This window comes from Rhinoderma darwinii, chromosome 1 (assembly GCF_050947455.1).
Source record: "Rhinoderma darwinii isolate aRhiDar2 chromosome 1, aRhiDar2.hap1, whole genome shotgun sequence".
In the NCBI taxonomy this organism is placed as follows: domain Eukaryota; kingdom Metazoa; phylum Chordata; class Amphibia; order Anura; family Rhinodermatidae; genus Rhinoderma; species Rhinoderma darwinii.
Genome location: NC_134687.1, coordinates 73,319,118 through 73,463,296, shown reverse-complemented (window position 1 = coordinate 73,463,296; position 144,179 = coordinate 73,319,118). Strand labels below are relative to the sequence as shown.

Sequence of the window (144,179 nt, the reverse complement as noted above, 5' to 3'; positions counted from 1 at the left end):
AGGAATTAAGGCAAAGTAGATGTGAAATGTTCAAATTTCTTTTTTTTTTTGCAGAAATTCATTTTTCATCTATTTTTTTTGTAACACAGAAAGTTTTACCAGAGAAACGCAACTCAATATCTATTGCCCAGATTCTGCAGTTTTTATAAATACCTCACATGTGGCCCTAGTGCACTTATTGACTGAAGCACAGGCCTCAGAAACAAAGGAACACCTAGAGGATTTTGGGGCCTCCTTTTTATTAGAAAATATTTTAGGCTCCATGTCGGGTTTGAAAAGCTCTTGCGGCACCAAAACAGTGGAAATGCCCCAAAAGTGACCCCATTTTGGAAACTATACCCCTTGAGGAAATTATCTAGGGGTATAGTGAGCATTTTGACCCCGCAGGTTCTTTGCAGAAATTATTGGAAGTAGGCCGTGAAAATGAAAATCTACATTCTTTCAAAGAAAATGTAGGTTTAGCTAATTTTTCTAATTTCCACAAGGACTAAAAGGAGAAAATGCACCACTACTTTTTTAAAGCAATTTCTCCCGAGTAAAAACAATACCCCGCATGTGGTCATAAACGGCTGTTTGGACACACGGCGGAGCTTAGAAGGGAAAGAGCGCCATTTGGCTTTTGGAGCTCAAATTTAGCAGGAATGGTTTGCAGAGACCACGTCGCATTTGCAAAGCCCCTAAGGGACCACAACAGTGAAAACACCCAAAAAGTGACTCCATTTAGGAAACTACACCCCTTGAATCCATCTAGGGGTGTAGTGAGCATTTTGAACCCACAGGGGTTTCATCGATTTTATTAGAATTGGGCAGTGAAGATAAAAAAAATCCTTTTTTTCCAATAAGACGTAGCTTAAGCTCAAAATTTTTCATTTTCTCAACAAATAAAGGAATAAAAGAACCTCAACATTTGTAAAGCAACTTCTCTGGAGTACGGCAATACCCCATTTGTGGTCATAAACTGCTGTTTGGGCATACGGCAAGGATCAGAAGAGAAGGAGTGCCGTTTGGCTTTTGGAGCACAGATTTTGCTGGATTGGTTTCTTGACACCATGTCACTTTTGCAAAGCTCCTAAGGTACCAGTACAGTGGAAACTCCCCAAAAGTGACTCGATTCACGAAACTACACCCCTTGAGGAATTCATCTAGGGGTGTAGTGAGCATTTTGACCCCACAGGTGTTTCATAGATTTTATTAGAATTGGGCAGTGAAAATAAAAAAAATCCTTTTTCTTCAATAAGACGTAGTTTTAGCTGAAAATGTTTCATATTCTCAACAAATAAATGAAAAAAAGCACCCCAACACTTGTAAAGCAACTTCTCCTGTGTACGGCAATACCACATATGTGGTCATAAACTGCTGTTTAGGCACAGAGTAGGGCTCAGAAGGGAAGGAGCGCCATTTGGCTTTTGGAGTACAGATTTTGCTGGATTGGTTTCTGGTCGCTATGTCACATTTGCAAAGTCCCTGTGGGACCAAAACAGTGGATCCCCCCCCAGAAGTGACCCCATTTTGGAAACTACACCCCTCAAGGTATTCACCTAGGGGTGTAGTGATCATATTAACCCCACAGGTGATTGGCAGAAATTGGTGTGCACGCGATGTTGCAGAGTGAAAATGGTTTTTCAATAGATATGCCAATATGTGGCGCCCAGCTTGTGCCACTGGAGACACACACCCCAAAAATTGTTAAAAGGGTTCTCCCAGGTATGGCGATGCCATATATGTGGAAGTAAACTGCTGTTTGGGCACACTGTAGGGTTCAGAAGGGAGGTAGCGCCATTTGGCTTTTGGAGCGTGGATTTTGCTTGTAGTAGTTTTGTTTGGAGTCTTACTGGTGTTTCCGTTTATAATGTGAGGGTACATGTAAGGCGGGCGGAGTATATAAGGGGCATAGTCAGGTGGTATAGTGGGGTAAAAAAAAACAATAAAATAATCCATAGATGTGTGTTATGCTGTGACACAATCCTTTCTGCCCAGGCCGGTGTCGCACTAATAAATGGTCTTTACTTATTCCCCTTTTGGTCCGCACTCCGCACCTTTGAAGTTTGGGGAATTTTGCTGGGAAAGTGTTGTCCTGGTATAATACGGGTGCCCTCACTTCCAGCAGATATGTTTGGGCCCTCCCCTTCCTGGTTCCCTAATTTTAGGGGCCTTGATAATTCGCCACTTGAAACAGAAGAAACGTTCCCCTCGGGCCAGGACACAACTGCATATTTTTATTTCCTGGCTTATTGGATCCTTGACTAATTTAATTTTTTCATAGACGTAGTGGTATGAGGGCTGTTTTTTTTGGTGGGACGAGCTGTAGTTTTTATTGGTACCATTTTGGGGTACATGCGACTTTTTGATCACTTGTTATCCTTTTTTTTTTGGGAGGCAAGGTGACCAAAAAACAGCAATTCTGGAATATTTTTTTAGTTCTTTTTATACAGCGTTCACCATGCATTATAAATTAGCTTTATTCTGCAGGTCAGTCCGATTCCGGTAATACCTAATTTATAGCACTTTTTATGTTTTACAACTTTTTGCACAATAAAATAACTTTTATAAAGAGAATGGATTTTTTCTGTCGCCAAGTTGTGAGAGCCATAACGGTTTTAAATTTTTCGTCGACGGAGCAGTATGAGGGCTTGTTTTTAGCAAGACGAGTTATAGTTTTTATAGGTACCATTTTTAGGTACATGCGACTTTTTGATCACTTTTTATTTCAATTTTTGGAAGACAAAGTGACCAAAAAATTGCAATTATGTCAGTATTTTTTAGTTATTTTTTTTACGGCGTTCACTGTGCGGAATAAATAACATAATATTTTTAGAGTTCAGGTCGTTACGGTCGCTGCGATACCAAATATGCATGGCTTTATTATTTTTTTCAATAATAAATGACTTGATAAGGGAAAAAGGGCGATTGTGTTTTGTGTTATTATTTGAAACTTTTATTGTATTTTGTACAACTTTTATTTTTACTTTTTTTACACTTTTTTTTTACACTTTTCTTTAGTCCCACTAGGGGACTTGAAGGTCCAACTGTTTGTTTGATGTTCTAATACATTGCACTACCTATGTAGTGCAATGTATTAGAACTGTCAGTTGTTCACTGACAGCAAGCCGATCAGGCTCCGCCTCTGGGCGGGGCCTAATCGGCTTTCGTAATGGCAGATTGGAAGCCATTGTTAGGCATCCTGTTGCCATAGTAACAGTCGCCAGCCTTGCCATCGTATGGCAGGGCTGCCGATTGCATACAAACCACTTTGATGCAGCGATTGCATTGAATCGCTGCATTGAAGGGGGTTAATGGCAGGAATCGGAGCTAGCTCCGGTTCCTGCCGATAGATCGGGGTGTCCGCTGATGACACCGCTGATGACACCCACTGCTGATGACGCTGGCTCAGCTTCTGAGCCGGAAGCTGACCCGGCGCCATCTTGCCGATGGTACCGATAGCCTCCTGGGCCCAGCCGACGACGGGGCATAGGAGGATTTCGTTACTGGCGGACCGGGAGGTAAGCATTAGCCCTCCGATCGCCTTTGCAGCCACCGGCAACCCAGCGATCACGTTGCTGGGGCGCTGGTGGCTATAAACTCCTCACATGCTGCGATCTCTATTGAACGCAGCATGTGAGGGGTTAATCGGTCGGATCGGAGGCTAGCTCCGGTCCTGGCCGATACCTCAGGGTGCCAGCTGTAACATACAGCTGTCACCCGGCGGTGATGTCGCTGTCTGAGCTCCGGAGCCAGCTTCATCTCCTTCACGTACAGTTACGTGGAGATGCGGGAAAAGGCCATCTCCCATCACGTAACTGTACGTGAAATTGCGGGAAGGGGTTAAAAGGAAGAAGGTGATAAGAGAAAATCTAATTTTTATATACATTTTTACACTTTCAGAAGAGAACAGTTCCATTGAAATCAATGCTCAGATGTTTGGAGGCGTTCAGCCCTGTATTCTTAGCCATTTTTTGGGCATTTACGGCCCGAAAAACAGCTGAAAATAAGCCGTGTGAACATACCCCCACGTACTCCTGTGCTGCATGACTCACAGATGAGGTTGAGTTAAAGAAAGTGGAAAAATAGGTCATTTTTATTTGAGAGGTGCAGATCAGTCAGAATAGGTACTCTTTGTTCAAAATAGGCACACTTTTAGGTTTGCCCACAGACAATCTTAAAGGGAACCTGTCACCAGCATTTTAGCTATAAAGCCAGCAATACCTGGTGAAAGTGGGTTAAAAATCATTGTCCTCTAAGCTATAAATATGTTATAAGTAAGCTCTGTAGCTTTAGTATTCCGTTTTTCAGTGGTCCCACGCCGTATGCAAATGAGCAGAAAAGAGTCAAATCTTCATCTGAAAAGAGTCAGATTTTCATTCCTCCAGCGTCTCAGAGTGGACTCCACCTCCTTCTTTTTGATTGACAGCTCCTTAGCCAGTCAGGGCCAGACAGGTGGCAACGGTGGGTGGGGTTAAGAAGCTGCATCCCAGAGGGAAAAATAGTTACCATAAAATTCGGGAAGAGTTTAACCCCTTAATGACCAGCCTATTTTGGACCTTAATGACCAAGCTATTTTTTACGTTTTTCAATCGTCGCATTCCAAGAGCTATAACCTTCTTATTTTTGCGTCGACATAGCTGTATAAGGTCTTGTTTTTTGCGGGACAAGTTGTATTTTTTAATAGCACCATTTTTAGGTACATATTATTTATTGATTAACTTTTCTTAACTTTTTTTTTGGGGGGAATAGAAAAAAATCTGAAATTTCGCCACTCTTTTTTGCGTCCTAAATCTACGCCGTTTACCGTGTGGTGTAAATAACACAATAACTTTATTCAGCGGGTTGTTACGATTGCAACGATACCAAATTTGTATAGTTTTTGTATGTTTTACTACTTTTACACAGTAAAAACGCTTTTTTTTCTAAATGATTTGTTTTTGTGTCTCCACATTTGAAGAGCCGTAACGTTTTTATTTTTTCGCCGATGCGGTTGTATGAGGGCTTTTTTGTTTTTGCGGGACGACTTGTAGTTTTTATTGGTACCATTTTGGAGTAGATGCGACTTTTTGATCACTTTTTATTAAATTTTTTTAAAGTCAGGATTCACAGAAAACAGCGATAGTTTTTTATTATTTTTTTTACGGCGTTCACCGTGCGGGTTAAATAATGTAATAGATTTATAGTCGGGGTCATTACGGACGCGGCGATACCAAATATGTGTAACTTTTTAACTTTATTTTGGTTTTTTAATAGTAAAGCATTTTGTAAGGGGAAAAGCTGGGTTTTTCATTTTTTTCACATTTTTTTTAAAATTAACTTTATTAAACTTTTTTTTTAACTTTTTTACTAGTCCCACTAGGGGACTATAATATGCGATTCTGCGATCGCATTTATAATACACTGCAATACTTTTGTATTGCAGTGTATTACTGCCTGTCCGTTTAACACGGACAGGCATCTGCTAGGTCATGCCTGCGGCATGATCTAGCAGGCATTCACTCCAGGCAGCCTGGGGGCCTTTATTAGACCCCCGGCTGCCATTAGAGACACAGACACTCGGCGATCGTATCGCCGGGTGTCGGTGGGAGAGAGAGGGAGCTCCCTCCCTCTCTCCAAAACCACTCAGATGCGGTGCACGCTATTGAGCACCGCATCTGAGGGGTTAAACGTGTGAGATCGATACTAATATCGATCTCACACGGCAGAGCAGGGATGCTCCCAGCCCTCAGCTGCCTCTAGCAGCTGAGAGCAGGGAGATTTGACAGTGACCTACGTAGAAACACGATGGGCCGGTCACTAACGGGTTAAACGACGATATTTACAGACAGAGGAGGACTTCAGGAAAGAAGAGAACAGGAACGAACTCTGGACAGCTGGACTCTGGACCATTGAGGGGTCAGGCGAGTTTAACAGGTAAGATGTTGATGACAGGATCCCTTTAAGTTTATGGGGCTTTCAGGTAAACATGAGCAAGTACAACTTTGGTGCAGGCAATGGTTTATATTGCCCTAAAGATAGAAAAAAGTAGGTGAATGGAGCAGCACTGTAGCGAGCAAGAACCACACGGTGGGTGCAAGGCTTCAAAGTAGTGACCTCTCCTTGTAGATAACACTAAGCAAATAGTCAAGAAGCAGCACTACAAGCAATAAAAGTGGATTTAATCACCAAACGTACAAGTTTGTAAGTTTGGTGATTAAATTCACTTTTTATGCTTGGAGTGCTGCTTCTTGATTATTTACTCCATATTGCCCTAAAGAGATATTGGGCCAGAATATAAACCTATGACTTGTTACCAGCAATATGGGGTGCTGATGTTGCAATAGCAACTGAATATGGAGTCATCAGTATGTAGATGTGGGCCCCAAAATAGCAATTTGCAGAATCTGGATGCTAACAATAATTTAAATGGACACTAACGCGGGGCACCGAAGCTCCCTCGGGAGAGGAGAGAGCAGGCCAAAGGAGCACAGTCCCTTTCCCACGCTGCTGCATTGTTGGTGGTAAGTGAGCAATGGCCACACAGCCCCCTGTAGAAAGTGCAATCCCCCCTATAGATAGCGACCCAACACACCCCACCTTGTTGATAGCGCTACACCTCCCTCTCCCTGTAGATAGCTCCTTTGGGGCTCCCTCTAGGAGTGGAATCTCCAGCCAAAGCGTTGCCGACGTTCTGGCCAGGGATTCGACTGTTGGAGGATCCCCTGAAGTCACTGTCCATATATGGACAGTGACTTCAGGGGCTCCTCCAGCAGTGCTCTAGCCAGGGATTCCACTCCTAGAGGGAGCCCCAATGGAGAATCTATAGGGGGTGTGTGTGGCACTATCTATAAGGGGTGTGTGGGCATATCAATAGGGGTGTGTGGCACTATCTATAGGATGTGTGTGTGTGTGTGTGTGTGTGTGTGTGTGTGTGTGTGTGTGTGTGGCATTATCTACAAATGGCTGTGTGGCATTATCTACAGAGGGCATTGTGGCATTATCTACCGAGGGCACTGTGGCATTATCTAGGGGTGTGTGGCACTATCTACAGAGGGCACTGTGGCATCTACAGAGGGCACTGTGGCATTATCTACAGAGGGCACTATGGCACTATGGCATTGTCTACAGAGGGCACTGTGGCATTATCTACAGAGGGCACTGTGGCAATATCTAAAAAGGGGCTGCCCAATTTTGACATTCTTGTGTCTGCCAAATGCTGCCAACTGAGCAGCCAGACTGCATTTAGCGACACTCTGGGTATATTCAAACGGCTTATTTTCAGCTGTGTTTTGGGCCATAAACGCCCTGAAAAATGGCTGAAAATATGAGGGCTGAACGCCTCCAAACATCTGCCCATTGATTTCAATGGGAAAGTCGGCGCTTCGTTCTCACAGGGCAGTTTTTTTACTAGCCATTTCTAAAAAACGGCACGGAAAAAATGCCCCGTAAAGAAAGAAGTGCATGTCACTTCTTGAGCTGTTTGGGTATGTTCACACTGAGTTTGTCTGCCTGCAAGGCGTTTGCCGCTGCGGGCAAAAACACAGTGAAAAACGCTTTCTCTGCCTCCCATTGATGTCAATGGGAGGTCAGAGATGTAAACGCCCGAAGATAGGGCACGTCGCTTTTTCCCGCGAGCCGGTTTTACCGCCTGTGGGAAAAAAACGCCTCCGCCTCCCATTGAAATCAATGGGAGGTGTTTTTGGATGTTTTTTGGTGCTTTTTATGGGTCAAAAAAATGTGTCAAAAACGTCATGTGAACAGGGCCTTTTTCGTTGTCTCAATAGAAAAACAGCTCCAAAAATGGCCGTAAAAAAAGCATTAAAAAACGCTTAATGCTTTACAAACAGCTGATGATCAGAGGCTGTTTTCCCTTTGAAACTGACGTTTTTGGTTTGCCGTGTGAACATACCCAAAGAGAATAACTGCAAGAGTTTTTTGGCGAAAATCACGTTTATTTATTTCCGTTTCCCATTAATTTCAATTAGGTTTTTGAGGCGGAAAACACCTCAAGATAGCGCATGTCACTTCTTTTTCCCGCAAGTGTTTTGTTTTTTGCTCGCAGGAAAAAAACGCCTCCACCTCCCATTATAATCAATAGGAGGCAATTTTGGCCGTCTTTTGCCGTGGTTTTTGCTGCAGTCTCCGCGTCAAAAACTGTGGCAAAAAGCTCAGTGTGAACAGGGCCTTAAACTGGAAAACCGGATTGTTAAAATAAGCACGTGGAGTAAACGTACACATTTTCCGTAAGTTTAAAGCTAGCGGTATTATTATAGTAATGTAGTATTGTTATAGTAATGTAGTATTGTTATAGTAATGTAGTATTATTATAGTAATGTAGTATTGTTATAGTAATGTAGTATTATTTTTAGTAATGTAGTATTATTATAGTAAGGCAGTATAAGGGCATGTTCAGACGTGGCGGAATGTTGGTGTAGATTTGGGGCAATTACGCAACAAATCTGCACCAACATTTGCATATTTGACAGGTAATTCAGACGTTGCAGAAAACACAGCGGACTTGCAGATGTCAGTTTTTGCATTGCAAAGGCTGAAATACGCAGTGAAATTCCGCTTCTTCTCCACAATAGACAGTGCATGCTGCGGAGGGAAAATTCCGCACTGCAGCCTATGGTCCGCAGCGGAGTTTTCTGCAACGTCTGAACTAACTTTCCTAAAAATGTTAGAAACAAATGTAAAAAACGGCCGCTGGAGAATTCCACTGCAGACTGTCCGCAGCGGAATTCCACAGCAATTCTGCCACATCTGAACCTGCCCTAATAGTAATGTAGTATGGTTATAGTAATGTAGTATTATTATAGTAATGAAGTATTATAGTAATGTAGTATTGTTATATGAATGTACTATTATTATAGTAATGTAGTGATATTATAGTAATGTATTTTTATAGTAATGTACTATTGTTATAGTAATATAGTATTATAGTAATGTAGTGTTGTTATAGTAATGTAGTATTATTATAGTAATGTAGTATTGTTATAGTAATGTAGTATTATAGTAATGTAGTATTGATATAGTAGTGAAGTATTGTTATAGTAATGTAGTATTATTACAGTAATGTAGCATTGTTGTAGTAATGTAGTATTATTATAGTAATGTAGTATTGTAATAGTAATGTAGTATTTTTATAGTAATGTAGTACATTTATAGTTATGTAGTATTATTATAGTTATGTAGTATATTATAGTAATGTAATATTGTTATAGTAATGTAGTGTTGTTATAGTAATGTAGTATTATTCTAGTAATGTATTTTTATAGTAATTTAGTATTATAGTAATGTAGTATTGATATAGTAGTGCAGTATTGTTATAGTAATGTAGTATTATTATAGTAATGTAGTATTATTATAGTAATGTAGTATTATAGTAATGTAGTATTATTATAGTAATGTAGCATTGTTGTAGTAATGTAGTATTATTATAGTAATGTAGTATTATAGTAATGTAGTATTATTACAGTAATGTAGCATTGTTGTAGTAATGTAGTATTGTTATAGTAATGTAGTGTTATAGTAATGTAGTATTATTATAGTAATGTAGTATTATAGTAATGTAGTATTATTATAGTAATGTAGTAGTATTATTATTATAGTAATGTAGTATTATTATAGTAATATAGTATTATAGTAATGTAGTATTATTCTAGTAAAATAGTATTATACTAATGTAGTATTATTATAGTAATGTAGTGTTGTTATAGTAATGCAGTATTATTATAGTAATGTAGTATTGTTATAGTAATGTATTATTGTAGTAATGTAGTAGTGTTAGGGTATGTTCACACGACTTATTTTCAGCCGTTTGTTGGACTGGTAACGCCCCGAAAAATGGCTGAAAATACGGGGGCTGAACGCCTCCAAACATCTGCCTATTGATTTCAATGGGAAAAACGGCGTTCCGTTCCGACAGGAAGTTTTTTTATGCACCAGTTTTTAAAAACGGCACGTAATAAAATGCCCTGTAAGGCTGGGTTCACACGACCTATTTTCAGACGTAAACGAGGCGTATTATGCCTCGTTTTAGGTCTGAAAATAGGGCTACAATACGTCGGCAAACATCTGCTCATTCATTTGAATGGGTTTGCCGACGTACTGTGCAGACGACCTGTCATTTACGCGTCGTTGTTTGACAGCTGTCAAACGACGACGCGTAAAAATACAGCCTCGTCAAAAGAAGTGCAGGACACTTCTTTGGACGTTTTTGGAGCTGTTTTCTCATAGACTCCAATGAAAACAGCTCCAAAAACGGACATAAAAAACGCAGCGAAAACGGCGCGAAAAACGCGAGTTGCTCAAAAAACGTCTGAAAATCAGGGGCTGTTTTCCCTTGAAAACAGCTCTGTATTTTCAGACGTTTTTGGTCACTACGTGTGCACATACCCTAAAAAAAGCATCAAAAAAACGCTTGATGCATAAAAAAACGGCTGAAAATCAGAGGCAGCTCCATATTTTACAGCCGTTTTTGTTTAGTGTGTGAACATACCCTTATAGTAATGTAGTATTATTACAGTAATGTAGTATTATTATACACCGCGTTCCAAATTATTATGCAAATGTTATTTTTCGCTGATTTTCCTAAATAGTCGATGCAAATGACAGTCAGTATAATCTTCAAGCCATCAACCGTTGGAGTACAATGCAAATTTTATTGAACAAATCTCCTAATAGATTTTTTTTTTTAGAAGTAAAAAACTCAAATTGCACTGTTTCAAATTATTATGCACAACAGAAATCAAAACATTTTAAGGGTATGTGCACACACACTAATTACGTCCGTAATTGACGGACTTATTTCGGCCGCAAGTACCGGACCGAACACAGTGCAGGGAGCCGGGCTCCTAGCATCATACTTATCTACGATGCTAGGAGTCCCTGCCTCGCTGCAGGACAACTGTCCCGTACTGAAAACATGATTAAAGTACGGGACAGTTGTCCTGCAGCGAGGCAGGGACTCCTAGCATCGTACATAAGTATGATGCTAGGAGCCCGGCTCCCTGCACTGAGTTCGGTCCGGTACTTGCGGCCGAAATACGTCCGTCAATTACGGACGTAATTAGTGTGTGTGCACATACCCTAAAGGTTGTAAAGAGAACTAAAATGGTAATTTATTGAATTTGCAGCATCAGGAGGTCATATTTACAGAAATCAAAAGCTCTTTCAATAAAAAAAAACTTAACAGGCCAAGTTATATGTTAACATAGGACCCCTTCTTTGATATCACCTTCACAATCCATTGAATTTGTGAGTATTTGGTCAGTTTCTGCTTTAATATCTTTGCAGGATGTCAGAATAGCCTCCCAGAGCTTCTGTTTTGATGTGAACTGCCTCCCACCCTCATAGATATTTTGCTTGAGGATGCTCCAAAGGTTCTCAATAGGGTTGTGGTCAGGGGAACATGGGGGCCACACCATGAGTTTCTCTCCTTTTATGCCCATAGCAACCAATGACACAGAGGTATTCTTTGCAGCATGAGATGGTGTATTGTCATGCATGAAGATAATTTTGCTACGGAAGGCACGGTTCTTCTTTTTGTACCACGAAAGAAAGTGGTCAGTCATAAACTCTACGTACTTTGCAGAGGTCATTTTCACACCGTCAGGGACCTACCAGCTCTCTCCCCATGATTCCAGCCCAAAGCATGACTCCGCCACCTCCTTGATGACGTCACAGCCTTGTTGGGACATGGTGGCCATTCACCAACCATCCACTACTCCATCCATCTGGACCATCCAGGGTTGCACGGCACTCATTAGTAAACAACACGGTTTGAAAATTAGTCTTCATGTATTTCTGAGCCCACTGCAATCGTTTCTGCTTGTGAGCATTGTTTAGGGGTGGCCGAATAATAGCTTTATGCACACTTGCAAACCTCTGGAGGATCCTACACCTTGAGGTTCGCGGGACTCCAGAGGCACCAGCGGCTTCAAATACCTGTTTGCTCCTTTGCAATGGCATTTTAGCAGCTGCTCTCCTAATCCTATTAATTTGTCTGGCAGAAACCTTCCTCATTATGCCTTTATCTGAACGAACCCATCTGTGCTCTGAATCAGCCACAAATCTTTTCACAGTACGATGATCACGCCTAAGTTTTCTTGAAATATCCAATGTTTTCATACCTTGTCCAAGGTATTGCACTATTTCACGCTTTTCGGCAGCAGAGAGATCCTTTTTCTTTCCCATATTGCTTGAAACCTGTGGCCTGCTTAATAATGTGGAACGTCCTTCTTAAGTAGTTTTCCTTTGATTGGGCACGGCCGGAAAACTAATTATCACAGGTGTCTGAGATTGATTACAATGATCCAAAGAGCCCTAAGACACAATACCATCCATGAGTTTAATTGAAAAACGAATAATTAAATGTTTATGACACTTAAATCCAATGTGCATAATAATTTGGAACACAGTGTTTGGAATTCGGGCATTTTACGTCTCGAATTATGCCTGAAAAAACGGCTCCATTACGCCTACAAACATCTGCCCATTGCTTGCAATGGGTTTTACGGTGTTCTGTTCCCACGAGGCTTAATTTTACGCGTCGCTGTCAAAATACGGCGTGTAAAAAGAAGCCTGCGTCAAAGAAGAGCATTTCACTTCTTGGGACGCTTTTAGAGCCATTTTTCATTGACTCCATTGAAAAACAGCTCCAATAACGTCCGTAAAAGATGCCACGAAAAATGCGAGTACTTGCAAAAACGTCTGAAATTCAGGAGCTGTTTTCGCCTGAAAACAGCTCAGTTATTTCAGACGTATTTTGCTACTGCGTGTGAACATACCCTAACATCTCACTTCTTGAGCCGTTTTTGGAGCCATTTTTCATTGACTCAATAGAAAAACAGCTCCAAAAACAGCCGCTAGGCTGGGTTCACACAACCTATTTTTAGACGTAAACGAGGCGTATTATGCCTTGTTTTACGTCTGAAAATACGGCTCCAATACGTCGGCAAACATCTGCCCATTCATTTGAATGGGTTTGCCGACGTACTGTGCCGACGACCTGTAATTTACGCGTCGTCGTAGTCGTCGTCAACGTTTTTGGAGCCGTTTTCTCATAGACTCCAATGAAAACAGCTCCAAAAACGGACGTAAAAAACGCAGCGAAAAAAGCTGCGAAAAACGCGAGTTGCTCAAAAAACGTCTGAAAATCAGGGTCTGTTTTCCCTTGAAAACAGCTCCGTATTTTCAGACGTTTTTGGTCACTACGTGTGCACATACCCTAAAAAACACATAAAAAACCGCCTTGATGCATAAAAACGGCTGAAAATCAGAGGCAGCTCCATATTTTACAGCCGTTTTTGTTTAGCGTGTGAACATAGCCTTATAGTAATGTAGTATTATTACAGTAATGTATTATTATTATAGTAATGTAGTAGTGTTATAGTAATGTAGTATTATTATAATAATGTAGTATTTTTATAGTAATGTAGTGTTATTATAGTACTGTAGTAGTGTTATAGTAATGTAGTAGTATTATTATTATTATTATTATTATTATTATTATTATTATAGTAATGTAGTAGTCTTATAGTAATGTAGTATTATAGTAATGTAGTGTTGTTATAGTAATGTAGTATTATTAAAGTAATTTAGTGTTCTTATAGTAATGTAGTATTATTATAGTAATGTAGTATTATTATAGTAATATAGTAGTGTTATAGTAATGTAGTATTATTATAGTAATATAGTATTGTTATAGTAATGTAGTATTATTATAGTAATGTAGTATTGTTATAGTAATGTAGTATTATTATAGTAATGTAGTATTATTATAGTAATATAGTATTGTTATAGTAATGTAGTATTATTATAATAATGTAGTATTTTTATAGTAATGTAGTATTGTTATAGTAATGTAGTATTATTATAGTAATGTAGTATTATTATAGTAATGCAGTATTATAGTAATGTAGTATTATTACAGTAATGTAGCATTGTTGTAGTAATGTAGTATTATTATAGTAATGTAGTATTATAGTAATGTAGTATTGTTATAGTAATGTAGTATTGTTATAGTAATGTAGTATTATTATAGTAATGTAGTATTGTTATAGTAAGGGCGGGTTCACACATGGCGGATTTTCACTTAAATTCCGCTGCGGACACTCCGCAGCGTTAATCCGCAGCGGAGCCGTTTCTCCATTGACTTTCACTTTAATTTAGCAGTGTTCGTTTACACGATGCGTACAATTCCGCTGCGGAGCATAGGCTGCGGAGCGGAATGTGGTGTCCGCAGCATGCTCTGTCTGTTGCGGAGCAGTGGCGGACTGGTTGCGGACTCATTGCGGAAGTTCTCCATTCACTTCAATGGAGAATCGAAATTCCGCAATGAAGTCCGCAGATGTTATGTGTGGTGCGGATTTCGTTTGTGGTGCGGTGCGTATTTCCTGCCGGAGCAGGATATGACATCAGCATTCAGCATCTTAGAAAAGGAAGACGCCATTTTCGGCTTGCAGCCTGCCAGTGAATTTTGAAAAAGTTTTAAGAGACAACTCTGAACACAGGCTGCCATGTCGAGGTATAGACGTATGGACATGGAGGTTTCGTCCCTCATTAATCTGGTAAGTACATGTATATGTTTGTGTCATGTTGTTTCAAGATGTCTACTATGTATGGATTAACACTAGCAGCACCTGCAGAATGTCCATTTTCTTAAGGCAGATCACCATGTAACAGCTCCACTGTGATTCCAGAGTACCAAGCAAACTGCAATATGCCATTTTTTTGGATTTTTATAGGTGCATAGTAGGCCAGAAATCTGGGACAGCTCTATAGCTGCCTACAGCGACCGCAACGCCCGTGACGAGGGATGGTCTTTTGTGTGCCGCGGTCTGTACCCCGAGTGGGACGGGATGCTGGAGAGGGAGCAGGGAGTGATTGGTAAGTTTGCATTTAGTTTGTAATGCAGAGAGGTCAAAACACTGTTTCCAAAGGTTGTTTTGCATCATTAGCATGCTGGCAAAAATCAGCCCTAATTTCCTTTCCTGCCTTGCTAAACCATACCCCAAGTTTTGGCATGTCACTATGGCACATGCGCAGTTGCTGATCACTTTTTCCCCGACTGTAAGGGTATGTGCACATGGCCTATTGACGGCACTAAATCCTGCCTTACACACTCCATTTAACGACCTAAAGTACCTTTTGCAAGCGTGGACAACCATATGCACATTTAAATGCATGGGCAGTTGTTTGCCAGCATCTTGGCGGCGTCGTGGCCTATTTTTGCCATGGCAAGAGGTCGTGGGAACCCAGCCGTAGCCATAGTTGCTGGCTACTCAAGTTCTGCCCCAATGATGTGGTTGCATTGATGATATATCCTCACGACAGGCCAGAGGACGCAATTGATCTGTATACACCTGACTTCATCCACTATGCCCTAATTTTAAACACATCCTTCCTTTTCCAGAAAATGATGTGCGCAATAGGTGGAGGACAGTACGCGACCGGTTCCGCAAACAGGTATCAAAGACACCTGCAAGTGGTTCCTCTCCTTCACGGGGCCGTGCCATAGCCTACTATGAAGAACTGGCTTTCCTCATTCCCTGCAGGGAGCTACGAAGGTAAGTCTCTATTCGCACACACACCTGGGTTATAAAAGGGAGCGCATGAACCATGTGATTCAAAACGAACGGAATGCAATTTCTATTGTGTGCAGATTATATTCCACATGTTTGTTTTCCTTTTGCCAGTGTTGTCACGAAAATGCCCCTTGACCGTACACATTATCACATATCACTCTGTGTTGCTTATGTAACTCATTCTCTTCATGACGAGAATACGTCTTTAGTTTCCCCCCCCCCCCCCAAGATTGGTGTCAGTTGGGGTGTGTGTAGAATGGCAAAAGGATATGTTAACGAGATTAGCGACTGACAAACTGTCTGAGAAATGTCTTCTGAATCCCCAAAGTCAATGAGCGTTTTTTTCCCTGCAGAACGTCCGGGAATGTACCACCCCGGACGCCACAAGGGAGTGCACGTGGCCAGGTGCAGCAGCAGGCCGTGGCAGGCTCGTCATCAATTGTGGCTGAGGAAGATGCGCCCTACCAGCCAACCCCGGCACCAGCAACTCCTCGTGGCGACACCTCTCCAGCCCCCACGGCAGGAACTTCCCGACCGCGCCAAAGAGTGGGTGGCCGCAAGCGCCAGACGCCTGCGGACCAAAGCGACACGGTAGAGGGCCAAGCCATGCGCATGATTCGGAGGGTGGAGGCAGAAGATCAATATACCAGTTTTCGGGAATGCCGTTGGTGGCCGATGTCGCGAGATGGAAAATACTCGCCGGGCGGCATATATGACGTGTGTCTTCGCCCTGGCCGATATCTTTGAGGCCCCCCAGCCCCTACCCGATGTGGGAGATCTCATTTTTCACATGCGCTCATTAACTGGCCGTAGGGCTGACACGTCTGCCGCTGTGCCGCACGCCCCACCTCCTGCCTCTGCACCCTCCCTGCAGCCCGATCCCTATTTTTCCCCCTGGACTCATGGACATCCCTCTGGTTCCACTTTCCGCCCATACCCCAATGTCCCAAACCCTTTGCCCACCCCATACTCGTCCACTCTCCCACCTCTTCATATCCATCCTCCCACCTCTGCGGCATACATGCCCCCTACCTCAACCTCCTCCTCTGCCCCCTCGTCGCATCCCCAATTAAGCCCCCCGCGCTTCCACATCTTGTAGTATGTTTGTTTTTTTGTTTGGTCGCTAGTGTACCACGTATTTAATGTTTGTTACAAGTAGTTACGTGATTCTACTCGTATATAGTTGTGATGTGCATACGTTCCATCAAAGTTCCGTTTAATTTATGACTCTGACTTGTGTATTTTTTGTTTTGGATGGGAGGAGGCCAAAATGCGGAAGGGCATCAAGGGGACGATACCGATTGTTCACGGTGTGGCCGTTTTCATTTAGTAAATACTGTGTGGTTTGAGATGCTATGGTGTGCTCAACCAAGAAAGGCAACCTATACATCATACTCCCTATTCAGACATGTGATTCCTCAAATACACACACTTAGGCCAAATCCAAGTAATAGTGCATTATTTTATTGCAAAGGAAGCACATCCAACACACAATTTTCCATTCCATAGGAGTATCATTGACAGAATTGCCTACTGTTTGGACATTAAACCGATTACTGCTGGGTAGGCCGCACACCGCCAACACAGGAGTATTGCCAAGGTACGGCCCCTTCAGAAGTGAGGAAATAATCGGAGTAAATATCTCGTACGCGTACACCACTACTGGCCTGACCAGCAGAACCCCAGTTAATGGCACTGCCAACATAGGGCAGAAGTGAGTCGCCCTCAACTTCTTGACGGTATTCCTGGAGGTAGTTATGGAGGACACAACATGCCTTGATGACCGCATCAACGGTGGTTTCCTCCAATTGCATGGCCGAGGTAAAGACCCGCCACTGATTTGCCATGATGCCAAACGTGCACTCGACGAAACGTCGTGCCCTGCTCAGCCTATAATTAAAAAACAGACGACGGACATTCAGTCCCCTTCGTGGGTATGGGCGCAGCAGGTTAGGGCTCAAAGGAAATGCCTCATCCGATACCATAACGAAGGGGACTGGACGCGTGGTTCCTGGAAGAGGTGTCGGAGGTGGTAGAGACACGTTATCTATGAGAACTAGTATACTTCTCCGGCGAGATTCACTTCTCTTTCTGGCCACACTTATACATGCCATGGGTGTGTCCAGCACGTCGTCATAGGAACTGAACTCACAAATGATGTCAGTTCCCTTTTTGGAAGACTTGCCTTTGAAATCCGCAACGAAATCCGCAACTAAATCCGCAAGGCAATCCGCAGCACTTTGCCAAAATCCGCAGCGTAATCCGCAATGCGGATTCTGTGCGGCATTGATGCGGACAGTTGCGGAGGAATTCCGCCATGTGTGGTCATGCCCTAATGTAGTATTTTTATAGTAATGTAGTATTGTTATAGTAATGTAGTATTATTATAGTAATGTAGTATTATTATAGTAATGTAGCATTGTTATAGTAATGTAGTATTATAGTAATGTAGTATTGTTATAGTAATGTAGTATTTTTATAGTAATATAGTATTGTTATAGTAATGTAGTATTATAGTAATGTAGTGTAGTATTGTTATAGTAATGTAGTATTTTTATAGTAATGTAGTATTTTTATAGTAATGTAGTATTGTTATAGTAATGTAGTATTATTATAGTAATGTAGTATTATTATACTAATTCAGTATTATAGTAATGCAGTTATATAGTAAGTATAGTATTATTACAGTAATGTAGCATTGTTGTAGTAATCTAGTATTATTATAGTAATGTAGTATTATAGTAATGTAGTATTATAGTAATGTAGTATTGTTATAGTAATGTAGTATTGTTATAGTAATGTAGTATTTTTATAGTAATGTAGTATTGTTATAGTATTGTAGTATTATTACAGTAATGTAGCATTGTTATAGTAATGTAGTATTATAGTAATGTAGTATTGTTATAGTAATGTAGTATTTTTATAGTAATATAGTATTGTTATAGTAATGTAGTATTATAGTAATGTAGTGTAGTATTGTTATAGTAATGTAGTATTTTTATAGTAATGTAGTATTTTTATAGTAATGTAGTATTGTTATAGTAATGTAGTATTATTATAGTAATGTAGTATTATTATACTAATTCAGTATTATAGTAATGCAGTTATATAGTAAGTATAGTATTATTACAGTAATGTAGCATTGTTGTAGTAATCTAGTATTATTATAGTAATGTAGTATTATAGTAATGTAGTATTATAGTAATGTAGTATTGTTATAGTAATGTAGTATTGTTATAGTAATGTAGTATTTTTATAGTAATGTAGTATTGTTATAGTATTGTAGTATTATTACAGTAATGTAGCATTGTTATAGTAATGTAGTATTATAGTAATGTAGTATTGTTATAGTATTGTAGTATTGTTATAGTAATGTAGTATTATTATAGTAATGTAGTATTGTTATAGTAATGTAGTATTTTTATAGTAATATAGTATTGTTATAGTAATGTAGTATTATAGTAATGTAGTGTAGTATTGTTATAGTAATGTAGTATTTTTATAGTAATGTTGTATTGTTATAGTAATGTAGTATTATTACAGTAATGTAGCATTGTTATAGTAATGTAGTATTATAGTAATGTAGTATTGTTATAGTAATGTAATATTATAGTAATGTAGTATTATTATAGTAATGTAGTATTATTATAGTAATGTAGTATTGTTATAGTAATGTAGTATTTTTATAGTAATATAGTATTGTTATAGTAATGTAGTATTATAGTAATGTAGTGTAGTATTGTTATAGTAATGTAGTATTTTTATAGTAATGTAGCATTGTTATAGTAATGTAGTATTATTACAGTAATGTAGCATTGTTATAGTAATGTAGCATTGTTATAGTAATGTAGTATTATAGTAATGTAGTATTGTTATAGTAATGTAGTATTATTATAGTAATGTATTATTGTTATAGTAATGTAGTATTTTTATAGTAATATAGTATTGTTATAGTAATGTAGTATTATAGTAATGTAGTATTATAGTAATGTAGTATTGTTATAGTAATGTAATATTATAGTAATGTAGTATTATTATAGTAATGTAGTATTATTATAGTAATGTAGTATTGTTATAGTAATGTAGTATTTTTATAGTAATATAGTATTGTTATAGTAATGTAGTATTATAGTAATGTAGTGTAGTATTGTTATAGTAATGTAGTATTTTTATAGTAATGTAGTATTGTTATAGTAATGTAGTATTATTACAGTAATGTAGCATTGTTATAGTAATGTAGTATTATAGTAATGTAGTATTGTTATAGTAATGTAGTATTGTTATAGTAATGTAGTATTATTATAGTAATGTATTATTGTTATAGTAATGTAGTATTTTTATAGTAATATAGTATTGTTATAGTAATGTAGTATTATAGTAATGTAGTGTAGTATTGTTATAGTAATATAGTATTTTTATAGTAATGTAGTATTGTTATAGTAATATAGTGTTATAGTAGTTCGAATAACTTATTGATTAACAATAATATTATATTGTATCAAATATGAAAGTAATGCTGCCCCTTCAAATTTTTTCCATGTGCGGCGCATTTACCCGGCCGAGTTTGAGACCCCTGCTATAGACTTTATGCACTATATTACACTCTGACAAATTGTAAAAGCCTGCTAAACATGGGGCCCTAATTTATAATGTGTATTTGCCTCTTAAATAAACATTTTACATCCAATTATAATGGGAACCTATTTAAGCAAACAAAGTAATGGGAATGTCACTGTGTTTACATTGTGCAATCATTATGGTCTATTCCAAAAATGAGATGAATTTTTAGTGGATCATTTCTGCATAATTAATGAGACATAGCGGAGACATTACAAGGAAAATAAACTACATGTCTGCACACTACAGGGATTTGGCCATGTGTTTAATGTTCCCACTCTCATAATTTAAAATAACATTTGGCTCGGTGCAAACATTGGCGTTCACATTAAGGTAACTGTCACAAATCACAGGTGCTTTTCAATCTCCATAACAATATCCAATGATAAAAGAGAAGAGCAAAGGTTCAGTTCCATTCATATGACAGGGGTTGTTTCTGCAGCAAACACGTGGCTTTCTGCAAATTCCATACAGATAAATGGAACTGATTTTCAGTCACAGAAATTTCTGCAACAAAATCTGCCACGTGTGAATCCATCCTAAGGGCATGGCCAGACATGGCGGAATTGCTCTGGACATTTTCTCCATTGGTTTCCACACCTTTCTAGTTAGGTTCGTGTACACCTGGTGGAAAACTCTGCTGCGGACCATAGGCTGTGGTGCGGAATTTGGTGTCCGCAGCATACACTGGCTGTTGCGGACGTGTAGCGGACTTGTTGTGGACTTATTGCGGAATTTCTCCATCGACTTCAATGGAGATTTAAAATTCCGCAATGAAATCCGCAGATGTTATGTGTGTTGCGTTGCCTATTGGTTTTACGAACAGGATATTTCTTCATTCTGGCTGGACCTATGTGTTTCGAGGTCTATAGCCAGACTGAGATGACATTTTTAAAAGACAGCAGGAAGTACTCTTCACCTGAATACGCAACGGCTAATTCGCATCAATTTACTGCACATTTTAGGCAAAGCCACAACAGAATCTGCAATGCAGATTATGTGCGGCATTGATGCGGACAGTTTCTGCAGAAATACGCCACGTCTGTCCATGCCCTAATAGAGATGTGGAATGTGCACTGAGTTACATGCAGCTCAGAGTATTGTAGACACTGAACCGTTTAAGGAAAGTGTCAGGGACTGCAAGGGTTAAGTAAAGGAGTGAACATATACAAAAAATTCCCAGGACGAGGATTGGTTTACAACGGGTAAGAGGGGCATGGTAAGGGTAATATAAGTGTAGGATCGGCGGCAGAACACCCTCTTACCTTCAGCTGCAGCGTGAGGAACACCCTTCAGTTGGAGCTGGAAGATCTTGAGCATCCATTTTCCTTCTTGCATCGGTGGATGTCCTATTCCAGATGGCTGAAGATCTTTTGTGCCAAGTGGCACAGCGGGTCGCCTCAGTAGGGACGGCCTGGCTGGAATCCCTGTTGGCAAGGGGAAGACGGGAAGAAATGGATCCGGTCGTGGAGCAGCCTGCAGCGGCTGCCCGAGGTAGGCCACAGCGGGTAATCCGCCCCCTACCCGTTTGAGCCCCAGCTCTGCCCATACCCAAGGTCGTGCAGTGGGTGCTGCGCCGCCACGTGCTGGGATCAGTACAGGCCCTAAGCCTGTTTCATCCGGCACTTCGTTGGCGGATGTAGTACCACCCTCCCCCCTCCCCTGCGTCGTGCTGGCATACCTCCCCACAGTGCTAGGAGGGCTGCTGTTAAGCTGGTATCTGCTCGGTACAACCCCCTCAGACGGCAGCTGCGGATCGGGATGTGGTGTGCAGCGTACCTGCACGTGGGGTGAGTGAAGTAGGTCCAGGGGATTATTCCGCCATGGTCGCCTACCACGAGGCTTGTGCGCTGGAGCTGGGCCTTGCTTTATGCTCACGAGAGCAGCCGGCGATGACGTCATCGCTTACTGCTATGGCCTCTGCTCTACCGGAAGTGGTTGGAGTGCGGGCGGAGGCGGGACTTCCAGTTCAGCGTCGGGCTGCCAGGAAACAAGATGGCGGCTCGCATAAGAAGAAGGGTCCTGAGACAAGTAAGCAGGCGGTGAGTAGTGTACAGCCCGGCCTTGTCGCTGGGGTTTCCACTGCAGCATGCGCTTTGTATCCTTTGCAAGCTGGTCCTACAGGCTCCTTCCCACAGGGGTTGAGGCACAGTAGGGCCGGTTCTAGGGATGGCAGTGCAAGGGAGAGTATTCATACTGTTTGCCCTTCTCCTGCCATGTTTGATTTTTCTTCCACAGGTCCGGTGAGGGAGGGTTCCAGAAGAGGGAGGAAACATCGTTCTGGCAAACATCGTCACCATGGCCATCGCAGATGTCACAGGTCCGGTAGAGAAAGGGCGGATAATCGGCAGTCTTCGTCATCTTACAGAGATACACTCTCCTCCTTCATCCTCCTCGTCCGATTCGCTGCGTTGTTCATCGAGGAAATCTTTGCGGACGCAGAGATGCGGTCGACGTCAGGAGGTGCATCATTTGTCTGCTGAGCGTGTCCAGCCGTCCCAGGTTGTTCCTCCTGCCGGTTTGGTTGGGGAGGTTCAGGCCGTGGCTCCGGTGTCCCTGCAAGTAGATGAATTACCCTCGGGAGTCGGCATGCGGTGACGCATGGCTTAACAAAACTGTATTATCTGGAAATTATTTTGTCTCTGTGTTAAAAGCCGTGGTGGCTGGCTTAAGTGCAAATGAGGGAGCGTCAGTTCTCTCTGTTCCCCCAGGGGGGACAAAGTCCCCCTCTGAGAGAGAGGCTAATTTATCAAGTTTGACGTTTAGGGATTCTTTGTTTTGTGGGGTCGCTTCACTCATTTGTCAGCGGAGACCAAAGAAAAAATTTGGAGAAATGAATTTGTGTATATTTGGTCTTTGGTTTCCTTTGATCAAGTAACGGTCGATAAGGAGCGTGTATTTGAGAGAGGTTCAAGAAGTTTAGGGTTGCAAAGACTTTTGCCAACTGGATACAAGGTTATTCTACCCTGGCCCATGTTATTTGCCAGTGCTACCCTGAGAAGGGGGCCGAATTGTTTGTGTATTTTGACACAATTTTTAGCACCCACTGGTTGCACGGTGGTGCAGCCTGGTGGCGCTACGACGAAGAATTTAGTCACCGTTTGGCTTTGACGCCCGATATTGGTTGGGCATCACAGGCAACTGAGGTTTGGCTGCAACTGATCTTAGCGCAAGGTAGTAGACAGTCTTGCCCCTTTCAAAGTGCAGCCGATGCTCCGTGCTCCGTCCCCGGAACTGCCTGTTGGCTCTACAGCGAGTCACTGTCGGTTCTTTGCCACGTGCAAATTCCGACATGAATGCTCTGTCTGTGGGGGCACTCATTCGGCGCTCAGGTGTTTCCGGAGAGGTAAGCAGCCTATCAAGGCACCTCCTTCCGGCGCAGCAGAGAACGCCGGTGAGCGTTCTTGAGATGGAGCCGTGGTTAGAGCGCTACCCAAGGTGGCGTGAGGCCGAGGTGCTCACTAGCGGTTTTTCGTACGGTTTTGTTCCGTTTCAGTATTACTTAACCTTGTTATTGGCCGACAATTTAAAGTCAATCAATGAGAATGTTGATGTAGCGCGTAAAAAACTGGCAAAGGAGGCAGAATTGGGCAGAATGGCTGGTCCATTCAACGAGCCGCCATATCCTAATCTGAGGGTCCCCCCCCCTCCGTGGCCTGGTCCCCAAAAAAGAGCGGGGGAAGTTTAGGCTTATTCACCACCTTTCCTTTCTCCATGGGGGATCGGTCAACGATGGGATCTCCCAACAATGGGATCTCCAGGGAGGATGCGGCGGTTTCGTACACCTCTTTCGATGTTTCAGTTCGGTTAGTACAGTCAGCAGGGCAGGGTGCACTCTTGGCAAAATCTGATATTGAAGCGGCTTTCCGTTTGCTGCTGGTTCATCCACAGTGTTTTCATTTGCTAGGTTGTTTAGACGTTTCCTTTTATGTAGACATGTGCCTTCCCAAGGGATGTTCTAAATCTTGCAGCTATTTTTAAATGTTTGGTTCCTTTTTAGAATGGGGGGTTCGTTTTGAGTCGGGATTTTCTTCGGTCATTCATTATTTGGATGATTTCCTTTTTGTTGGCCCTAAGGGCCCTGGTTTGTGCAGTGCGTTGTTGCGGGTTTTTCGCCAGATGATGGCTCATTTTGGGGTACCTATTTCAGAAGAAAAGACGGAAGGCCCTGTGACTGTTTTGTCCTTTTTGGGTATTGAAATCGATACCATACAGATGATTTTTCGGTTGCCCGATGATAAGTTGGCGAGTTTGGTGTCCCAAATCGACCAGGTAATTGCATCTAAAAAAGTGCCATTGAAGCAGCTGCAGTCATTGTTGGGTTTATTGGTTTTTGCTTATCGCATCATTCCCATGGGGCATGTTTTTTCTCTGCGTTTGTCCATTGCGACTAGGGGCATTCAGAGACCGGATCATTTTATCAGGGTAGCGTTCAGCATGACGAAGGATTTGTTTGTGTGGCAGTCCTTTTTGAATTCCTTTAATGGGCGGGCAGTTTGTCAGGAACCAGAAGTGTCAAGCGTGGATTTGCAACTGGTTACGAATGCAGCTGGGAGTGATGGGTTTGGGGCCACTTTAGGCCAGAGTTGGTGTAGGTCCCCTTGGCCTTCTCATTGGAGTGATTTGGGGTTAGTATGTAATTTGACGTTGCTAGAACTTTTTCCAATCATAGTTGCTATAGATTTGTGGGGACATAGGATGGTGGGTAAGCGGATTATATTTTGGACTGATAATATGGCGGTTGTGTATGCAGTGAATGGCTTGTTGTCCAGTTCTTTACCTGTCCTAGCATTGTTACATTACTTGGTTTTGAAGTGTTTACAGCTGAACGTATGGTTTAGTGCGAAACATGTCCCGGGGGTTTGTAATGTGATGGCCGATGCTTTGTCTCGTTCGCAGATGTCCTTTTTCCGGGAATTGCACCCTGCAGCTTTGGCAGAAGGGGAGTTCCCCCCTCTTCACTTTTGGGCCCTGGTCGAGGAGAACTTGTGAGTCTGTTGAAGGGTTCTGTAGTACCGTCGACTTGGAGGAGTCATTGCAGAGCATGGGATCGGTGGTTGGTATCTGCGGGGGGGTAATTTTCCGTCACAAGATCGTGGTCATCGTGATTTCACTCTCGATTTTCTGGTCAGGCTGCGTCAGGATGGTTGTAGTGCGACCACGGCTTGCAAAAACTTAGCAGGGGTGGTCTTTATGTTAAAATTTTGGGGAGTCAGGGACGTAACTAAAGAGTTTGTAATACGACAGACGCTTAAGGGTTGGAAGAAGGAGGTGGTTTCTCGCGATACGAGGGGGCCAGTGTCGTTCGCGCTGTTGGGCCGGATTTTGTCCACTTTATGTTATGTTTGCCGGGATGCGTATAAATGTTCTTTGTTTGGCGCTGATTTTTCATTGGCTTTCTTTGCAGCGTTGCGAGTGGGTGAATTAGTTCCGCCCAGTGTCAACAAACGGGCCGGACTCTCCGGGCCTGATGTCGTGGTGTTGGGGGATTCCCTTCAGGTTTGTGTTAGGTGGTCTAAGACCGACCAAATGGGGAGGGATTCCTGGTTGTCTATAGGGAAGGTGGGGGGTCCGTATTGCCCTGTGTCATTGGTTAAAAAATTTGTGTCATTTCGGGTGGTCGGTTTACAATTTTGAATACACAAAAACGGTTCTCCATTGTCGCGTTTCCAATTTGAGGCAGTCTTTAAGGATAGTTTGAGACAACTGGTGCTGCCGCCTAGCGAATTTGGTACTCATTATTTCCAGATCGGAGCTGCCACTGAAGTGGACGCTTTGGGTTTGGACTCTGGCACTATTATGCGCCTAGGTAGATAGAGCTCTAATAGTTATAAGACTTATGTTAGGCCGGATTTGGTTTGTAATTGATGTGCTTTTCTTTGATGTTTCTTGTATTTCCTTCTCCGTCTCCCCCTTCCCCTCTCTAGCCCTCCCCCTACTTTGTTTTAGCTTATTTCTTGATGCCGCTTGTGACATTCCCTCTTTCCCACAAAACGAAAATATTCCACAGCACTGGACTGCAAGTGGGTGCACGCCTCAAAATAGACCTGGTCCACGGTCCTGGATATCAAGCAGACAAAAAATGGACAGAGGCAGCACTACCAAAAAGAGCAAGAGCTATTTATTCACCCATGCGACGTTTCAGTCCAACTGGACTTTTTTCAAGCATAAAAACACACATCAAGTCATAAGTATATAAAGGCTTGCAAAGCCCAATTGAAATTAAACAGTGATTAAGACAAAATCCAATATAAAATAGATGATACAAAAAACAAAATACAATATTAAAAGATAAATATGAATGCCAGTGTACATGTGAATATACAAAGTGATAAATAAGGGACTGGTACAGAAAAAAGACAGTCCTAGGTACATTAAAGTGTTAATGACATAATGACTCACCCAGATGTATATAATAAAAACATTCAAAGTTGTCAATAGCAGAAAACCGAAAACAGGGCTCGTTCCTCTAGGTCTCAGCTGTCCAGTATGTGTACAAATGAATTGCACACCTGTGTAATGAGACTGTCATTCCTATTTGCAATGCATAGCGAAATCCCGCGAGATCGCGGGTGGCTATTCCCGCGCATGCGCATTCGATAGCACGGCAGCCATCTTGGCCAGAATTTGCTATCTTAATTTCGCGCATGCGCAGTATGAATTCCAGTACGCGGCGGCCATTTTACAACCTGGAAAAACATATCACGTCCAGGAACGAAACTAGAATGGAACAACAGGTCAGAAAATTTTTCAAACAGAGGATTTTATCAGCAATAAACATTTAGTATAGGATTAATTTTATTGCTGATAAAATCCTCTGTTTGAAACATTTTCTGACCTGTTGTTCCATTCTAGTTTCGTTCCTGGACGTGATATGTTTTTCCAGGTTGTAAAATGGCCGCCGCGTACTGGAATTCATACTGCGCATGCGCGAAATTAAGATAGCAAATTCTGGCCAAGATGGCTGCCGTGCTATCGAATGCGCATGCGCGGGAATAGCCACCCGCGATCTCGCGGGATTTCGCTATGCATTGCAAATAGGAATGACAGTCTCATTACACAGGTGTGCAATTCATTTGTACACATACTGGACAGCTGAGACCTAGAGGAACGAGCCCTGTTTTCAGTTTTCTGCTATTGACAACTTTGAATGTTTTTATTATATACATCTGGGTGAGTCATTATGTCATTAACACTTTAATGTACCTAGGACTGTCTTTTTTCTGTACCAGTCCCTTATTTATCACTTTGTATATTCACATGTACACTGGCATTCATATTTATCTTTTAATATTGTATTTTGTTTTTTGTATCATCTATTTTATATTGGATTTTGTCTTAATCACTGTTTAATTTCAATTGGGCTTTGCAAGCCTTTATATACTTATGACTTGATGTGTGTTTTTATGCTTGAAAAAAGTCCAGTTGGACTGAAACGTCGCATGGGTGAATAAATAGCTCTTGCTCTTTTTGGTAGTGCTGCCTCTGTCCATTTTTTGTCTGCTTCATTCCCTCTTTCCCGTCTTTCATATTATTAAGGTGCTCAATTTTCTTTCTCATCAGGGTCTTGAGATATGGATCATGGGGCACTCCTATGTTCATTGGGCGGCTGTCCGTGCTGTATGGAGGCCTCTTGGCCCGAATTTAGGCCTTTCCCAGGCCGATGTCCACTGGAAAGGTGTCCGGGGACTACGGTGGGTGCAGTTACTGCCAGTGGTGGTTAGCAAGCACACGGATGGACCTGTTGTCCTGATAGTACACGCGAGGGGGGAATGACATTGGTCAGGTAAAAAAGGCCAAATTGTTGTCATTAATTCGCACTGATCCTGGGCTCTTTCAACAACTTTTTGCGCGGTGCGTAGTGGTGTGGTCCGAAATTGTGGCGCCTACAGTTTGGCGACGTGCCATGGATATGGAGGCTTTGGACAGAGTTCGCAGGTTACTCATCGTGCGGGTGTCGCATTATGTTTGATCCATAGGTGGAGTGGGATTGCGGCATCAGTCCTTAGAAGGGGATAACGCAGATTTGCTTGCGCCGAATGGAGTGCATCTGAATGATATCAGGCTCGATATCTTCCTTTTGGATCTGTTGGATAATGCCGAGCGGGGACTGGCGTTGCTTAGTGGGGGTGGTCGGGGGACTGAGTAGGTTTCTCAGTTCCCCTCCTTGGCGGAAAAATACGGATATTAAGGCGGATTGAAAACCCTACATGCCTGATGGATAACAGTGATCATCGGCATTACAGGATTAAGAGGAGAAAGGAGATAAAGATGTCTTCATGCCGAGTTGTTTTATTATCAATAAAGCTGTGGCCACTTCCACATTTCCACAAAGAAGGTGTCTGAGTTTTATTATAAGTTAAATAATGGTGTAAGGTCCTGGGCAGGTAAGGTTGGTAATATATCCTGGCAGTCTTCCTCTGGACTTCAGCTGAAGCTTAAGGGTATGTTCACACGACCTATTTTCAGACGTAAACGAGGCGTATTATGCCTCGTTTTACGTCTGAAAATAGGGCTACAATACGTCGGCAAACATCTGCCCATTCATTTGAATGGGTTTGCCGACGTACTGTGCAGACGACCTGTTATTTACGCGTCGTCGTTTGACAGCTGTCAAACGACGACGCGTAAAAATACAGCCTCGTCAAAAGAAGTGCAGGACACTTCTTTGGACGTTTTTGGAGCTGTTTTCTCATAGACTCCAATGAAAACAGCTCCAAAAACGGACGTAAAAAACGCCGCGAAAACGCTGCGAAAAATGCGAGTTGGTAAAAAAACGTCTGAAAAGCAGGGTCTGTTTTCCCTTGAAAACAGCTCTGGATTTTCAGACGTTTTTGTTGACTACGTGTGAACATACCCTAAAGGGATTTTCCCACAAGGGCCATTTATGACATCAGGATATGTCATAAATATCAGATAGATGCGGTTCCTACCTCTGGGACCAGCACCTATCACCAGAACAGGGCCCCTAAACCCCGTTCTACCTCTTTGTGTTACGGCTGATTTCCGACCATGAAGGTGAAAACAACGTAGCTCGCTGAGCTATGCTGTTTTCGTAAGCCCCATAGAACTGAATGATAGTTACGGAAATAGCGTAGCTCACATGCTACGCTGCTTCCGTAACTGCTATTTACTACTATGGTAGTTACGTAAACAGTGTAGCTCAGCGAGCTACGCTGTTTTCGTAACTCCCGACCATAAAGTCAGGAAGTGGTCTGGAGTCAGCGATAGCAGACAAAACTAGAGCGGGGTTTAGGGGGCCCCATTCTAAAGATAGGTTGCATTTACAGATAGGCTACATTTATGACATATCCTGTGGATATGTAATAAACGTCCCTCGTGGGGAAACCCCTTTAAGGGCTTGTCCACACGAAGCGGAATCGTTGCGTATTTTCCATGTGGAATTGTGGATGGAAAATACGCAGCAGAATACAGTATCAGCAAAGGGGGTAACATTTAACAAATACATTTATATTTTCAAAATTCCTGCTGCAGAAAGTGGACTGAATTGCTGCGTTTTTCTGAGGAGATGTTACCATCTCCCAGCACCTAGAAAAACCCAGAAAAATACGCACCATTTTCTGCAGTAAAAAACGCAAGAAATGGTGCGTTTTTTCCCGCAGCGGAATATCTGCTACTTTCAACGGAATTACTGCAGAAATTTTCTGCAGCAATTCCGTTACGTGTGGGCAAACCCTTATAGTTAAAATTCAAAAATCTCCCTACAAAAAGTCTGTGTATAGCCCCAGGCTTAAGGCGTATTCACACATTGTGGTTACACTGCATTTTGTGTCTCAGAACCGCAAAAAAAGAAAAGTTTCATCCACAACATGTGAATACACACTGCAGAGCCTACATTCTCTGTGTGCTGCCATACAATGCTCTGTCGGGTGCCATACAGTATGTACATAGCTATAGTGGAGAATTTCTCTGTTCATATGGCATCTCATGGAGCATGCCACGATTTATTTTCTGTCTGTTTTATATGGAATCCCAAAAAAACAACCCTCTGTATGCCTCTGAATAAAATCGGAGGCATAAAGAAGTACACTAAGGGCCCGCCAATATACTTGTATGGGCACTGTATAGCAGCTTTGTACAACTCAGAGCTTGTATGGGGCTTTAATATAGAGCTTATGAGCCCTAAAACAGCTTAACAAAGCAGCCATGTATAGTTTCGATGTAAAAAAAAAATAACAATTTTGTATCTGGAAGTGGTGCATCAGGTGAGAATGTGAGAAGTAGACACGAGGAGCGGAATGAAGAAGGTCTTGGGAGGACCTGAGATTGCATGTAGGGAAGTATTGGCAGATTAGGACAGAGATGTATGGGCAGGACAGGTTGTGGACTGCCTTGTATGTGATTGTCAGGATTTTGCAGCGTATTTGCTGGGCGATATGTAACCAGTCAAGAAATTGGCAGAGAAGGGAGATGGTAGTATACTTTGGTCTCCTAATGAAAATTTGAATGATGTTACATATAACATGTAACATGTCCCCTTCATTCCTTACTTGCTCGTACTGTGAATCACTGACACACATATAGCGGTGGTTTATAGTATTACGGCCTTCTTATATTCACTTGAATGGGATAAGGCTGTAATACTGTGAAATGCCACTACAAGTGTGTCAGCGATTCACAGTACTAGGAGGTTAAAATTAAGGGAAGCAGCGCTCATATGAGTGCCACAGCCCCTTCAAATCAGCTGATTGGCAGGGGTGTCGGGAGTTAAACCCCCACCAATCAGGAATAAATGGCCATCAATTTTTTAGGACTAGAAAACCTCCTTAAAGAGGCTCTGTCACCACATTATAAGTGGCCTATATTGTACATGATGTGATCGGCGATGTAATGTAGATTACAGCAGTGTTTTTTATTTAGAAAAACAATCATTTTTGACTGAGTTATGACCTATATTAGCTTTATGCTAATGAGTTCTTAATGAACAACTGGGCATGTTTTACTTTTTGGCCAAGTGGGTCGTTGTACAGAGGAGTGTATGACGCTGACCAATCATTTACACTGCATCTATATCGCTATGTGCAGCCACATAGACACACTATAACGTTACTGCAGTGTCCTGACAATGAATATACATTACCTCCAGCCTGGACATGATGTCTATTCACAATCCTGACACTTCGCTAATACAATCCCGACACTACAGCATAGCAAACGTAATCTCGCGAGATTACGCTGTAAACTGTCATTACAGCGCCAATCACATCATGTACAATGTAGGCCACTTATAATGTGATGACAGAGCCCCTTTAACTCCAAAAATTATAATCTTTTTTTTATGAAGATTCCTTTATAAAACAATGTTGGTTAATTTTCACCAAATACATTTTATATGGTATAAGAGTCTACCTGCTAGGAGATTAAGATTACCATATAGAGGGTATTCTGGGACAGCGGATAGTCTCCAGTAACCCATTAACCTCCTTTTAGTAGACCTGTAAACCTATGCCAAGAATGCACTCTGTCTTTGTATTTGGCACAACCTATTTACTGTCTTGAATTTGGTACATCATGTTTACATTTCCAAGTCAATGAATAGGTTATGAGAAAGCTAACAGCAATGTCTCCATGTGTGTTAATATATTCTGAGTAAAAAACTACATATACATTTATGTTATGTTTATACCTGGTATCCTGCAGAACTAGGCTTTGTTCACAGTTCGTTCTTTTCCATTAAGTTTCTATTGCTCTTTGATGGTTAGCCTCGTGTAGCAAACTGCACTGTTCTATCCAGTGAAAAAAAGGACCTATTATAAGGTAATGGGATCCATTACAAAATACATCATAACAGATATTATATCCATCAAGGTTGCTATAAAAATGGAAGCCATGCTCCTAGTGTGAAAAAACCCCAAACATTATAAAGGATGTTCTGATCTGTGGAGAGCTTCTCTCCGGATACCCTTATGCTTGCACCAGGCTGCCACATCAGGTCGATGTGGTCAATGCATACAAAGTCAGCTTGAGGGTCGTATTTTTTAAGTTTTTTTTTTTAAAAAATCCGCCCGGCAGTCAGGTCACTCACAGGGCAGGGGGGGGGGTGTGCGCTTCACCAACGCTCCTTAGTCTGTAAGACACACCCACTGTTAATGGATTGGCCAGAACAGCTGTGGCCAATCCAAGAAGAGTGGGCGTGTCTTAGACTCAGTCTAAGAAGCGCTGTAGGTGGAGCGGACAGCAGCGCAGCAGGTCAGGTAAGTATTGCTACATGTGTAGTGTAGTAAAGTGTTGCACGGTGCATCGATACTATTTCGATGACGTGCACACTCAAACGGTTCAATACCGTTAATTAATGTATTGCGATACTAAGCTGTGCGGCCAGTATTGTAACATATGAATGTAGTGAGCGGGGCTCCGGCCATGTAATACAGCCATTGCCCCGCTCCTGACAAGTGTGTGCGCACGCGGTCAGCATGAGGTGATGCGGCCGGCGCTAATGTGCGCGGGCACTGTAGGCAGAACATGGCGGGCGCGCTGAAAAACTCCCATGTTCTCTGTTTTCAGGGCCGGCGGCGCCGCTCATTGGAGTACCGCTGGTCACATCGCCTTATGCTGACCGCTCGCGCACACTTGTCAGGAGTGAAACAATGGCTGTATTACACAACCGCAGCCCCGGAGATCAGAGAAACCTCTCATCTACGCCGCTATTCCCCTGAATGCTGCGATCAAAGCTGACAACAGCATTCAAGAAGAAAATGCGAAAGGGGATGCCCCTTGGATCGCATCACGGGAATGCTTGTGACGTGACTGAGGGACATACCATATATGGTCAGACAGCCCAGGGTCCATTGAAGGACCCCAGGGCTGTTTGACCATATTTCCTGTTAGGGCATACTTAGCTATGTCCTAACAACTGCCTGTGTACTATCTGTACACAGGCTAATGTACTGGCATTTAGATATATGGCAGTACATTAAAGGGGTATTCTGGATACAACAAGTTACCCCCTATCCGTAGGGTAGGGGGTAACTTGCTGATTGGTGGGTGTCCAACACCATTTACGAGAAGAGGGGTCCCATACCCCTTATTTGAACAGAGGGCCGGTCGCTCATGCGCACTGCCGCTCCATTCATTCTCTATGGGAGCGCCGGAGATAGCGAACGCTGTATTCACCTATTTCCCTACGGATAGGGAGTAACTTGTTGTAACCGGAATACTCCTTTAAAGTTTAAAATTAAGAAAGTAAAAATAAAGTAATGTTAAAGGGGTTGTCCATTTTCTGAAACCTGATGACCTATCCACCGGATAGGTCATCAGTATATGATCGGTGCGTGTCCAAAATCCGGACCCAGCACCCATCCACAACTCCGGCTGCCTCCATGCACCGGATGTTTGGAACGAGATGCAGTAGTTGGAGACGGAAACAGATGGCTCCATACACTGCATAGCGGCCATTCAGCAGAACTGCAGCTCTGCTCCTATTCACTTAAATACTGCAGCTCGGCTGCTATTTCATGACTGGAGCCATCTGCTTCCAGCAACATCGTCCGGCACCCCGAGGCAGCCGGAGTGGTGGATCGGTGTGGGGTCCTGAGGTCTGACATGTACCAATCATATACTGATGACCTATCTAGTGGATAGGTCATCAATTGCCATAAAGTGGGAAAACCCCTTTAAATTAAAAAATAATTTAAAAAAAAAAGACACACACCCATTTTTTACAATAAACCATAAAATAAAAGTCTCAATACATAAAATATACACATACTCGGTATCCTCGCGACCGTAATAACCTGCACAACAAATTTATAGCGTCATTTATGATGTGTACAGTATAAAAAAAATAAAATTAAAACTGCTTTCTTTCACTTATTAGGGTATGCGCACACACTTAACCAAAAACTTCTGAAAATACAGAGCTGTTTTCAAGGGAAAACAGCTCCTGATTTTCAGGTGGTTTTTAATCAAACTCACGTTTTTCGCTGCGTTTTTACGCGGCCGTTTTTGGAGCTGTTTTTCTATGGAGTCAATGAAAAACGGCTCCAAAAATGGCCGCGTAAAAAATGCCCCATCAGAACAGAACAGCGTATTTCCGATTGAAATCAATGGGCAGATGTTTGGAGGCGTTCTGCTTCCGATTTTTCAGCTGTTTTTCAGGACGTTTACGGCCCGAAAAACGTCTGAAAACACTGCGTGTGCACATACCCTTAGGCCGGATTCACACAAGCGTGTTCAGTCCGGGATGTACGGTCAATATGTCGGCAGTATTTCCCGGACTGAGCACACTGCAGGGTGCTCGGCTCTTATCGTCATCGTTATCTATGACGCTAGGAGTCGCTGCCTCGCTGCGGGAAAACTGTCCCATACTGAAAACATGTTTTCAGTACGGGTCAGTAGTTCCGCGGAGAGGCAGGGACTCCTAGCATCATAGATAACGATGATGCTAGGAGCCCGGCTCCCTGCACTGTGTTCGGTCCGGGAAATGCGGCTGACCTGCGGACCGTATATCACGGACTGAATACGTTCGTGTGAATTCGGCCTTAATGTGAGGCACAAGGTGTTATGAGTTTTGAACCTCCATATACTTCTCATTAATTGTAATTAACCCCATCATGTACCTCACACATTAACCCAATGTTGTCCATTATGACTAAGAACCGACTATTAATGTGAGGCACACGGAGGTTCAAAATTCATCATACTACGTGCCTCACATCAGGGAATGGAAGAACTTTTTTATTATTGTTGGCAACATATCGTTTTGGTATTGAAAATCTCAATACTACACAAAGTATCGGTATCGAAGTCAAAATTCTGGTATCGTTACAACCCTAGTGTAATGTACTTTTTTTCGATTGTATCCGCGCCTTTAGAAAGCAGATACAATTGAAAGCGAAGGTGAAGCAAGGGAACCATTAGTTTTCTTCTGTCACCGTATGTGGGTATGTGGACCCACTAGGCCGCACCGCCGTAGCAGGGAGGCAGCTGGCCAAACAACAGGAACCCCAGAAATACAAAGTCCACAAGGGTACCTGGATAGTCCAGACAATGGCCGCAGCTCTGGCACGGATGGAGGTGGGTGCAGCAGATAATGCCAGATGTGGCGGATGACAGCAGGTGCCGCAGGTTGCGCCAGACATGGCGAATCCCTCTGGACGTGGCAGATGACACAGAACGTGGCAGATGACAGCAGGTGCCGCAGGTTGCGCCAGACGTGGTGAATCCCTCTGGACGTGGCAGATGACACAGGACGTGGCAAGGCAACAGCAGGTGTAGTAGACACGACTCCAACTAGTAGGTACAGGAACAAGAACACAGCACGGGATACAGGAACAGGTAACAGGGCACGGGTAACAACTGGAACGGGAAACACTAAGGGACCATTTGCAAGAGAGACTTGGGAATTACTAACAACGCTCAGGCAAGGATCAGAAGGGCTGGGGCCTTCTTATAAACCAGGAAATCATGTGGTTGACACAGCAGATCGGAGCGGAAGTGAGCGCTGGCGTCTCCTAGGAAGGAGAGGCGACCAGCGCTCACGGATCCATGGCTGCGGGCGTCGGGAGGTGAGTAAACCCGACGGCCCGTGGCCATGGACACTACATCTTCCTCATCATTCAACGCTTTTTTGTGGAGCAGGCGGTGCAATGACGTCATTGCACTGCCTACCGTCGTTCCGCAGGAGCAGGCCTGATTAGAAAAGACCAGGCCTGAATCAACGGAAACTTTATTGCTGAACCCCGCCGACGCTAGTAACTTATAGTGCAGTGATTCCTTTGTACCTGAAGCAGTCCCCGCACAAGGTTTATAGTGGCACACGCACCAGAGATGCGCCAAAATTCTAGCGCATCTCGGGTGATCCTGTGTCACTTACAAGGGTTAGTCAACTAAGACAGTGACAGCTCTAAGCTGTCATTGGTTAGTTTACATCACGTGGTGGCCGGTTACCTAAGTTCATAGGCCTACTTTAAAAGGAGGCCAATAAACTGAATTAACCTGGGACCACGTGATATAATATAAATATTAACATTATATTATATGTTTATATTTCATAAAAAAGATGTATCAGTGTGTTTTGTGTCAATTTGTAAATACTCTTTATTAAAAATGATTTTCACTTTTTTAGATCCAGCTGCTCTGTATTCTCTATACAGAGCCGCTGTATCTAGCGCCTTTCACTGAATCCGTCAGTCCAGCAGACCTGACGGCTTCAGTGACAGTGGGTCCTGCGTGTCTGTGACACAGGATTCACCTGTAAACTATCACATCTAGGTTATGAACTTAGATGTGATAGATTACAGGTGGATCCTGCGACCTGCTGACACTGAACCCGTCAGGACCGTCGGACTGACGGATTTAGTGAATAGCGCTAGATACAGCTGCTCTGTATAGAGAATACAGAGCAGCTGCATCTCAAAAAGTAAAAATAATTTTTAATAAAAAAGTTTTTAAGAAGTTACACAAAAGACACTAATAGACAATTTTATTTAAAAAAAATTACTTTCAAAAGTTTACATGGCCTTTAAGACATATAATAATGTTAATATATTTAATGTTTTATGTCTGGAAAATGGAAAACAAAAAAAAGTTTAAATACATTTGCCGTTTGGATCAATATTTGTACCAGGTCCACTGCTTCTCCCTTTATGTGGTGGTGGCAATCAGGTCAATTGTGGCCCGCCGTGCTTACGTGTCTTTAATATTTACAAATGTTCTCCATTAGCAAATAAAAGACTTACAATTTTTTTGTAGCTACATAGTGACAAATGAAAGTAAAAAAACAAATGAAATAAACTGAGGTAACCTGGGACCACGTGATGTAAATGAACCCATGACAGCTAAGAGCTGTCACTGCTTAGTTAACGGTCACGGAAAACTGGGAGGAATCCTCACCCACAGCTCGTCTCGATCAAGACTGCGCCGGATCCTGCGCGACGGCACGACAATGAAAAAAGAAAGGATTGATCCAGCGCTGGTAAAGGATATTTAAAAGGAACGATGTTCCAAGTTTAGTTCCAAGGTTAAAATTGTATTCAAAGTGCATGGGGGTGGCGACAATAGCCTACGCGTTTCGGACAACACTCTTATCCTTATTCATAGTTCGTGTCTGATGCTACTGCAACCAATCAAGTTTATATCCACCAGGAGAAAAGGATTAATTATGTTACACCTGGAATAGGGCAGGATTTTACAAGGATCTGAACTTCATCTATACAAGGTAAGACACATACAGTAAATATATATATGAATCAAGCCATTTGTTTCCATTGAAGCATTTGATAACCCAAATAAACAATAGAATTTCTCATTCATATTTTGTTTTTCTATAATTATAAGTTGGCATCTAAGGACTCAGCTTCATCCTACTCTATTCATTAATACTGTCCAGATTCCATTAATTAATGAACTACAAGAAGATGCATATTAACCTGTTGAATGAAAAAATATTTATCTTTATATGATAACTTACTCACCATGTTTATTATCATATGCTCCAAAATCATGAATCTATTGTATCATATATATATATATATAATGATTAATTGTTATAATCTAAAATGTGGTCCAAAATATTCTTTATAGAATCGAACTCTTATAGTATGATCTCTACACTGAGTATTCAATAGACCCCTATCCTCAGGAGAAGAATACTTGCTTTAATCATTGCTTAATGATGTTATACGTATATAACACTATTAACTTAGGGACTTTATTCCTAGCTTTCAATATGGTACTTGCTACAGTTGTTATATACAGTAATTATTTACGATTAATTTCATTATAATGACCTCTAAAATTTCCATGTACATTAGTTGAGGAAAGGGAGTGGATATTTATAATACAAAATATATATAACATAAAATACAATTTTTACCCCAACTTCCCCCTCTCATTTGAATCTAATGGCCATTCTATGTAACATACTTTTAATACTGAAACATTAATTCTTTACGTAAATTAAGACCCATTGGATATCTGGTATTTAAACCAAATATCCAAAAGCTCTCTCTATCTAGAAGAGTGTGTCTCAGATTTCCTCCCCTGACAGACCTATTAACTCTTTCGATAGCATAGGTTCTAAAGGACCTTGTTGACCTATTATGTTCATTGATAAAATGTCTGGCCGCATTGGAGATGTTGGAAATAGTAGTATTTCTGACATAGCCCAGATGTTCAAGAATCCTAGTTTTAAATTTCTGGTGTATATCTAGTATACCTCATACAGTGGCTCTTAAAGCACTGGAATATCATCTCACCTATTACAGTGCCTATAGATACGAATTACGGTCATATATATTGGATGTTCTTATCTTTCTATTAACAAATAACTATTTTCAATTTGACTGACAATTTTATTTGCAACTTAGGGGCGTGTCAATGGGGGCGAAATTTTCACTCTCATTGGCAAACCTAGTCATGGCATGGCATGGTGGGAGGAACACTGCTGCTGCGATGTTGTATCTGGCTCGTTATAAAAAAAATGGGGAAACCCTACGTCGTTCTTTTTAAATAAATAATTGAAAAAACAACTTGGGGTCCCCCTATTTTTCAGAACCAGCTAGATACAATAAAGCAGCTGCAGCCTAGCATTACCAGGGTGGGAAGGGCCATTGTTTTTGGGCTTTCCCAAACCGCCCACATTAAAGTAGTCCTCGAATCTGACGTACTCCAACAACCGAACCTGTAAAAAAACACACCAAAAAAAACGCATTAGTAACACTAATAACTAAATAAGCAAAACTATTATTATACTTCCCTTCCTGGGTCTGTGACAGCAAACTAAGTAGTGACAGCTCTAAGATGTCATTGGATAGTTTACAGCACATAGTCTCAGGTTACCTCCATACATTGGCCTATTTTTAAAAGTAGGATGATGTTCTGAGGTAACCGGCGGGGCGTTTTTTGCTCCAGTCGGGAAGGGCTGCTGCAGGAGTGTTTTTTTGCCCTAAAAAATAATAAACTGTGTCCTGATCAATAATAGGGGAAATGGGTCCCAGTGTTCATGTTGGGGGCAGGGGAGGGAATGTTAATGGGGTAGCCCTGAGCATTTATTTTAGGGTATGTCCACATGTAGTGTGAACACTGCGGATTTCATTGCGAAAAATCTGCAGCATAATACAGTAGCAGTAGAGTGGATGATATTTGAACAAATCTCATTCACACGCTGCGTTAATAACCCACCGAAAAATGTTCATAAATCGACATGCGGTGCGTTTTTTATTCCGCAGCATGTCAATTTATGTCGCTGGTTTTCTGTTGCAGTTTATTCAATTCCCTATTGAATTTAATGGGGAGGCCAAACTCGCAACAATTAGCACAGGGTGCGATTTTTGCTGCGGAAATGCTGCGTTATCGGGGGCTTCAGCCCTAAAAGTGCCTAGGGCAGCACATACTCTAAATAGGGTCCTGACACCGGGCATCGTCAGGTCCTTGTGTGCTGTGACGCGTATAATGTCCTGACTGCTTGGGAGACGGAATGGTACAGGTCCCAGAACAGGCCTCTACCTTGTACCACCATGTGGCCCACACAGTAAAATCTGTGCCATAATTTACTCAATTTTCTGGAGTAAATTGCGATAAACTTGTCAAGCCTCAGTTGGCACCGTCCCATTCTACACAGCCGCGCAGTCTTTTAAAAAAGTGTTAGACGTGGCGTAAAACAGGGAAAAAATCACAAACTTTTGCGCAAATAAGCAGTGCACCAGGATACTGCCATATATTGATTAATAAATTGTCTATGTAAGGGGTTTGGAGCACTGTACCAGCGAAATGGAGTTCTAACTGCTATAAACATATATTATACTAAGAAAATAATCAATGCTGGATTTTGGACCGACTAAGATTTATAGTTTGTAAAAATCTTACAAATGCTGATTCATACACATCTCTCCTGTCAAGCTGTAACCCCATGCATGTTTCCAGAACATAAATGTTATCATTTCCGATATACTATTCCTAGAAAATCCTTCTGTTTTCCATAATTGCACCATTTACATAGACAGATAATACGGGTGAAAGAATACACAAAATCAACTTTTGATTAAAAACAAGAAAACATAAACTGGCATCTCATTGGCAATGGAGTTGATTCATTTGATTTTAATGTGATACTCTCTTTTAGTAGAATGCTGTAGCTTGTACGTTACAAATACATTTCAGCAAGCTGGAAAATCCTACAGTCTTGGCTGAGGCACCGCTACAGTCAAGCCCCACATGTTTGAAATTAGGGTAATGGTGCTGATACAGTCTGTGCTGAAATTCAATACTCAGAAGACCTGCTGCTGACCCCAACATTTGTGCATCATTATGCATGTGCATGGGAAGTTCCAGCGAGCAAAATTAGCAGAATTAACTATCCTGCTGACAGAGGAATGTAATATTCTATGCAGTGTGCAGAAATATGGGATTTCCTCTAAATTGTTGGACACAGAGCACAACGTGAGACATTTAGGCCAGAGGTAGAAAAACGCTCCTTGTGCCGTGCAACTTAAAGGTTTTTTTTTAAAGGCTATGTACACCTTTGAAAAGCAAAAAATATATATACTTTTTTTAATAAAAAGGTGTATCAGTGTGTTTTGTGTCAATTTGTAAATACTCTTTATTAAATATTATTTTTACTTTTTTAGATACAGCTGCTCTGTATTCTCTAAACAGAGCTGCTGTATCTAGCGCCTTTCACTGAATCTGTCAGTCCCGCAGACCAGAGTGACAGCGGGTCCTGAGCGTCTGTGAAACACAGGATTCACCTGTAAACTATCACATCTAGGTTATGAACTGATGTGATAGATTACAGGTGGATCATGCGACCCGCCGACACTGAACCCGTCAGGACCGCGGGACTGACGGATTCAGTGAGTAGCGCTAGATACAGCTGCTCTGTATAGAGAATACAGAGCAGCTGCATCTCGAAAAGTACAAATAATTTTTAATAAAAAGTATTTACAAAGTTACACAAAAGACACTGATAGGGGGTAAACTTGCAGATAAAATCTTTAATTTCTCATACCAGGGTGCAACGTTTTGGTCCAAACATAGACCTTTCTCAAGCACTTCTATATACTGGTGAGTCGGCGTGACGGCGAAAGGAAGAGCGATTTACCGCTAATGAGGGTGCTTGAGAAAGGTCTATTTTTGGACTGAAACGTTGCACCCTGGTATGAGAAATTAAAGATTTTAACTGCAAGTTTACCCCTATTGGTGTGCGTAATACTTTCTACAATTGATAGTGGGTTGGGCCCCTATTCATGTACCCTTCTACTTAATCACCTGGTGCTATCTAAACCTACCTCACAAAAGACACTGATACACATTTTTATTTAAAAAAATTACTTTCAAAGGTTTACATAGCCTTTAAGACATATAATAATGTTAATATATTTCATGTATTATGTCTGGAGAATGGAAAATAAAAAACGTTTAAATGCATTTGTCGTTTGGATCAATCTTTGTTCCAGGTCCACTGCTTCTCCCTGTAATCGGTGGTGGCAGTCAGGTCAATTGTGGCCCACCGTGGTTACGTGTCTTTAATATTTTCAAATGTTCTCCATTAGCAAATAAAAGCAAATAAAGACTTAAAAACAAAGGGGGGGGCACATAGGGGGTATTATTACTGTGAGGGCACAAAGGGGGCACGGTTACTGATGGGGCACTTTTATTGTGTCGAGCACTGTGGGATCATTATTACCATCTGGGGCACTGTGCATTACGAGTTTGTTTAGAGGATGAGGTATAGGTGTGGAGTGTGCCGGAAAAGCGAGAAACACACATGTCTGTGTGTCAAATTCTGCATAGACGAGTCGTGGCTGGGATAAGTCGTCACAGTGGTCTGGACCGGATGGTGAAAAAAACGGAAAGTAAACAACTCTAATCAGAGGAAACATCACCTGTGAGTCATTAGATTTAAATGTTCTGTAATCACTTATATGATCTGCAGAGCTCCTGTGTATAACTGGCATCTACCACTATATGGTCACTATATGGTGGCAATATTGGTCGTTGTTTAGTATTTTTTTAATTCAGTAACAGTAAGGGGGTATTATTCAGTCACTATGTGGTTACGGTGTGGTGGTATTCAGTAACAGTATGAGGGTATTACTCAGTAATAGTGTGGGAGTATTATTCAGTCACTACGTGGTTATGGTAGTGGCAGTATTATTCAGCAACAGTATGGAGGTATTGTATTATTCAGTCAATATGTGGTTATTGTGTGGTGGTATTATTCAGTAACAGTATGGGGGCATTATTCAGTCACTATGTGGTTACGGTGTGGTGGTATTCAGTAACAGTATGAGGGTATTACTCAGTAATAGTGTGGGAGTATTATTCAGTCACTACGTGGTTATGGTAGTGGCAGTATTATTCAGTAACAGTATGGAGGTATTGTATTATTCAGTCACTATGTGGTTATAGTGTGGTGGTATTATTCAGTAACAGTATGGGGTTATGAGTCAGTCACTATGTGGTTATGGGGTGGTAGTATTATTCAGTAACAGTATGGAGGTATTATTCAGTCACTATGTGGTTATGGTGTGGTGGCATTATTCAGTAACAGTATGTGGGTATTAGTCAGTCACTATTGGTTATGGTGTGGCGGTAATATTCAGTAACAGTATGGGGGTATTATTAAGTCACTATGTTATTATGGTGCGGCGGTATTATTCATCAGGGGGTATTATTCAGTCACTGTGGTTATGGTGTGGGGGTATTATTCAGTAATAGTGTGGGGGTATTATTAAGTCACTACGTGGTTATGGGGTGGCAGTATTATTCAGTAACAGTATGGAGGTATTATTCAGTCACAATGTGGTTATGGTGTGGGGGTATTATTCAGTAACTGTATGGGGGTATTATTCAGCAACATTATTTGCATTATTTATGTTTGTTACTTGTGTTTTAAACTAGTAATACAATTTGCAATATAGAGTTGTGTAGTTTTATATGCATCTGGGCGTGGTTAGGCACATTCTTTGCACAGGGGCCTTCTGCAGTCTGTGTCCGCCTCTGGTACATTAGATGTAGTATAGGTAGAAAGCAATGCAGTACATGTACTACAGGTAGAGAGCAGTGCAGCACATGTAGTACAGGAAAAAAGCAGTATAGTACAGGTAGAGAGCAGTACAGTACATGTAGTAGAGGTAGAGAACAGTACAGTACATGTAGTACAGATAGAGAGCAGTGAAGTACATGTAGTACAGGTAGAGAGTCGTACAAGTAGAAGTACAGTACATGTAGTACGGGTAGAAAGCAGTATAGTACATGTAACACAGGCAGAGAGCAATACCGTACATGCAGTAGAGGTAGAGAGCAGTACAGCACATGTAGTATAGGTAGAGAGCATATAACCATATGTAGTACAGGTAGAGAGCAGTGAGGTACATAAAGTACAGGTAGATAGCAGTACAGTATATGTAGTACAGGTAGAGAGCAGTGCAGTAAATGTACTACAGGTAGAGAGTATTTGTGGTACAGGATGAGAACAGTAGAGTACATGTAGTGCAGGAAGAAAGCAGTACCGTACATGTAGTACAGGTAGAGAGCAGTGCTGTACATGTAGTACAGGTAGAGCGCAGTGAGGTACATAAAGTACAGATAGAGAGCAGTACAGTATATGTAGTACAGGTAGAGAGCAGTACATGTAGTACAGGTTGAGAACAGTAGAGTACATGTAGTAAAGGTAGAGAGCAGTACAGTACATGTAGTATAGGTAGAAGCACAGTACATGTAGTACAGGTAGAGAGCAGTATAGTACATGTAGTACAAGTACAAAGCAGTGCAGAACATGTAGTAAAGGTAAGGAGCAGTACAGTACATGTAGCAAAGGTAGGGAGCAGTATAGTACATGTAGCACATGTAAAGAGCAGTACAGTAAATGTAGAACAGGTTGAGAGCAGTATAGTTCATGTAGTACGGGTAGAGAGCAGTACAGTACATGTAGTACAGGTAGATAGTAGTATGCAAAACAAGTAGTACAGGTAGAAAACAGTACTTTAGATGTAGTACAGGTAGGGAGCGATTCAGTACATGTACTATAGGTAGACAACAGTGCAGTACATGTTGTACATGTAGAAGTACAGTACCTGTAGTACAGGAAGAAAGCAGTAAAGTACATGTAGCACAGGTAGAGAGCAGTACAGCACATATAGTACAGGTAGAGGGCAGTGCAGTATATGTAGTACAGGTAGAGATCAGTACAGGAGATGTCGTACAGGTAAAAAGCAGTGCAGTACATGTAGTACAGGTAGAGAGCAGTAAAGTACATCTAGTGCAGGTAGAGAGCAGTGCTGCACATGTAGTAAAGGGAGAGAGCAGTGAGCACATGTAGTACAAGTAGAGAGCAGTGCAGTACATGTAATACAGGTAGAGAGTAGTACAGTACAGGTAGAGAGCAGTGCAGTTCATGTAGAAGTGCAGCACATGTAGAAGTACAGGTAGAAAGCAGTATAGTACATGTAGCACAGGTAGAGAGCAGTACAGTACATGTAGTACAGGTAGGGAGCAGTACAGTATATGTAGTACAGGTAGAGAGCAGTACAGCACATGTAGTACAGGTAGAGAGCAGTGCAGTTCATGTAGTACAGGTAGAGAGCAGTGCAGTATATGTAGAAGTACAGCACATGTAGAAGTACAGCACATGTAGAAGTACAAGTAGAAAGCAGTATAGTACATGTAGAACAGGTAGAGAGCAGTACAGTACATATAGTAAAGGTAGAGAGCAGTAAAGCACATGTAGTACAGGTAGGGAGCAGTGCAGTACATGTAGTACAGGTAGAGAGCAGTACAGTACATGTAGAACAGGTAGAGAGCCGTGCAGTACAGGTGGAAGTACAGCACATGTAGTACAGGTAGAAAGCAGTATAGTACATGTAGCACAGGTAGAGAGCAGTACAGTACATGTAGTACAGGTAGATGTACAGTACATGCAGTACAGGTAGAGAGCAGTATAGTACATGTAGTACAGGTACAGAGCAGTGCAGTACATGTAGTACAGGTAGAGAGCAGTACAGTACATGTAGAACAGGTAGAGAGCCGTGCAGTACAGGTGGAAGTACAGCACATGTAGTACAGGTAGAAAGCAGTATAGTACATGTAGCACAGGTAGAGAGCAGTACAGTACATGTAGTACAGGTACAGAGCAGTGCAGTACATGTAGTACAGGTAGAGAGCAGTACAGTACATTTAGTACAGGTAGAAGTATCGTACATGTAGTATAGGTAGAGAGTTAGTATAGTACATGTAGTACAGGTAGGGAGCAGTACAGTACATGTAGTACAGGTACAGAGCAGTACAGTACATGTAGTACAGGTAGAGAGCAGTACAGTACATGTAGTACAGGTAGAAGTACAGTACATGTAGAACAGGTAGAAGTACAGTACATGTAGTACAGATAGAGCGCAGTACAGTACATGTAGTACACGTAGAGTACAGTACATGTAGTACAGGTAGAAGTACAGTACATGTAGTACAGGTAGAGAGCAGTATAGTGCATGTAGTACAGGTACAAAGCAGTGCAATAAATGTGGTACAGGTAGAGAGCAGTATAGTACATGTAGTACAGGTAAAGAGCAGTACAGGACATGTAGCACAGGTAGAGAGCAGTATAGTACATGTAGCACAGGTAGAGAGCAGTACAGTACATGTAGCACAGGTAGAAAGCAGTACAGTACATGTAGTACAGGTAGAGAGCAGTACAGTACATGTAGTACAGGTAGAAGTACAGTACATGTAGTACAGGTAGAGAGCAGTATAGTACATGTAGTACAGGTAGAGAGCAGTATAGTACATGTAGTACAGGTACAGAGCAGTGCAGTACATGTAGTACAGGTAGAGAGCAGTACAGTACATGTAGTACAGGTAGAGAGCAGTGCAGCACATGTAGTACAGGTGGAGAGCGGTACAGTACATGTAGTAGAGGTAGAGAGCAGTACAGTACATGTAGTACAGGCAGAGAGCAGTACAGTACATGTAGTATAGGTAGAAGTAAAGTACTTGTAGTACAGGTGGAGAGCAGTACAGTACATGTAGTACAGGTACAGAGTAGTGCAGTACATGTAGTACAGGTAGAGAGCAGTACAGTACATGTAAAAAGACACATGTCCATCAAGTTCAACCAAGGGATGGGAAAAGGGAAGGTAAAAGTTTCTACACATAGGTGCTAATATTTTTTTGTTCCAGGAAATTATCTAAGCCTTTTTTGAAGCCATCTACTTGTCCCTGCTGTGACCAGCTCCTGCGGTAGACTATTCCATAGATTCACAGTTCTCACTGTAAAGAAGCCTTGTCGCCTCTGCAGATTGAACCTTTTTTTTCTCCAGACGGAGGGAGTGCCCCCTTGTTTTTTGACGGGTTTTTACATGGAACAGGATTTCACCATATTTTTTGTATGTGCCATATATATATATTTATATAACTTAATCACGTCCCCCCTGACTTGCCTAAGTAGAGTCGTGTGTTATTGAACATTTTTACTTATCCTTTTTTATCACCACTTCATCTAAGAAAAAGACACGTGACAACCGAGGTTGGATGTGAAATGGCCACAGCAGCCGTTTATTAATTTACATTGTTTATAAAATACCATTTTGATCCGAAACATTCGGATAACTAATTAGGAATCCAACCAGAGAATTCCTCCTCTAATTCACATGACCCAACATGGGTTAGAATCATAAATAACAATTAACATTAACACTAATCAGAGCAGGGGAAGTCCTTGAAGCCATTTTTCAGATATGTTTTTACCTCGAATTAGCCATCTGCAACCACCACCAACAATTTACCTCCAGCCATAAACCAGCTCGGAGGCACCGCTCACCTCTGCAGATGGCTCCAACCACCAGAAGACCACTTCAAAGGGATAACACCCTAGGAAGTCTTCAAACAATGTACCTTTTTTGGGGGATGCATACCCCCGATGCGACCCCCCCACCATTTCGTACTGACCAGCCTCAAGGACTCCCCCCGCCAGCCGCTATGACACCTGGACCTGCTCAAAATGAAAAAACAACAAGTTACTTGAGCATACAACAAAACAGAAACAATCATAGACAAACACACACATAGAACAAAACAAGGGACACAACCCAATTAAAGGGCAGTAGGGTGGGAGCTTGTATTTTCACTTGCTCTTCCTCCCGCTGCTTCCGGCTCAATGCCGAAAACAGCGGGAAGACTGGTAACGTCCCCTAACTCCTCTCTTCCCCTCTTCCAACTCCTCCTTCTACTCACTCCTTCTCTCAACTCTCTTAACCTTTTCCCTCCTATGTCTGTCATGGAGGCTTCCCTCTGAAGCCCTTCATGCTGCGTCCAGCCTCTTCTTGACTTGCCTAAGTAGAGTCGTGTGTTATTGAACATTTTTACTTATCCTTTTTTATCACCCCTTCATCTAAGAAAAAGACACGTGACAACCGAGGTTGGATGTGAAATGGCCACAGCAGCCATTTATTAATTTACATTGTTTATAAAATGCAATTTTGATCCGAAACATTCGGATAACTAATTAGGAATCCAACCAGAGAATTCCTCCTCTAATTCACATGACCCAACATGGGTCAGAATCATAAATAACAATTAACATTAACACTAATCAGAGCAGGGGAAGTCCTTGAAGCCGTTTTTCAGATATGTTTTTACCTCGAGTTAGCCATCTGCAACCACCACCAATAATTTACCTCCAGCCGTAAACCAGCTCGGAGGCACCGCTCACCTCTGCAGATGGCTCCAACCACCAGAAGACCACTTCAAAGGGATAACACCCTATGAAGTCTTCAAACAATGTACCTTTTTTGGGGGACGCATACCCCCGATGCGACCCTCCCACCATTTCGTACTGACCAACCTCAAGGACTCCCCCCGCCACAGCGAAACAAGCCTTGACCACCTTAAGCCTGTGAGTTCCGCCACACCACCACCGCCCTTTCAATTCCTTCTGCTAGTGCCAGGCTCCACAAATCAATCCCAACCTCGGTCAGATGCACCCCATCACTCCTCCAGTAATTCCCTTCTCCTGACTCCAAATCCCTGTGCCGCACACAAATGCCCCCATTCTTGGCCACAAAACGGGACACCGCCCGATTCACTTTAATGCGAGCCTTATTAACCCTCTCCACAGACCGAGCCAGACGCCAATGCTTCCTTGGAACTATGTCGGACCAAACTATCACTAGGCCGGGATAAGATGCCCATAAACACAACATATCGTGTTTGATATCCCGCACCAACTCCCGAAAAGGGCGAACCCCCAAATCATTGCCCCCCACGTGCAATACCAGGACCCTATCCAGCCGAGAGTATGTCTGAAACTCTGCTAAAACCCGGCTCCACAACATACCTCTGAATCACAGCCAATGCAAAACCGCATCCTGCCGCGGAATGCGCAGCTGACGGCCGTCAGGGCGGACGTCCGCACTCAAGGCCCCCCAATGCACGTAAGAGTGTCCTAACAACCACAAAAGGCAAGGGAACTGATCTGAAACGAAAAAGGACAAGCACACAAGCTTTTAACAACAAATAACAACATGACTCATAACAAATGAGGGCGCACGTATGTCCTAAACCTGTTGGACTCCCAACGGCCAATGCGCCGCACCCCCTCGTCATCCAACCCCCAGCGCCCCGCCTCAGTTGCTGCGCCAATCTTAAAGGAGTGAGATGAGTAAGGGCCCGCAGTGACTCCGCCAAGCATTTCTTAAATACTGCGCCAAATTGCTATCTGGACAAAAATGACCCATTCTCGTGACGTAGCAACGGCAACTCGGGCGACCCCACCCGTAGTTTAAAAGCATGCATACAAGCGACCGGACACATCGCCTATCCCGGGAGGGCAAACAAAACTATGCGCTTTCCTTTTCCCATTTGGTCAACAACAACTCGAGTCTATAGCCATATAGACCCACCTCCTCAAGTCTCAACCCCCCTGCCCGCTTGGTACTAGGTGAAACCAACTCGCCAATTCGAAGTGCACCAAAAAACGCTAAGGAAAATGCTAACTGAAATAACTCAACCTCAAAAGGAGAACGACAGACAGACACTAGCGATAAACCCAAAGAACCGAGGAGAGCAAAAGACACGGGCCGTCTACGATCTGCTTCGACCCTACCTCGACGCAGACCCTTTAAAGCTTGTCCTACCAAAAATTCTTTAGACACATCCCGAAGGCCCCGCAACTTAAAACCAAAAGCCAATGCAGAGACGAAACGATTGACCTTAGCCAGGGAAAACCCTGCCTCCCAATCGTCCCCCAACCAATACAAAAGTGCCACCAACCTGTCTTGATCCGTGCTGACGTTACCCAAATCTCTTACCCACTCTTCCCACTGCTTCCAACAAGCAGAATAAGCACTCCACGTCGTACGTGCCAATGACATTTCAACCAATCGTTCTACGGGACCGAAACCAGATCCCAGAGATGTTCCGGACAAGCCAAACTGAGCAGCTCCGCTCCCGGTGCCAATTGACGAAATCGATCCCACTGTGAGCGAGAAAGAGCATCAGCGATACAATTCCGCACACCTGGCACATGCACCGCAACCACCCACGCGTTCAAAGACAAGCACACCAAAACTAAATGTCGCAACAACTGAACTACCGGAGGAGAGGATGCGGAGATGTTATTAATGGCCAGCACCACCCCCATGTTGTCGCAGTAGAAACGGACCTTCTTGTCCCTGAGCCTATCCCCCCAAATGGTCACCGCAACCACGATAGGGAACAGCTCGAGCAGGGCCAGATTCCGCGTGAGTCCGCTGGCCACCCAGCTAGCCGGCCAGTTACCGCACACCATGGACCACCCCCGTACGCGCCAAAACCACCTGCCCCAGCCGCATCCGTAAAAATGTTTAACTCACTCGTATCCTGTGCTGGAGCCATCCATAGAGAGCGACCATTATACTGACCAAGGAAATCATCCCAAACCTGAAGATCAGCCCAATGCTCCTCCCTGAGCCTCACAAAATGATGTGGCGCACGAACCCCCGCCGTCGCAGCCGCCAAACGTCTACTAAAAACTCTCCCCATCGGCATAATCCGACAAGCGAAATTCAACTTCCCCAGCAGGGACTGGAGATCGCGCAACGTCATCTTCTTCAACCTACAAGCCCGCCGTACCTCCTGACTCAATGACCCTAATTTATCCTCAGGAAGTCGACACTCCATCGCCACTGAGTCAATTTCAATCCCTAAAAAACAAATGGTGGAGACCGGGCCATCAGGCTTTCCCGGCGCCAAGGGAATCCCAAAGTCCTTCGCAACTTTCTGCAAGGAATACAACAAATTACCGCAAATAGGCGAACCCCCCGGGCCGATGCACAAAAAATCATCCAGATAATGTATCAAAGAATCAACCCCGGCTACGCCCTTCGTCACCCATTCCACGAAGCTACTAAATGCCTCAAAATATGCGCAAGAAAGGGAACACCCCATAGGAAGACACCTATCCACATAAAAAGCCCCATTCCAAAAACAACCCAACAGCCGCTGGCTCTCTGGATGAACTGGCAACAACCGAAAAGCCGCCTCAATGTCGGTTTTTGCTAACAACGCGCCGGGCCCCGCTGCGCGAACTAATTCCACCGCCTTGTCGAAGGATGTGTACACTACCGAGCATAACTCATCATCAATCCCATCATTCACCGACGAGCCCTTGGGAAAAGATAAATGCTGAATTAAACGAAATTTTCGGGGCTCCCGCTTCGGCACGATACCCAATGGGGACACCACTAAATTATTTATTGGCGGATCAACAAACGGCCCCGCCATGCGACCCAACGAAACTTCCTTCAACAGTTTTTCCGACACGATCTCGGAATGCAAGTAAGCCGACTTAAGATTGCGCCGAGTAACCGGAACCTCATAAGGAGGCGGAGGAATAACGAAACCAACACGGAACCCTTCATAAATTAACTTGGCCGCAACCCTATCTGGATATTCATTTAGATACGGGGCCATCCTTTCCACCCTCACCGGCGACAACCCCTTGACCAGCTGAGGAGGACTGGTTCCCCGACCGCTTCTTCCGCATACACTTGGCAGCCCCGTGTAATGATCCATTACATTCTGAACACACGTGCTTGAACTTACATGTGGCCCCGAACTTACACTGGCCGTCATTAAATTGCCAGCAGAACCCAAGTTTTGCCCCTGAACCTTGCCCGGCCTGGCTAGACTGACCTCCTTCGCCAACACTCCCAGGAAAGGACTGCTTCACCGGAGCCGTCACCCTCAACCAAAGCGCAATATCCTTCTGGTCCCACCGAATCGCCGGCCGAACCGCCTTTCGCTGGCGAAATTGCTCATCGTACCGCAACCACGCCTGACCCCCGTATGCCCTATGAGCCTCTCCGATGGCATAGAAATAGCAAAATAACGCCGAGCAATTTTCAGGCGCCTTCTCTCCGATCACGCTGGCTAAAATGGCAAACGCTTGCGACCAATTGACGAACGTCTGCGGGATAAGCCTATACCGCTGACGTTCCTCTTCCTCCTTCTTACTCTCATCCCGCTTGCCTTTATCCAAATTGAATTTTGCAAGCGACAGAAGAGTAAAGATCTCCACGTACTCATCCTTCCAGATCCGCTCGCGGACCTCCTGTTTTAGGTGTGCCCCTAAAGGACCCTCAAAGCATACATAAACCTCGCCACGAGTACGATCATCAAGCCGGATTCTATCACCATCTTTCTGCGCCTCGGTCTGAACTGACACCGCGACCGCTTCCCTAGACGCCGCCAACACTTTCCCAACCACGGGACGCGACTGCAACACACCCACCTCACGAGGACCTTCCCAAACTACCGCCGGGGAACCCGCCGGAACTACAGACGCCGCAGCCCTATCTAAGCGCCTGACCAACTCCCGCAAGCAACCCACTAAATCCGATAAGCCAACGCCGTCGCGCCCAACAACGCCACTACCGGCAGCCGATGCCGCGCTCGCTGCCCCCCCCCGACACCCGACATAAAAATCGCTGGATACGGCAAAGAAGGAGTGACGCACTCACCAGGCTGCCCAGGCGCTGTGTTCCCGGCTGCCGGAAAATCCTGACCTCGCTGAAAATCGTCCAACTCGCCATCCTCCAGGTCCTCTCTTGCCGACGACTGGCCATCCCACCGACATCTCCTACACGGGGACAACGACATGCTGACAGATGGGCCGGCAACCTGTCGCCCGACCACAGGGACCCAGACTTCCGACCGGACCTGTTGCCTCGTTGCCGCTGATGATCTAGGCGTCCTCCCTGAAGGTCTCGAGGAAGCCTGCCCCCTGGCCGGAACATCACCATGCGGGGCGGCCGCGGGCTGCTCTCTGCATACAGCGTCAGATGGAGGTGGGGTGACAGGGAGCCCGGCCTGCGACCCCCTGTGTACCGCCGGACCTCGTCGCGGCTGGGGATTCCTGCCAGGACGCAGGGCCTGGGAAGAGGCGGCCTTCCCAGCTGCCTGGCCTGCAGCGTCCTTTGAAGGGCTCCCCTTGCGACGCCGTGTCCGCGGGACCACCTCTGGACTGAGGCGTTCTGGTGGGCGAGACCGCCGGGAGCGACGGGGAGACCCAGCCTGAGCCACCGCCGCCCCCGACGACGCTCTCTGCTTCATCCGAGCAGGAGCACTGGGTGCCAACTCCCCCCCCGCCGCCACAGTACTAGCACTAGAGAGGGGGCCGGGGGAGGGGAGCCTGTCCCTCAGATCAACTGACCCTGAGCGCCGGGCATGGCGTGAAGACGAGCCAGCCTCCGGCCTCCTGGACAGTGCTGCCACGGTCTCCTCCAACCACCCGCGACCGTGGAATGCAGCTGCCGCCCGCAGCTGCTCCAACATGCAGACCTCAGATGACATGGCGCAGGTAAGATGCAGGCAAGCACGGTAGCAGAGGGAGCTTGTATTTTCACTTGCTCTTCCTCCCGCTGCTTCCGGCTCAATGTGCCGAAAACAGCGGGAAGACTGGTAACGTCCCCTAACTCCTCCCTTCCCCTCTTCCAACTCCTCCTTCTCTCAACTCTCTTAACCCTTTCCCTCCTATGTCTGTCATGGAGGCTTCCCTCTGAAGCCCTTCGTGCTGCGTCCAGCCTCTTCTTTACTCGTCTTTTTTCAGGGCTAAATAGGTTAAATTCTTTTTAATCTTTCCTCATAACTTAGATTCTCCATGCCCCTTATTAGCTTCGTTGCTCTTCTTTGTATTTTTTCCAACTCCAGGGCATCCTTTCTATGAACTGGAGCCCAGAACTGAACTGCATATTCTAGATGAAGCCTCACTAATGATTTGTAAAGTGGTAATATTATATCCCTTTCCTGGGAGTCCATAACTCTTTTAATACACGACAATATCTTACTGGCCTTTGAAGCAGCTGATTGACATTACATGCTGTTATTTAGTTTATGATTTACAAGTACACCCAGATCCTTCTCAACAAGTGACTCCCCCAGTGTAGCTCCCCCTAGGACATATGATGCATGCAGATTGTTGGTACCCAGATGCATAACTTTACATTTATATACATTAAACTTCATTTGCCAAGTGGACGCCCAAACACTTAGTTTGTTTAAATCTGCTTGCAATTCTCAAACATTTTCCATAGACTGAACAATACTACATAGCTTGGTGTCATCTGCAAAAATAGAAATAGTGCTATTAATCCCATCCTCTATATCATTAATAAATAAGTTGAATAATAGTGGTCCCAGCACGGAACCCTGGGGTACACCACTTATAACCGGGGACCATTCAGAGTAGGAATCATTGACCACAACTCTCTGGATACGGTCCTTGAGCCAATTCTCAATCCAATTACAAACTATACTTTCTAAACCTATAGTCCTTAATTTACCCATTAGACGTCTGAGGGACAGTGTCAAATGCCTTTGCAAAGTCCAAAAACACTATATCCACAGCGGCCCCTCTGTCTAGGCTTCTGCTCCCCTTTTCATAAAAACAAATCAGGTTGGTTTGACAACTTCTGTCCTTAGTAAAACCGTGCTGGCTGTCACTTCTAATACTATTTTTTTGTCACATAATCCTGTATATAGCCCCTCAAACATTTTCCCCACGATGGATGTTAAGCTTACTGGTCTATAATTACCAGAGGAAGACCTAGAGCCCTTTTTGAAAATAGGCACCACATTTGCCCTGCACCAGTCCCTTGGCACTATACCAGTCACTAGAGAATCTCTAAATATTATGAAGAGGGGGACAGAAATAACTGAACTAAGCACTTTAAGAACTCTAGGGTGTAACCCATCTGGTCGCGGAGCCTTGTGTACATTTATTTTATTTAATTTAGCTTGGACCATATCTACATTCATCCAATTCAGTATATCAACTCATTTATTAACAGCACTGTCACCGGCTACATCAGCTGCTCTTTCTTCTGTTGTATATACAGAGCTAAAGAACCCATTTAGTAACTCTGCCTTCTCGTGATCCCCTGTTACTAACTCTCCAGTACCACTATCTAGGGGTCCTACATGTTCAGACCTTGATTTTTTTGCATTTATAAACTTGAAGAATTTTTGGGGATTTGTTTTACTATCCTTGGCCACCTGCATTTAATTTTGTATTTTTCTGATTTTATTACCTTTTTACAGTTTTTATTAAGTTCTTTATAACTTAAAAAGGCTACAGCTGTACCCTCAGATTTGTATTTTTCAAATGCCCTTTTTTGTCATGTATTGTCCTTTTTACAGAAGGTGTAAGCCATGTGGGGTTTAATTTTAGTCGTTTATACTTGTTACCTATAGGAATACATTTTGCACTATAATTACCCAAAGTAGATTTGAAAATCTCCCATTTATAATTTGTACCATTATTTTACATTAGTTCTTCCCAGTCTATATCCTGAATTGCAGCCCTCATCCTGGGGAAATTGGCCTTCTTAAAATTAAGTGTTTTTGCCCTCCCAGCCTGTGTTTGTTTTTTACAGTATAGGTAAAATGTAACTATATTGTGATCACTGTTACCAAGGTTTTCACGAACATTGACGTTCCCAACAAGCCCTGCATTATTAGAAATTACCAGATCCAACAGAGCTTCACCTCTAGTCGGGTCTTCCACAAACTGGCCCATAAAATTTTCCTGCAACAGGTTGAGGAAGTTTCTCCCCTTTGCAGTTGAAGCCGAACCATGACACCAATTAATATCCCGGTAATTAAAATCTCTCATTATCACTACAATACCCACCTGTGGTGACCGCTACATTTGTTTATATATTTGACCTATCTCCTCAGTTATATTGGGGGGGGGGGTCTATAGATTACACCAAAAGTAATTTTTTTCACTATTTACCTTCCTTTGTAATTCCACCCACAAGGTTTCAATCTCCTCACAATCTTCACCCACTATTGTCTCTTTCACACTCGCCTTCATATCACTTCTCACATACAGACATACACCACCGCCTTTCCTATTTGTCCTGTCTTTCCGAAACAGTGTAAAACCCTGTAGATTTACAGCCCAGTCGTGTGAAGAGTCCGGCCATGTTTCAGCAACGCCAACTATATCTATATTTTCTTCCAGTTCCATGTCCTATACTGCTCTCTACCTGTACTACATGTACTGTACTGCTCCCTACCTGCACTACATGTACTGTACTGTTCTCTACCTGTGCTACATGTACTGCACTGCGCTTTACTTGTACTACATGTACTGTACTGCTCCCTAAATGTACTACATGTACTGTACTGCTCTCTACCTGTACTACATATACTGTACTGTTCTCAACCTGTACTACATGTACTGCACTGCTCTTTACTTGTACTACATGTACTGTACTGCTCTCTACCTGTAATACATGTACTGTACTGTTCTCTACCTGTGCTACATGTAATGTACTTTTATCTACCTGTGTTACATGTATTGTACTGCTCTCTACCTGTACGACATGTCTTGTACTGCTCTCTACCTGTACTACATGTACTGCACTGCTCTCTACCTGTATGGTACTGCTCTCTACCTGTACGACATATCCTGTACTGCTCTCTACCTGTACTACACGTACTGCACTGCTCTCTACCTGTATTACATGTACTGTATAGCTCTCTACCTGAACTACACTGCTCTTTACCTGTACTACATGTACTGTACTGTTCTCTACCTGTGCTACATGTACTTTACTGCTCTTTACATGTACTACATGTACTGTACGACATGTACTGCACTACTCTCTACCTGTCCTACATGTACTGTACTGTTCTCAACCTGTACTACATGTACTGCACTGCTCTCTACCTGTACTACATGTCCTGTACTGCTCTCAACCAGTACTACATGTATTGTACTCAGGGCTGGCCTTAGGATAGATGGCGCCCCGTGCGAAATTACTTTTCGGCGCCCCACGCCATCATAAAAAAATGCCCCATAAAAAAGTATAATGCCCCATAAAAAAGTATAATGCCCCCCACAGTATAATGCCCTATATAGTGCCCCACACACAGTATAATGCCCCTATAGTGCCCCCATACAGTACATTAATAATGTTTAATAATATATTATAACTCTTTCAAGAACACAGTATTTTGTCCTCTAATTGTGCCCACACAGTATATAGCCCCCTACACAGTATAATGTCCGCTTAGTGGCCTCCATACAGTATAATTCCCCTCTCCCCTGGCTGCAACACACAGCACAGCCCCCCCCCCCCCACTTGTAGATAGTGCCCCGCTGTAAATTGTTCATTAAAGCCTCCCAGTAGACAGTGCCATAATCCCCCACCTCCTCCTTGTAGATAGTGCCATACAGCCCCCCACCTGCCCCTTGTAGACAGTGCCATACAACCCCCTTGTAGGTAGTGCCACACAGCCCCCTTGTAGGTAGTGCCACACAGCCCCCCAGTACATAGCGCCACACACCCCCTATAGATAGTGACACACGGGCCCCTTGTAAGTAGTGGCACACATATCCCCCTTGTTAGTAGTGCCACACAGCCCCCTTGTAGATAACACCCCCTCTTCCTGTACATAGTGCCCGTCCCCCTTTCTTGTAGATGGTGCCACTGTAGGTCCCTCAGGAAGTGGAGTCGCCCTGTGGCCAGAATTTCCGCTCCTGGACGGAGCGCTTGATGTCTTTGTCCATATATGCACAGTGACATCAGGGGCAACTCCTGAAGCGGAATCCCCGTCCACAGCGTTGCCGATGCTGTGACCGGGGATTCCACTCCAGGAGAAGCCCCTGACGTCTCTGTCCATTTATGGACAGTGACGTCAGGGCCTTATCCTGGAGCCGAATCACCGCGCCAGCAACGCTGTGGACGGAAATTCAGCTTCAGGAGTTGCTCCTGATGTCACTGTCCATATATGGACAGAGACATCAAGCGCTCCATCCAGGAGTGGAATCCCCGGCCACAGGGGAATTCCGCTGCTTCAGGGAGCTACAATGGCTTTATGTACAGGAAGGGGGGGGGGGGTGCCATCTACGGAGGCTGTAGAAAATCTCCTCCTTCTCACATGCACTTCGCGCTCGGTGGTGCCACTAGCAGCCGCTATGACTGCTACAGCGGTAGTGATGCCACATTCAATAGTATCTACGTCCTTAGCCATTTTCTACACTACAGGCCACGTTCGGACTCCAGCCTATGAGGCGCAGGGAAACGATCTCTGCGCAGGCCAGCGTGATGACGTCACTGGATCACGCCGCCCTACACAAGGATACTGTCGGCATTGATGCTTTGGAGCAGCTCCATTCATCAAGGAAACGGTGCCTAGGTGAGTATAACGTTTTTTTTTTTTATTTGTTTGGGAAGCGCTATCTACAGGGGGGGCAGTATGGAGCTATCTACAGGGGGCTGTATGACGCTATCTAAAAGGGGGAGGTGGGGGCTTCTATCTACAGGGGGAGCTGTATGGCACTATACAGGGCGGGTGCTGGATGGCACTGTCTACAGGGGAGCTCTATGGCAAGAATCTAGAGGGGGCTGTATGGCACTATACAGGGGGGAGAGCTATATGGCACTATCTACAGGAAACTGTATGGCACTTCCTACAAGGGGGAGGTGGGGAGCACTGTCTACAAGGGGGAACTGTTTGAGACTATCTACAAGGGGGCTGTATGGCACTATCTACAATGGGGAGGTGGGGGCACTATCTACATGGGGCTGTATGGCACTATCTACAAGGGGGATGGAGGCACTATCTACAGGGGGCTGTAAGTGGCTGTCTACAAGGGGGGCACTATCTACAGGGTGAAGGGTGGCACTATCTACAGGGGGGGTGACACTGTCTACAAAGGGTCCTGTATAGCACTGTCTACAGGGGGGGGCTGTGTGGCACAATCTACAGGGGGGACTGTATGATAGAATCTACTGTGGGCTGTATGGCGCAATCTACAGGGTAGGCACTATCTACAAAGGGGGGGGGGTGTGTGTGGCACCCAGGGGAGGGGGGGCCTCAGTCAAAAGTTTGCTACGGGGCCCAGTCTTTCCTAGTTATGCCCGTGCCAAAAACCACCTTTACCCAAAACTGATAGTTCTACAAGCGATAGACAATATGTGGAAATATTTACCACTAATTTATGTTGGGAGGGGTCTTCTTTCCCACTTGTGGTGCAGATCTCGGGTGTTTCATGCTTCTTGTTTTTAAGTTGTGTGTTATAGTGTCTCCCTCCTCTCCTTGTGCGCTATTTCTTTCTCCTGGGTTCCTCATTGGCCCCCCCTAAAAAATCATCACTTGTTGACCTTCCAACCCTTTTTTCTACCCATTTTTACTTGTATGTCCATTTGTGTAGGTGTCTTTCTGCTGTTGATCCTGTTTCCAGTTATAGACCCTTCCAGTTGCATAATCATTCCTGTCGCAGAACCATTTATGACGCTTCATCTCCTCCAGTTCTCGTTGGAATTTTTGAAGAATAGAATTAAAATTCTCATAATAAGATCTTGCAGTCTCTCCTCAGATTCTGCTTTCCTCTTATTGCATTTCTCAATTTCTGACTGCAAGAACTCTATGTTAAGTAGGATGACATCCAGTGCGTACTTATTAGACAGTCCCACCAATCTAGTGCAAAAAATCGATATTGTTGGGAAATATATTTGGTTTCAAATGTGATCTCAGACCACAAGGTATAATCTGGTGTCTGTAATATTCACCCAGTAGTGACAAATGTAGTCTCAGACAGATGTTTCTCCTGGATTCGAAGCTGCGTTTGATGTCCACCTTCCCAACAATGCACCATCTCCCAGGAGCCCTTCAAGATCCTTTTCACATCGTCGCTGGTATAGGTGGCATTATTCCTTTTCCAAGATCGCGGTGACGCACGTACAAATTTACGGTTCGCATGCGCATTATACTTTCCCTTCTAGGCATCTCTGATGATGCTGCCTCTACACTGCGTCTCCATTGACTGCCGATCACATGTTTGGCTTGGCCTAATTGATGAGCTGCTTGTGGCCATGCGCAATTCAGCATTATGGATGCTGATAATATAGAAGATTGAATACATATGAGTCCCCTTAAATTGAATTTGTTTAGATCAGTGAGTGCCAGCTTTTTTTATTTTAATAATGAGCACCACTTATGACTAATTATTGTTTAACCCCTTCCCGCGCTGCGCCGCAATAGTACGTCCTGCAGAGGGGTTAGTTCCCGCATCCAGACGTACTATTGCGGAGTAGTTCCCGGCGCACACTGTCCTAACGGACAGTGTCCGGGAACTGGGAGGTCAGCTGTCCCTGACAGCTGACACACCAGCCTTGCCGGTCAGCGGACCATCGCCGCTGATTTCGGCAATTAACCCCATAAATGCGGCGACGGATTGCCGTCGCCGCATTTAAGGGGTTTGAAGCACATCGGCAGCCCCCACGAAGTGATCGTGGGGGCTACCGATGCTTGTCACGGCAATCGGAGGTCAGACAATGACCTCCGGGTTGCCATGTACGGAAGCCTCGGAGGAGCAGCCTCCACCGGTCCTCCGAGTCTTCCTGTCAGTATGACTGTCACGTCACAATGACAGTTAGAACACATTACACTACGTGTGTAGTGTAATGTACTCTAGCAGCGATCAAAGCTGCAAGTCTAAGTGTCCCCTAGTGGGACATGTGAAAAAGTAAAAAAAAGAATAAAAATGTTTTCAAAAAAGTGTAAAAATAAAAGTTATAAGTTATATAAACAAGCACTGCATTTTTTTCCTATAATAAGTCTTTCATTATAGGAAAAAAATGAACACGTTAAAAAAAGTACACATATTTGGTATCCCCGCGTTCGTAACGACCCCAACTATAAAACTATAATGTTATTTTTCCCGCACGATGAACACCCCAAAAAAAATCAATAAAAAACGACACCAGAATCGCTATTTTTTGGTCACCACCCCTCCCAAAATAGAGAATAAAAAGTGATCAAAAAATCGCATGTACCCGAAAATAATACCGATAAAAACTACAACCCGTCCCGCAAAAAACAAGCCCTTACACCGCTCTTTTGACTGAAAAAGAAAAAAGTTACGGCTCTCAGAATATGGTGACACAAAAAATAAATTATTTTATAAAAAAGTGATTTTATTGCGCAAACGCTGCAAAACATAAAAAAACCCTATATACATATGGTATCGCCGTAATCGTACCGACCCGCAGAATAAAATATAATGGTCATTTATAGTGCACGGTGAAGGCCGCAAAAAATAAACTAAAAAACATTGTCAGAATTGCTTGTTTTTGGTCACCCGGCTTGCAAAAAAATGTAATAAAAAGTGATCAATAAAATCGCATGTACCCCAAAATGGTACCAATGAAAAGTACAGATTGTCTCGCAACAAATAAGCCCTCACGCAGCTCCGGTGGTGAAAAAATAAAGACGTTCTGGCTCCCAGGAATATGGCGATGCAAAATGTGCAGTGTTTTCTAAAAGCGGGTAACATCCGACACCATTTATCAGTGCGACACCGGCCACACATCTATGAATTATTATTTCTTTACCTCATTATTATACCCTCTTATTATGCCCTGATGTTCTCCGCACAGATTACATATACCCCCACATTATAAACTGAAATACCAGCGAAACCCCAAACATAAAAACTACCAAGCAAAATCTGCGCTCCAAAAGCAAAATGGCGTCCCTCCCTTCTGAGCCCTGCAGCGTGCCCAAACAGCTGTTTGCGTCCACAATATATGGCATCGCCATACCCGGGAGGTATTTGTCTTCAGGGGCACAAACTGGGCACGACATATGCACTAAAATGGCATATCAGTGGAAAATTGCAATATTCACACCATCCGCTGTGCATTAACCCCTTTGAGCACTATGACTTAATAGCACGTCATGGTGCGGGGGTTGATGTATGGAGCGGGCTCACGTGCTGAGCCTGCTCCATACGCTGCGGGTGTCGGCTGTGTATTACAGCTGACACCCGGGACTAACGGACAGGAACAGCGATCGCGCTGTTACAGGAGTCTGTAAAAATAACAATATACTGCAATACATTAGTATTGCAGCATATTGTACCCGCGGATCGAATGATCGCTGGTACAAGTCCCCTAAGGGGACTAAAAAAATGTGTAGAAGAATTAAAGTTATTAGTAGTGAGAAAGAAAAAAGTTTAGTTAAAAAAACAAAAAACCTTTTCCCATTTTTCTTCAAAAGTAATGTAAAAAAATAAACAGAATTGTTATCGCTACATCCGTAAAAGGCCGAACTATTACAATATACCATTATTTAACTCGCACGGTGAACACCGTAAAAAACGTAAATAATTTAAACCACCAAAATCGCTGTAGTTTTCGGTTTTACCGCACGGCGAAAGCTTTAAAAACGAAAACCCCAAAAAATGGAATCAGATTTTCTTCCTATATTCCTATATTTTCCTATTTTTTTCAGTTTCCCAGTACTTTTTATGGCACTTTAAATGGTACCAATAGAAACTACAATTCCTACCGCAAGAAATAAGCCCTCACATAACTCTACTGACGGAAAAATAAAAAAGTTATGGCTCTTGGAAGGCGGGTAGTGAAAAACGAAAATAAGAAAGCAAAAAATGGATCAGTCCTGAAAGGGTTAATTAATTTCTAATGAAAAAAATGTATGACCACATGTGGGATATTTCCGTACTCGGGAGAAATTGCTTTACAAAAATTGGTTGTTTATTTCTACTTTATCCCTTGTGAAAATGAGAAAATTCAACATTTTAGTGGACAAAAATTGTGATATTAATTCTCTCCGCCTAATTCTAATAAATTCTGCAAAAGACCCGTGGAGTCTAAATGCTCACTATACCCCTAGAAAAATTCCTTGAGGGGTGTTTCCAAAATGGGGTAACTTGGGGGGCTTCCACTGTTTTGGTCTCTCCAGGGCGTTGCAAAGGCGGCATGGCACCGAAAAACAATGCAGCAAAATCCGTGCTCCAAAATCCAAATGGCGCTACTTCCCTTCTGAGCGCTGCCGTGGGTCCAATCAGCAGTTTATTACCACATATGGGGTATTGCCGTAATCAGGAGAAAATGCTTTACAAATGTTGTGGTTCTTTTTTTCTTTATTCCTTGTAAAAATTTAACATTTCTATGCTTTTTCAGAAAAAAAGTTCATTTTCACTGCCTAATTCCACTAAATTCTGCAAAAAACCTGTGTGGTCAAAATGCTAACTATATCCCTAGATAAATTCCTTGAGAGGTGTAGTTTCCAAAATGGGGTCACTTTTGGGGGGTTTCCCCTGTTTTGGTCTCTCCAGGGCGTTGCAAACGCGACATGGCACCAAAAACCAATCCAGCAAAATCCGTGCTCCAAAATCCAAATGGCACTCCTTCCCTTCTGAGCACTGCTGTGGGTCCAATCAGCAGTTTATTACCACATATGGGATATAAATGTTGGGGTGATTTTCTTCATTATTCCTCGTAAATATTACAAATTTCTATGTTTTTTCAGAAAAAAAGTAGATTCTCATTTTTACAGACTAATTCCAATATATTTAGCGAAAAAACCTGTGTGGTCAAAATGCTAACTATACCCCTAGATAAATTACTTGATAGGTGTAGTTTCAAAAATGGGGTCACTTTTGGAGGGTTTCCCCTGTTTTGGTCCCTCCAGGGTGTTGCAAACGCGACATGGAACCGAAAACCAATCCTGCAAAATCCAAATGGCGCTCCTTCCCTTCTGAGCCATGCTGTGGGTCCAATCAGCAGTTTATTACCATATATGGGATATTGCCGTAATCGGGAGACATTGCTTTACATATGTTGGGGTGCATTTTCTATATTATCTCTTGTAAATATTAAAAATTTCTATGTTTTTTCAGAAAAAAGTAGATCTTCATTTTTACAGACTAATTCTGATAAATTTAGCGAAAAACCTGTGCGGTCAAAATGCTAACTATACACCTAGATAAATTCCTTGAGGGGTGTAGTTTCCAAAATGGGGTAACTTTTGGGGTGTTTCCTTTGTTTTGGCACCACAAGACCTCTTAAAACCTGACAAGGTGCCTAAAATATATTCTAAAAAAAAGGAGGCCCAAAATCCACTAGGTGCTCCTTTGCTTTTGAGGCCGGTATTTCAGTCCATTATCACACTAAGGCCACATGTGGGATATTTCTAAAAACTGCAGAATCTGGGCAATAAAATATTGAGTTGCATTTCTCTGGTAAAACCTTCTGTGTTACAAATTTTTTTTTATTAGAAATGAATTTCTGCAAAAAAAAATTAATTTGTAAATTTCACCTCTACTTTGCTTTAATTCCTGTGAAACGCCTAAAGGGTTAAAACACTTTGTGAATTCTGTTTTGAATACTTTGAGGGTGCAGTTTTCAAAATGGGGTGACTTCTGGCGATTTTCTAATATATAAGGCCCTCAAAGCCACCTCAGAACTGAACTGGTCCCTGAAAAAATAGCCTTTTGAAATTTTCTTGAAAATATGAGAAATTGGTGCTAAAGTTCTAAGCCTTGTAACGTCCTAGAAAAATAAAAGGATGTTCAAAAAATGATGCAAACATAAAGTAGACATATGGGAAATGTTAACTAGTAACTATTTTGTGTGGTATTACTATCTGTTTTACAAGCAGATACGTTTAAATGTAGAAAAATGCAAATTTTTGCAATTTTTTTCTAAATTGTGGTGTTTTTCAGAAATAAATACCAAAATTATCGACAAAATGTTTTCACTAACATAAAGTACAACATGTCACGAGAAAACAATCTCAGAATCGCTTGGATAGGTAAAAGCATTCCAACGTTATTACCACATAAAGTAACAAATGTCAGATTTGAAAAAATTGGCTGGGTCCTGAAGGCCAAAACAGGCTGGGTCTTGAAGGGGTTAAAGAGGCTCTGTCACCAGATTTTCAAACCCCTATCTCGTATTGCAGCAGATCGGCACTGCAATGTAGTTTACAGTAACGTTTTTGTGATGTCACTTCCTGCCCCAGGTCCTGCATCGTGTCGGACGAGCGAGGACACATCGGCACCAGGCGACAGAGGCTACATCGACTTACCTGCAAACGCCGATGCTGCTGCAGAATCAACTGTAGCCTCTGTCGCCTGGTGCCGATGTGTCCTTGCTCGTCCGACACGATGTAGGACCTGGGGCAGGAAGTGACGTCACAGCGTGATCTCTCGAGAACACGCTGTGTGTCTGTGCACTGCCAGAAGCTGGGTGTTAACGAAGAGAAGTGGATGATGCTGATTCGTCAGCATTATACACTTCTATTCACAACGCCCAGCTAGTAAAACAAGTAAAAACGCCCAGATGTTACACACACAATACACGCCCAGTTGTACATAACTTTAAACACGCCCAGTTGTACTTAAGAAAGGCTCATTTGCATAAATATAAAAATGCTCATAACTTGGCCAAAAATGCTCGTTTTTGAAAAAACAAAAACGTTACTGTAATCTACATTGCAGCGCTGATCTGCTGCAATACGAGATAGGGGTTTGAAAATCTGGTGACAGAGCCTCTTTAACACTGAATTTTATTATAATAAATGTTGTTATATGTGATGTATTGATTTTATATTTTGCACGTCACTGTACACTTTGTAACTTTTGTATTGTTTTATAATTGTTTTTTTATATGTGACACTAATTGTTGGGGCTATGCGCCTTCTTTATACTCATATGTTTCTATCACAAGTTACTTGATAATGCCTTAATTGAGAAGGTGAAACATTGCAGATGATGTCTAGTGAATAAACCCACTTCACTTTTGAGTGCTTTATATTGTACATGTAGTACAGGTAGAGAGCAGTACAGTACATGTAGTACAGGTAGAGAGCAGTGCATTACAGTACATGTAGTGCAAATAGAAAGTAGTACATTACATATAGTACAAGTAGAGAACAGTACAGTACACGTAGGACAGGTATAAAGCAGAGGAGTACATGTAGTACAGGTAGTGAGCAGTTCAGTGGATATAAAGTACTGGTAAAGAGTAGTACAGTGTATATATAGTACAGATAGAGAGCAGTGCAGCACAAATGGCACAGGTAGATAATAGTACATTACATGTAGTACAGGTAGAGATCAGTACACTGTTTTATGTAACAAAGGAAGAATTAGGATACATTCTGTTCACATCTGCACTGTGTTTTCCATCATTCTGTTCTGTCATTGGAACAGAACAACAATAAAAACGAAAGTGCCGAATCCATCACATGACAGACACAAACGGCACCTGACAGAATGCATTAACTTGAATGGGTACCATCGGGTTTCCGCCAAGATGTCTGTTGTTTTGCCTGACAAAATAGTGCTGCATACTGCAGGATCAACGGAATCTGCGACGGAAGCTCCTAATGGAATTTCCAACGCAGATGTGAAGAGAGTCTTACCTGCTCATTTCTGGAGAACAGAGTGTAAGCCACTATAAATGCTTATTTTTTTAGTATGTAATTGGGCTTTTACTTTTTTCCAAAAGTTTATTTTAGGTCAAGTTCAGACCTGGTGGAAATCCACCATGCCTGAACGTGGTCTAAAATAAAAATGAAAATTTCAAATCTGCAGCATGATAATTTTTTTGCAGTGCAATGCATAGGGGGGAATCTGGTGCAAATCTTTGGCAAGTTCTGCATGTAACACCGCAAATCTCTGGGTGAAAAATTCTGCTATGTGTGGACTTACCCTTACAGTTTTAATTTAATATATACGATGGTTAATTATTAAAACATTGCTTTCTATTTTCTATCAAATGCTTGATACAGATAGCTAATTCTGAATAGGCACTTATTAATGTAGCTCATTGTGGTCATAGAAGTAGAAGGATCTTATGCTGTTTTCAGTCCATGAGTCCATGACTTGTATCTGTTGACTTCCATAGTCACGGTTCATATGTTCCGTTATTGAATGTTTAACATTTCAATTTCCATTAGAAATGTAAAGGATTTGTGCTCTTTAAGTATTCTTGAACCTAAAAAAGAAAAAGATAGAATATTTAAAAAGTTATTACTATTAATGGTCATTAAAAACGAGACAGAAGACAACAATAGCATCAGGACAAAAAAAAAGATGTCCCAAATATCCGAAGTCAACTATAAGGGTTTGTTCACACCCCTATCAAAAAACAGCTGAAAATACGGAGCTGTTTTCCGGCAAAAACAGATCCTGATTTTCAGCCGTTTTTTGCGTTGTTTTTTTACGGCCGTTTTTGGAACTGTTTTTCTATTGAGTCAGTGAAAAACGGCTCCAAAAACGGCTCAAGAAGTGACATGTACAAAGAAGAAATCTTTTTATGGGTCGTCTTTTTACGCGCTGTTATTTGAAAATGAGGCGTAAAATAACGCCCCGTCGGAACAGAACGCTGTTAGTAGGCATTCTGCTTCTGATTTTTCAGCCATTTTTCGGGACGTTTACGGCCTCAGAAACGGCTGAAAATAGCCCGTGTGAACATACCCAAAGAGTTTACATTATGTCTGTTATTGCATGATATGGTCTTTTCACAGATTAGGATTTGCTGCAATACATCCAGTTAAGTCACTCCCCTGTGAACTAAAAAGGGGTATTCCCATCTTAGACATTAATGACATATCCACAGGTTACACACCGCACCTTTCTGCATTAAGCCCCTTTTACACCGGCCGATAAGCGACAGGTGCAGCAAGCGCCGTTCAACGAGACATCTTTGATCAGCGCTCGTTTGCTCTGGTCACACGGAGCTATGGATGGGGACGAGCGGTCGTTACTCCGATCGCTCGTTCCCATACATTATTGGAAGGGTGGAAGGGGGCACAATCTACAGGGGGGATATGTGTCAGAATCTACAGGGAGGCACCATTTACAAAGGGGGCTGTCTGTGGCACCTAGGGGAGAGGGGGCCCAGTCAAAAGTTTGCTATGGGGCCCAGTCTTTCCTACTTACGCCCCTGCAAGCGTCCCTCAAACTCTCACTTGGTGCCTTGCTGATAACTGTGATCTGTATGTATCTCTCTCAGGTAATTGATCAAGGGGGACCTTGTGGTCACTTTCATGGCACCTCTTTCACTAAGATGCAGTGGCTGCTGCCACGTGGTCTCTTTCTTGAGGAAAACCTGTTTCAATCTGTCAGAGATATGGAGATTCACCTTCCAGCAGAACAATGATCCTAAACATACCGCAAAAGTTACACTAGATGAGTTTAAGGGGAACATATAAATGTCTTGGAATGTCCTAGTCAATGCCCTGGGAATCTGTGGCATGACTTAAAAACTCCTGTTCACCAACACAACTCATCTAACTTGAGGGTATGTGCACACGATGAGAGGCTTTTACGTCTGAAAAGACAGACTGTTTTCAGGAGAAAACAGCTGCCTCGTTTCAGCCGTAAAAGCTCCTCCTCGTATTATGCGAGGCGTCTGTGACGCTCGTAAATCTTGAGCTGCTCTTCATTGAGTTCAATGAAGAACGGCTCAAATTACGTTGCAAAGAAGTGTCCTGCACTTCTTTGCCGAGGCAGTCAATTTACGCGTCGTCGTTTGACAGCTGTAAATTACAGGTCGTCTGCACAATACGTCGGCAAACCCATTCAAATGAATGGGCAGATGTTTGCCGACGTATTGTAGCCCTATTTTCAGGCGTAAATCGAGGCATAATACGCCTCGTTTACGCCTGAAAATAGGTCGTGTGAACCCAGCCTGAAGGAGTTGGAGCAGTTTTGCCTGGAAGAATGAGCAAAAATCTCAGTGTCTATATGTGCTAAGCTAATAAGAGACATACACCAGGAGACTTGTATCTGTAATTGCAACAAAAGATGGTTCCACAAAGTATTGAGTTCTTTGTTTTTTGTCTAAAATATTGTTTGTCACCGTAAAAAATATTTTGCACCTTCAGTGGTAGGCATGTTGTGTAAATCAAATGGTACAAACCCCAAAAATCTATTTTAATTTAAGGTTGTAATGGAACAAAACAGGAGAAACACCAAGGGGGTTAATATTTTCACAAGGCATTGTATTGTTGACATCAGACCACTGGAAGGTATAAGAAGGTGAAGGTGAAAGCATTCGGCATCTACCACTTGTGAATTGTTCCACACCGTTGAAAACGTTTTTGTTTTTTGGGTTTTTACTAAAAATGTCAGTGTACTTGGTGCAACTTTCTAATTACTTTTTATTAAAAATTATTTTTACTTTTTCAGATACAGCTGCTTTGTATCCTGTAGAGAGCAGCTGTATCTAGCTCTGAAACCTCTATCAGTCAGGTTAGCGGGACTGACGGGTTCAGTGTCAGCAGGTCGTTTGTGTTTCTGACACGCAGCATCCACCTGTTATCAATCACATCTGACTTACGATCTTAAATGTGTTCAGTAACAGATCGATCCAGCGTGGACCCGCTGTCACTGAACCCGTCAGTGCCGCTGACCTGACGGATACAGGTTTTGGTGCAATATACAACTGCTCTGTATACAGGATACAAAGCAGCGGTATCACTAAAAGTTAAAGTAATTTAAAAAAAAGTAATTAGAAAGTTGCGGCAAATACACTGATACACATTTTTATTGAAAAACCAAAACTTTTTCAAAGGTGTACATAGCCTTTAAAGCTTTCAGTGAGTGTTCCATATAACTGCAGAAACTAGGGGTAGACATTTTTCTGGACTGCCATTTAACAACACTGCAGTCTCTCTAGCCTAAATTCTTTATAGGGAAGAATCAATTGTAAAGAAAACCTTTATGATTAATGTCCCTGTAAGACACAGGAGTGAAAAATGAGTTTAAAAACAAATCTAATGGTTATTAATAAAGAGAATATTCTTACCTCTTTAGAATTAAAGCGAGATTCAAACTCAGAACTTAACATTGTTCTCTTGAAAACATCTGTAGCCACTTGCTTAGCTATGTCAAATGTTACCTGTAAATACATACAAGTCACTGGTCAAACTTTTTTGGGCTTTAGTGGAGTAGAAATATGATTCTAATCCATTGACTACTGTGTTTTTAAAGGATTAATCTTTCCTCCGAAAAATCAATTATTTTTTGAATATTATTGAAGATTTTCTAGTTCCCATACAATTCTATATGTCGAGTATTTAGTAACTCCTAAAACACAGAGTTTTTTGCTGGAGGAAAATTCTGCCTCAAAATTCAGTTTGGGATTTTGAGGCAGATTTTGTCCTTCCTGCATGTCGTTTGCCGCGATTTTCGCGGCGTTTTTCGCTTGCGCCCATTGAGTGCTACGGGCAAAAAACTCAGCGAAATATGGTTTCTCTGCCTCCCATGTCAATGGGAGGTCAGAGGCATAAACGCGTGAAGATAGGGCATGTCCCTTCTTTCTTCCGCGAGGCAGTTTTACCGCTCGCGGGAGAAAGCCGCCCCCGCCTCCCATTGAAATCAATGGGAGGCATTTTCGGACGGTTTTTGACGAGTTTTGCGTAGCGGTTTCCGCTCCAAAAAGCTTGTCAAAATACTCCGTGTGAACAGGGCCTTAGTGTCAACCACAAGGATCTACCTATTATCTTGGCAAATTAGATGTCGCAGGCAGGTACATAACTTGAAGCTCCTGGGCCCATTGCCTGCAGAGAAGCAGCAGGGACTTTTACTGCAGACCGCTTGTAAAGGGAACCATTCCAATAATAAAATGATATTTGGGAACTTTTAATAATGCAGTAAAATTTTGTGACTTTGTGGCAGCTTTTTGCAGCACATTTGCTTATCTTAAGCCACACCCATCTCCTGGCAAGCCACGCCTTTTCCTGTTAAACCCCACACCTTTTAAAAAGTGTTTTGTGAGGTGCACAATAAAAACTGTGCCAAATTGCGCCAATTTGGCACATTTTCTTAAAATCTATAAACTAGACAGTAGTAAATCTGCCCCATTGTTTTAGGTTGGATATGAACATTTGTCTGTTTTCAAACCAATAATAAAGTTTTGATATTCTGTGTTTTGCGCTGTTTCGTTTCCAAGACATACACAAATACATTCTAGATTAGGAACCTTGTCAAGTTGTAGACATAAGGAATGAACTGGAATAATGTATCTGCCATTTTTATTCTTGGCAGTAATATTATTGTATTTTTATGTTATTAGTAGTAGTTACAGACATGTTTTTAAGCTGATTCAGTTGTTGGGAAAAACAATGTATAAATACAAGACTTATTTATTATGGAATTTATACTAAGAATTTTTATTGTTACAAAAGAGTTAATTTATACAACTAGATTTGCTTTTATGAATGCTCCTATTTAAAGGAATTGAACATTGAAATTCCACGAACGTAAATTCAGAAGGATGAAAAATTATTCATTCTGAGAAAATACTTCCCAGGCTCATATTGGCTTTCAGCGTAAACACGTTTCAGCACCCTATAATCTTTGCAACATGATAATCAAAACAGATAAACGTTTTCATAGAAACTCTAAAATGACCCGTTTAGATGCCAATTGGAGACACAAAAGGAGAAAAAAAAGCAGTTTAGTGCGAGAAAACGGAAAATGAAATAAAATGAAAAATCATAGCGGAAAAAACTCAACAAGGTGGCCCCTGGATGGCCACAGGTGGACTTAAAGGAGTAGGGGCCCCAAAGTAAAACTGGCCCCCTTTTTGCGTGATGATTGCTTACACATCCCTTTCACAGGATGATAATGATCATATTAAAGGGTTTATATGGGACTTTTTAAAACTTGCAGCAAGGCAGGGGATGGCAGAACATAATATACTAGCAGATACTCACCCCGTGAAGTAACCCCCACCTTCAGCGCTGAGGTCCTGGAGCTCCTGCAATGGTCAAGTGCCGTTCATCGGTCACATGCCGCTGCAGCCAAATGCCGGCGTCAGCGATCACGTGGCTGATGCAGGAGCTTCTGGGACCGGAGCGGAGGAAAACGGGACCTCAGTGCTGGAGCAGTGGGCACTTTAGAGGGTTAGTATCTGCTAGTTTATTATGTTCTGCCATGCCTGCCCTGCTGCCAATAATAAAAAGTCCTGGAAAACCCCTTTAAGCTTAATAAAAGTTTTCAACTTTATTCTGGAAGCTACAAAGAGATTATATCCAAAGCGTTGAAGTAAGTATTCCCTCAGTAATCATGAAAGAAAGCAAAAACGCAGACTGAGTGGTTGAACAAATGGGCAGAGCGAAAGGACCGGCAACTACGCGGGGCCCTTTCCCACCCAGCACAGATGATGATCAGTAATGTGTCCATTACTTTCAGCTCTCCTGACAGTGTTTATTAGTTAGTCCATCTTCATCAGGTGTTAGATTATGTCAACATGCCTCTATGATGACAAGAATCCACACAAAGTGGCCCTAAGACCTGCCAGTCCATCCCTGGCTATGTTACGTAGCACACAGTGTGCTCATCTCTTTTTCCACCTATATCTTGCAGCTACGTTTGTGGTAGTGAAGGAGCGCAAATTGTGCGATAATTGATACGTAACCACCCATTCAGAAGCTAAACAACCTGGACTACAGACCGATACATTGTAGCAAACTACCAGAGAGAATTGTGCTGCTGCTGGTGTATTTCACTCATAGAGCATTGCCTAGACTGGATACAATTGTCTCCATGTCTCTGCTGAGAGCAGGACTTAGGCCTCATTCACACGACAGGGTCCGAGTGTCGGCCGTTTTGGGCCGTTTTTCCCGGCCGGTTTGCATCCGTTTTGCATCCGTTCCGATTCCGGTCCGGGTTGCCGTTTTTAACGGCCGATTTTGACACGTTTTGCATCCGTTTTTTCCCTGTCCGTTTTAAAATCGGATGAATTTCATTTAAATTTGTTGCCACAGCCCTCTGTAGAGAATGCCACACAGCCCCCTGTTGGTAATGCCACCCAGCCCCTGCAGGTAATGCTACCCAGCCCCCTGCAGGTAATTCCACCCAGCCCCCTGCATGTAATGCCACCCAGCCCCCTGAAGATAATGCCACCCAGCCCCCTGCATGTAATGCTACCCAGCCCCCTGCAGGTAATGCCACCCAGCCCCCTGCAGGTAATGCCACCCAGCCCCCTGCAGGTAATGCCACCCAGCCCCCTGTAGGTAATGCCACCCAGCCCCCTGCAGGTAATGCCACCCAGCCCCCTGTAGGTAATGCAACCCTGCCCCTTGTAGGTAATGCCACCCAGCTCCCTGTAGGTAATGCCACCAAGTCCCCTGTAGGTAATGGCATCAAGTTCCCTCTAGGTAATGCCACCAAGTCCCCTGTAGGTAATGCCACCAAGTCCCACTGTAGGTAATGCCACACAGCCCCCTGTTGGTAATTCCACACAGCCCCCTGCAGGCAATGCCACCCTGCCCCCTGTAGGTAATGTCACCCAGCTCCCTGTATGTAATGCCACACAGCCCCCTGCAGGTAATGCCACCCAGCCCCCTGTAGGTAATGCCACGCAGCCCCCTTTAGGTAATACCACCCAGCCCCCTGTAGGTAATGCCACCAAGTCCCCTGTAGGTAATGCCACCCTGCCCCTTGTAGGTAATGCCACCCAGCTCCCTGGATGTAATGCCACCAAGTCCCCTGTAGGTGATGCCACCAAGTCCCCTGTAGGTAATGCCACACAGCCCCCTGTAGGTTGCACCCATTCCCCCCCCCCCTTCCAGGAGAAGTCACTGACTTCAATGTCCATATATGGACAGTTTAGTCACTGACTTCTCCTGGAGAGGAATCCCCGGCCACGGGGTCGGGGATTCCGCTTCAGAAGTGAGTGACGTCGCTGTGTCCATATATGGACAGTGTAGTCACTCACTTCTCATGGAGAGGAATCCCCGGCCACGGGGTCGGGGATTCCGCTTCTGAAGTGAGTGACGTCACTGTGTCCATATATGGACAGTGTGGTCACTCACTTCTCCTGTAGCGGAATCCCCGGCCACGGGGTCGGAGATTCCGCTTCAGAAGTGAGTGACGTCGCTGTATCCATATATGGACAGTGTAGTCACTCACTTCTCCTGTAGCGGAAACAGCCGAAAATAGGGCATGTCCCATTTTTTGACGGTCGTGTGAAAAGCCCCATTAGGGGTCTATTGTTCCTAATGCAGCCGGGTGACGGACGATTTATGAACGGCCGTCACTCGGCCGGGAAACCCTGTCGTGTGAATAAGGGCTAACTAGCTATGTTCAGGTTTGCAGCCTGTAACTGTAGACAGAAATGTCATTTATTGACAGCAAAAATGTATCTTGAAAATGGTGAGGAATTAAAACACAAAGCGGGATATCTATCAACCTCTGGTGTAGAAAAGTCACAAAAGGGCCCAAAAATTGCACAAGGGGCTTTGCAAAAGGGGGCGGCGTGGCTTTGTAAAAAGGAGGGGGGCCACAGCAAAACAACTAATTTATTATAATTTATGCCAGAAAACTGGCGGAAATTATAGTGAATTTCACTCTGTGGAGCGTAGCAAAGTAGAGGCTGGGCCTTGTACCTTCCCCCGTCATTGGGCTACCCCCCAACAATTGAATATAAAAAAATTAATAAAAAAAATTAATAAATTAATGCTCATCTCACCGGTCCTTTTTTCTCTATCAGGTCCCCTCAGAATGACGCGGTTCATACAACGTACTGAGGCCGGGCAGCGTCAGGACATTGTTTATGCGACGCAGCACTGATCACATTGAAGTACATCATCACATCAATAGCCGGAGGGGAGAAGAGGAGCGGTGAGTATGTGTTGTTTTTTTTATTTTATGGCCGATATGGGGGGGGGGGATAGATGGCGCACAGCTGGCCGAAAGATGCAACACATTTATTAACAGGCATTTGCCTCTTAATAAATCTTTCGTATCTTACTCCAACTTTCTTTCTATTAAGATTGCCTTTTTAGACGCCAGTCTTAATAATTTCACACAAAGTAGAAAGTTGTAGCACTTTATTTATATATTGATTAGGGATAAAAAGTAAAGTTAGCCCCACATTTATCTTTTTAACAATGAAGTATTTTTCCTTTTTGGTTATTCAGTTACTAATAATACTTAAGTACAAGCGCATGTAATCTGTCAATATACTGTGCCTGAATTAGAATAAGCTGCAATTAGTCTATTATCTTTGTTATAAAAAGACGGCGTACTTTGCTTCTATTGCTTAATTGTTCATTGTATTTATCAACTTTTATTATTCAAAGTGCTATTGCTGTTATAACCTTATTTAGCAAATCTGTGATATCGACTAAATCTACAATAAAATTTTTTATGAAAATATGTACAGTATCTGAAGCACTTTACATGTGTCATATCTTATAAATAACAGCACGTGTGTCCAACTGAGGTTTCTTCCACAATGAACTATTGCACATTGTAAGCCACGTTCGAGTTCTTTTCTCTTGTTCTGTACTATGAGTATTTGTTTGGAAGCCAAACCCTTCACTTCTGTTATACATGGAGGCTGCTCTCTTATTGACCGGACTGATTTTGGGTTGCATTACAGAGGGTATTTGTATTTGGCTAATGCTTTCAGCAGGAATTGTTCTGATTCTTGTATCACATGTATAGTGTTCCAGTAGATTTAACAAGGGAGTTCATGAAGTTTATTGCGAAATTCATTGTGATGTGAGTTTTAGAAAAACATCCATACAGCAGACTGATGCTTGCCATAAACATAAGATTTTAACTGAACAATATATGGACAACAGATTAATTATCAGACTGACAACACTACAAGCATGTACAATTAGAGGCATAGCTATAGGGAGGGCAGAGGTAGCTGTCGCATCGGGCCCTGGTATGTGACGGGGCCCAAACTCGCTTCTGTTCTGTCATATAAGACAACACCAGTATTGTCAATGGCACAAGGTAGGTGGGGGCCCTGTTATAGATTTTGGATTTGGGCCAGGAGCTTCAAGTTGTGTCTGAGTGTCTCTATGTATGAGCATGACAGTCAACAATCACCAGATTCAGCAGAGAAAAAGTATAAAATGACCCTTTTTGTCAGCTGTTCAGCATCCGACTATACCAAAAATTTTATAAATTTTGGCAGATTGTCAGATATCAGGCTTTTGCCGTAAAGACTGTCACTGATAAATGGATGGCCACCTTAAAGGGGTTGTCCAGGTTGGGGGTTGTTTCTCATATTGATGACTATCCACAGGATAGGTCATCAGTGTATGAGCTGTGGTCGGAAGCTATGCCAGGGTCGATGTAGAAAGAAGACGGCTCCAGCCATTGTATAACAGCCGTGCTGCAGTAACCCAGCCTGGCAGCTATACAGTGGTCGGAGCCGTTTGCTCCTTTTCTTTGGAGGAACTAGCATTACATGAATATCGATTTAATTTCAATGGGCAGCATGTAATGCATTATTTCTCCTGCGGTGGTGCTGTAGGTTGAATTTGCTGCATTTCCCCCCCCCCCCCCCAGATTACAACTCATTGCTGGGGATTCCAGTAGTAAGACTGCTTGTTTTTGGGAAACTCTTCTAGCACAAATCGATTTATAAAAAGTTCACAACTCCTTTTTCATTTTGGCTGCCTTATGGATTTGACATGAAGTTCACATGATGTGAAGTCAAGATCATAACTCAGGAGCCACAGGGAGCTGAGGAGAATTTTTCTAGTAAGGATGTTACAAACTACAGATTTCTTTGTAAGGTTCACATTATTTTTTGTGTAAAACAGCATAAAAAAATGCATGTAAAAAAATGCAATTTTTTATGCCAGTTTTGCTGTTTGTCTTTTTAAATTCATTAATTTGGAATTTATTAAACATTTTACACCAGCTGTCTGGCATTGAAAAGTCGCAATTTGCATAAAAACCTGCTTTTTGCGCAAAAATTTGACTTTTTCATTTTTACGCTGTCTTTGGCACTTTTAAAAAGGAGTGGGAGGGGCGAGGCTGTGCACGGGCTGACAAATTTACTATAATGTATGCCGGAAACTCATAGTTGGCGTAGATTTGACTTTCTGGGATGCTCCTAATTTATTATGAGCCGCAGCCTGCTGTCGGAGCCTGAAAGCCTGAAAGTGGAGTGGTGAGGTGAGGCTTTTTTTTACATTTTATGTGGATTGGGCATGGCCACAGTCATGGTCGCACTCCCTGCAACTGCAATTGGTATGCCACAATTGTGGCACATGGCCAGATGAAATATGCAGCCCATTTAATAAGAGGTGTTTGCCTTTTAATAAATGTGTCGCATCTTACTCCAGCGAACTGTTTATTTAGACCGGCATATAAAGTGTTAATAAGACACCCCGCATAGTACTTTTCTCATTAACTGGCAAGGTACTTTTTAATATCCAGTCAGGAGGAGTTATCATCACACACAAGAGGCCTCATACTTTAGGTAGTTTTAATTAAACGCTTATCTTATTGTACTAGTCAGAAAATCCCATTCTCAGAACAAAGTTTACCTTTTCTTAAGGTCATGATCACATCATTAGATTTTAATGGAGCCAACTAGCACTTGGCCTTGATCCAGCATCTGAAGCAATCTAATTGTATTCTTTCTATGTGTATAATTGGTGCATCTCCATGATAAAGCAGGAGAAAGACCAGCCATGTACGTTACAATGTATCAAAAATATGAGAGAATTTCGATAAATATTGGGGCACATTTATAAAAACTGCCACGTTCCAGCAATTCTATGACATTGGGGATGTCACTCTTGCACAATAAAATCTGCAGTTGCCAGCAACTAGGTAGCCAGATGTAGGGGTCTCGAGCCTCATGTGGCTCCCGGACCACTGGCTAAGGTTCACAGACCTTCAAAATCCTCTATAATGATTTGTCTTAGTTATCTCATTTATACAATAAATATCTGTTTTGTGATAAGTTAGAAACAAGTGCACATGTACTGGACAGGTTTTCAAAAACGTATTATTAGGTATGATTTGTCATGTAAAATTGAACCACTTTATGTAGCGCACGCGTTTTTATCATTGGGGGTTGTGGCTGCCAACAGTATAAATTGTACTGAAAAAAATAACTGGTCCACAAAATCTACATTAGACACGAACAAGTGTTTCAAACAAAGAAATAGTTTCTTTGAATTCCATTGAAAGTATGATTGACACTACTGATTACAGAGGCTTTTATGCGAGGAGGGATGGAAAAGGTTCAGTAAAAACTGTCTGCAGAATTAATGATTTGGGTGGGGACTTTATCAATTGGAGAAATGGGATCCAAAAACTTGAGGATTTCGGGATGGTGAAGATCAGCTGCACACGGTGTAGTTCAAAGACCAGAGAAGAAAAGTACAAGTACACGTTGTAACAACTGTCTTATCAGGCGCTAGCAGTACTATGCAGGAATATGGTCCATACTGTACATGAACAAGTCCATAATAAGTAAATCCACTGCAAAATATTGCTTGTCCTACAATGCCCTATCACCAGCACAAATGAATTTTAATTTATTTTTTTCACTTTCAATTTGGCCTGGTATATCTGTCTCATCACGTGGAGCTACACTCGTGTTCTTCTGCATAAGAACAAATAAAACTGATAAAGGTTAATATTGGTTTAAAATTATTATATAAGTTACAGGAGGAAAAAAAAAAAGAACACAGGCATTATCTTTGAATTGTTTTTACCTTTTTTGTACTCGATGAGAAAAGGGTCATTATGTGTACATTTATTTTTTCACTAACAACATTGTAATGCAGTTAAAAAAAACACACATCAGTGTCCAGAGAGTGATGTTTAGATGATTTCACAATTTTTTTAAATATATTACTAACATATTCCCATGGATAACATGGCTGCTGCGATGACGTCCCCATATACCCACGTGATCACTCAGGCAATCACTGGCCTCAGTGGTATATGGCACGGGGCCGTGAGGACAGTGATAGGCTGCAGCGATCACGTAGGTACACAGCCCGTTATGGCTGCAGTCATGTTAGCAAACAGCGGCGTGGAGGACCAAAACGGCTACGCGGTAATGCCGGGCATCTATCAGGTGAGTAATGGCTCTTTAATTGTTTTATTGCATTCCCGCCCTGACCAAATTTTTGATGAACTCGGAAAACCCCATAAAATGTTCACTTACTCAGAATTCACTCATAGAATACATAGAGCAAAGACTAGACAGATTCTCAGCTTCGCTAAAGGATCAGGTAAAAGATGCCCATAGAAGTTTATGGAGAGGAGAGGAGGAAGCTGCTGAAGGTAGACAAAGTAAAGAGACACACAGAGACGCTGCTGCAACTTTTAGTAAGGCCGGATTCACACGAGCGTGTGCGTTTTACGCGCGCATAAAACGCGGCATTTTGCGCGCGCAAAAGGTACATAAAAGCTTCGTGTGTCAGCAGCATATGATGCGTAGCTGCGTGATTTTCGTGCAGCCGCCATCATTATGACACTCTGTTTTTATGTTATGTTTTCATTCATAGTTTTGACTACTGTAGCGCGCATCACACGCGGCACACGGAAATGCGTCCGTGTGCCGTGCGCAGTTTTCACGTACCCATTGACTTCAATGGGTGCGTGATGCGCGAAAAACGGGCAAATATAGGACATGTCATGAGTATCACGCAGCGGACATACGCTGACATGACAGTCTGAACGGCCCCATTGACTAACATAGGTCCGTGCGACGCGCGTGAAAATCACACGCATTGCACGGACGTATTATACGTTCGTCTGAATAAGCCTTTAGTGTTATATTTAATCTAAGTGCTGGATTCTCAGCTACACAGCTCAGAATTGCTGTATAATCTCCTTCATGCTGTTGCTTCTATTGTTATTCCAGTTACTTATATAGTGCCAACATATTACGCAGCGCTGTACAGAGGTCCTCTCTTTTACTGTCCCCTTTGGAGCTCACAATCTAAATACCCTATTGGTATGTTTTTGGGGTGTGGGAGGAAACCCACGCAAACACAGGTAGAACATACAAACTCCACGCAGATGTTGGCCTTGGCTGGATTTGAACCCAGGACCCCAGCAAGGCAACAGTGCTAACCACTGAGCCACCGTGCTTCTATATGTGATAGAATGTGCTGTGTTTGACAAACATCATAGAAGCTCTATCTCCTCCCCCTCTGGAGTTGAGCTTAGGAAAAACTGACAATTCGAAATAGAGCCGAAAAAAGGGGAAAATTGTTGAAAATGCAGGATACAAGTAAAAAATGGTCAGATATAGTGTTATTCCTTGTGTACACACATGACTGCTTATCCTAAAAAGTCACCTGAAAGGTATGCATTAAGATTTATATTGCAATAACAATCTATATCTCAATATCTATAGCGTCTTTTGAGGAAATGCAGAAAAATGTACAATAATTATCAATTCTTTTTTTTATCGTATATAGACTATATATACAGCAAAGTTAGGCCTCATGCACACGACCGTAAAAACTCCCGTTATTACGGGTCCTAATTACGACCCGTAATAACGGGCTCATAGACTTCTATTGGCCTCGGGTACCTTCCCGTTTTCTTACGGGAAGGTGCCCGTGCCGTTGAAAAAGATAGAACATGTCCTATTTCAGGCCGTAGTAACGGCACGGACAGCCCATAGAAGTCTATGGAGCTCCCGTAATGACGGGTGGCTACATGTGTGCACCCGTCATTACGGCAGCGTTGCTAGGCGATGTCAGTAAATAGCCACTGTCCAGGGTGCTGAAAGAGTTAACTGATCGGCAGTAACTCTTTGAGCACCCTGGACAGTGACTACCGATCAGAATATAGAGCAACCTGTAAAAAAAAAAAAAAGACGTTCATACTTACCGAGAACTTCCTGCTTCCTCCAGTCCGGTATCCCGGCCGTTGCCTTGGTGACGCGTCCCTCTCGACATCTGGCCCGACACCCCTGGATGACGTTTCAGCCCATGTGACCGCTGCAGCCAATCACAGGCCAATCACATGCTGCAGCGGTCACATCGACTGCCGCGTCATCCAGGGATGTCGGGCTGGATGTCAAGAGAGGGACGCGTCACCAAGACAACGGCCGGGTAAGTATGAATTTCTTTTACTTTTACCTCGGAAAGGGCTGCCCCTTCTCTCTATCCTGCACTGATAGAGAGAAGGGGCTGCCAATTAGTGCAGTGCAATTTTGCATCGAAAACGTGCCCGTCAATACGGGTGGAATACTGGTGACACCGGAACCGTATTTACGGGCACGGGTCCGTAAATACTGGTGCAAAACGGGTCGAATACGTGTGACCCCGGACCCGTATTTACGCCAGTATTTACGGGTGGGAAAAAATACGGTCGTGTGCATGAGGCCTTATTCTAACATATTCCAATGTTTTCATTTCCTGTACAAATAGCTTCAGAATCATGGATACAATATGTACAACCTCAGCCCTGGTATTTTTGTATTCTAAAGTATCATGGGAGCTTTGTTAATAAACCAGTATAGACATATAGATACTACTGCACTGATTCTATATACCAGTGGTCCCCAACCAGGAGCTCAGGAGTCTCATGTGACTCGTGACTCCCCGCTGTGTGGCTCACCATAGGAGCGTTGAGTCATGACTGATATGACCTTATAAATTGAAATTTCATGATTTTAAACATGAGAACACAATCTAAAACTTTACCAGTGTAAGATGCCAGCAAGAAATATACAAAAAGCTCATATTAAATAGATGAGTGAATATTTTTTTGACCGCTATTTGGGTTTTCTAAATGTCCTTCAACATCTCCCACTATTGTGTAGTTCCTAGTATTCATTAGAAGCTGGACAAACAATGAATAAACATGAATCAAACATTTCTTTCTGTTTATAAGACAAGTAAATAATAAAATAGCTGTAAGTGAGTCTCTATCTTGGAATATGTAAATCAGAGCCAGCCATTTTATTGTCTAAGACGTCCACTAAGGAGTGATTTTCTCAGTGGACTAAGGCATAAATTTCATTTAAAACTAAAAACTATAAAACATACCTAACACTTCGTTCATATCTGCGTCGTGGCTCCGTTCATGGATTCTGTCGGAGCTTTCCGTCAGAGGAACCCATGAACGGAATACAAACAGAAACAAACAGAAACCATAGGTTTCTGTGTGAATCAGCATTGGTTTTAATGGTGACGGATTTGGTGCAGGTTTCCGCATGTCCCTGTTGTGTAAGGGTTCCGTTGTTTTGAAGGGATGAATAGCGCAGTCGACTATGGTATTGATTCCGCCAAAATGACGGAATCCTTGCACAACGGTGACAAACGGAAACCATTTGCACCGGATCCGTCACCATTGAAATCAATGGTGATGCAAATGAAAACCTATGGTTTCCATTTGTCTCAGTTTGGAATCCGTTCATGGGTTCCCCTGATGGAGAGCTCCAACGGAAACCATGAACGGAGGCCTGACGCAGATGTGAACGAAGCCTTAGAGAAATACGTTTTATCAACTCCTGCGCCATATTCAAATTACTCTCGAAGTGTCCACTGGACGTTGATTTAGCAGGTAATTATCCTGAAATCTTGATGGCAACCACTCTCTTCTAGGCTTGATTGACATCTGACGCCTCCTGTATCATCCGCTGTTCCCTGCAAAGAAATGTTAATCAAACCTAGATGGGAGGGTTTGCCGCCGAGATCGCAGGATACTTGCCTGCTGAAGAAACGCCCAGAGGACATTTCGAGAGAAATTTACATTCGGTGTAGGTGTTCTTAAAATTTATTTTTCCAATGTATGCTTTATTACTGCTGCCATACATGTCTCTCCAGCCCCTATATATAGGTTATAGCGGTTTGCGGTTGTCAAAAATGATAACAGGTTTCCTTTAATGCCAGAGTTTCATGTAAAGCCTTGTTTTTAAGTATGGTAAATCTAGTCATGCAGAGGATGACACAAAATATAGTATATATGACGGCAATGTTGTATGTCCCATATAGGTAGACCATGCCACTGCTATGGGGATTAGCCCTGCTTAGGGAAGTTAAAGGCAGGGACTGGAGTGCTGTTGTAGTTAGTGGGCTTCAGCTACAGGTTCTTATATAATGCCGCCAGTGTCCGATGCCTGAAAGACCAGCAAGACAATCTTGGTTAGAGGGCATGAGAATAAGCACAGTGTTTGTAGGTTGTACAGTTGTACAGTGTTAGTTTACCTATTATCTCAATGCATTACTTTATACCTTTAGATATCATATACCAACATAAAAAAAAAAGTAAGCAAACATTTTTTTTAAATCTAAATTACTAGTCTTATTAGGCTTTGTTCATACCACATTTGGTATGCATACACCAAAAAAATATCTATTGTAAAAAAAAGAATTGTATACCAGCGTGGTACAGCATATATTTTTAAGGATACCTTAAAATTGAAAAGCGTAGTTCAAATTCTCTTTTGTAATACGCCGGTTCATTATAGGCTATGGATGTATTCGCCGTATGCACTGGCTGCATATACACGAAACGTGCACTGCGAACACAGTGTGAGCATAGCTTTAGAATGCTTGCTGAGGAAATTAAAGGAACAAGCAGTGAAAAAAGAATTGGTGAGGAAAGAAACGGTGGATTGTAATTATATCTAAAGCTTGGGAGGGTTAAACGTGGAAGAAATAAAGAGTGAATAAGAAATAATCTGGGTGTAATGCTGGAGGAGGCTAAGGAAAAGGCAAATCTATTAAAGGTCTTCTTCTCTACTGTATTTACACAGGAAAATCCAATGACAAATGACATGATTAGAGATAAAGTAAATTCTCCATTAAACGCCACCTGCTTAACTCCGCAAGAAGTACCTAAGAACACTAAAATAGACAAATCACCGGGTCCGGATGCCAAAATTGTAAAAAAGAAAACAAAATGGGGATACATAGGAGGCACACTTAAAAATATTCCCCCAAAAAATATATCATTTTATTGAGCAAAAACACAACCACATAGTTAAAAATATTTTTAAAACACACAACTCGGACACATCCTGATACAATGGTCCACCGCTGCACACAATAGGTCTAGGTTTCACTAAAAGTTATTGGAGTACAAAAAGGTAGAGCCATGCCCCAGAATCACCACAATAATGCAACAACAGTTCATAAAAGTCAACGGGTATAAAGTGACATCAGTGCTAGCAAGTCGCTATACTAAATGTTGGATAAATACGTACAAATATACAAAAACAATACGGCAAGCAATCCTATAAAAAAAAGTAGCATAAGTAAAAGTTTGTGTGTGTATAGAGTATACAAAAAATACAAAAAAGAAATGTAAGACCGATAAATAAAGAGGCAAGGTGGCACATGGACCGTGGGCGCGGTATTGCATACAGTACACCCCCACGTTCTGCAGGAATTAAGTACAGGGATACAGATCATTATTTGTAATATTTAAGGATTCAATAATGACCGGGTCTATTCCACAGGACTGGCACAAAGCAAATGTGGTGCAAATATTCGAAAAGGGGTCTAAAAGTAAACCCGGAAACTATAGAACTGTAAGTTTGATCTCCATTGTAGGTAAAATATTTGAAGGTAATCTAAGGGATCCTATCCTGGAGTATTTTAATAAAAATAAAACGTATAACTCCATATCAGCATGGGTTTATGAGGGATCGGTTCTGTCAAACGAATTTGATCAGCTTCTATGAGGAATTAAATTCTAGACTGGACCTGTGTAAGGCAGTGGATGTGGTGTATCTGGAGTTTTCCAAGGCGTTTGATACTTGTAATGGCAGGAAGGAGGTGAAGGGAAAGTGAGCCCTAATCTACCCACCGCCCTGTCCCTGCCTACTTGCAACGACCCACCCTAGGCGACGGGGTACAACTGGGCGGCGGTCCCTACGCTGTCTAAGTGCACGGGAGAACAAACAGGGAACACGCAAGGGAAGGGGCAGTAGCCCACGGAACGCCGCGAGGAAACGGAGCGGTGAACGAATAGTCAGGACCAGGATGAAGTGGAGTATACAAACGGGAGCACGGAGCAGGAAGCAAGCCAGGGGAAAAGCGAAGCAGGTAAAGCGGAACTGCAGCAAGGCAGAAGCACGGCAGAAGCAGGCTGGAGCAAGCAGCAGTGGGGCCACGAATCCAGAAGAATTACAAGCACTGAGGAAGAGAACACGGCAGGTAATAAAGGACAGGGGGCGGAGCTAACTCCGACTGACCAGGCCGCGATAGGCTCTCCCACTCCTGAGCCTGCCACCCTGGTTGGTGGGAGACGGTGTCAGTCTAACAGGTCTGGCCTCAGGTGTGGATTGATTAATCCCAGGAGTATACCTAGACGTAGTACCTGGCAGATCCCTAACAGTACTCCCCCTTTTATGAGGGGCCACCGGACCCTTACTAAGAGGACCCGGTTTAGTAGGGAAGAGAAGGTGGAACCTCCTGATCAATACCCCAGCGTGAACATCACGGGCAGGTACCCAAGTCCTCTCCTCCGGCCCGTATCCTCTCCAATGGACCAGGTACTGGAGGGAGCCCTGGACCATCCTACTGTCCATAATCTTGGCCACCTCGAATTCCACCCCCTCAGGGGTGAGAACGGGAACAGGAGGTTTCCTCGAGGGGGACTAGGACGGGGAGCAGCGTTTGAGGAGGGAGGCATGGAAGACGTCATGTATGCGAAAGGATGGGGGCAGCTCCAGACGGAAGGATACAGGGTTGAGGACTTCAATGATCTTATAAGGTCCAATAAATCGGGGAGCAAACTTCCTGGACGGGACCTTAAGGCGCAAGTTCCTGGACGACAACCAGACCAAATCCCAGACGACAAACCGGGGGTTAGCAGAACGTCTACTATCAGCCTGAATCTTTTGTGGGCTCTGGGACGCCTCTAGGTTCTTCTGAACCTGGGCCCAGACTGTGCACAGTTCCCGATGAACATCCTCTACCTCAGGATTATTGGAACAACCAGGGGAAACGGAGGAGAACCTTGGGTTAAACCCGAAATTACAGAAAAACGGGGAGACCCCTGACGAGTTACTGACCCGGTTATTCAGGGAAAATTCAGCAAGGGGAAGGAATGAGACCCAATCGAATTGACAGTCAGAGATGAAACACCTTAAATATTGTTCCAGGGATTGGTTAGTCCTTTCCGTTTGGCCATTAGTTTCGGGATGGAAGGCGGAGGAGAAGGACAGATCAATCTCCAACTTTTTACAAAAAGCTCTCCAAAATAAGGAAACAAATTGTACCCCTCTGTCAGAAACGATATTGACTGGGGCCCCATGGAGACGCAGGATGTGTTTCACAAACAAAGAAGCTAACGTCTTGGCGTTAGGTAGCTTCTTAAGGGGCACAAAGTGGCACATCTTGCTGAAGCGGTCTACTACCACCCACACCACCGACTTGCCCTGAGATGGGGGCAAATCGGTGATAAAATCCATGGAGCAATGGGTCCAAGGTCTCTGGGGAATGGGCAAGGAACATAGTAGGCCCGCAGGTCGGGACCTAGGGGTTTTGGACCTAGCGCAAACCTCACAAGCGGCGACGTAAGCCCTAACGTCTTTAGGCAACCCAGGCCACCAATAGTTTCTGGTAATGAGGTGTTTGGTGCCCAAGATGCCAGGATGACCAGATAGAGCGGAGTCATGGTTTTCCCTGAGTACCCTTAGCCGGTATTGCAGGGGAACAAACAGTTTGTCCCCAGGGACGTTCCCGGGAGCTGAACCCTGATCAGCCGCAATATCAGAAGCTAAGTCAGAATCCGTGGCAGAAACGATTATACCAGGGGGTAAAATACAAGCAGGATCCTTCTCGGAAGGAGGATTGGCCATGAAACTACGTGACAGAGCATCAGCCTTAATATTCTTGGACCCAGCCCTATAGGTAACCAAGAAATTAAATCTGGTAAAGAATAGTGCCCACCGAGCTTGTCTAGGATTAAGCCTCCGGGCCGATTCTAGGAAAACCAGATTCTTGTGATCCGTAAGGACCGTTACCTGGTGTCTGGCCCCCTCCAGGAAGTGCCGCCACTCTTCAAATGCCCATTTAATGGCTAGAAGTTCGCGGTTGCCAATATCATAGTTACTCTCCGTGGGCGAAAACTTCCTAGAGAAGTAAGCACAGGGGCGGAGATGGGTGAGGGAGCTGGTACCCTGGGACAAGACGGCCCCCACTCCCACCTCGGATGCGTCAACCTCCACAGTAAATGGCTCCTCTTGGTTGGGCTGAATCAGCACGGGGGCCGAGATAAAGCACTTCTTGAGGGTCTCAAAGGCCTGGACGGCCTCAGGGGGCCAATGGAGGACATCAGCACCCTTGCGAGTAAGGTCCGTAAGAGGCTTAGCGACGACCGAGAAGTTGGCAATAAATCTCCTGTAATAGTTGGCGAACCCTAAAAAACACTGTAACGCCTTAAGGGAGGCAGGTTGGACCCATTCCGCCACAGCCTGAACCTTGGCAGGGTCCATGCGGAATTCATGAGGAGTGAGGATTTGCCCTAAAAATGGTATCTCCTGTACCCCAAAGACACATTTTTCAGTCTTAGCAAACAGATTATTCTCCCGAAGGACCTGGAGCACCTTCCTGACATGCTCCACGTGGGAGGACCAGTCCTTGGAAAACACCAGTATGTCATCAAGGTACACAACAAGAAAATTACCCAGGTAATCTCTCAGGATTTCATTAATAAAATTCTGGAAGACAGCAGGGGCATTACACAACCCAAAGGGCATGACCAGGTATTCGAAATGACCCTCGGGTGTGTTGAATGCCGTTTTCCACTCATCCCCCTCTTTGATGCAGATAAGGTTATATGCCCCCCGTAGATCGAACTTAGAAAACCATTGGGCTCCCTGAACCTGATTAAAAAGATCCGGAATCAAAGGAAGTGGGTACTGGTTCCTTACGGTGACCTTATTCAGGTTACGATAATCAATGCACGGCCTAAGACCACCATCCTTCTTCCCCACGAAGAAGAAGCCAGCACCTACAGGAGAAGTCGAGGGGTGAATGAAACCCTTGGCCAGGCATTCTTGGATATACACCCTCATAGCTTCACGTTCAGGACATGAAAGGTTAAATATCCTACCCTTAGGAAGCTTGGCACCAGGCACCAAATCGATGGCGCAATCGTAATCTCTATGGGGGGGCAACACCTCGGAGGCCTCCTTAGAAAACACATCGGCGAAGTCCTGAACAAACTCAGGAAGCGTGTTTACCTCCTCCCGGGGAGAAATAGAGTTAACAGAAAGACATGACATACGACATTCATTACCCCATTTGGTAAGCTCCCCAGTATTCCAATCAAACGTGGGATTATGCAACTGCAACCAGGGAAGACCTAATACCAGATCAGACGATAATCCCTGCATCACCAGTACAGAGCACTGCTCCAAATGCATGGAGCCAACCAGGAGTTCAAAAACAGGAGTATGCTGAGTAAAATAACCATTAGCAAGGGGAGTTGAGTCGATACCTACTACAGGGATAGGATAAGGTAAATCAATAAAAGGCATCTTTAGAAACATAGCAAATTCCACAGACATGATATTAGCAGATGAGCCAGAATCCACGAAAGCACTGCCCGTGGCAGACCGGCCAGCAAACGAGACCTGAAAGGGAAGCAAAATCTTATTGCGTTTCACATTAACGGGAAATACCTGTGCGCCCAAGTGACCTCCCCGATGATCACTTAGGCGCGGAAGTTTTCCGGCTTTTTATTCTTGCGCCTGGGACAGGTGTTCAGTAGATGCTTGTCGTCCCCACAGTAGAAGCAGAGACCATTCATTCTGCGAAACTCCCTACGTTGTCGAGGGGACATGGAGGCCCCGAGTTGCATAGGTACCTCCGAGTCCTCCGTGGAGGGGCGAGGGGCCGGGACCTCGGGGGGGATCGCAGAAAAGTCAGAGGGGAGCACATTGAAACGTTCAAGCTGACGTTCCCTGAGACGTCGGTCAAGCCGTACTGCTAGGGCCATAACCTGGTCAAGGGAGTCAGAAGAGGGGTAGCTAACCAGCAGATCCTTCAGGGCGTCAGATAATCCTAACCTAAACTGGCACCTTAGGGCCGGATCGTTCCACCGAGAAGCTACGCACCACTTTCTAAAATCAGAACAGTATTCCTCAACCGGTCTCCTATCCTGACGTAAGGTCACCAGCTGACTCTCGGCTAAAGCAGTCCTGTCAGTCTCGTCGTAAATGAGTCCGAGGGCAGAGAAAAAACGATCAACAGAGGAAAGTTCAGGGGCGTCAGGAGCCAAGGAGAAGGCCCACTCTTGGGGCCCTTCCTGGAGTCGGGATATGATGATACCCACCCGCTGGTTCTCGGAACCTGAGGAGTGGGGTTTTAGGCGGAAATACAGTCTGCAACTCTCCCGGAAGGAGAGAAACGTCTTACGGTCCCCTCAGAACCGGTCAGGTAACTTGAGTTCGGGTTCTAGAGGTGAGGTGAGGGGTACTACTAAGGCAGCGTCACCCTGGTTGACCCTCTGGGCCAGGGCTTGGACCTGTAGGGAGAGGCCCTGCATCTGCTGGGTCAGGGTCTCAAGGGGGTCCATGATAGCGTCAGCGTAGGAGAATGGTAGACTAGGTATGGGCTTGTAATTATGTAATGGCAGGAAGGAGGTGAAGGGAAAGTGAGCCCTAATCTACCCACCGCCCTGTCCCTGCCTACTTGCAACGACCCGCCCTAGGCGACGGGGTACAACTGGGCGGCGGTCCCTACGCTGTCTAAGTGCACGGGAGAACAAACAGGGAACACGCAAGGGAAGGGGCAGTAGCCCACGGAACGCCGCGAGGAAACGGAGCGGTGAACGAATAGTCAGGACCAGGATGAAGTGGAGTATACAAACGGGAGCACGGAGCAGGAAGCAAGCCAGGGGCAAAGTGAAGCAGGTAAAGCGGAACTGCAGCAAGGCAGAAGCACGGCAGAAGCAGGCTGGAGCAAGCAGCAGTGGGGCCAAGAATCCAGAAGAATTACAAGCACTGAGGAAGAGAACACGGCAGGTAATAAAGGACAGGGGGCGGAGCTAACTCCGACTGACCAGGCCGCGATAGGCTCTCCCACTCCTGAGCCTGCCACCCTGGTTGGTGGGAGACGGTGTCAGTCTAACAGGTCTGGCCTCAGGTGTGGATTGATTAATCCCAGTAGTATACCTAGACGTAGTACCTGGCAGATCCCTAACAATACTGTACCACATAGAAGAAGAATGCTGGGACTGAGAAAAAATATGTGTAATTGGGTCAACAACTGGCTCAGTGCTAGAAAACAGAGGGTAGGTATTAATGGGACATCCTCAGATTTGGTCACGTTACCAGTTAGGTTCCCCAGGGGACAGTATTGGGCCTTCTTCTTACAGAGAATAATTTCAGTATTTGCAGATAATACTAAGCTCTGTAAACACAGAGGAGGATAATATAATATTACAGAGGCATCTGCGGAAAAGGGAATGAGTTGATTGTAGTACCAAGAAAGGTTATCAAACGTGTGGCTGTTCAGTTTAGTAAAAAGATGACTTAGGAGGGATCTAATTACAATGTACAAATATATAAATGGAGAGTACAGAGATCTTTCTAATAATATTTTTAGAACTAAAACAGTAAGGGTATGTGCACACACACTAATTACGTCCGTAATTTACGGACGTATTTCGGCCGCAAGTTCCGGACCGAACTCAGTTCAGGGAGCCGGGCTCCTAGCATCATAGTTATGTACGACGCTAGGAATCCCTGCCTCGCTGCCGGACAACTGTCCCGTACTGTAATCATGTTTTCAGTACAGGGCAGTAGTTCCACGGAGAGGCAGGGACTCCTAGCATCGTACATAAGTATGAGTCATGCTCTATGTCTGGAGGAAAACAGGTATCACCATCATCATTGACTGGGGATTCTTTACTGTAAGAGCAGTGAGGCTATGGGACTCTGTTGTGATGGTTGATTTTTTGAACAAGTTCAAGAAGGGCCTGAATGCCTTTCCTGAAAAATATATCACTAGTTATATGTACTAGATTACTGGAGGTGGGTCAATAATCCAGGATTTTATTCTGCCATAATTTAAGGCGAGAATGAATTTTTAACCTTAATATGGGGCAATTGGCATCTGTTTCATAGGGGGTTTTGCCTTCCTCTGGATCAACACAGTAGGATTATAGGTTGGACTTTATGGACCTGTGTTTTTTTCTAATCCTTATCAACTATGTAACTACTGTATGTATAATAGGGGACTTTCAAAAGTAAAAAAAAAAAACAATTACAATATAAAACAGAAGTCCAAATACAGGGACTGTAATATGGCAACTCATTAAAATATTTAAAAAAAACAAAAAGACAAATTTATCTTTTCATATGTTTTGTTACGTCGTTTTGGCAGCTACAATATGTTATTTTGCTTTGCCCTTGTCTAAATTGACCATGGCTTATTACTTCTGACATATCAGGCAGCAAATCAAACCACAGATGCATAATGAAATTGCGATTTCCGCAGTAACAGCTTTAGACTATTCACAATGTGACTCTGAGTAAGACAGCGTCTTTGATGGTAGGTCAACAATAATGTTATTCTGTAATTCTGTAAAAATGAATGAAATATAATAAACCCAAGGTTACATTAGAAATAGCTTAACCAAATGATTTATTAGTTCACAAAAAAGAGTATTTAACCACAGGGAACCAGTGCTCTGCTTTCAGTCTTAGTAACCCTTATGTTATTCATTGCTGTTTTAACAACTGTAGACATTAAATACTGGGCTAATGCCAAAATAAGTCAGACACGAGTTTGGTCAATTTAATAAAAGTAGTGTGCTATTCAGAGCCAGATACTCTCAACGAATTTACCCTTACAGATAAGAGCAGACATACTGGAATTTTTCTTAGGGAGAATCAGAAAGGGAAGGAGACTGCAAAACGTGCTCCTAGGGATTATGCAAATATTTATTCTCCAAAAATTGGAAGACAGCTTCCAAAATGGCATTTACATGGTCATTATGTAGGTCACTGTCGAACAACATAACAAGTCTCTAGAGTGTTTGCTATCCAGAGTTTTCCATTTGTGGACAGATCTGTTTCTTGCTATTAAGCCTCATGAGCACAGAGCAGGGTAAACTGGAGAGCGATGAGAAATGGTGTGAGTGCAAGTTCACTACTTCACCAGGACACTGATTCTCATAAAAAGTTAGGAACTCTTTAGACAGCGTAAAACTCCAATTGCAGTGAAACATTGACTGCCAAGGTAGCCATGTAAATCCAGTGTTCTCCCGAATTACCATCCAGAATATAGCCATAGATCTACTAACAGTCTTAACACTTTGTGGTGTCAATAGTAGGTTGCCAAAATGCAGTCAGTGATGCTAAAAGACAAGGCTCTCCTGCACCTACACTGCCCAGCTAAGGCAACGTACAGCATCCCCAAACTTCAGCTCTCTCAGCACCCATTCGTTTAACTCTTTAGGGCATCATGTCAATACCCATGTTTAAGGTGTTCCTGTCTCAAGGCAATTTATAGAACAGCTAGGAAAAGAACATTAAATTTGTGCAAATGTAATGACATTTTTACATGTTTCGTCAATCAATGATCAATTTAAAAAAATAATCAACATTTAAGGCGTCCCTGATGGTTTGTTTTTTTTAGTAAAAACTTGTATTCCCTTTCAAATATCAAATGCAGAGCACCTTTTCTTAGAACTATGCATTGTGCCAGTTTTCTGTTATCCCTCCTGGAACTGTATGAACAAATTGACAACTGGACGTTACCGTTTGTCAATAGGATGTGCCCCTATTCAGTCTCACTGACTGGACAGTGTCAGAGTGTATAAGGACATTCCCCACTGAAAGGGGAGTGGTAACAAACAGAGGAACGGCACAATGTAGAGTATTTTTTTATTATTTTATTTATTTATTCTTCTATTATTTTTTTAATGGGAAATACACATTTTTACTAAAACAGTCATGTCAGGAAAGCTCTTTACTGAAGGTTTCCTGTATCATTACCAATACATGAACCTCCTTCCTTTTGCTTATAGAAATAGTATAATAATAATAATAATAATAATAATAATAATAATAATAATAATAATAATAATAATAATAATGACCCTTTGCCATATAAAACTTTACAGTAATTTTACCAACCTTTATATCTCCTCCATCTTCCTGTAACTAGAAGGCAAATAGGAATACAAAATCCTTGCCATTGCCCTGCAAATCCATCATCAGACTACATGTTGCTCTTTGGGACTCCATATTACAGGCTGTCATAAAACAGCTTGTCAAAAAAATTTGCAGCACAATGCCCAGTTATGGAATGGTATCACGCCTTCCTATATCAGATAAACCCCCTCCGATTCACTCAATCCTTCCAATAGTTTGTAGACGACAGCACGCAACTCCAATATGATCCTATGATATTTTTAAATCAAATATCCATAGCAAAAAGTGCAACGTTTTGACCCATCACGACAGCAGGGGTTTTGTGAAGCAGCTTGTGTCTGCTGAGGGATTTGCAGGGCAACTGTGAAGGATTTTGAAGTTCCGGTAGTCCTTTAAGTGTATTATTGGAACGCCCTTGCACCAAAGGGAGAAATTGCAATAGTAAGACTATGTAAGGCGCCATGCACACGACTGTGGATTTCATCCATCCGTAAATACTGTTCGGAAATACGGATCCATAGTCATTTATAGTCCTCCGTAAATCTTCCACATATACGGAACGGTGTCCGTAAATACGGTCCGTAGTGCATCCGAAATGCATCTGTATTTACGGATCCACAAAAAGAAGAAAAAATACACGAATGATATGCAACATCTGAAAACCTGGCGTCACCTAGCAATGCTTCCGTAATTTCGGACGGCTACGTGTGCACCGCCGAAGCCGTCTGTCATTACGGAAGCGCCTGTAGACGACTATGGGGAGTCCATGCCGTAATTACGGACAAAAAAGGACATGTTCTATATTTTCTACGGCAGACACCCATCCGTAAAAATACAGAAAGGTGTCTGTAGCCCATAGAAATGAATGGGTCATTAATTACTGATGAAAAATACGGTCGTGTGAATGGGGCCTAATAACAGTTTTACTGTTCCCGAATATATCACAGTAAGTTTACAAAAGGTGAAGCTGCACTTTATACAAGTTACATGTGGCTATTTGAATGCATGCTATGGTGATTTACATTTACTGTGTAGTTATATTATCCTGATCCATAATCCATTATTAACCAGAAAAATTGTTGTTTAATCTCATGCATATAATAAAATAGAATTGCTCTGCTCTTATCTTGCATAAAGTAAATAGGACCTGACACAGGCTCCCCACGCAGGCTCATAAAACTCAGGCGTGTATTTCCTGTCTAAACAAAGGTATTACAGGATTCAATGTTTCACAGGAAAGCTTAGATCAGAAAGCTTTTTAAGTATATTTAGCTTACGGCTACAGATTTATGTGGTCTCTTCTCTGAGGAGCTATTCAAAACTTTCATGCGGCAAAGTAGACTCAGAGCTGGTGGCTTAACGCTCCATTGATCATTCTGAAGAAACCTAGAGGTGCTGCAAATCTCATGGCCACCTTCCAAAACACAATACTGCCCCAATCCAGTTCATTTCTTAAGTATTATGTGATCACTATTTCATCTCCTAATTCATCTCAAGAAAGTTCTGAAGGGGATCAAGGTTTAGATAATAGACTGCTAAGAGTACCACATTTCTAATTGCAGAACGATTTATTAAAGAGGCTCTGTCACCAGATTTTGCAACCCCTATCTGCTATTGCAGCAGATCGGCGCTGCAATGTAGATTACAGTAACGTTTTTATTTTTAAAAAACGAGCATTTTTGGCCAAGTTATGACCATTTTTGTATTTATGCAAATGAGGCTTGCAAAAGTCCAAGTGGGCGTGTTTAAAGTAAAAGTCCAACTGGGCGTGTATTGTGTTCGTTACATCGGGGCGTTTTTACTACTTTTACTAGCTGGGCATTCTGACGAGAAGTATCATCCACTTCTCTTCAGAACGCCCAGCTTCTGGCAGTGCAGACACACAGCGTGTTCTCGAGAGATCACGCTGTGACGTCACTCACTTCCTGCCCCAGGTCCTGCATCGTGTCGGCCACATCGGCACCAGAGTCTACAGTTGATTCTGCAGCAGCATCAGCGTTTGCAGGTAAGTAGCTACATCGACTTACCTGCAAACGCCGATGCTGCTGCAGAATCAACTGTAGCCTCTGGTGCCGATGTGTCCTCGCTCGTCCGACACGATGCAGGACCTGGGGCAGGAAGTGAGTGACGTCACAGCGTGATCTCTCGAGAACACGCTGTGTGTCTGCACTGCCAGAAGCTGGGCGTTCTGAAGAGAAGTGGATGATACTTCTCGTCAGAACGCCTAGCTAGTAAAAGTAGTAAAAACGCCCCGATGTACGCACATAATACACGCCCAGTTGGACTTTTACTTTAAACACACCCGCTTGGACTTTTGCAAGCCTCATTTGCATAAATACAAAAATGGTCATAACTTGGCCAAAAATGCTCGTTTTTAAAAAATAAAAACGTTACTGTAATCTACATTGCAGCGCCTATCTGCTGCAATAGCAGATAGGGGTTGCAAAATCTGGTGACAGAGCCTCTTTAAAGCTGCCAATAAAGAACAGTTCGGCCAATAAAACAAAGTACAGTTTTAGGCTAAAATGTCCGCACCACATCTGACAGCACTCTCGTTCCCTGCCTGCCAACCTTGGGTGAGTCTTGTCCATCTGCTTGACCGCCTCCTCCATATTGGGACTAATTTTCCTGATGTGACTCTCTGCCTGTGCTTTAAGTGCAACCTCTTCGATTAGCCTCACTGTTGTATCTTATTGGACTGCCTGCCAAGAAATCACACTGGGATATACTATACATAATTTTCTAGGCATCTAATACTGTGGTTTAGGCAAATGACCAGTCACCATTGTGCCCCCTCCCCCAACAAGGGGTAATTCGCTGTTTCACTACTACTGGTTCCATCCCCAAAGCTGTTGACCACTTCATTTGGCCATGTCTAGTGCACGAATAAATGTGTGTGACTTGTACACAAAGCTGTTGGCCCTCACCCGCCTCGAATGAGAATAGCTGAGTGATAAAATTCTTTACCTACCCACTTCTACATAGTTCCACTGTGCCTCCCCTTCTTCAATATAGAACCCCAGAATGAAAAAAAAAACAGTAAAACTGCTAAAGCCAAAGAAAAATGTAAAAAAAAAAATCAGCAAGTCTAAATCACAACCCTCCAACTCTAAATAGAAGCCCTTGAGGCATTCCTATAAAACTTGCATACACAAACTGTTAGTTTCCATTACCCAGAGCTGCATGTACCTGACCAAAAGAAAAGATGAGATAAGAAGTCCAAAATCATTAACTGAAACCAGACTGGGTGTCGTGGAGTACACCTTTGCCTCTTACAATAGGCAAAAGCGAAGGTTTAAGCTTCTGGGCCTCAATGCAAAAATTGTATCAGGGCCCCCCACCATGTGTGCCCTTGGACACCAGTACTCGGGTGCGGCTGCTATCTTTGCACCCCCTATGGCTAAAGCAGGATCCGCAATCTGAAATACAAACATCTGTCAAGGATGAACAACAATGCTGTAATATGAGATATGTGGACCTCCTTGAGGGTGCAGAGGGTCGCACTCCTGAGACATTCTTGGAGTAGTGACTCATCTCCACCTTCAGACACACTAAATTGTCCCCTACAATTGCAGTGGAGCAGATACATAGAATTTGTTTTACACTGAGTGCTACATGGGGTCTTATTTAATGTAATGTAATTAGATGATAATTGTTGATTCATTAAAATAGGATACATGTTCACGATAATGAAACCAGAGCTGAATTGAACATGACCATACCATATGTTATGTAGCGCATACATTCTATATAACATGCCCTTCTGACTTTACGTCCTATCTGTCTTAGCACAAACTGTTGAGTTACATCTTTTATAACACAATTCTTTCTAGGAAATAATCCAATTCTGAGATTTATGAAATGTATTTGGTGCTGGTTCCCACAGCTTGTTATGTGTGGAATGATATGTCTACAGCCAAGCTATTTGTATTTGGAAGTATCTGCCATCAAAACCATGTATAATTTCACAGCCATCAGAGCTATCTGTAGGGACTGTCTTACATATTCTACAGCTTTCCTATTTAATGGTATATTATTTTCAATTCTTCTTATATAAACATATATATATATATATATATATATATATATATATATACACACACAGCAATCTTATTAAGTGGAATGTACTTTTTTTTTTTTAAATGTAAGGGATTAGAAAAACATGGCAGCTTTCTTCCAGAAACTTTGCCACTCAAGTCAATGGATTATATGTGGTATTGAAGCTCAGTTCAATTCAAATGAATGGGACCAGGATGAAATACAACAGGCAACATATGTTTTAGTCTAAGGCTATGTTCATATTGTAATGACCAGCGGATGTATGGGCCCACTGGGCTACTCCGCCGGATTGGTGTAGGGCTACCTCTAGGGCATTGTCTAAGCAGCCTCCCCATTCTTTACTCTTTATCCCCTCTACAGGGATCTTATCTTCGCTATGGGGAGACAGCCAGGTCGCTACCTCTTGAGGTGGTCCCGACCGTGTAGTTGCTGGCCAAACAGGAGCTAGGCAGAGACAGACAGATGGTACCTTGGTGGTAGTAGACAGGAGATGATTTATTGGAAGCAGGCTGTTGCCGGATTACTGGAAATAGGCTGGTGCCGGACTACTGGAAGCTCGCTGGTGCCAGATTGTTGGAAGCACGCTGGTGCCAGATTGTTGGAAGCACGCTGGTGCCAGATTGTTGGAAGTACGCCGGTGCCGGACTGCAGGAAGCACCCAGAGGGCACAGCATACCGTCAGGTAACAGACTCAGGATACAGGATACTAATAGGTAACAGACTCAGGATACAGGATACCAACAGGTAAAGGACTGAGGATACAGGACATGGGACCTTCGCAGAGTTTGTTCAACTTTGCTCAGGCACTGGGGAAAGGGGCGGGTTCACTTATATATAAGAGGGTGTGCAGGGATAGGCTGGGGACATTTTTACTTGTGCGCGCTGGCCCCTCAGGAACTGGCACGAGCGCACTTACCTTATGGGCATAGTCCAGGAGAGGAGGCAGAGAACGGAGTGTGCTGGCATCCCTGGGAAGGGAGTTGCCGGCGTGGATGCACAGTCCTGCGGTCGTGACTGCCGTTAAGAGGGGATGCCGGCGGTAAGCGCCAGTGGGCATTACACATATTGCATTTGGACTTAATGTTTGGCACATATTGCAAAGAAATCTCCCGTGTATGCAACTGTATAACATACCTCCCAAATGTATGACAAAAGGAAACCCTTTTAGCATAGTTTCGTTTAAATGGGACCCTGAGGCAGGGGCGTAGCTAGGGGAGGCAGGCGGGACATGTGCCCCGCGTGCAACTAAGTGGGAGGGTGAGGGGGCGCCAGAGCCGCACCATCCATGACGGCGGCCTGCTGCATCTCTGAGGGGGCAGCGGCGCTGCTGAAACCAGCCGCCGCCACCCCGTCCTGCACTATAGGCGATGAATGGCCGGGTACTTTCCCTGCCTGGCCATTCAGCACCTTTCACCGACTCAAGTGGTGCGATTACGTCTTTGCGCTGCTTGCTAAGTTGAAAGGTGCTAATTGGCAGGGCAGAATGACTTGCCCTGTCAATCAGCGCATTTTAATGACCTCATTGCGCCTCTTGCGTCGTTCAACCCCAGCAGACCTGCTCAGAAGAGAGCAGGTCTGCATTGCCACCGGACGGCGCGGAAACGGGATTAAGGTGAGTATGTATGTGTATTTTTTGTTTTTTTATCCTAATAAAAATGTGAGTGACATTATGTACAGGGGGGGCTCTATCTACAGGGGTTGGCTCTATCTACAAAGGGGGCTACATACATGGGTGGGCTATATGTGAAGCACTATAGGGGGAGCTATATGTGAGGCTCTAGCTACAGGGGGGCTGTATACAGGGTTGGGCTATATGTGGAGCATTATAGGGGGAGCTATATGTGAGGCACTATATACAGGGGTGGGCTATATGTGGAGCACTATAAGGGTGCTATATGTGAGGCACTATATACAGGGGTGGGCTATATGTGGAGCAATATTTATAGGGGGAGATATATGCAGGGCACTATCTACAGGGGTGAGCTATATGTTGGACACTATATACAGGGGTGGGATATATCCACAGGGGGAGCTATTTACAGGGGTGGGTTATATATGGAGCACTATAAGGGGACCTATATGTGAGTCACTATATACAGGGGATATATATATGTGGAGCACTATTTATAGGGGAGATATATGTAAGACACTATCTACAGGGGGGCTATAAGTGGGGCACTATATCAGGGGAGCTATATGTGGGGCACTATATACAGGGCGTTCTATGGGGGCACTATCTACAGGGGGCACGGTGTGTGTGTGTGTGTGTGTGTGTGTGTGTGTGTGTGTGTGTGTGGGACACAGTGTATAGTGCTATTATAATTAGAGGTGCAGTGTCTGGCACCATGATAACTTTATCTTTGTTTATAGGTGCAGAAATGTTTGAAAAGTGAGAAGCTGAAGACATCTGAATTGCAAACTGCAGAAATGGGCTGTGGCCGGGAGAAGTCGTCAAAGAGGTCTGGACCGGATGGAGAATAGAGAAAAAGAACAACTAGAATCTGACATCACCTGTGAATCACTTAATGTAAATGTTTATTCTGCTTCTAATCAGCACTAAAGTCACTGTATGATCTGCACCAAGATGATGTGGGGTATGATATTTTTTTTTTGTGAAACAGTATCTCCCAGCATATCCGTACAATTGTTTGGGCCATGTTGGGAGCTGTATACAGTTTAGTGCAAAACTATACGGCAGGGGTTAGCACTAAATTGAGCTGTATTTGTGCTGGTGTGGTATTTATGTACTGGGCTTTGTTCTGGTGCTGTATATATGCACTGAGCTTTGTTCCAGTGCTGTATATATGTATTGAGCTTTGTTCTGGTGCCGTATATATATGTAATGAGCTTTGTTCTGGTGCTGTATATATGTAACGAGCTTTGTTCTGGTGCTGTATATATTAACTGAGCTTTGTTCTGGTGCTGTATATAGAATTATATTGCTTGTAAAATGTACAAATGGCTTTATGCTAGTTACATAAAAAAAAAAAATGGAAAAAAAAATGACACCTCATTGATTGGTGGAGAAAACAAACATGGCGAGGGAGAATGAGATGTCGGGAAAGAGGTTGGGGGGGGGCACCAAACTGAATCTTTGCCCCGGATGCTGGAGAACCTAGCTACGCCTCTGCCTAAAGATGCATTTGGCGCATATGATGAGAACATTCCTGACACATACACAGAAGGTAGAGAAAAAACACTATGTAGACAGATCATTACTACCCCACTTAAAGAGGCTCTGTCACCAGATTTTGCAACCCCTATCTGCTATTGCAGCAGATAGGCGCTGCAATGTAGATTACAGTAACGTTTTTATTTTTTAAAAACGAGCATTTTTGGCCAAGTTATGACCATTTTTGTAATTATGCAAATGAGGCTTGCAAAAGTCCAAGTGGGTGTGTTTAAAAGTAAAAGTCCAAGTGGGCGTGTATTAGGTGCGTACATCGGGGCGTTTTTAATACTTTTACTAGCTGGGCGCTCTGAAGAGAAGTAACATCCTCTTCTCTTCAGAACGCCCAGCTTCTGACAGTGCAGATCTGTGACGTCACTCACAGGTCCTGCATCGTGACGGCCACATCGGCACCAGAGGCTACAGTTGATTCTGCAGCAGCTTCAGCGTTTGCAGGTAAGTCAGAATTTTTGCATTTTTTTATCTATGCAGGAGACTTGGAGCTCTGTATCAGAAGAATGAAGCTCTAACCTTCTATAAAGGTATAGTGTAAAATAAACTAGCACAGAATTTTGGCAGACCTATCAACAGGTTTATGCTGCCTGATCTGCATGCAGCATGTGATAGAGGAAGAGGACACTGAGCACATTTATATATACTGTATGCGGATTTTTATTTTCGAACTATTGATCTAAGTGGTGCTGAGCTGCAATACTAGACGCAGTTCATGGACAACAGTGGCGCTGTAACTGTAAGAAGTCAACCGTGTTTGTTGTTTTTCTCATACAACCACTTTAAATCTTGCCACAATTCATTGGAGAACTCTGGCCAACTGTATTTATGGAAGCACTAAGAGTATGTGCACACGCAAAATAAAAAACATCTGAAAATACTTCGCTGTTTTCAAGGGAAAACAGCTCCTGATTTTCAGATGTTTTTTAAGCCACTCGCGATTTTCACTGCGTTTTTTACGGACGTTTTTGGAGCTGATTTTCTATAGAGTCAATAAAAAACTGCTCCAAAGACGTCCCAAGAACTGACATGCACTTCTTTTTCGCGGGCGTCTTTTTACGTTCCGTTTTTTTAAAACGAGACATTAAAAAAACGCCCCGTCGGAACAGAACGCCGTATTTCCCATTGAAATCAATAGGCAGATGTTTGTAGATGTTCTGCTTCCGTTTTTGCAGGCGTTTGTCGAGGTGTAAACGCCCCGAAATACGCCTGAAGACACTACGTGTGCACATACCCTAACTAGCACTCTTTGAGGGGGCTTCCACTATTCATGGAGATACTACAGCTAGCAGTACTAATGGGGACACAATGACTGGCACTACGGGACCACAATAGCTGTTAGAAAGTATTTGAGATCAAGGCTTATGTATTTTTATATATATATATATATATATATATATATATATATATATACACACACACATATGTATTTATGTATTATGTGAGTGAGTGTGTGTGTGTGTGTGTGTGTGTGTGCGTGTGTGCGTGTGCGCGTGTGCGTGTGTGTGTGTGTGTGTGTGTGTGTGTGTGTAGCATGCTATAATTTCCCTGTAGATGTTTTTTAAAAAGTTAGGAATTATCACATACTTTTGAAGGCAGATGAATTCTTCCTCTTAGGACTTATTCACACGAACGTGTTATACGTCCGTGCTACGCGCGTGATTTTCACGTGCGTCCCACAGACCTATGTAAGTGAATGGGGCCGTTCAGACTGTCAGTGAATTTCACGCAGCGTATGCGCGCTGCATAAAACTCACGACATGTCCTATACTTGCCCGTGTTTCGCGCAGCACGCACCCATTGAAGTCGATGGGTGCGTGCAAATCGCGCTCGGCACACTGAAACACTTCCGGGTGCCGCGCGTGATTCGCGCAACAGTAGTAAAAAGAATGAATGAAAACAGAAAAGCACCAGGTGCTTTGCTGTTTGTAAACATAAAAACAGAGTGTCATAATGATGCCGGCTGCGCGAAAATCACACAGCTACACACCATTTGCTGATGCCACACGGACCTTTTGCGCACGCAAAACACAGCGTTTTTTCGCGGGCAAAATGGACACGTCCGTGTGAATAAGGCCTCATAGATATTTTTTGCAGTTTGCAGAAAATGAATGCAGCTTCTATTGATTTATAAAAGGGCTACATACTAGAGGTGGCCACAAACCACCAACTTTTTGACTAATGTGCAGGGGGCAATAGAGCATCAAAGCTCCATAGACAAGTGAAGCTCCTAACCCTGTATAAGCATATCAGGAAAAAAATTTAAAAAAAACTTGCAATAAAATTGGGCTACATTCATGATAATATAAATATTAAGTCCAAATAAATTAAAATTACATAACTTCAAACATTCCTGAATGCAAATTAAGTTACCAAGCTCCAGTAGGACACAACATTTTACTTGATATAAATTCTTAACTTTCTGCCAATCCCAGACATAGGGAATGTGAGATTATTGGGAAAAAAAACACATGGAATGTTTATTCTGTATTAGTTCAGGAATCTTATCATAGTAAGTAGTAAGTATATAAGTATAGTTTTATCAGTTTATATCAGGTTCAAATTGTACTTTGTGCTACTTGTGGAGAGAAAGAGCAATAGATGAGATCAGACATAGACACATTAAGGAATACTGACCTCAAGAATAATTTCCTCTTCTATAAGAAGGACAGTATGATCCTTAGACGCTTCTAAGTTTCTTCTCTGCAATTGTCTCATACCAGTATATTAATGAAAAGGAACTGAAATTACGTGCACTGAGTGGTATCAATCGTCAACATTACAGTGGCAAACATAATTTAAAACACACTGAAAAAGCAAGAAACCTACTTTAGGGTCCTGTCATGGTCTCTTGAAATGTGAACCCTCAGTTATCCCTCTTGGAAACATGGAATATTTTAGACCAAGAGTCTAAGGCCCCATGCACACGACCGTGCCCGCAATCACGGCCCGCGATTGCGGGCACGGCCGGCCGCTGACTGACAGCCGCATTTTCGGGCGAAAGAACGGACATGTTCCATAATTCCCGGAACATTTCCACGGCACTGACACCCTTCCGTAGTGCTACGGAAAGGTGTCAGTGTTCAATGAAAGTGAATGGCTCCGTTTTTGCGGACCGCAATTGCGGTCCGCAAAAACGGAGGTTTTTTGCTGTCGTGTGCATGGGGCCTAAGACATTCTTCGTCCACCCGGAAATTGAATATCAAACCTCTTCCCATTTTGGATTTTATTCTACTTGGGAAAACAGACTGGATTGTTGGTTTAGAAATATTTATGGGACACTATATAAACAGCGTGCAAGATTTCAAGGAATTCCAAAATTGTGAAGAAAATTAGTTTAGAGATGCAAATACTTAAAGAGGCTCTGTCACCAGATTTTGCAACCCCTATCTCCTATTGCAGCAGATCGGCGCTGCAATGTAGATAAGGGTAACATGTTTTTTTTTTCAAAAACGAGCATTTTTGGCCAAGTTATGACCATTTTTATATTTATGCAAATGAGGCTTTCTTAAGTACAACTGGGCGTGTTTAAAGTTATGTACAAGTGGGCGTGTATTGTGTGTACATCTGGGCGTTTTTACTTCTTTTACTAGCTGGGCGTTGTGAATAGAAGTGTATGATGCTGACGAATCAGCATCATCCACTTCTCTTCGTTAACACCCAGCTTCTGGCAGTGCACAGACACACAGCGTGTTCTCGAGAGATCACGCTGTGATGTCACTTCCTGCCCCAGGTCCTGCATCGTGTCAGACGAGCGAGGACACATCGGCACCAGGCGACAGAGGCTACATCGACTTACCTGCAAACTCCGATGCTGCTGCAGAATCAACTGTAGCCTCTGTCGCCTGGTGCCGATGTGCTGCAATAGGAGATAGGGGTTGCAAAATCTGGTGACAGAGCCTCTTTAAAGGGTTGTCTCAGTACAAACATTGATGGCATATCATTAGGACATGCCATCAGCGATCAATTGGTGGGGATATGACTTCTGAGACCCCCACTAAACGCTAGAATGAAGTGGCAGCGATGCTAGAAATATGCTGTGCCCTTTTGTCCCCTGTTGGCTCCATTTGGCTTTTTCCAGAGAGTGCACTGTCATCTAAGGACTATAATGGGCCGACCATGAGGCCTCTAGAAAAAGCTGAGTAGAGCCGTCAGGAGAAGTGGTACTCCGCTTCACCTAGTGCCTTTTAAACTTCGTTCTCGTGATCATCTACTTTAATTATTATAGTGCCATTCCAAAAAATCTTTTCACATACTTAAAGTATATTATTTTGCATAGCGTATATAATACATATATAAAATAATGATAGTGGCATCTCTGTTAAGTTTGTTGAGTCCATTGATGTTGCTGATTGGATGATATAAATTTATGCGCACCATTCAAAATTAGTGCCTTACATATAGTGAAAGGATACCGTCTTTTCCCAGAATTCATCTTTTGGGGATGGAGTGATAAGTTGGTATTCATTATTTCTTCTACTACTTCATCCAGGAGAGGATCATCCTGTAGCAATAAATACAGAATTATAAGCCAAATCTAATAATATCAGTGTTTCTCAGTCATTATAGACATGTCCACATACCATAGTCAAACCTTGCAGGAGGTCAGTTCCAGCTGGACTCTGCTCATCATTTTTGTTTCTAGAAAGAAACAGAACAATGGTAACTTTACAAAAAAATAAACAAAAAGAATGGGGACAGATGTTTGGGAACCGAGGTTTGCTGAGAAAAAAAGGCAAATATTTGCAACAACAAAATGAATACAGCCTGAATTATTTGGCTGCATTGGGTGGTATATCAGCAATCCGTAGTAATAAGATTTAAATAATATTTAATATGTACAATATTTAATAAATCGATATCCCGGTTGTACATTGAAATTCAATAGAAACCTATGAGAGAGACATTAATCCAATTAATTTCAATGGAGAATGACTGTATGTATATATATATATATATATATATAGATATAGATATATAAATATATATATATATTTATATATATATATATATATATATATATATATATATATATATATATACACACACACACACACACACACACACACACACACATGTACACTATGGGAGCATTTTTTTATGTGTATTGAATGCTGCCATTAGTTATGTGTACAGTATTATAGCATCATCTATGTACACAGTATAGGTAACATCAAAAAGGTTCTCTGTTTTTTTTCAAATTGACGACCTATCCTTAGGATAAGAAATCAATATCAGATCGGTGGGGTTATGACTCTCGGCACTCTTGCCAATCAGCTGCTTGCAGCGTATGTTCGCCGAATCCTCCTTATTGTTTACATGGTTTCCTTCTCGTTTGTACTTTGCACGCGCCGCCATTACATTTGTAGCGACTGTGCAAGGTATTGCACCCCTGTCCCATCCTCAATGAAGAGTACAAGCGCCTTCAAACAGCTGATTGGCGCGGGTACCAGACTCCCACCGATCTAATATTGATGGCCTTTCCTAAGGATAGGTCATTAATTTTAAAGGCCTGGATAACCCCTTTAATTATTCACTTTTTCACTCTTAACAGCCAGGCCTATTTGGTCCTTAATGATCAGGCATTCTTTTTCGTTTTTCATCGTCGCATTCCAAGAGCCATAACTTTTTTATTTTTCCGTCTAGATATTGGGGCTTGTTTTTTTGCAGAACGAGTTGAATTTTTCAATGGATTTTTTTAATTGCATTTTGGGTTCAGATAATACATTGATTAACTTTTATTAAGTGTTTTTGGGAGGGAATTTAAAAAAACCACGCTATTCCAGCAATGTTTTTTGTGTTATATATTACACCGTTCACTATAAATAACGTTATCTTAATTATATGGGTCGTACGATTACGGCGATACCAAATATATAAAAAAAATTACTACTTTTGCACAATAAAAACACTTTTAAACGAAAAATTTTTGTTTTTGCATAGCTGTATTCCAAGAGCCATAACTTTTATAGTTTTCAGTCGATGTATAAGGACATGTTTTTTGCGAGATGAAATGTAGTTTTTATAAGTAGCATTTTGTGGTACATGTGACTTATTGATTCACTGTATTTTAACGATATATATTGTGCTCCCACAAATATGAACATTTGAAAATTCACTGAAGTGATAAATGAGTAAAATGTATAATTTTTATTTCATAGCTATCTAAAAACAGGGGTACAATCACCACTGTGAAAAGCCCAACCGTGTATTTAAAAACGTATTAAACACAATACTCCCAGTCCTAGTTCGTTTGCGAACCCTTTGTGACTGGGTATGTAAACAGAGATATCAAAATATGGAATCAGCGTATAACATTGGTAAAGCAGTGGTTTGGACCCTCGTTCACACAGGAGCCTGCGTTAACCGCACCAGATTCTCCCAATGTACAGATGCACAACAATGCCACTGCCCCCTACGCAAAATTCCCTCACTTCACCCGACCCTACGCGTTTCTATACTTATCATCAGGGGTCTGTCAGTCTGGCCAGGATGCCAGCGATATATCTTCAGCAGCAGGTATTCTACTGCACAACACGGAAGCATGCACGCATAGATGTCAGCGGCATGCTTCACTCTGGGACTCTGAGTCACTATGAACTGAATACGCCGCCCCCTGGCTCCGGCAGCATACATCAAACAGCCAATCACACTGGCCCAGCACATCCATGATGCTCAACCATGTGACTCCCGGCTGTCAGCTGACATACCCGGAAGTAACAATGTAAACAACACAGAGCATGATGACTCAATGGGAGGCTGTAGAAGTATCTGTGAGCTTTTAGGTATCCTGCGGGATGCAAAGAGCAGGTCTTTGATCAGTGCTAGCGAATTCAACTTTCTATTTCCTCAATTTCCTATTATGGCATGCTTTTATAGCCTGCCAAAAATCCACAAGGGCTATCCTCCCCTACGTGGTAGACCCATTGTATCAGGTATTAATAATCTAACGCAGAATGTGAGTACATATATAGACCAGGTGCTGCGTCCGTTTGTGCTAGGTCTCACATCATATGTACGTGATACCATGGATCTTTTAAAACAAATTGAGGGTATCACTTTGGAACAAAATACATTTCTGGCGAGTTTGGATGTGGAGGCTTTGTATTCCTCCATTCCACATAGACTTGGCTGTGAAGCAGTGGAATACTTTCTAAAATCTAGGGGCACTCAATATGTGGCTCATAACCAGCTTGTTTTGCAATTATTACACTTTGTGTTAGAAAGGAATGTTTTTATCTTTGAAGACCGTATTTTTCATCAGCAACATGGTACAGCAATGGGGAGTCCCACTGCTCCCACGTATGCAAACTTGTTTCTTGGTTGGTGGGAAGAGACAGTGGTCTTTGGGGATAAATTTGTCAAGTGGACTTCATCAATAGGTATCTGGATTAGATATATTGATGACGTGTTGTTGCTCTGGAATTCCACAGTGGAGGAATTCACTGAAGTGAGGGAATTTTGCGTAGGGGGCAGTGGCATTGTTGTGCATCTGTACATTGGGAGAATCTGGTGCGGTTAACGCAGGCTCCTGTGTGAACGAGGGTCCAAACCACTGCTTTACCAATGTTATACGCTGATTCCATATTTTGATATCTCTGTTTACATACCCAGTCACAAAGGGTTCGCAAACGAACTAGGACTGGGAGAATTGTGTTTAATACGTTTTTAAATACACGGTTCGGCTTTTCACAGTGGTGATTGTACCCCTGTTTTAAGATAGCTATGAAATAAAAATTATACATTTTACATGTGACTTATTGATTAACTTTTATTATATTTTTTTACAGGGGAACTGAAAAAAAGACATTCCGCAGTAGTTTTTCATGTATTTTTTGTACGGCGTTCACCATAAAAAATTTAATACTTTTACACAAAAAAGGAAATTTTGGGGAAAAAATGGTCTAATTTTATTTTCATTTTTTTTTTCATTAACTTTATTTACCTGTATTTGATTATTTTTTTTAGTCCTACTAGGGGACTTTGCAATGCAATCTTCTAATCATTACCATAATGCTTCACTGCTAACGACCTAATAGGCATACAGTGATGGCAGGCCTGGGGACCTGTTAGACGCATTCGTGTGCCGCCGATGGGTGACAGAGGGGGGCCCCCTCTGTCAAACCACTTTAATGCTGTCGTTGATATAGACTGCTGCATTTAAGGGGTTAAACGCTCGGGAATCTAAGTTTCTCCGAACTCAGTTGTTGCAGAGGGAGTCCGACTGTCAGTCACATCCGGGCTCCCACGGTGACCACACAGGCATGGCCCGACATTACATGACGTGAAAATGAGGTCAATTACTTAATTTATCAAGTGCATGTGCATCTATTTCTATGTGTGCATAACCATACCTAAGAAACCACCCCCCCCCCATGCCAAAATCCTGAGTAAGCCCCTAGTGATTTGACATCAGTAAATGAGTAATGGCAAGGACACTTGTTCAAGAAGTGGGTATGGATGGCGGCGGATGCCAGAAGGACACTGGGTACTACTTTTAATTGCATCAAACAGTCATCTGTTGTGTACATGCAGCGGCGGATCATCATCAGGGCGGTTCGGCGGCAACCCGGGGCCCAAGGCTCCCAGGGGGCCCATGGCCGCCCGAACCGCACATGAACGCATTGGTACCCTCATGCCTGGTCTGTGGCATTGCTAGCAACGGAGGGGGCCCCGGTGCTAGCGACAGCCACATTCACTTGTATCTGCGTCCTCAGGACACAGATACAAGTGAATACTATAGGCCACGTTAGGCTCCCTGCGCAGGCCGGTGTGATGATGTCACTGCATCAAGCTGGTCTGCGCATGTGTCCCACCCGGAGGATATGTAGCGCTCCGCCCGTCGCGGGAACGGGCAAGGTAAGTAAAATATTTTTTTGTTTATTTATTTTTTTCTGGGGAGGGGGAGCGCTGTGTGTCACTATATACAAGAAGGGGGGGAGCTCTGTGTAGAACTATATGCAAGGGGGGGAAGCACTATGTATCAGGGGGGAATCGCTGCATTGCACTATATACAAGGGGGAGCGCTGCGTAGCACTATATACAAGGAAGGGGAGCGCTTCGTAGAACTATATACAAGAAGGGGGGGCGCTGGCTAGCCCTATATATGAGGGGAGAAAAGCTATGTAGAACTATATACAAGAAGGGCGGGATGCGCTGTGTAGCACTATATACAAGAAGGGGGAGCTCTGTGTGGCACTATGTACAAGGGGGTAGCGCTGTGTGACGTTATATACAAGGTGGGGGAAGAGCTGTGTAGCACTATATACAAGGGGTGGTAGCGCTGTGTGTCACTATATACAAGGGGGAGCGCTGTGTGCCACTATATACAAGGGGGAGCGCTGTGTGACACTATATACAAGGGGGGAATCGCTTTGTGACACTATATACAAGGGGGAGCCACTGTGTAACACTATAGGGGGTCTGTGTGTGATGCTATCTACAGGGGGTCTGTGTGGCGCTATCTATAGGGGGGCTGTGTGTGATGCTATCTACTGGGGGGCTGTGTGTGGCGCTGTCTACAGGGGGATGTGTGTAACGCTATCTACAGGGGGCTGTGTGTGACGCTATCTACAGGGGGCTGTATGTGATGCTATCTATAGGGGCTGTGTGTGGTGCTATCTATAGGGGCATTGTGGGGCGCTATCTACAGGGGGCTGTGTGTGGCGCTATCTACAGGGGGCTGTGTGTGGGGCTATCTACAGTGGGCTGTGTGTGGCGCTATTTACAGGGGGCTGTGTGTGACGCTATCTACAGGGGGCTGTGTGTAGCGCTATCTACAGGGGGCTGTGTGTGAAGCTATCTACAGGGGGCTGTGTGTGGCGCTATCTACAGGAGGCTGAGTGTGGCGCTATCTACAGGGGGCTGTGTGTGGAACTTTCTAAAGGGGGTGTGTGGCACTATCTACAGGGGGGTGAGTGATGCTATCAACAAGGGCTGAGTGTGGCGCCATTTACAGGGGGGCTGTGTGGCGCTATCTATAGGGGGGCTATGTGTGATGCTATCTACATTGGGTGTGTGGCACTATCTACAAGGAAAGTGTGCGTGTTGCGCTGTCTACAGGGGTTGTGTGTGGTGGTATCTATAGGGGGCTGTATGTGGCACCATCTACAGGGGGCTGTGTGTGTGGTGCTATCTACAGGGGGCACTGTGTATGTGGTGCTTTACTTTACAGTGTTTAACACAATTATATTATAACTTTATCTTCGTTAATAGGTGTGGAAATGTTGGAAAAGTGAGGAGCCAAAGACATCTGAGCGGCAAATTCTGCAGAAATGAGTCATGGCCGGGAGAAGTCGTCATGAAGTCTTAACTGGATGGAGAAGAAAAGAGGGAAAAAAAAACTACTAGAATCTGAGACGTCATCAAATGTGAGTCACTAGATTTATAGAGAATCTGTCACCTCTCCTCTTACAGAGACAGTCCCTGCAAGTTACTGTCCCGGGACTTGTCCGGCAACTGCTACATTCAATTGTATCTACTTCCTCAGGACACAGATACAATTGAATACTATGGCAGAGCAGGAAACTTTCTGCTTCCTGCTCTGCCATTCACTCCTCCTGGAGAGAAATCCCCAGCCAAAGCGTTGCCGATGCCCTGGCCGGGGATTCCACCGAAGGAGGTGCCACTGACGTCACTGACCTCATATGGATAGTGAAGTCAGGGCTCTCTCTAAGAGGGGAATTCCCAGCCAGGGCGTCAGCAACGCTTTGGCCGGGGATTCTGGTGCTCCAGGAGTAGCCCATGACTTCACTGTCCATATAAGGGCAGTGACGTTAGGGGCACTTCCTGCAGCGGAATCACCGGCAAGAGTATTGCCGATGCCTGGCTGGTGATCCCGCTCATAGAGGGAGCCACTGACGATATCACTGTCCATATATGGACAATGAAGTCAGGGACTCCTCATGGAGAGCCGGAATTCCCGGACAAAGCATTGCCGACCCCTGGCCCAGGGATTCCGCTCATAGAGGGAGCCACAATGGCTCTATCTAGGGGGTGAGTATTTCGCACCATCTACAGGGGGAGTATGTGGCACTATTTACAGGGGGAGTATGTGGCACTACCTACAAGGAGGTGTGTGGAACTATCTACAGGGGGCTGTGTGTGTTGTCATCTATAGGGGGGCTGTGTGGCATCATCTACAGTGAGCTGTGTGACATCATCTACAGGGGGGCTGTGTGGCATCATCTACATGGGGGCTGTGTGGCATCATCTACAGGGGGTCTGTGTGGCATCCTCTACAGGAATCTGTGGCAACTACAGGGGGGCCTCGTGGCACTATCTACAGAGGGCATTGTGGTATTATCTACAGGGAGCAGTGCGTGGCGTCATCTCCAGGGAGCAGTATGTGGCATCATTATCTAGAGGGAGCAGTATGCGGCAATATGTACTGGGAGCAGTGTGGAGCACCATCTACAAAGGGCCCAGGTGTGGCACTATCTACACTGGTTTTTACGCTACCAGTAGTGGTTAGCACATATTGCCTAGCCCTAGTGATAAAGTGAGACATCACCTGCCTGTAAACAACCAGAGACATACCGGCCACCATAGTAGTTCTCAGCCAAACAGAAATTTTGTTTGTTTTTTTGTATGCTGAAATTCTGGAAAGCCATGCCCCATAGCCACACCCACCAGATAAACCACGCCCCCATAAGACACACCCACCGAAGGCGCCACACCCGAAGTGTCCCTCGAAAACACAATTCAAATGTTGGCAACTATGGAATCGTAACATCCAGTAATTTAATGTTAATGCTTGCACAAAAGGTAGTGTTAACAATAGTTACGGCGTGGCAGGGCGGTGGCGGAGAAAGGGGGCCCAAGTTTGGGTAACAGCCCTGGGCCTATGGTCTACTTGTGTACATGCCATAGCACAGTGATGTCACCTGTACCTCTTTTTAGTTAACAACAGATTCCAGATGCAGCAAAGTGGGGAACAAGTGTGTCCTTATACTAATAATGAGTTTAACCCTCACTGCAATAATGAAAAGCCATGTTAGTTTAAATAAATGTAAAAGTAGCTGCTGTTCAAGAATTACATCTAAGTTCTATATGCAACACTTTTACTACAGTCCTTAAATGTGAGAGCAATAATAAAAATAAGACTTCCAGAGACAGATATATAGCTAATTTTCAACATGCTACACAGTAAAGTTAAGAGTTTCGTCTATTCCAGAAGGAAGACATAAAATCTCATTAACCACTTTTTGAACCCCTTTCTTTCATCACACGGGTCTATGTATTTATTTTTGGTAGTTTTATACATCTGATAAAACACATTGAAACACCATTTGACATAAATGAATGACTTCATAATAGCAAGCTGAAAAAATGTGGCATGTGAACGCCAACAAGATTTATAACCTGAGCCCTTGTTTAAATTAATGAGCATCCTTCTGGTATTTTATTAAATGTGTTGAGCGGAGCCTAATGGGTCTTGGCAGGATGCCAGAGCTTAACTGACTCCAGCATGTAAATTCTTGTAAGCCAGGCCTATCTCCTTATCTGATTTCCGCTGCATAGAATATAAAGTGGATTATATAAAACTATTTTAGCTACAAACATGACAATGTCAACCATTCCATAGCCTTACAATGTAGGCTTTATTTCACTGACTGATTGTAGCGTCACTGGCAACGGGCCTGTCGGGTTTACTCACCTCAGTGAGCGCTGGTCCTCATCTCCTTCCAAGGAGACGCCAGCGCTCACTTTTGCTCTGGTCTGCTGTGTCCCCTAGGGTGCGCGCGCACGCTCGTGCCCGCTCTCAAAGGGCCAGCACGCGCACCTGTAAAACAATCATCATCATCAACCACATGATTTCCTGGTCTATAAGAAGGCCTCATCCCTTCTGATCCTTGCCTGAGCGTTGTTAGTTATCTTAAGACTGTCTTGCAAATGGTCCCTTAGTGTTTCCCGTTCCAGTCGTTACCCGTACCCTGTTACCTGTTCCTGTATCCCGTGCTGTTCTTGTTCCTGTGCCTACTAGTGTCAGAGTCATGTCTAGTGCACCTGCTGTCGTTGCCACGTCCAGTGCCTTCTGCCACGTCCAGTGTCTTCTGCCACGTCCAGTGTCTTCTGCCACATCAGATACTGCCCGCCACATCTGGTGCACCGGTGTACCTGCTGCACCGACCTCCATCCGTGCTGAAGCCACAGCCACTGTCTGGACTAGTTCAGATACCCAAGTGTTACTAACTACTATAGACTTTCGTATAGACTGTGACCTGGTCAGCTGCCGCTCCGCTACGGCGGAGCGGCATACTGGGTCCACATACCCTGTGACCATGACACTGATGAAGTCAGTTACTACTTATCTATTTATCTATCATTCAACCTGCATCTATCGGTGAACTTTATTCTCATTTATTGCTCTTTTTTTACTTCCATGTAGCAAACAACACTCAATGACATATGGATTGTATTGTGAATAATCTGATCCATAAAGAAAGGCTACAGGGTGCCTTTATCACGATGCGGGGTGTGGACCCACTGGGCTGTACCGCGTAGCGGGATGGCAGCTGGCGAAACAGGTAAGTACAAAGGTCAATAGTTCAGCGAGGATACCTGAGGCAATCGTAGACAGTAGCGAGGCAGGCAGGTCCTAGACCAGGCGGCAGGAAGACGTCAGGTGAGGCGTAGCAAATCATGCATAGACCGTAGCACAGCATGGCAACAGTACAGCACGGCACTAGAACTGGGTAGCACGGAAACAGTATACGGGATACAGGAACAAGGTGCACTGGGAAACTGGAAGATACTGGGAGACCATTAGCACGACAAACTATGGGTAACGAACAACGCTCTGGCAAAGAGAAAGAGGGCAGAGCCCTTTTTATAGCCCAGGGCATCCTGGGCTAGATTTCAGACTTCCTGCAAAATGCGCGCACTGGCCCTTTAAGACTGTGCACGCGCGGGCGTGCCCTCCGGATACAGTCTCGAAGTCCGGAAGTGAGTGCCGGCGCATCACAGGAGGACGACGCTGCACAGAGGTAAGATGTCCATGGCCACGGCCGTCGAGGTTTAAGGCAGAACGACAGACCGTGGCCATAGACGTTACAGCCTTCAGGTAGATGATAACAGTTGTCATGTGATGCAATTTATAAAACTATACAACATAGAAAATATACAAGATATATGATTAATTACTACGTAAGGTATAGACCTTGCGGGGAATAGGGCTGGGTATGTATATATAGAATACACATGACTGCCCACAACAGTTTTAGAATTGTGTTTTTATGCTTGTACATATATACTTTGTGTATATTACAGTTTAATAAAGGATATGCTAAAAAAAAAATATTTGTGGTGTTCCTATTTTGATGCCCTCTTATACTTTTTTGATGCTTGCAATTATGGGCATTACATAGAGAAACCTTTTGATTCCCATATGAGTACATATATTTTTCAAGTGATGGTCATTCACTTTATTTTCAATAAAAGATTTGCCGATGATCACAGATATGAAGGTTATCACTCCGACCGCTATTCATTGGTTGGATGTGTTTCATATTTATGGCCAGTCATGACTATTCATCTGATCTGAATTAGTTGCGAAAATGTTGACGTATCTGATATCTTTGTATCGCTAAGATTAGAGACTTCATAAATGTTTCTAACTGTGGGTGTAAACCTAAGCAAATTTATGTTTCTAGCGTTCAGGAAAATTGTATGATTTCTCTATGTGAATCTGCTGCTTAATATTTTATTCCAGTAGATATCACCTGTTGAGGCATCTCGACACGCCATATGGCTTACTATGATGAGAAAACCCCTTTAAATGCTTATAGTGCACTGTAAATACATATAACCAACCTGAGATTAGGGAAAAGCTTTATGATGAGTGGTGCGGCCGTCTGTGACTTCTGTCCTGTAAAGGAAGACAGTAAAATAACAGGTTATATATTAAAAAGCATGTTCACTACTATTAATCTGGTTCCAATCAACCTGTCTTCTACTCTTTTATAGGTCACTTGTTCTCATGCTGTTTCATGTTGGAATTCTCAGACTAATTCCTGAAGACCAACTCATGCAAGGGTCATAGTTTTCTAAACTTATGTGTCAAAAATAAAAATCAAAGAGTCGATTTTCTCCCTGCCTGGAGACTCAGGATCATAAAACAACATTAGACAGTGTCTAAGACTTGTCACGGAAGGTAATGAACCCCTACTCCAGACATGTGCCGCATATCTGTCAGATCAATTCTTCATCAGTAGACTGCAAGTAAAATAATACAGCATTTGTGTAGAAAATAGTTGTGAATTTTATGAATCTCTGTAGCGTTTATAACTGAATACCCAAATACCCAGGTAGATTATATACCTAAATAATAGGCTAAATGTCATATTTAGTATCTATCCTGTAGTTTTCAATACCATGCGTGGATCTTATATGGAGGGGTACAAGAGTAAGTTCAAATGCAGCAGATTTTTACGATGTGGTTTTTGCACCAAATCTGTTGCAAAATTCCACAGCAAATCCGTAGCATAATAGGTATGATGCAGCTTGTAAAAATTGCAGCATGCCCTAAAATCCTAGCAGATTTTTCCTGCCAAATGCGAATGGGTTGTACTGCACTGTATTGTATTTTGCTGTGTTTCCATGCAGAAACTGCACCAAGGTCTGCTACAGATTTTACCACATCCTAAAGATAATACTTATTCTTCTTATTTTGTATCTTGTTCCAGTTTTGCAAAAAAAAAAACAAAAAAAACTGGTCCAAAATGGGCATATGGGACACAGCAGTCCCATCAACAAAGGGTGATCTTTTGCTAAGTATTTATTTTTATAATCTAGCAGCCAGATATATTAAAAGGTTAATTAAAAAAATATTTTGTTTTTCAATCAGTTTTCGCTAATCTGTTGTAGCTAACAAAAAAAAACATCATATCCCCCATAAATTATGACTAAAAAATAAAATTTTGGTCCATTTAAATAACTAAAACCCCACTTTTGAGACAGAAGTACTTTAAATAGAGGTATCCACAAAAAGCCTATCTATCTATCTATCTATCTATCTATCTATCTATCTATCTATCTATCTATCTATCTATCTATCTATCTATCTATCTATCTATCTATCTATCTATCTATATAATATCTATCATCTATCTGTCTGTCTGTCTATCTATCATCTGCCCATCTATCTATCTAATATCTATCTCCTGTTGTGTAACATATTTGCGCCAACATATTTTGCAGCGCTGTACAGAAATTGTCATCAGTACATCAGTCCCGGTTTCCAGTGAAGCACACAACCTTAAACACAATTGGGCCAATTTCATAAGAAGCCAATAAAGCTATTAGTATGTTTGCAGAGTGTAGGAGGGAACTACAAAGGGTTGACAACATAGGTGCTAGGAAACCCTGCTATAAAACCCCAAAAACAGAATATATGGTGCAGCACACTACATCCGCTTACTAGCTGAATTGGATGGTTGAATGATGCAACATGAGGAAAGGATTGTCCGCCAGTGGTTCTCAGAGATGCCACCCAGACGACCAATTAAGCTTCAGAGTAGAATCAGTGTGTGAGATATAGTTGTATGATAATTTTGCCGCATCTTGCATGACCTGTAAAAAACTTTTCTCTTCCTTATCGCACCTCGGATTTGGCTTATTTTGCACCAGAAATTTGTGCCAATTTTTTGGCGCACTTTTTGTGTGCACTTTAGTGCTCTTAAGTCACGCCTTTTTCTGGTAAACCGCGCACCTTTCCAGCTAAGACACAACCCTTATTCAAGACACTTTTAAAAGTGTCTAGAGAGGTGTTTATGTCAAAAATGTTCAAAATTTAGCTAATTTCACCAAAATGTGGCCCATTTTTCAATAGAGTATTTGGGCATCCACTTGGCAAATGAAGATTAATGTAGATAAATGCAAAGTTATGCATCTGGGTACCAACAATCTGCATGCATCATATGTCTGGGTGTACTTGTAGATCATAAACTAAATAACAGCATGCAATGTCAATCAGCTGCTTCAAAGGCCAGCAAGATATTGTCGTGTATTAAAAGGATAGGGACTCACGGGACAGGGAAATAATATTACCACTTTACAAAGCATTAGTGCAGCCTCATCTAGAATATGCAGTTCAGTTTTGGGCACCAGTTCATAAAAAAGGTGCCCTGGAGTTGGAAAAAATAGTTAAGCAACTTAACTAATAAGAGGCAGGAAAGAATAAAATAATTAGATTTATTTAGTCTTGAAAAGAGACGTCTAATGGGGAACATGATTAACTTTTATAAGTATATAAACATTACACACCTGTTTTAAGTGCACCTCTTTTATAGTGAGTAAGAGCCCTTAAAGCTATTAAACCATTTACATTAACCTGACGAGTTCTCTTCAAAAATATAAAATGCATCATATCATGTATTGGCAAGTTGTAAAGGCTATTGTCTACATCTATGCCAAGTTCATGTTCCATAGTAAAAAGCTTTACAGGCAGTTGTTAATACTTTCATACATTAATTAATACTTTAATACTAATCGTTTGCTGAATGGTCAGGATTTACTGGACATCTAGAAATCATGGAATATTTAGGGTTGCGCTTTGTGGATATTTCAAGTAATAGATAGAATGTTTTTATGCTTTATACAATATGATAGTTTTCCATTTTCCTGTATTAAATCATATGTGTACAATTTATCTCTCTTACCTGCCAAACGCTAATATTACTGTTTTGGGCCTTTTACATCATGAATAGAACGTTGTTCATGTAAAATGTACATTTACGTTGATTTGTTCATTGAAATTCAAGCACCATGTACAAATAGGGTGTTACACATCTTACATTATTCTATCAATGTCCTTATATTATGACTCAGGGAGATTGACTATGTTGCTTCTCCTGGATATTGAAAGGATGAAGTATTAGATGGAAATATACTACATGTCAAGCCCTTAAATAGCCATACTATATGAGTTTACAGAGAATATAATGTCCTTTTTCCAGAGTAGGGGTCTCCACAAGACAGCCATATACTAATGAACATTGCCAGATCTCCCTGATCTGGTTGCTTTTTTCGCTGGCTCCTGGCCATATTTGGCAATAGTCCTATGTCCATGTTCGCTGATTGAGATATGAGAATACAGTGCATAGCTGCCTACTATAATTGGTAAAGACATACCATTTCCAAAGAATTCATTCCGTGCTTCCAAATTCTTAAGCTCTTTCCTTAAATGCTCTTTGGCTGCTTCCAGTTTTCTTTAAAAAAAAATAAAAAAAATTCTAATTTAGGATATTTAACAAAAACTCTTTGTCAGTTTCAGCCTATTTCAGACTTTCTGACGGAAATATGATGGGCTGAAGAAATAAATAGGACAGATTTAATTAAGACAATTTGGCAAAGAGCACTGTACTTTTACTCGGGGATATAATGTTTCCAGATACCTGATCGTTTCATCGTGGTGCTTCCGTCTATGTGCCTGAACCATACTTCTTCTGATCAGAACTTTATCAATCACTTTCTGCATTGGAGGGGAGTCATTCACTGGGTCTTTAAGAAAAGATTGAAATGAGAGAAAAGAGCATTTACATCAAGATGCCGCTTTATGACAATAACACATGAAAGCTTGTGACACTTGTCAATTATATTTCTTGTTATTTACATACTGTAGAATAAAATGCAGAATAAAATCAAAAGGCATATATATATATATATATATATATATATATATATATACATATACATATCCAGATAACGGGGGGGCCCTTTGTGAGAGATTGTTACATACTTGCCTTGCCCGCTTTAGCGATGTCCTCCTCTGCCAGCCACCGCTGCCTCGAGTGTCATGGCAGGGATGTTGGGTAGCACTTCCGCAGTACGCACGACTGCCCAATCAAAATTAAAGTCATGGCTGTTTGGTCAATCAGGAGGCTCGGCCATCTGGCAATCAGAGAGTCCAGTTTCTGGCCAATCAGAGCACTAGGCGCTCCATTAGCATGATCTGTGTCCTGGCTGCAGATTTTCTTTCCTAGTTCTATGCCTGTGTATTGTTATTAAGATGTGTACTTTTGGCCCAGCTTGTCTGACCACGTCTTCTGGATTCGCTTTAAAACTTGTCGTTGCTATTGGTTACTGAACTTCAGACTGTCTGACCATATGCCTGCCGTTTGTTTTGGTACTTGTAGTTCTCTTCCTGGTATTTTACTCGACCCTGCTTCTGCCTCATCCTCTGGTTTTATTGCTCTTTGGACTAATATCTGGTAATGACTACTTTCTGCCTCCCGCTTACACCTATGCTCTATCTGCCAGTCGGCGACTATTTTGGGATCTGCAACCTGGAGATTCCCTGCAGCGAAGTCCACATTTCTGTATGGAGGTTAAAGGGTGAATACCAGGAATCCATTCGATTTCACACCACAGTTTAGCCAGTGCCAAGCTGACTGCGGCAATAAATATAATCCAGTGAGAACTAACATAACAGAGATATGGCTGGCTAATATCTTTAACCATCAGCTTGAATTGTATGGCTTTTATTTCCTTGTCTGGAATGATTTCTAAATTACTCATTCATTTTTTCAGATAACATCTGAGAAATCTAACCTCATGCCCATGACAGTATAACAGATTGGTGCTGGGTGGATTTGTAATACAGTGCCCATAGCCTGCTATGGGTCCAAACTGTACCTCCGATTTCATACAAAGGCACACTGATTTTTTTCTTACAGGTGTGATACTTCAGGCTGCCCACCAAACTCTTCCTGTCTAGGGGGGCCGCAGTTTGAGCACATGTAACCATGTATACATTGGTCATAGTAAATTCTGTCTGCTTCACAATAAACTGCCCTCCTAACTAAACAGACCTGTTTTAGATCCCCCTTTAGTAGCAGAAAACATGTGAAGACAGCGCAGGAAACCATGCCGGTTCAGGGAGTAAAGCAAGGGGCACATAATGTTTCCTGAGCAGATGCCGGCTTTACAGGATAATCAGTGCCAACTGTTCTGAATATACCATAAGTCTTCTATATAGTAAAAAAAAATATATATATATATATTTTTAACTGCCATGAAAGATTGTGTTGTTCATTTACAAAATGTAAATGCTGTATAAGATGGCTTGGATGGGATGTCAAGTAAAACATGCATTCCGATTCTTTTTTATTCGCAAGTGGCGATGTCTAATCCTAATGACCTTAACAAACCCTTGGTAATACGAGGCTGCTCCAGCTATACGCTATACCCTGGCTGCAAGTCAAATAAGGATAAGCAACATTGCATAATAATTCAGTACCAGTTGCATAGTGCAAACTATTCATAAGATCTTTTCTTTCTTTAATGACAATAGAATGAATACTTTAATAATCCCTTCTTTTTTTTTTACCTTATATAACATTTGCTTGTGCATTCTGTAAAGCTTTCCCAATACAGATATTGTCTCTAATGGCTGTGTAATACTTTTGTTATAATGACTTAAAATTGAGTATAATTATCACCTGTCCTGCAGACGTCCTTCTCTTTGGAGCAAATCCAGTACATGATAGCAGATGGATTATTTGTTAATGAGAGTGAATTCTACAGCTTATTGTGTTGTTCTAATGAATGACAGTTTTTTATTTTGTTTTTAATATAAAAATGTATCCCCTCCAAATTGTAAACAAATTACATTAAAGTAAATGAAGAATGTGTCGCAATGAAACAATACATGATAATTATTTTTACCATTATTATTATAATGTATGTATTATCACTAGCACAATGAACCCTTGATGTCTTGGATCCAGATTGACTGTCCAATGGTTTACTAACCAATTTATTTTTTCTTTCTCTTTCTGCCCTCCCCCTCTCTCTCTCTCTTTCTCTCTCTCTCTTTCTCTCTCTCTCTGTCTCTCTCTCTCTATGTCTCTAACTCTCTCTCTTCCTGTTTCTCATGCCATGGATGATCTTTCCCTACCTTTGTTTCTTTTGAACCATCCTTATGTTTGTCCGTTTGGTGCTATTGTTAAACCGCATCTTCTTGTTTTAAGTATATGGTTGAGGATTGTGGCTTTGGGCATTGTGGACAGCATTTCCGGTTTATCCAATGTTAGTGATTTGGATCCCCAGACTTGTTGATTTTCCCCCTTTTTTATCTTTTATGCTCAAATCCGATATTCTTTGCTAATATGATACATAGTACTGACTCATGAGTGCAATGAATATGTGACATTTTTCTCTTCTCCTGTTTTCTTTTTGGAAAAAAAACAAAATGCAAAAAAGATTTATTTTTGCGTTTGACATGTTATTCAGATCAAGGAAGACTCAATTTCTATTTTTGGGTAGATAATAGGAGCTGGATCCACATTATTTTTGCCAATGGGAGTCCAAGCTGCTCACACTTATTTTATGTCTGATTAACATGGCACAAAAATCTATTCATGGGAGCACCGCTGTAAATTTGCTGTGGTCAGATTATGCATTGGTATAGCAGTGGGAATTATAACCATGGTGGGAGATGTAAACATTAATACTGTACTGAAAGTTGTTATTGCTTAGGAGAGGTGCAATTTTGGTGGTGACCAAACCTAAACGAGGCGCAGATCACTGTGATACAGCTAGAGCAGGTGCAGAGGTTATAGGGGGTCCCAAGAGACGCTCTCCCCAGGGGCGTAACTAGGAAAGACTGGGACCCATAGCAAACTTTTGACTGGCCCCCCCCCCCTCGGTGTCACACAACCCCCCCCCTTGTAGATAGTGCCTTTTTTACAGCCCCCCTGTAGATAACACCATACAGCCCCCCTGTAGATAACACCATACAGCCCCCTCTGTAGATAGCGCCATACAGCCCCCTCTGTAGATAACGCCATAAAGACCCCCCTGTAGGTAACGCTATACAGCCCCCTGTAGGTAACGCTATACAGCCCCCCTGTAGGTAACGCTATACAGCCCCCCTGTAGGTAACGCTATACAGCCCCCCCCCTGTAGGTAACGCCGTACAGCCACAACCCCCCAAAAAAATCAGACCTATAGTTTGTCCTACAAAAGACATGTATCCCCTATCCACAGGATAGGGGATACATGTGTGATCGCTGGCAGCGATAGGGAGAACGGGGGACCGAAAGTCGCCCAAAGTTCTCCATGACTAACCTCTGACTTCCGGCACCTGCGCAGTTCAATAAAAATTAAAGGAGCGCTGGTCACGCATGTGCAGAAGCGCGACCGGCGCTCCATTCATTTCTACTTTCGGTCCCCCGTTCTCCTTATCGCTGCCAGCGATCACACATGTATCCCCTATCCTGTGGATAGGGGATACATGTCTTTTGTAGGAACAACCCCTTTAATGGCAGTGTGGGGAGATACCTCCCTGCTCTGCCGTAGTGTTCAGTGGCGTCACGCTGTAGTAGCCATAGCGGCAGCTAGCGGAGCCTCCGGCCATGGTGGGGGGCGTCACAGACCCCTCATGCCGCGGGCCCCGTAGCAGCTCTACACTTTCCATTGTGATGTCCATGTAAAAAAAAATTAAGAACATTTCCCTCTAAAATAAATAATCATCTTCTCTGAAGGTGTTAACTTAATTTTTCTCTTTTCTTTCAAAACTGAGAGAGGGAATTTGGGAACATCTCAGATATACTAGATATTCACTCACAAAACCTCTACTCCAAACAAAACCTAGGATACGGATTATAAAATCATGGCTCCCAGGAGTGTTGGCGTATGTTCACACGGCTAACAAAAAATGGCTGTAAAAGACGGAGCTGTTTTCAAGGGAATTTAGCCTCTGATTTTCAGCCGTTTTTTAAGAATCAAGCGTTTTTTATGTGTTTTTTTTGGAGCTGTTTTCCTATTGACACAATGAAAAACGTCTCCAAAAACGGCTCAAAAAGTGACATGCACTTCTTTTTTACGGGGCGTTTTTTTTTTTACGCGCCAATTTAAAAAACTAAAAAACGCCCTGTGGGGAAGGAACGCCGTTTTTCCCATTGAAATCATTGGGCAGATATTTGGAGGCATTCAGCCCCCGTATTTTCAGCTATTTTTCAGGGCATTTACAGCAAGAAAAATGGCTTGAAATAAGCCGTCTGAACATACCCTTAGGGCACATTCAGACGTGGCGGAATTGCTGTTGAATTCCGCTGTGAACAGTCCGCAGTGGAATTCTGCAGCAGCTGTTTTTTACATTTGTTTCTATACATTTTTAGGAAACTTAGTTCAGATGTTGCGGAAAATAATTGTGCGGAATTTAGGCTGCGGTCCAGAATTTTCCCTCCGCTGAATGCTCATTATGTTGCGGAGAAGTAGCGGACTTTCACTGCGGATCTCAGCATTTGCATTGCAAAGGCTGAGATCTGCAGCAAGTCTGCTGTGATATCCACAACGTCAGAATTACCTGTCAAATATGAAAACGTTGCTGCAAATTCGCAAAGAATCTGCAGCAACATTTTCAGTGGAAAAATTACGCCATGTCTGATTGTGCCCTTACAGGTTCCCAGAACACCCTATGTATCCACAGGTGGCTTGTGCTGGCGACATGGAGTAGCAATGCCACGATGATGCACATAAGGTAGGTGGCCCACCTATATAAACTTTCAGACAAAAAGTGGTAGACACATCTAGCAAATTCACTTCTTACAAACATCTGTACTGACCCTTCTGTTTGACTTCTTTCTATTTTTCCAAATAACATTTTCTAATTTTTTTATTTAAAAAAAAGTCTCTTGCATCACCTAGTGGCCAATTTCTAGTCTTTTGAAATCCCATCCAACAAAGCATTGCTTCTAGTGGAGAATATGTCAGTAACGCAGCCCTGTATGTAGGCACCATTCGGCGGCACATGGAGTGCTTAAATTTTCATAGTACAGAGCCCCAGGGACACTTGTGTACCACAGTACAGGCTCTGTGCACACGCATGAGGCCTCATCAGGGGCAGACATAGACAGCAAAGGGTCCCTGTGTATAAACAGTCTATGGGCTCCTTGCTCTCCAATAGCCCATCATAGCGCACCTCCCTTATGTCTCTCTAACAATCTACCAGTAAAGCTTCATGCGCAAGACCGTATATTTCATCCGTAATTATGGACCCATTCATTTCTATGGGCTATGGACACCTTTCCGTATTTCTACGGATGGGTGTCTGTGCCGTAGAAATGATAGAACATGTCCTTTTTTTGTCTGTAATTATGGCACGGACTCCCCATAGAACTCTATGGGCACTTCCATAATTACAGATGGCTGCGGATGTGCATTCGTAGCCGTCCGTAATTAGGGAAGCATTGCTATCCAATGCCAGGGGATTACCCAAGATTCCTCCCTGTTTTTTTTGCGGATCTGTAAATACGGATGCATTATGGATGCATTACAGATACTACGGATCCGTATTTACGGACAGTATTTACGGGTGGATGAAAAATACCGTCAGGCCTTACTGATTGTAACCAACTCATTAAAGCAGATAATGGGCCCCCAAACCTACTGGGCAGCACATAAAGTATATTCACCCCTGGGCCCTATACAGTTAGGCTGGATTCACATGAGCATGTTCGGTCCGTAAAGGACAGAACGTATTTCGGCCGCAAGTCCCGGACCGAACACACTGCAGGGAGCCGGGCTCCTAGCATCATAGTTATGTACGACGCTAGGAGACCCTGCCTCTCCATGGAACTACTGTCCCTTACTGTAATCATGATTACAGTACGGGACAGTTGTCCCGCAGCGAGACAGCGACTCCTAGCGTCGTACATAACTATGATGCTAGGAGCCCGGCTCCCTGCACTGTGTTCGGTCCGGTACTTGTGGCCGAAATACGCTCCGTCCTTTACGGACCGAACATGCTCGTGTGAATCCAGCCTAAATGATAAAATCCTAGCATATTTTAAGTTGGTTATATTTCCAATTTTTAACCCTTTATTTTATTTCAAAATGAAGCAACAATACTTTCCAACCTTCAGAGTAACTTTCCATCATTGCGTGATAAGCAGATAGTCCACAATGTTTTAGAACCTCTCTCTGGAGTTCACTTCCAGTCATGTGCCGCTGGCCAGACAGAAATAGCTTTCTGGAGGTGTCATCTGGTTTTGGAGAGCCGGACTTGTGAAATGTTGGCTGTGGTGTGGAGAAGGCAGGAAACATCAAGTCAGAATTGTTGTCTGCAGTCTGAGCATTTCAAGCTTTATCATTTCCTGGGCTCAGCGTGCTTTGTCCAATAACTAACGTAGTGTTATCAGCTCTAATGACACGCCATTCCTGTCCTTAATCAGGCCCAGGTCCCTGGCGCTCTCTTCTGAGTCTTATATCACTTGCTAGTCATGTAAGGAATCCCTGCAATGGGCACGCTTGTAGACTTGGTGGCGCAGAGTGAAACTGCAAGTCACAGGCATTATTTATTCCAACTGTATAATGTTTATGTAACATCTTCTGCTGCTCTAACAGTTCACATTAAACATCTTCTTTTCTCACTCTCTGAGTCACTAGGTTTGGTATATACAATAATGTTTTCATTGCTAACAACATATTTATCGGAAGCTCTAAAACTGTGTGGGTATCTGTTATGTCCGGGCATTCATTTTATGTTATTATAAAAAAAAAAAGCTAAATTAAAAACAATGATTTTTTTTTTTATATTAGTATTCACTGTTCAGTAAATAAAGAGACAAAACACAATAAGCCCATATGTAGGATACCTGAACCCACTAAATGGCCCCATGTAATTAAAAGTGTAACAATTTTCCAATATGCTTCCTGTATTAATTCCTCACAGTTGTTCATGTGATGATCACACAGGTGCAGGGATCGTTACAGTTACAGTATGTATCACACAGGTGCAGGGATCGTTACAGTTACAGTATGTATCACACAGGTGCAGGGATCGTTACAGTTACAGTATGTATCACACAGGTGCAGGGATCGTTACAGTATGTGAATCAGAGCTGTATCTTCTAACGAGCCGTGCACTTGCATGTCCGTCACATGACCATGGACAGAATTTATCCACTGGAAATAAAAAATGAATGTTCCTACTGAATAATAACAAGCAGAGATCTTGAAAATCGTAAGGAATTAATACAGAAAGGATAAGGGAACGTTGAATCATTTTTAATTATACCAAAAAAATAACATTTGCTGAAACCGGACGTTCCCTTTAAAATGTAACTTGTGCTCAGGACTATAACTACTGGGGTAGCAGGCATAGCAGCATCAAAAATGAGTCACAGTGGATGGGGCAAGAGAGCATCTTAAATCACACAAAATAATCATTGTCTTAATATTAGTATTGGAAATATTATTGATTGGTACCTGTAATATGACCTGCTCTGTGGGAACCATGCTATTAGCCTGTTCATTTATTTCTAGTGTAAAGGTCCTTTTACATGGGCCAATGATCGGGCAAATGAGTGTTCATATTACCGCTCGTTCCCAACCATTGCCCTGTGTAAACAGGGAAACGATCAGCCGATGAACGAGCAAACGCTCGTTCATCGGCTGATTGTATAGTTTATGCATCAATGAATATTATCATTGTCTGTAGCACATCCCCCTGTGTAAACAGTTAAATGTGCTGCTGACATGATAGAAATGCATGCGGACGAGCGATCATAGTAACAATCACTCGTCCCCATACATAACTAATCATAGCCCATATTGGTTGGTGTAAAAGGACCTTAAAGAGGCTCTGTCACCAGATTTTGCAACCCCTATCTGCTATTGCAGCAGATCGGCGCTGCAATGTAGATTACAGTAACGTTTTTATTTTTAAAAAACGAGCATTTTTGGCCAAGTTATGACCATTTTTGTATTTATGTAAATGAGGCTTGCAAAAGTCCAAGTGGGTGTGTTTAAAGTAAAAGTCCAAGTGGGCGTGTATTAGGTGCGTACATCGGGGCGTTTTTAATACTTTTACTAGCTGGGCGCTCTGATGAGAAGTATCATCCACTTCTCTTCAGAACGCCCAGCTTCTGGCAGTGCAGACACAGCCGTGTTCTCGAGAGATCACGCTGTGTCGTCACTCACAGGTCCTGCATCGTGTCAGACGAGCGAGGGCACCAGAGGCTTCAGTTGATTCTGCAGCAGCATCGGCATTTGCAGGTAAGTCGATGTAGCTACTTACCTGCAAACGCTGATGCTGCTGCAGAATCATCTGTAGCCTCTGGTGCCGGTGTCCTCGCTCGTCTGACACGATGCAGGACCTGTGAGTGACGACACAGCGTGATCTCTCGAGAACACGGCTGTGTCTGCACTGCCAGAAGCTGGGCGTTCTGAAGAGAAGTGGATGATACTTCTCATCAGAGCGCCCAGCTAGTAAAAGTATTAAAAACGCCCCGATGTACGCACATAATACACGCCCAGTTGGACTTTTACTTTTAAACACACCCACTTGGACTTTTGCAAGCCTCATTTGCATAAATACAAAAATGGCCATAACTTGGCCAAAAATGCTCGTTTTTTAAAAATAAAAACGTTACTGTAATCTACATTGCAGCGCCTATCTGCTGCAATAGCAGATAGGGGTTGCAAAATCTGGTGACAGAGCCTCTTTAAAGAGACTCTGTCACCACATTATAAGTGTCCTGTCTCCTACATAAGGAGATCGGCGCTGTAATGTAGGTGACAGCAGTGCTTTTTATTTAAAAAAACAATCTATTTTCACAACGTTAGGAGCGATTTTAGTTTATGCTAATGAGTTTCTTAATGCCCAAGTGGGCGTATTTTTACTTTCGAACAAGTGGGCGTTGTACAGAGGAGTGCATGACGCTGACCAATCGGCATCATGCACTCCTCTCCATTCATTTAGACAGCAGAATCGCGTTCTTACTAGAACATGATCTGCAGCCACATACACAAGTGTCCTGATAATGAATACACATGATCATCCAGCCTGGACGTAATGCGTATTCAGAATCCTGACACTTCTGAATCTTTTCTGTGAGATTCCAGCAACGGATACGAAATCTCGCGAGATTACGGAGGTAAACGAGATTTCGTTTCCCGTGCTTTAAATCTCACAGAAAAGATTCAGAAGTGTCAGGATTCTGAATACGCATGACGTCCAGGCTGGATGATCATGTGTATTAATTATCAGGACACTTGTGTATGTGGCTGCAGATCATGTTCTAGTAAGAACGCGATTCTGTTGTCTAAATGAATGGAGAGGAGTGCATGATGCCGATTGGTCAGCGTCATACACTCCTCTGTACAACGCCCACTTGGTCGAAAGTAAAAATACGCCCACTTGGGCATTAAGAAACCATTAACATAAACCAAAATCGCTCCTAACGTTGTGAAAATAGATTGTTTTTTAAAATAAAAAGCATTACTGTCACCTACATTATAGCGCCGACCTCCTTATGTAGGAGACAGGGCACTTATAATGTGGTGACAGAGCCTCTTTAAGTCAAATAAGAGAGAAGTCATCACACGGGTTAAACTATAATTACCTTTGGTTTTTGCCATGATGGAAGTCCAAGTGACTGATGGAGGGCTTGTATCTTGTTATTGTATCTGGACCAGCTCTGAATTAAATGAATTTCATCCATCTATAAAAAATATATATATAAATTTAATGAATTTATTAACAATGGAAAAATATGTTCAAATAAATTAATTTTATGATGAAATTTTACATTTCTATTTTTGTTTAGCTGCAACAGAGCATATTGTATAATATAGTCTACAAAAGATTTTCCTTACATGAACAATGGGACTGCAGAGGTTTTAGGGACAACTATGCAATAGAAAACCAGTTTAGTTCATGAATACTTCTCTAAAGACCTATATATGACCGCTATTATTGGCCTCTGCACATCGGAGTCTTTAATTACCGATGTGTCTGCTATTTCCACCACTTCCTGCACTCCACTCACATATGACAAACTAGCGTGGATTCAGACTCTGAAGAATGTTTATAGGGTGTGTTTTAACAAATGACATTATTATTGACAGAGTGTTCTACGAAATTGGTCATTAAGAGCCATTTTGGGCTAATTGAAAATTGGAGTGAGATTTACTTGTTCATACATCTTTGCCTCCCTTTGGCAAAAATGAGTTTTTATTATTATTGTGCATTTATACACTGTCTGGAGTCTTGATGTGTTTTCCCTTCTGGGACATTTATGGCATATTCACAGTAATACTAAACTTACCCTACTCTTCGGCCGCAGTGGAGGTCCTGACTCCATCCAGGGTCGGGATGTTGTGCACAGTGCATAGTGTCATGACGTCATGCGATGCGTACAGCGCTGTGACGTCAGAACCTCTGCTGCGCTCCGGAAAGAGGGGGGTAAGTACTGTCAGTTACTATTGTAACAGGGGCCCGTGTAGTTTATTACATAGGCCCCAGTTACCATAGTAACTTTTCATTGATGTGGCGCTGCGACCCCTATAGTTACACCACTGGTTCTGACGCTACCGAGCATGATTACGTTTTATGAGTAGGGCTGGCGTGATGAGCGAACCGAAGGGGAGAAGAGGAGCGGTAAGCAAGTTTTAATAAAAAAATTTTTATTTTAACTTTCCAATAGCAGGGTAGTCATATCGGGGGGAGGGTAGCAGGGTCCTCTACTTTTTCTATGCCCATAGAGTGAAATCTACGCCAGCTGATTTCCACTATAATTCTCGCCAGTTTTCTGGGGTAAATTATAATAAATTTGTCGGGCCTCGGTTGCACACGCCCTTTCGCCGAGGCCATGCCCATTCCCACAAAATTGGCGAGAGTGGCATAAAACAGACAAAAGTCAAAATTTGCACCTCAAATTGCGACTTTTTGGCCCTTTTGCGGCCTTTCTACCGAAGAAAACTGACATAGAAATGCTAATAAACTACCTCTAATGGGTTGTGTCGGGTTCAACGGATCTGGTGCTTCTGTTTTTCAGTTCCTATGACGGATCGGGGAAACAGAAAATCAAGTCCAAATGGGAACAGAGCCATACAGTACATACTTGTTATGGTGTTCTTTTGATTCCCACTAAGAACGTCCACCTAATGTTTCCAATGCCAGTGGATTTACATGCTCATTGGCTCAGTCCCACTACCTCTTCTAAACAGGTGGCAGAGTGATCCCTGCTTTCATGCAAGGCAGCCCCAAAAAAATTGGCGCACTATAATTGGTTTCTCCGAAGGCCCTCTTCTCATGGCGTGTATTTGACATGTATGTGCAAACACATAAGCTTCCTTTTGACATCAATGAGAAAGCGTGCCGTTAGTGCATACGACGCTTTTATTTTCTATGCGCGCATGTTTAGAAAATGCATCACGATGAAAACGCGCCTAATTTCCATAGTCAATGGGAGTCCTAATTACGCGCCAAAAAAACATGCCAAAAAGCGTAAAAAAACACAACAAAAACACCTGTAGTTTAAAAAGAGCTTAGTTTTTTAAGCGTTTACACGTCGGTTTTTTTTTAGCACCGTGTGAACAAGGCCTTACCGGCACAGGATTTGTAGACATTCTGAAAAGAGAATAAAAAATATGGGGAGCCATACCAAATATGTAATAGTAAGATTTAGTCCCAGGAACATTTTTTATTTTTTTTTAATTGTTGTGTGTGATCTAACAAGAGAATTGGAATATTTAATTCTGCATTACCTCTGTAAAGGGTTATTTCCGCACAGAAAGTGATGACACTCCCGGCCACTGGCTGCAGCACGGCCCCATACACAGCTGATGTCTGGGAGCTGCACTGTCAGGGAAAAACTGTGAAGGGGCCGCAGTGCTTGTGTAGCCACTTCATTCAAACCCCCACCGATCAGAAGCGATGGCATATCCTAGCTATATGCCATCCCTTTTTGTGATGGGAATAACCCCTTAATGTAAATTTAATCCTTATACTTTAGATCATAATGATTTCCTTTTCCTTCCCAATATGATATACTGTAATGATCCATTAGGTTAACGTGTTCTAATCCTCTTTGACATTACTACTTCACACTGAAGAGCCTGCTATAACTAGTTCTGACTGCTTCGGTTTCACATGATAAATCTGGATTTGTTCATATACACAATTATTCTTAAGAACAGTGTCGGGACTCGGGGCAGCTCAGGAACATAGGTGTTTAGTTATTAGTATTACATGAATTATAAACCAGAGACTAGCAGTCCGCCCTGCCTGTAGGAGCATGTGGATGGCTCTGCGTTGTGTCCCTTCTGACTGCCTCACTTATTTATCTATCCATCTCTCACACGTGATACTATATTTATCTTACTTGGTGAAATATTTAAATAATCCTACGAACACTTAGCTCAGATCAGGCCAAGATTAACATTTTATAGCTGTAGGGAACATCCTGTATCTATAAATCACTACAGTCACAAATTCTTAGGATTCAAGAAGCAAGGCTCGTAGTTATTGCTACAAAATTCAACAGACGCAAAATGTAAACCTTTTATTAACTAACCCGCTGACCACACCGGCGCCTCTTCAATCCATCCAGAATGCAGAAGCTAGGTTGATGTTTCTATGTAAACATCTGTGTATACGAAGCGGTCAAACAAAAATGCTGAAGTTTCCCAAAATTGCATATTTTACCCATTTCACCCATACAAGTTGACTAAGATATTTACACTTTTTTAATGGAGCGTGTGTGCGTTGTGTGAAACTCACAACATGTCCTTTACTGGGACCAGACTCATCCATCAAAGATTCTGTGTGCTGTCCATTTTCACGGATTCCATGCTAGGCGATAATAGATGTGCCAGGCCAACGGAACACAGTCCATGGGTTTGGACAGTATGTTCAGAAGAAAAAATATAGCCCAAAACCAATCCGACAAAGCAGAGGAATCAGACACGGATCTCTAAGCTGTAAAAGCAATTGTAAATGGCGTCTGAGCAGTCATGTGACATTCCTGTGGGTGTTTTCAGTGGGTTTGGACAAAATTGTGATAAAATTGATAAAACCAGACCTCGTTCTGTTTCTTTTGTAAAAGAGAAAAACTGATGGCATACGGATACAAAAAAAAGAATCAGAACACAAACACAGACATTCATACGGATGAAAAACAATCAGTTTTATAAAAAGAAACACTCGTGTGAATAAGGCCATATTGAAAACTCCAGGTGTAAGTGCAGAGCTACAGACAGTGCAAAGGTGCAGGGCTCCAGGCAAAAAAAAAAAACATTTAAAAAAAAAACAACATTTAGGGGGGATTCACACGAACGTGATTTGGCAGCGTGCAGGCCGCGTGGTTTTCGCGCGGCACGCAATGCCCTATAGAAGTCTATGGGGCAGTACACACAGTCCGTGTATTTTGCGCAGCGTTTGTTCGCTGCGCAAAATACGCGACAGGTTCAATAACTGCGTATTTCATGCATCATGCACCCATTGAAATCAATGGGTGCGTGAAAACCAGGCAGGTCGCACGGAAGCACTTCCGTGCGAACAGACTGAAACAGCGCACGAGCTGTCAAAAGGATGAATGGAAACAGAAAAGCACCACGTGCTTTTCTGTTTCCAAGCATCCAAACGGAGTGTCTTTGCGAGGAGCGAACCCCGACAACCGAAGCTAACTTCACCGGGTTCGGCCAAACTCGTTTTGGCCGAACCCGGCCAAAAAATTTCCGGTCCGCGACGTCGGGAGACATTCACTGTGCATGGTGCTGAAAGAGTTAAACTGTTTCAGCACCATGGACAGTGACTTGCGATCCCAAAATACATGAACCTGTAAAAAAAACCGAAGTTCTAACTTACCGATTACTCCTGTCTCCTTCCTGCAGTCCGACCTCCCGGGATGACACTTCAGTTCAAGTGACAGCTCCAGCCAATCACAGGCCAAGCACAGGCTGCAGCCAATCACAGGCTGCAGCGGTCACTTGGACTGCCGCGTCATTCAGGGAGGTGGGGCCCGATGTCAAGAGAGGCGCGTCACCAAGGACGCGTCACCAAGGCAACGGCCGGGAAGTTCTCGGTAAGTAGGAACTCTATCTTTTTTTTTAAAAGGTTTTTCGCTGTTGTGTTCGGCATTCACTGTCGAGGGTGCTGAAAGATTTAGCTCTTTCAGCACCTTGGACAGTGACGGGCGTTGACAAGCCTCATCTCTATGATGCCGGCTGCGCGAAAATCACGCAGCCGCGCATCAGACATGCATGACACACGCAGCTGTCAAATGGTTTTTGCGCTTGCAAAACGCCGCGTTGTTTGCGCGCGCAAAAACGCAACGTTCGTGTGAATCTGCCCTTAGGGTAAGGCCACACGGTGCGTCGTTGACGTGGTTTTGTTGCGTTTGAAAACCGCATGCGGTCAACTGCATGCGTTTTTTGTCTCTCTAATGCTGCAGTTCTGTTGCATTTTTAAAGGAAATAATTGATGGACATCGTTTTTACCGGTGTTGAAGTTTGTTAGGTGCTTCCTGTATATAGTTCATTACAATGCATTGCAGAACTGTTAGCAAAAACGCAAGCAGTTCAGCAACAACTTTGGCATTGCGGTCATTAACTGCATGCGGTCGGACATTATGAAGATGCGGTCAACCGCACAAAAACACATTGTAATATAATAGCAGCAGTCTGTCCATAACAAACATTTCACCATTGACTGCTATGAAAAATGACTTGCTGCAGTTTAAAAACGCAACATAAACGCACCGTGACCGCACCGTGTGGCCTTACCCATAGGAGCCAAATTATATTTTTTGGTTGACAAATTAAAATCAACATTATGAGATGTAAAATAAAGAGATAGTTTACACTAGACTGTGGACTGGCCGCATCAATTACACTAGACTGGACTGACACATCGCAGCATTTACACTAGACTGTGGACTGACGCACCGCAGCACTTACACTACAGTATGGTCTGATGAATTGTAGCACTTACACTAGACTGGGCAACGAACTGCAGCATTTACATTGTGGACTGATCAACTGCAGTGTTTATACTAGACTGTGGACTAACCAACTGCAGCGTTTGCACTGCACTGTGGACTGACCAACTGCAGCATTTAGACTAGACTGTGGACTGACTGTCTGACTGCAGCGTTTACACTAGATTGTGGACTAATGGGCCACAGCGTTTACACTAGACTGTGGACTAACGGGCCACAGCGTTTGACATGTCAGAAGTTTCGATCGCTGGGGGTCTGAGCACTGAGACCCCAACCGATAGCTAAAACGAAGCGTTGCTGGGAAATTGAACACTAAGGGCATGGCCACACGTAGCGGAATTGCTCTGGAATTCCGCTGCGGACACTCCGCAGCGGACCCGTTTCTCCATGGCCTTCCACAGCTTTGTGGTTGGGTTCGTTTGCACGTTGCGGACAATTCCGCTGCGGAGCATAGGCTGCGGTGCGGAATTTGGTGTCCGCAGCATACAATGGTTGTTGCGGAGGTGTGGCGGACTGTTTGCGGACTCATTGCGGAATTTCTCCATTGACTTCAATGGAGATTCTAAGTTCCGCAATGAAGTCTGCAGATGTAATGTAGATGTTATGTGTGCTGCGGAGCGTATTGGTTTTTTAACTTGACATTTCTTCATTCTGGCTGGACCTATGTATTTCTAGGTATACAGCCAGACTGAGGAAGTCAATGGGGCTCCCGTAATTACGGGTGACTACGTGTGTGCACCCGTAATTACGGGAGCGTTGCTAGGCGACGTCAGTAAATAGTCACTGTCTAGGGTGCTGAAAGAGTTAAGCGATGGGCAGTAACTGTTTCAGCACCCTGGACAGTGACTACCGATCACAATATACAGCAACCTGCAAAAAAAATAGAAGTTCATACTTACCGAGAACTCCCTGCTTCTTCCTCCAGTCCGGTTTCCCAGGATGACGTTTCAGTCTAAGTGACGGCTGCAGCCAATCACAGGCTGCAGCGGTCACATGGACTGCCGCGTCATCCAGGGAGGTCGGGCTGGATGCCGAAAGAGGGACGCGTCACCAAGACAACGGCCGGTAAGTATGAAATTAGTTTACTTTCACTAGGGAAAGTGCTGTCCCTTCCCTCTATCCTGCACTGATAGAGAGAAGGGAAGTACTTTCACCTCAATACGCAGCAGCTAGTCCGCATCAATTTATTGCCCATTTTGGGCATTGATGCGTACAGTTGCGGAAGAATTCCGCCACGTGTGGCCATGCCCTAAGGGTATATGCACACGGATTATTTTTGGACGTTTTTAGGGCCGTAAAAGGACGAAAAATGGCTGAAAAATCGGAAGCAGAACGCCTCCAAACATCTGCCCATTGATTTCAATGGGAAAAACGGCGTTCTGTTTCGACGGGCCGTTTTTTTACGAGGCCGTTTTTAAAAACTCCAAAAAAGGCTGTAAAAAACGCAGCGAAAAACGCGAGTTTCTTAAAAAAAGTCTGAAAATCAGGAGCTGTTTTCCCTTGAAAACAGCTCTGTATTTTCAGATGTTTTTTGCTAAGCGTGTGAACATACCCTTACTGCCAGGTTTCCTACAGATTACAGCTGATTGCTGGGCTCCAAGAAGGGGGAGACTTTGTGATTAACTTATCGTCGATGGAGCCTTCTAACAAGTAGATATCGTCCAAAGTGGAGAAACAGTTTTATAATAAGACAGTATGCAGTAAGCTCCAATCCTCCCTTTATTGGTAGTTGCAGGCAGCCAAAGTGTTTGTCTAGACAGCAGGGCTCCAGATTAAAAAAAATCACCTGGGTGCTTTTGGCACCTAAGGGTATGTTGGGCCGTAAACGGCCGAAAATGACCGTAAAGTCGGAAGCAGAACTCCTCCAAACATCTGCACATTGATTTCAATGGGAAAAACGGCGTTCTGTTCCGACGGCCGCATAAAAAATAACGGCCACGAAAAAGAAGTGCAGGTCACTTCTTGGGACGTTTTTGGAGCAGTTTTTCATAGGCTTTATAGAAAAAAAGCACCAAAAACGGCCGTAAAAAACACCGTGAAAACGCGAATTGCTAAAAAAAAGTCTGAAAATCAGGAGCTGTTTTTCCTTGAAAACAGCTCTGTATGTTCAGACGTTTTTGGTTAAGCGTGTGAAGATACCCTTAAATTATATCTATAGTTGTCTTTTGGAGCCCAGGAGGTGTCACACCAAGGCCCTGGTGTTCTTCTACTACATAAGATGACATCAGTACCACTATAAGGCTCAGTTCACACAGAGTTTTTTTGGCGCTGATTTTGATGCGTAAACCGCATTGGAATCAGCGCCAAAAAAATGGCTGAAATCGCCTCCCATTGATTTCAATGGGAGGCAGAGGAGTTTTTTCCCGGGCAGCATTTAGCCACTTACGGAGGAAAAAAGCATGTCCTTTCTACACGCGGTTCCGCCTCTGACCTCCCATTGAAATCAATGGGAAAAAAAAACTGCGGCGCTCGTTTACGACAGTTTTTCGTAGCATTTTTTTGCCCGCGGTCCTCAATGGCTGTGTGAAAAAATGCAATAAAAAGCATTGCAAAAACCGCGGTAAGAAAGCACAGGCAGGTCAAAATCAGATTTTTTTTTTCTGCCTGCAAAAAAAACAGTGTGTGAACGAGACCATATTAGCATGAAAGTTGGAGAGCCTGGCAAAGATTTTACCTTGTTTTTAAACTACCCTTGCTGTGTATGGGTATGTTCACACACACTAATTACGGACGTAATTTGGGCGTTTTTGCCCCGAATTACGTCCGAAAAATGCACCTCAATAGCGCTGACAAACATCTGCCTATTGAAAGCAATGGGCTGACGTTTGTCAGTTCACACGAGGCGTATATTTACGCGCCGCTGTCAAATGACGGCGCGTAAATAGACGCCCGCGTCAAAGAAGTGACCTGTCACTTCTTGGGGCGTAATTGGAGCCGTTATTCATTGACTCCAATGAAAAGCAGCGCCAATTACGTCCGTAATGGACGCGGCGTTCAAGCGCCTGCACATGACGCTGTCGTGTGAACATACCCTATAAGGTATATATAGTGGGTCGGTATATTGAAAGCATGAAGATTATGGGAATTATGTATAAACAAATATAGAAATCAAAGAAAAACAATGAAATTAAGCATCCAATCTGCTGATAAAAATGTATTGATATGGGTTAATGTTTAGCAGCACTGTCACTGATCGCTGGTGGAGGAAGAAAAGTGGAATAGCTTCTCTGATCTGTTTACCAGGCAAGTAAAAATTTAAGGGCATGTGATATTGAGAATAATTTACTAGTTTCCATTTTCAGGTGAAGTTAATACTTATTCATCAGAAGAATTGAAAGTTAAAAAGAGGATTTTCTGAACAAATTAAGAAAAAAACAAAACAGTTTATGGTTGGGAATGTATAGCTGCATGGTCGTGTTTACACACTATTAGGCCTCGTTTACACGAGCGTATTATACGCGCGTGCGACGCGCGTGCTTTTCACGCGTGTCGTACGCACCTATAATAGTCTATGGGGCTGTTTAGACGATGCGTGAATTTTGCGCAGCGTGAGTGCGTTGCGTAAAACTCACGACATGTTCTATATTCTTGCGTTTTTCACGCAACACGCACCCATTGACTTCAATGGGTGCGTGAAAACAACGCATGCCACACTGACGGTCCTGCGTTGCATGCGCGAAAATCACGCAAGAGCTGTCAAAAGGATGAATGTAAACAGAAAAGCACCACGTGCTTTTCTGGTTACAAACATCCAAACGGAGTGTCAAATTAGAGATGAGCGCACCGAACTTCACCGGGTTCGGCCGAACTCGTTTTAACCGAACCCGGCAAAAAATGTTCGGGTACGCGACGTAAGGAGACAGTCACTGCCCACGGTGCTGAAAGACTTAAACTGTTTCAGCACCATGGACAGTGACTTTCGATCACAATATACATATACGTGTAAAAAAAAAAAGAAGTTCTGACTTACCGATAACTCCCGGCTTCTTCCTCCAGTCCGACCTCCCGGGATGACAATTCAGGCCAAGTGACAGCTGCAGCCAATCACAGGCCAAGCACAGGCTGCAGCCAATCACAGGCTGCAGCGGTCTCATGGCCTGCCGCGTCATCCAGGGAGGTGGGGCCGGATGACAAGAGAGGGACGCGTCACCAAGGCAACGGCCGGGAGACCGGACTGGAGGAAGCAGGCAGTTCATGGTAAGTGTGAACGTCTTTTTTTATTCACAGGTTGGTGTAGATTGTGATCGGCATTCACTGTCGAGGGTGCTGAAAGAGTTACTGCCGATCAGTTAGCTCTTTCAGCACCTTGGACAGTGACGGGCGTCGACTACCTCATCTCTATGATGGCGGCTGCGCGAAAATCACGCAGCCGCGCATCATACACGGATGACACACGGAGCTGTCAATTGCCTTTTGCGCACGCAAAACGCAGCGTTTTTTTGCGTGCGCAAAACGCACACGCTCGTGTAAATGAGGCCTTACGCAATAAAGAGTAAGATACTTTGGGGTGGATTTATCAATGCAACTGCACCAGATTTCTGGTGCAATTACATTGACAAGAATGGCGTTCAGGCCCGCCACCACTTTTTCTTTAGGGCACGTTCAGACTTGGCAGAATTTTTCCGCTGCAAATGTTGGTGCAGATTTGGGGCAATTACGCAACGAATCTGCACCAACATTTGCATATTTGACAGGTAATTCAGACATTGCAGAAAACACAGCGGACTTGCCACAGTTTTCAGTTTTTGCATTGAAATTTCGCTTCTTCTCCGCAACAGACACCGCAGCGGAGTTTTCCGCAACGTCTGCACGAAGATAACTAAAAAGGTGTGGAAACCAAATGGACAAACTGTCTGCTAAGGATTTCAACTGTGGACTGTCCGCAGCGGAATTCCACAGCAATTCCGCCACGTCTGAATGTGCCCTAAGGCTGGGTTCACACGAGCATGTTACGTCCGTAGAGGACGGAACGTATTTCGGCCGCAAGTCCCGGACCGAACACACTGCAGGGAGCCTGGCTCCTAGCATCATAGTTATATATGACGCTAGGAGTCCCTGCCTCGCTGCGGGACAATTGTCCCGTACTGTAATCATGTTTTCAGTACGGGACAGTAGTTCCAGGGAGAGGCAGGGACTCCTAGCGTCGTACATAACTATGATGCTAGGAGTCCGGCTCCCTGCAGTGTGTTCGGTCCGGGACTTGCGGCCGAAATACGTTCCGTCCATTACGGACCGAACATGCTCGTGTGAACCCAGCCTTAGTGTCAAAAACGTGGTGTATGGCGAGTTTGTTTTTTTTAAACCGGATTCAACTCTAGTGACTTTCCTAATTACTGCTGCAAAATTACTTATCCCCTTTAAATGGAGGTCAGTTGAACCACCTTCTATTCGAATGTGGGTCGACAAAGTTGACCATCTCTGTAGGATGGAGGAGATTGCTAGTTGGGAAGATAGGAACCATACCAGATACAAAAGGACCTGGGGTCCCTGGAGGGCTGTCAGGGACACTATTGCCTTGGGTTGACACCCCCCCCCCCCTTCCTTTTGCGTCTGGGCCAGGGAGACCTTCCCATCTCCTTATTTCACCCCTCTGTCACCTTCTACTAGATCATCATTTCTCTGATTATTTCTCTTGTTCTTTGCCATTATGTCACACATACATAATACTCATGGTTTTTTTCTGTTTTGTTTTTTAATAAGCCTGTTTTTCCCTCTGTACGTAGTTGTTATATTTGTTACTTTTCCTCTGTATCTCATATTGCTGTATTTGCTACCTGAATCCTTACTGTACATTTTGTGTATGTACCTGTTCTTTACTGGATATGTCTTACAGAGCTGGTTTATGTCTTTCTCATTTCTTTGATAAACGAAAATTACATACTTTTTCTTTCTATAACGAAAGAATTGTTAAAAAAAAAAAAACTTTTTGCACATTATATTCAAACAGTATTGTCTACTTAGGCCTCATGCAGACATCCGTTGCCTGTTGTACGGCCGCTAATGACGGATCCATGAAACATGGACCGCACACGGATGGCTTCAGTGTGCAGTCTGTTTCAACAGACCAAATTAATGGAATGGCCGAGACTGTTCCGTCAAAAACGGACAGGAATACGATCTGTTCTAATTTTGTCGGAACGGGCACACGGTTCCGTTAAAACAAACGGAAGTGTGCATGGCCCCATACAAATGAATGGGTCAGTGTGCTATCCATTAAAAAAACGGATAACGCACTGAAGCATTTCACTGAAGTGTGCATGAGGCCTAAGTATGGACTGAGTGGCTAGGCTGACTGATAGCTGAGGGAATTCATAGACCTCAAGAAGAGGGTGGATTACTTACTACTTCACTTTTCACAGCCAGTCAATTGGTTGTGCTCTTCACATGCAGTTTTTGATGCAGTTTTTTTTTGTCAAATACAGGAGTGGATATAAGAGAACTGTGAAAGAAACCTTAGAGGAGTATTTTGAGCATACCAGAAGCGTCCGTGTGTCTAATTCCTCTCTCGATATATCGATAAACCATGATTTGAACCTGGATAAAATCACTGGAGGGCGGATATCGGTTGACATACCCATTACAAATTTCAGTCTAATATATTTTGACTCAGTTGTTGCGTCAACAAAAATGAAGAAGTCTTTCCTTAACCCCTTAACGACATGTCACTTACTGGTACGCGGCAGCCGTTAAGGGGAAGTATGGAGCGGACTCACGGGATCACATTGATTCCGCTCGTTTAACGCCTTAAATGACGTGGTCAATCATGACCTCGGCATTTAAATTGTTAGAATTAGGGGGGCGCCCACTCAAACACTCCATCGTGCCCCCCCCCCCCCCCCCGTGGCTCGATTGGCCACTTACAGTGGTTGTTAAGGCAGCCTGGAGGCCTAATAAAGGCCCCCGGGTCTGCCATCTTTGTACTCCTCTGAAGCTTTGCCGCCGGCAGGGCTTCAAAGGAGATTGTCAGAATCACAATATAATGCAATACATTAGTATATCATGCAGTATAGTTTGATCGCTGCTTCAAGTCCCCTAGAGGGACTAATAACAAAAAGTAAAAAAAAACAGTTAAATAACATTTTTATAATGTTCCAAAAAAATAAATATTAAAAGTTAAAAAAAACAAAACTTTTTTCCCTAAATCAATGTTAAAAAAAATAAAAGTTAACATAACTGGTATCGCCGCGTCCGTAAAAGTCCGAACTATCACAATATAGTGTTTATAACGTCTATGGCCACGGCCCGTCGTTCTGACTTACCCTTCGACGGCAGCGGCAATGGACATGTGAGTTCTCTGCAGCGTCTTCCTCCTGTGAGACGATGGCACTCACTTCCTGGATCTGAGACGGTCTCCCGCAGGGCTCGCGCGTGCACGGCCTTATAGGGCCAGTGCGTGCACAATTGCAGGAAATCTGCAATCAAGTCCAGAGTGCTGCTGGATTATAAAAAGAGCTCTGCCCTCTGGATCAGTGCCTGAGCGTACTGTCATGGCGTGGGGTGTGGACCCACTGGGCCGTACCGCGTAGCGGGATAGCAGCTGGCCAAACAGGTATAGTACAAAGTCTATAGTCCAGAAACGGTACCTGAGGCAATGCAGACAGTAGCGGTGATTCAGGCTGAAGATAAGGCTCCGGCAGTAGACGTGCACCAAGCGGGGTGTGACGCAGTAGATGCAGTGGAAGACACAACTTGACTTAGACTCTAGAAAGCACAGAGGCACTGCAGCACAGGATACAGGGTACAGGCAGCAGGAACGGTAACACTGGGAACTGGAAAACACTAGGTGCCCATATGGTCCCCATGTGTACCCCATGGTACAAGCTACCCATCTTCACAGCATCATTTCCTATAAGGTTTTTTCTATTGACCAGCGGCAATAGAGTTTGATAAAGGCCGGATTGTGGCCGAAACGTTACACCTTTTCACATATTGCCTTATTTAAAATAAACCTATTTTGCATAGTTCAATCGAAGGAGTGCTTGAGTTTTTCATTGCAAGTATCTATGGGGTAGGAACCCTACCTACCGCACCAGCCAACCTGCAGAGTGCCACAGATTTGATCTACATTGTTGTCAAGCAAAAAAAATCCGTTCCTAGTTACAGATCAGAGTAGACGCTCTGCGGGAAGTGGGGGGGGGGTGTCTTCACTGCCTGCCTATAGAAGTCTATGGGGAGGTGAGGGAGCAGAGAGACACATAAATGCTGCCCATAGAAGTGGGCGGAGGGGGAAGCAGCAGGAGGAGGGAGCTAAAAGAGATACAGACACACTGTCTATACAGTTCTATGGAGAGGGGAGGAGGGAGCAGAGTCACAAAGACACAGAAAGATGCTGCAGCTTCCTGGTAAGTCTTTTAGCTCAGCTACACTGCTCAGTACTACTGTATAATCTCATCCATGCTGGGGCTTCTATATATGGGATATATAGAGATAGGAGACCAGGATTTTCCAGAGTCCTTTAATGGCCAAAAATAGTGTTATTCCTCATATACACACATATGACAGCTTATTCTGAAAAGTCGCCTGAAAAGTTAGGCATGTATTAAGCCTGCATTTTTATAATAGAAGTCAATAGCTGATGGATCCAAACATATGGATGAAATATACATTTGGTTCCGTCTGAAAAAACAAAAACCTTTGATTACCCTTTTTTTTAAAAAAATCAGATTTATCAAACAGGTGGGAACTGTAAACTTTTTTTTTATTGAGCCGTTATAAGTATATAGTTGGTACATCGTTGCATCCTTAGATTTACAGTATATGTCTGATGTAGGGGAACAAATGTGGTTGGAACAGAACTTTATTCTAGCCTGCCTTCTACGCAGGAAAGTGTCCCTGGAAAATTCTTTGCTCATTTATCCATTATTATTATTTGAATGTACAGCAGTGGCCTGCAACTTGTACCTCTCAGGCACGCAGTCCCACCATGGGCTGATACTCTGCAGATTTTATTGCATGCTAGGACTTGACGTTTCACATTAGCTGGACAGTCACAGCTTGCAGATCACTGCTGTACATTCATATAAATATTAATATAAGTATTTTCCCTTCACTTCCTTAGCTACCAGTAACTGTCTGCAAGTATTCAATAAATAAAGCCATCTCTAGAGAAGGAAGATGCCGGTTCAGTCTGGAATCTCGTGATATCCTACATTTCTTACAATGGAGAAATAAATCATAACATCAGACAGTTTCCATGTTACTAAAGCTTCCAGAGCCTGGACTGAACTGCACATGTCAGCCTGACCATAGGCTGCTCTATACACTGAATGATCTGTGGTATACAGACACTAATCATACGGACAGTTAATACATACGGTCAATGATGTATATTTCCTTTCCACTCCATAAATGCTTACAGAGAAAGAATGTGAAGAGAAGTCAGTAAGAATCGCTACCTGGCTGCTGTGTGTCCGCTTCATTATGACCGGTTGCTATAGAGCTAGTAATACATGCAATGCTGGACAAGCCCAGAGTCCCCAGAGGAATGCAGCCAGTCATGCTTAGGAGATATCCAGTCTGTATACGTAGCTCTTAGTAGCTAAGTACCTTGAGCCAGCAGGAGGATAAGTCATTTACATCTAAGGCGCCGTTCACACATGTCCATTCAAATCTGATGTGTATTTCCGCGGCAGATATTCGTGGCTTACCTTCGGATTTCTACAACGGGTATGCTGTCGATCCGCATGAGGATGAGGGCGGATTCAGATGAACGTGAGGGTTTTGCGCCCGCGTGGCAGCAGCGTGACAGCTCCGTGTGTCCTGTTCATATGGATGGGCGGCTGCATGATTTTCGCGCAGCCGCCATCTTTATGACACTCCGTTTGGATGTTTGTAAACAGAAAAGCACGTGGTGCTTTTCTGTTTACATTCATTCTTTTACTGTTGTTGCGCGAATAACGCGCATCCCACGGAAGGGGTTCCGTGGGGTGCGCGTGATTTTCATGCACCTATTGACTTCAATGTGTGCGTGATGCGCGAAAAACGCCTAAATATAGAACATGTCGTGAGTTTTACGCAGCGGACTCACGCTGCGCAAAACTCACGGACTGTCTGCACTGCCCCATAGACTTGTATAGGTCCGTGCGACCCGCGTGAATACCACGCGGGCTGCACGGACGAAAATCACGTTCGTGTGAATCCGCCCTTAGTCCCATGCTACTTATTTTAGCAGCAGATTGTTTTCCACAGTGAGGACAAACATCTGCGCAGGAATTTGGCGTAGCATGTGTACGGAGTTGTGGAAGCCCAATCCACATGCATGGGAAGCAGATTGTCAGGGGATTTCAGTGCAGCATCAAATCCGTGTTAAATACGACACATGTGAATGGACCTAATAGATAACAATAGACTCATGATCACTATAAGGCCGGATTCACACGAGCGTGTGCGTTTTGCGTGCGCAAAACACGCGGCGTTTTGCGCGCGCAAAAGGTACTTGGCAGCTCCGTGTGGCAGCAGCATATGATGCGCGGCTGCGTGCTTTTCGCGCAGCCGCCATCATTGTGACACTCCGTTTGCATGTTTGTAAACAGAAAAGCACATGGTGTTTTTCTGTTTTCATTCATCCTTTTCACAGCTGTTGCGCGAATCACGCGCGTCCCACGGAAGTGCTTCCGTGTGGTGCGCGTGATTTTCACGCACCCATTGACTTCAATGGGTGCGTGATGCGCGAAATACGCTCAAAGAACGGACATGTCGTGAGTTTTTCGCAGCGGACTCACGCTGCGTAAAAATCACGCAACTGTCTGCACGGCCCCATAGACTAATATAGGTCGTGTGACGCGCGTGAAAATCACGTGCGTTGCACGGACGTATATCCCGTTCGTCTGAATAAGCCCTAAGGCCCTGTTCACACTGAGTTTTTTGATGAGCGTTTACACCTCTGACCTCACACAGAGTTTTTTGC

The 144,179-nt window shown here is 43.2% G+C and overlaps 1 protein-coding gene across 1 annotated transcript; it reads right to left on the bottom strand.

Moving 5' to 3' along the window:
- Positions 1-65,225: 65,225 nt before the first annotated feature.
- LOC142735767 (uncharacterized) lies at positions 65,226-127,966 on the bottom strand. The gene is made up of 10 exons (XM_075849608.1): positions 127,895-127,966; positions 124,406-124,565; positions 117,938-118,043; positions 117,675-117,751; positions 114,357-114,411; positions 104,126-104,183; positions 103,958-104,046; positions 102,180-102,255; positions 69,242-69,334; positions 65,226-66,424 (listed from the first exon to the last, which is right to left on the bottom strand). The coding sequence occupies exons 2-10, from the start codon at positions 124,488-124,490 to the stop codon at positions 66,383-66,385; spliced, it is 681 nt and encodes a 226-aa protein (XP_075705723.1). The 5' UTR covers positions 124,491-124,565; positions 127,895-127,966; the 3' UTR covers positions 65,226-66,382.
- Positions 127,967-144,179: the final 16,213 nt, after the last annotated feature.

What these genes read in the sequence shown, in the direction of transcription:
- LOC142735767 (XM_075849608.1), bottom strand. Translation starts at nt 124,490, where the DNA reads ATGACTGGAAGTGAACTCCAGAGAGAGGTTCTAAAACATTGTGGACTA. An exon ending in AAGCTTTTCCCTAATCTCAG is followed by an intron (nt 104,184 to 114,356) that starts GTTGGTTATATG and finishes GTTTCTTTCTAG; the next exon opens with AAACAAAAATGATGAGCAGA. An exon ending in ATGAATTCTGGGAAAAGACG is followed by an intron (nt 102,256 to 103,957) that starts GTATCCTTTCAC and finishes TACTGGTATGAG; the next exon opens with ACAATTGCAGAGAAGAAACT.